The sequence below is a fragment of the Cibotium barometz genome, chromosome 16 (assembly GCF_041138505.1).
Source record: "Cibotium barometz isolate CiBa-2024 chromosome 16, ASM4113850v1, whole genome shotgun sequence".
Classification (NCBI taxonomy): Eukaryota; Viridiplantae; Streptophyta; class Polypodiopsida; order Cyatheales; family Cibotiaceae; genus Cibotium; species Cibotium barometz.
The window spans coordinates 40,879,239-41,023,417 of NC_141061.1; the positions used below are offsets into that span (position 1 = coordinate 40,879,239).

General features: G+C 43.3%; 1 protein-coding gene and 3 pseudogenes across 6 annotated transcripts; 1 reads left to right on the plus strand and 3 right to left on the minus strand.

The window, feature by feature from the left end:
* Window positions 1-25,435: 25,435 nt before the first annotated feature.
* Window positions 25,436-26,236, minus strand: LOC147630651 (polyadenylate-binding protein RBP45 pseudogene; annotated as a pseudogene).
* A 1,297-nt stretch (window positions 26,237-27,533) lies between these two features.
* On the minus strand, window positions 27,534-28,748 carry LOC147630652 (putative pentatricopeptide repeat-containing protein At1g68930 pseudogene; annotated as a pseudogene).
* Window positions 28,749-32,742: 3,994 nt separating this feature from the next.
* Window positions 32,743-33,957, minus strand: LOC147630653 (putative pentatricopeptide repeat-containing protein At1g68930 pseudogene; annotated as a pseudogene).
* Window positions 33,958-50,759: 16,802 nt separating this feature from the next.
* On the plus strand, window positions 50,760-117,119 carry TRANS11 (translocase 11). Of its 6 annotated transcripts, none has more exons than XM_086810589.1 (9): window positions 51,027-51,165; window positions 51,527-51,712; window positions 82,035-82,147; window positions 82,344-82,832; window positions 82,958-83,022; window positions 96,212-96,405; window positions 115,779-115,987; window positions 116,123-116,398; window positions 116,518-117,119. In XM_086810589.1, exons 2-8 carry the CDS (start codon window positions 51,640-51,642, stop codon window positions 116,324-116,326), a joined length of 1,347 nt encoding a protein of 448 aa, XP_086666715.1. In that variant the 5' UTR covers window positions 51,027-51,165; window positions 51,527-51,639; the 3' UTR covers window positions 116,327-116,398; window positions 116,518-117,119. The 6 variants fall into 6 exon arrangements, with proteins under 6 accessions (XP_086666719.1, XP_086666717.1, XP_086666714.1 ...); XM_086810592.1 differs by having other exon boundaries at window positions 82,062-82,147; XM_086810590.1 differs by lacking the exon at window positions 51,027-51,165 and adding an exon at window positions 51,244-51,345.
* The last annotated feature ends 27,060 nt before the right edge of the window (window positions 117,120-144,179 follow it).

A 144,179-nucleotide genomic window follows, 5' to 3' on the forward strand; every position in this document is an offset into this window, starting at 1 on the left:
ACATTCACATTCATACATCCATATTCACATTCACATCCATACATCCATTTACATCTATCTGATTCCTATCACATCTTATCACATCTATTTATAGAATGTAGGAGAATTCTATTTTTTTTATATAAAGATTCTTTACGCATAAAGACAACTTTCCTAGGAACAACACTTTTATAAAAATCCTTTTATGCATCTATTTAGGCCTAAGTTCAATTTGAAGGAAAATAACACTTTCGAATTAAAAATAAACCTTTTATGCATTTTACTATGCATAAATTTCATTTTAATGAGAATAACACTTTCAAAATAAAAATAAATCTTTTATGCATCTAACTATGCATAAATTTAATTTCAATGAAAATAATACTTTCGAAATAAAAATAAATCTTTTATGCATCTTTCTATGCATAAAATCAATATTGATAAGAAGAACTCTTTTGAATTAAAAATAAAATTCTTTATGCATCTGTCTATGCATAAAATCACAATTGATGAAAATAACTCTTTTGAATTAAAAATAAAATTCTTTATGCATCTATTTATGCATAAAATCAAAATTGATGAGAATAACACTTTTGGATTAAAATAAATTCTTTATGCATCTTTCCATGCATAAATCCAATTTAGTAGGAATTATACTTTTAGAATAAAAGAATTTCTCTTGTGCATCTAATTTATGCATAAAATCCATTTATGATGAAAATCACACTTTTAATATTAAAAAAAATCTTTTATGCATATGTTTATGCATACAAATCATTTATGTGAAAATCACTCTTTTAATATAAAAGAATTTCTTTTATGCATATAAATCATTTATGATGAAAATCACACTTTTAATATTAAAAAATATCTTTTATGCATACAAATCATTTATGATAAAAATCACTCTTTTAATATAAAAGAATTTCTTTTATGCATCTATTTATGCATAAAAATCATTTATAATGAAAATCACACTTTTAATATAATAAAATATCTTTTATGCATATGTTTATGAATACAAATCATTTATGATGAAAATTACTCTTTAAATATAAAATAATTTCTTTTATGCATCTAAATTATTTATGATAAAAATCACACTTTTAATATAAAAAATATCTTTTATGCATACAAATCATTTATGATGAAAATCACTCTTTTTATATAAAAGAATTTCTTTTATGCATCTATTTATGCATAAAAATCATTTATGATGAAAATCACACTTTTAATATAAAAAAATATCTTGTATGCATATGTTTATGCAGACAAATCATTTATGATGAAAATCACTCTTTTAATATAAAAGAATTTCTTTTATGCATCTATTTATGCATATAAATTATTTATGATGAAAATCACACTTTTAATATAAAAAATATCTTTTATGCATATGTTTATGCATACAAATCATTTATGATGAAAATCACTCTTTTAATATAAAAGAATTTCTTTTATGCATCTATTTATGCATATAAATCATTTATGATGAAAATCACACTTTTAATATAAAAAAATATCTTTTATGCATATGTTTATGCATACAAATCATTTATGATGAAAATCACTCTTTTAATATAAAAGCATTTCTTTTATGCATAAAAATTATTTATGATAAAAATCATATTTTTAATATAAAAAAATATCTTTTATGCATATGTTTATGCATACAAATCATTTATGATGAAAATCACTCTTTTAATCCAAAGAATTTCTTTTATGCATCTATTTATGCATAAAAATCATGTATGATGAAAATCACACTTTTAATATAAAAAAATATCTTTTATGCATATGTTTATGCATACAAATAATTTATGATGAAAATCACTCTTTTAATATAAAAGAATTTCTTTTATACATCTATTTATGCATAAAAATCATTTATGATGAAAATCACACTTTTATAATCAAAATAATAATTTCAATATACTTCCATGCATGGAATTTAATTCTAAAGAAAGTAACACTTTTTTGATAAAATATTTTTAGTATGCATTTTCTTATACCTAGGATGAAAATTAACACTTTAAGAATACATATACGATGGGAATTACTCTTTTTGAATTAAAAAAAATTAAAACTTATTTTTCACAATTTTAGAAAATTTTGCCATAACCTCCTTTGTATGGCTGACCATTTTTCAATTTTTAATTCTCTAAAATTAATTGGAAGTTCACCAAGAGTATTTAAATCATTCTAATGTAAACATTTTCTACTTATGAAAGCAAAACATTATGAAAAACTTGATTTTATCCATTAATCATTCAGCTTAGATAAAGAATGGTTGGATTTACTAAAGAAGAGAGGGGAATGCCTTTTTTCAATGAGGCATAACATCATATTCAATTTAGAGAAGACAAAAATCATAAAAAAAAACCATAAAAATTAAGCATACATGGGAATTTATGTATTTCCTTACTTTCGTTCATCAATTAACTTCAATAGCATTAAAAAGCCATTCCAATTAAGCTTCTTAAGCTTGAGAGGGGTTGAGAAGAGAGAAACATTGAGAAATTATGGAAAAGATCAAAATTCACACTTTACCTTACAAATTACTTGATTCTTTGATCACGGTAGAGGCCCCCAGCCAATCAATTGGTTTGGTATGCTGATGGAGCCACCAATGGAGATTGAAGAAGGAGGGAAGCTTCAATTTCTTTAATTTGGAGAGAATTTTAGAGAATAGTAAAAATTATCATTATTTCAGCATAATTCGGGCATAGTATAATTCTCCTATTTTTTTACAAAGGGCTCAGGTTCTATTTATAGGAGAGGGAGGCTCTAACCAAGACCAACTGATTCCTAGAATTTTCCAGATTCAGTTTGGTTGAATTTGGACTAGATTTGGACCTAGTTTGGTTCTTTTTTTAATTCGATTTGGTTCCTTTTTTATTCGTCGATTTGGTTCCTTTTTTATTCGGTTTGATTCCTTTTTGATTTGGTTTGATCCAAGAGAGAGGAGAGATAAAAATATCACATTATTTTTTAGTTTAAAACTCATTCAAGCATGTGAAGTAGGTGCCTCCTTCATGAGGAAAATTCCCCATACTGAGATGTCAAAAATGCATCATTTCTTCTAAATATCTCTCTTTTTTAACTATTAACCTTGTCCTTAGCCAACTCTTCATTTTATGTGAGTATTTACTCATTTTTGGGAGATTTTCCTTTTATTCTTCCATTTATCTCCTCTCTACATTTGGATAAATCTTATTGGTCCATAGGAACCTTAATTTAAAATTTTGAAAAAATCTTGACCCTCAGGATAAGGCCTCTTGAACAAATTAAAGTTGATACCTTCTGAAAATCATTTTGAACTTCTGTTTCGGGGGAACTTATTTTAATAAGAAGAGATATTTTTCCATCCAAAAATATTTAAAAACTAAATTATCACTCTCTAGAAGATTTTCTCTCTCTAGGCCAAACAAGATCTTTTATATTTCTGAAGAGGGATTTGACTACAGGGGAAGATACTGGACATCCTGAGAGGCTAGGGAGGAATCTTACATTCTACCCCACTTAAAAAACGCGAGATGTCCTCATCTCGCAGGAGGTGGAGTATGATCTCTTTCATCTTCTTCTTCTTCTTCAATCACTTCCAGCGTTACTGCCTTAGAAGTGGACGGCCGATTTGGAAATAACTCTCTTTGGGACTTTGACATCAAAGGCTTTGGTTGGCGAAATCCTTCGCCATCAGAACTGTTTCGGCCATGGAAATAGGTTTGGCATTCTTGACTAAAGTATCCAATGGCTCGTTCATTCCCCGAATGAACCTAGCCCATCAGCTGCTCTTCATCCAATTGAGGGGAATATTTAAGGAGAAGGGCAAAAGCCTGATGTTACTCTTCAATTGTCCGGTTTTCCTGCTTTAGTTCCAAGAACTCATTCATCTTAGTTTCAAGAAAGCCTCGGGGATAAAACCTCTTTCTAAGGTAAGCCTTGAGATCGGTCGAGGTTTGGGTATTTCGGTCGAGACGGTTTGTCTTACAGTGGTTTCTCCATGCCACTCTAGCTGTCTTCACTATCTTCAGCCTTGTAAGAGCCATTTTGCTCTTCTCATTGTACCTGGTGACATTCAAGTATTCTTCCATTGATTCGATTCCTATCCATAGAACAATTACTATCTAGGATTTACTTCATCTATCGTAATAATAGAAAGGAGTCTCATTTAACGGATCCATCAGTCCAGCCTAACCCCATCCAGTCCCACCAGGGAAAAGAGTTCCTAGGCCCCCTAGCTAGATTTTCAAGCAAATTTAACTCCAGTCACACCACCACTTACACACCCAATATGAAATTGCCTTTTTCCCAGATTCAATTGTATTTACATCAGTCATTTAATGAAATCATAGTGTTAATCATAGTGTTACTAATCATAAACTTCCAAGTATCCGGTTGAATCTTAATTTCTAATCATTCCTTCATCGGAGTATTTATGGCATCATTGGCAACGAGAACGCTCACCACCTGTTCACTCAGGGGCCTTCTCGTCGCTCGATAGTTCCTAGCTCATAGTACCCGGCAAATATTCACTTATAAAAATCAAGATGGAATCCTCGTTGAAGATCAACAAGATTAATCAACAGATCCATATAAGAGAGCTATGGACTCATCAGTTGAGGACCAGCAAGGTTAATCAACCAGATCCATACTCGGTTTCAGAAAACAACTCTTACTCCTTGTTCCAATATCTTCCACGATGCACGTGTGAATATCTTCGGCGACCCAGAGCCCGAACACCATATGGTCAGCACCCTCTAGGATCCTTCGTCGTCGTAGGTCACCTAGCGCTTCACTCATAGGCCGCTTCCTTGGTCCCTCATCCACCGTACCAGAAGCTCACCATTAAAATCGAACCGAGGCTAGTCAAGACCTCAGCCGACCTTGCTACGCGAGACGTCCTCCATTGACTCTCCGTCCTCAGAAGTTGCAACTTTATCAGTTAAGTCTCCATGACCTTAATCACAAGACGGTCAAAATGCTTCCCCAGCATTCTTGACATAAAACAGTCATTTACAAACAGGTCACAATTACAGTTTCTATATTGAACTCTCGTCTTTCCATATTATCCCTCATCAGTCCACATTACTTATTCCACATTCCATTCATATATGTACTCATTCTCATCTAATCACATGATTTTCCATCTCATCACCTCAGATTCATTCACATCACATACCATATATTCACATCCCAATTCACATGTCATCACATCTCATCCATTCACTCATATCGAGCGACGACACATCATTTCACATACACATTCGCATTCATTATTCTACATACACATCCACAGTTGTACATCCACATCATACATCTAGTTCCACATCCGCATTCATACACACATCCATATCCACATCCATACATCCACATCCACATTCATACATCCATATCCACATCCACATCCATACATCCATTTCCACATCCACATACATACATCCACATCCACATCCACATCCACATCTACATCCATACATCCACATCTATATCCATACATCCATTTTCACATCCTCATTCATACATCCACATCCACATACATACATCCATACATCCACATCTACATCCATACATCCATTTTCACATCCACATTCATACATCCACATCCACATCTGCATCTACATCCATACATCCACATCCACATCCACATTCACATTCACATTCATACATCCATATTCACATTCACATCCATACATCCATTTACATCTATCTGATTCCTATCACATCTTATCATATCTATTTATAGAATGTAGGAGAATTCTATTTTTTTATATAAAGATTCTTTACGCATCTAATTAGGCATAAAGATAACTTTAGTAGGAATAACACTTTTATAAAAATCCTTTTATGCATCTATTTAGGCATAAGTTCAATTTGAAGGAAAATAACACTTTCAAATTAAAAATAAACCTTTTATGCATTTTACTATGCATAAATTCTATTTTAATGAGAATAACACTTTCAAAATAAAAATAAATCTTTTATGCATCTAACTATGCATAAATTTAATTTCAATGAAAATAATACTTTCGAAATAAAAATAAATCTTTTATGCATCTTTCTATGCATAAAATCAATATTGATAAGAAGAACTCTTTTGAATTTTAAAAAAAAATTCTTTATGCATAAAATCAAAATTGATGAAAATAACTCTTTTGAATTAAAAATAAAATTCTTTATGCATCTCTTCATGCATAAAATCAAAATTGATGAGAATAATACTTTTGGATTAAAATAAATTCTTTATGCATCTTTCCATGCATGAATCCAATTTAGTAGGAATTATACTTTTAGAATAAAAGAAATTCTCTTATGCATCTAATTTATGCATAAATTTCATTTATGATGAAAATCACACTTTTAATATAAAAAATATCTTTTATGCATATGTTTATGCATACAAATCATTTATGATTTGAAAATCACTCTTTTAATATAAAAGAATTTCTTTTATGCATCTATTTATGCATATAAATCATTTATGATGAAAATCACACTTTTAATATAAAAAATATCTTTTATGCATACAAATCATTTATGATGAAAATCACTCTTTTAATATAAAAGAATTTCTTTTATGCATCTATTTATGCATATAAATCATTTATGATAAAAATCACACTTTTAATATTAAAAATATCTTTTATGCATACAAATCATTTATGATGAAAATCACTCTTTTAATATAAAAGAATTTCTTTTATGCATCTATTTATGCATAAAAACCATTTATGATGAGAATCGCGCTTTTAATATTAAAAAATATCTTTTATGCATATGTTTATGCGTACAAATCATTTATGATGAAAATCACTCTTTTAATATAAAAGAATTTCTTTTATACAATTATTTATGCATATAAATCATTTATGATGAAAATCACACTTTTAATATAAAAAAATATCTTTTATGCCTATGTTTATGCATACAAATCATTTATGATGAAAATCACTCTTTTAATATAAAAGAATTTCTTTTATGCATCTATTTATGTATATAAATCATTTATGATGAAAATCATACTTTTAATATAAAAAATATCTTTTATGCATATGTTTATGCATACAAATTATTTATAATGAAAATCACTCTTTTAATATAAAAGAATTTCTTTTATGTATCTATTTATGCATATAAATCATTTATGATAAAAATCACACTTTTAATATAAAAAATATCTTTTATGCATATGTTTATGCATACAAATCATTTTGTGATGAAAATCACTCTTTTAATATAAAAGAATTTTTGTTATGCATATAAATCATTTATGATGAAAATCACTCTTTTAATATAAAAAATATCTTTTATGCATATGTTTATGCATACAAATCATTTATGATGAAAATCACTCTTTTAATATAAAAGAATTTCTTTTATGCATCTATTTATGCATAAAAATTATTTATGATAAAAATCACACTTTTAATATAAAAAAATATCTTTTATGCATATGTTTATGTATACAAATCATTTATGATGATGAAATCACTCTTTTAATATAAAAGAATTTCTTTTATATATCTATTTATGCATATAAATCATTTATGATGAAAATCACACTTTTAATATAAAAAAATATCTTTTATGTATATGTTTATGCATACAAATCATTTATGATGAAAATCACTCTTTTAATATAAAAGAATTTCTTTTATGCATCTATTTATGCATATAAATCATTTATGATAAAAATCACACTTTTAATATAAAGAAATATCTTTTATGCATACAAATCATTTATGATGAAAATCACTCTTTTAATATAAAAGAATTTCTTTTATGTATCTATTTATGCATAAAAATTATTTATGATGAAAATCACACTTTTAATATAAAAAAATATCTTTTATGCATACAAATCATTTATGATAAAAATCACTCTTTTAATATAAAAGAATTTCTTTTATGCATCTATTTATGCATAAAAATCATTTATGATGAAAATCACACTTTTAATATAAAAAAGTATCTTTTATGCATATGTTTATGCATACAAATAATTTATGATGAAAATCACTCTTTTAATATAAAAGAATTTCTTTTATGCATCTATTTATGCATAAAAATTATTTATGATGAAAATCACACTTTTATAATCAAAATAACAATTTCAATATACTTCCTTCTAAGCATGGAATTTAATTCTAAAGAAAACACTTTTTTAATAAAATATTTTTTGTATGCATTTTCTTATACCTAAGATGAAAATTAACACTTTAAGAATACATATACGATGGGAATTACTCTTTTTGAATTAAAAAATTTAAAACTTATTTTTCACAATTTTAAAAAATTTCCCCATAACCTCCTTTGTATGGCTGACCATTTTTCAATTTTTAATTCTCTAAAATTAATTGGAAGTTCACCAAGAGTATTTAAATCATTCTAATGTAAACATTTTCTACTTATGAAAGTGAAACATTATGAAAAACTTGATTTTATCCATTAATCATTCATCTAGGATAAAGAATGGTTGGATTTACGAAAGAAGAGAGGGAAATGCCTTTTTTCAATGAGGCATAACATCATATTCAATTTAGAGAAGATAAAAATCATAAAAAAAAACCATAAAAATTTAAGCATACATGGGAATTTATGTGAGCTTCCGGTACGGTGGATGAGGGACCAAGGAAGCAGCCTATGAGTGAAGCGCTAGGTGACCTGCGAAGGATCCTAGAGGGTGCTGACCATATGATGCTCGGGCTGCTCTGGGTCTCGTCGAAGATACCCACACGTGCGTCGTGGAAGATATTAGAACAAGGAGTAAGAGTTATTTTCTGAAATCGGGCGTGGATCTGGTTGATTGATCTTGCTGGTCCTCAACGGATGAGTCCATGGCTCTTTTATTTGGATCTATTGGTTGATCTTGCTGATCTTCAACGGAGATTCCATCTTTATTTTTATAAGTGATTATATTGCCGAGTACTATGAGCTAGGAACTATTGAAAAGGCCCTTGAGTGGACAGGTGGTGAGCGTTCTGGTTGCCAATGATGTCATAGATACTCAGATGAAGGAATGATTGGAAATTAAGATTCAACCGGATATTTTGGAGGATTGTGATCAGTGATACTATGGTTTCATTAAATGATTGTTTTAAAGATGGCTGAATATGTGAAAAAGGCAATTTCATATTGGGTGTTTAAGTGGTGTGACTAGTTTTATGTTTGCATGAACATCCGACTAGGGGGCCTGGGAACTCTTTTCCCTGGTACCCGGGACAAAACCTAACCTGGATCCCTCACTACAGTGGTTGGGCGGTTGGCTAACCCATGGGACTGGATGGGGTTAGGCTGGAATGATGGAACCATAAATCGAGACTCAATTTCTGTTTAGTTCAATAGATGAAGTAAATCCCGGACAAAAATTGTTCTATGGAAAAAGAATCAATGGCTGTGTCTCTCGATGAGGAAGAAAGTGTTGGTCTTTATGATCCAAGTGCAATATGTCTCTTGATCTGACTATGGAACTTACGAGTTCGGTCAGATCAGTTCAGTTAGTTAAGGCTTTTGACTATGTTAGGGAAAAGTTATCCTGGTGGAATCGCCTGTGCTTTCCGGGCAAAGGAAGTTTTTTCAAGTTCGATTTTGGAAAAACCGATGGATTAGTCTCTTGTCAGAATATCCGTGGGCGAGGCCCCGAGTGTGGGACCCTGCCCCATGCAAGAAGTGCTACTTCTGCTACTAGCACCCCAGAATTCGTTGCGCAGTGGGGTCAGGGATCTTATAGCATTGACCATAGTGAGACCTTTGCCCCCATATGTCGTATGACTACCACGTAAAGTATTATGACATTAGCACCACATAAAGGTTTGAATGCAAGTCAATTGGATATCAAAATTGTCTTTTTCAATAGTGATTCGCACATGAGGAGGTCTATGTATCTTAGCCCCATGGTTTTGTTCAAAAAGGTCAAGAATCAAAAGGATGCAAATTGAAAAAAATCTTTGTATGGTCTTAAGAAGGCTCCCAAAGCCTGGTATGTGAAGATACATGCATACTCGGTTGCACAAGGTTTTTACAATAGTCCTACTTGACAGTACCCTCTACATTAAGAGGACTAAAGATTAAATTTTGGTCATCATGCTATACATTGATGACATGTTGCTCGCAGGCCCTATGATGATCATGTTTTAAAAATGTGAGATCTTGGCCAGTTACACTAATATTTAGGCACAATGTAATGATGGCATTATTATGCTGTTGACATAATACATAGAGGCATTGTTGAAGAGGTTCAATCTTGGAGACTACAAGCCTATTGCTACACTTATGGAACATGGTTTATGATTTATTCTTGAAGATGTAGGTGACCTTTCGATGCTGGCTAGTATTAAGAGGTTGTTGAATGCCTTATCTTCTAATGTAACTAAAGAGAGCGGGAGAGCAAGAGAGAACACACAGAGAACCAGAGAGCCAGAGAGCACACATACAAGATAAGGGGTTAATCCATAGTTGTTGTGTGTTTTCCCCACTCACACTTGTATATAACTATAAGTGACATAAGTGACCGTTACAAGTGGGTACATGGCCGGACCCGCACAGCTAAGAGACAGCTATCTAACTAAGGCCCAGAGCCATTACCCCAACAACCTCCCACTTAAAGGCAATGGGCCTAAGGGGAGTATGAGTATGTACATCAATGTACAACAATAGAGGAAGGTCACCTATCCAATACCCATGAGGTCTCGGTAGTGTGCAAACCTCTCTGAAGCTAGACTCTTCGTAAGAAGATCTGCAGGATTGTCGTCCGTATGAATCTTGACAAGCTGGATGAGCTTATCACCAAGTACCTGCCATATGAAATGGTACTTGATATCAATGTGCTTTGTCTTGGCATGGAATACTAGATTCCAGGCCAACATGATAGCACTCTGGCTGTCTCGCAGTGTAGCACTGGAATCTCCTGTAACATACCAAACTCTGCCAAGAGACAAGAAAGCTATATGGCCTCCTTTGCGGCCTCCATGGCTACAACATACTCTGCCTCAGTGGTAGAAATGGTAACGCAACCCTGTAGACGAGAGACCCACGAAATTGCACCACCTGCGAGACGAATGTGAACAAGTAGCCTGTAGTCGACTTCCTGCTCACTGGACAACCTGCATAATCAGCATCTACATACCCATGTACCGCTAAATCTGTCTTCCCATAGCATATGCACATATCCTGAGTGCCTTTGAGATACCTCATAACCCCTTTCACTGCTTCCCAATGCCGTTTGCCAGGATTCACCATGTATCGGCTCACTACGTCTGGTCTAGTAGCAACCATGGTATATATCAAACAACCAACAACCGATGCATAAGGTATCTTGGACATTTCAGCCCACTCCTCATCTGATTTTGGACTGTCCTCTTGAGAAAGCTTGCAGTACGTAGGCAATGGAGTAGAAAGAGCCTTCGCACCCCTGCATATGGAATCGCTCCAAAACTTTCCCAATGTATTCCTTTTGAGACAGGTAAAGCAATTGCCTTTTTCTATCTCTCTAAATACGCATGCCAAGAATATGGCTCGCAATGCCCAAATCCTTCATCTCAAATGCCTTATGCAGTTCAACTTTCAAGGCATTTAACGACTGCTTACATGTCCCGGCTAGAAGCATGTCAAAAGTATAATGTCACAATCCACTACATATGACACACATTACATGATGTACAATGCAATTGCTTTTTAATGCAGTCCACCTTACTTGTGTGTGCCATCTTAACATGTACTTAGGGGGTTAGGCAATACATTATTTTCTTCCATACTTCCTAATGATGAGGAGTTGCCACTTGCTATATTTTAACGAGTTGACTTTGTAAGCATAACTTTGTAATTGTGGCTAAACTTAAAGGAGAGACCTTTATTATGATGATGATGACAATGACCATGATGATGATAGACATGCTCAAATGTTGTATTTTTAATCTTTTCAAAGTCTCCCATGCATTTTAATGGAATACTACGTCCTCACTTTGGATTGAAAGTTTTTGCAATTAAACCACAAGATGATGGTGTAGAACATCTTATACTTATCTAATCAGCAGCTAGACCCGTTGGAGAGGATACATGTTATATCTTTGATAAAGATATAACAATATAATACCTTGTTATTCCAATAATAGGCGAGTCAAGCAACACTACAACAGGCACCCCAAAAGAAGTTATTATTGACCTTATAATAGGAGATTTTCCCATAGGTATACCACTTCAGAAGAGTGTGGTCAAATACTTATTATCTGAGGAATCTCATGTTAGTGTTTCTCGTAGATTGTTACTAGCAAGCATACATATTGAGAAAGCTGCATAGGAAGCTACCGACATGCGTTGGTTGATACCTGCATGCGTTGGTTGCTACCGGCATACATAAGAAGCTACCAGCATGCATTGAAAACTACCGGCATGCGCTAGTTGTTGCTACCAGCATGTGTTGGTTGCTACCAGCATGCATAGGAAGCTACCAATATGCGTAGGTTGCTACTGGCATACATTGGTTTCTACCGGCATGCATAAGAAGGTACCGGCATGCATTGGTAGCTACCGGCATGCATTGGTTGCTACCGACATGCATAGGAAGCTACCGGCATGTCGGTAAGTACCGACATGCTTAGCTAGCACCTAGCATGTAATGGGAACTTCCGGTGCATTCTGGTAGCTACGTGCATGCCTAAGTAGCACTCGCCTAATCCATAAGCCTTATGCATAGCATTCATAGCTTTCACGAGGCTATGCATTCGTAGCCTACATAAACCTTATGCATAAGTTGCCGCATACATGAGGCTTATGTATTAGCCATATGGATAAGCTTAATATATAAGCCTCATGTATGCGGCTTATGCATGAGCTTATACATAAGCCTCATGTATGCAGCTTATGCGTGAGGCTTATGCATAAAACCTCATGCATAAAGCTTATGTGCCTGGCTTATGCATATGGCTAATGCATTAGCCATATGCATAAGCTTTATACATAAGTCTTGTGCATATGGCTTTATACATGGCTTATGCATATGGCTTTATACATGATGCTTATGCATACGGCTAATACATAAGTCTCATGCATAATCTTATGTATAAGGCTATACATGCTTATCGCAATGGCTCTATGTATTATGTCAACAGCATAACAATGCCATCGTTACATTGTGCCTAAATATTAGTGTAACTTTGTGCTTAGGCTATGCATAAATCTTCTCAATACTAAGACCCATACTGAATGTCAAGTCTGGTGTTACTGTTGGGGTAACGGCTCTGGGCCTTAGTTAGATAGGCGCCTCTTAGCTGTGCGGGTCCGACCATGTACCCACTTGTAACGGTCACTTATGTCACTTATAGTTATATACAAGTGTGAGTGGGGAACACACACAACAACTGTGGATTAACCCCTTATCTTGTATGTGTGCTCTCTGGCTCTCTGGTTCTCTGTGTATTCTCTCTCGCTCTCCCGCTCTCTTCAAACTGGTATCAGAGCTGAGGTGTCACGTGTGTGCGTGTGTGCATGCTTGCGAGTGTGCGGAGTTGTCATCGTCACGAGAGGAGCTCGGAGCTCGGGGCTTGGTGCTCGAGGCTTGGTGCTCGGCAGGAGGAGAGAGCTTGCTTGGAGCTGTGCTCAACAAGGGAGAACAGAGGAGCTTGGCCTGGAGCCCTCTATGTGTGCAGATCTGTTGCAAATCTGAGGAGCACTTGCAGCTGCGTAGGAGCACTTGCAGCTGCGTAGGAGCAGTTGTTTGCAGATCTGTTGTGTGCCTGTGGAGCTTGGAGATCAGCTGCTGCTGTGTGAGAAACTCTTGGGCTGATGTTGTCCGCTATGGAGCTCTGAAAACTGCTGTGTACTGTTGTCTGAAAACTGCTGTAAGGTTGTAGGTACAATATTTGGATCAAGCCTCTGGCTGATGCTGCTGGCAGTTGGAACATGTGCAAGGTGAGCAGGTGCTTGGCAGGTGTTGACTGGTTTTGGTTGTCAGGCTATTGAACTGTAGAATTATCGACAATGAGGTGTCGAAACAGGGCCAAATTTGTGCGTTGAGAGAGGCCAGCAGGTCGTCAGATCAACAGCTGGTCAGTTCCAGCCGCCGTGAACAGCAAACAGACAGGTTGCTATTGTTTGGTTAGCATTGAGCATGTGTTTGTGAACCATCGCTTTGCGGTTTCTTGCTTGGACACTTATGCTCAGAGTCTTGTGTATTTGACACATGTATCAGATGTTTATCTAAAGTGGGAGGTACTCTCTTTGGGTGACAGATACAGGTTATATTCATAGCCGATTGGGGGCACTCGGTCGTTGTACAAGTTGTGCACTTGTAGTGCATTTCACTCTTTTGCAGCATTGATTGCTTGCAAGGAGCTAAGAATTTGAGCTTCATTATTGTCTTGTTGTTGTTGTTGTTTTTTGGACATTATGGCAGATTCGTCATCTATGATGAACATTAAGAAGCTAGAGGGAACTAGCAACTTTGATGTGTGGCAGACACAATGCATGAACATATTGTATCTCAAGGAGCAATATGTTCCCATTCAGGAGCAAGGCAGGAAGGCTACGTTTATGTGACAGATGCTGAATGGTGGAGGCTAAACACACTTGCTAAAGCCACTATTATGTTGACATGTTGCGATGACATTGTTATGAGCATTCGGAATGAGAACACTGCATGGGACGTATGGCAGAGATTAGTGACATTGTATGCACAGCAAAACGCTTCTAGCAAAGTTTTTTGGTTGAAGAAGCTTGTGCAATTGCAAATGAGAGAAGGGCAATCCGTATTGACTCATTTGAATGAGTTTAATAAGACTTTCAGTCATGTTATTCAGCATGGGCTGAATTTGGATGATGAGGTTAAGTCATCATTGCTCTTGGTCAGTCTGCCTCCCAGTTGGGATACATTTGTCACGGCCACTAGCAACTCTCATCATTTGCAGGTCTATGCTGATGTAGAGGGTGCCATCATGTAGGAGGACATGAATAGGCAAAATAGAGCAGGTTCTAAAGCCTCTAGTGCTATGAATGTCAGAGGTAGACAACAGGACAGAGACAAAGACAAAAGAGGTAAGTCTAGAAGCAAATCTAGATCTAAAAAGGACATTGTGTGCTTTTACTCTGTGAGAGAAAAGGGCATAATAAGAGTCAATGTCATAAGCTGTAGGCTGACAAAAAGGCAGGCAAAGTGGAGTCAAAGGATAAGAAAGAGGACGATGACAAAGACAAGGACAAAGGGAAGGGCAAAGTTGAAGCAAATGCTCTTTCGTACACTTCTCCAGAGGTGTGACACGCCAAGGTGGTGTTACCATTGAGGAGATTGATGACACAGTGGATGAGTATGTAGCAGAACAGGAGATACTTTATATGTCTTCTCATGATGACCAGCACTTGCTAGCTAGCATGGGCACTGCTATGCATACTTGGCTCATTGACTCGGGAGCTTCGTTTCATGTCACTCCACATCGTGAGTGGTTCACGACATACATGGCAGGTGACATGGGACCGGTTTTTCTTGGAGATGATCATGAGCTACGTATTGCAGGCATTGGTGATATTGATCTCCAGGTTGGTCATGGACGTATTTTTACACTTCATGATGTAAGGCATGTACCTGAGCTAAAGAAGAATCTCATCTGTACTAGTCAACTTGACTTGAGTGGTCATGTACTCTCTTTTGGGCATGGGAAATAGAAAATCTGTAAAGGGTCTTTGGTCATGGCAAAGGGATCATTGGTTGATACCTATACCCTCTTTATTGTACTGTTTCATGTGGTTCAACTCATGCTACCACCGAGCTGCTAAAACAGGTATGTTGTGGCATTGCCGATTGGGGCATATGAGCGAGAAAGGAATGGAAATCTTATCTCGTTGTGGCTACTTGCCTGTGTTTAGTGGCTCTGAATTCGCTGATTGTTGTGAACATTGCATTTATTGGGAAGCAAGTTCAATTTCCTCACAAGAAGAAGCTTATGCGTAAGCTCTTGCCGTTAGATTTGGTACATACAGATGTGTGTATGATGCCACAGCTTTCTTTGGGTGGTGGCAAGTATTTTGTGTCTTTTCTTGACGATGCTAAGTGGAAGGCATGGGTGTATCCTATGCATCAGAAAGATGATGTGTTTCAGACTTTCAAGATATGGCTTGCATATGTAGAAAATCAAACAGGCAGGTCCTTGAAATGTCTTAGATCTGACAATGGAGGTGAGTATGTGTCGAAAGAGTTTGATGACTTCTTGGCTTTGAAAGGTATAAAAAGGGAACTCCCTCCACCTCACAACCCATCGCAGAATGGTGTTGCTGAGAGGTTAAACAGGACTATACAGGATAGAGTCCGTTCAATGTTGTCACATGCTGCTTTATCTCATGGGTTTTTTTTTGCTGAGGCAATGAAAACTGCTATACATTTAATAAACCGTTCCCCTCATCGTGCTTTGGATTACAAGGTGCCTGAAGAAATGTGGACAGGCAAGCCTCCATCTTGTAAACACTTGCGTGTGTTTGGCTGTGATGTGTACGTGCACATACGCAGAGAGGATCGCAACAAGTTAGATCCAAAACCGCAGAAATGCATATTTCTTGGTTATGGTGAGGAGGGAGAGATGGGATATGGACTTTGGGATCCTAGTAATCATAAAATTGTACGCAGCAATGACGTTGTCTTCAAAGAGCATTCTATGCCAAAAAGATCAGCTGCTGCTGATAGACCAAAAGTGGTGGTGAGACGCACCATATTTGAGGACACATACATTGGACAGCCAGTTAGGCAAGTACAACAGAAGATAGTACAATCTCCAGTTCAGGCCAAAAATGTATTGGATGGTGGTTAGGTAGATCAGCCACCCACAAGTCCACATGTACCACAATTTCAGCCATATAACGATGTAGAACAGCCGTGTTTTGATGGGCAACGAGTCTCACATGAGCAGCCTACCCCTCAGCTGAGGAGGAGTACTCGACCGTCACATCCTCCTGACAGATTTCAGCTAGGTTTGGACTATCTTATGGTGACTGATTGTGGTGAGCCTTCATGCTACAAAGAGGCTATGCAGAGGGCAGATAAGATTAAGTGGGAGTTGGCCATGAAGAGCGAGATGGCATCTCTCAAGAAGAATGGCACATGGGATTTGGTGCCTTTGCCGGATGGGCATAAAGTCTTGCCATGCAAGTGGGTGTATAAGCAAAAGTTTACACCGGATGACACTTCACTAAAGTACAAGGCCAGGCTTGTGGCGAAAGGTTTCAAGCAAGAACATGGGATTGATTTTGATGAGGTTTTTTCTCCCGTGGTCAAGATGACTACCTTGCGGACTGTTTTAGCTTTGGTTGCTAGAGATGACATGGAGTTGTATCACATGGATGTGAAGACCGCGTTTCTTCATGGTGATCTCCATGAGGAGATATACATGCAGCAGCCAGAGGGGTTCGTTTTGACAAAGGGAAACTTTGTCATGTATGTAAGCTCAAGAAAAGCTTATATGGCTTGAAACAGGCTCCGAGGGAGTGGTATCACAAGTTTGATGCATTCATGAGAAAGTAGGGCTTTGGCAGGAGTGAAGAGGATCATTGTTTCTATGTAAAGAGGGCCAAAGATGGCAGCCTTCTTATTTTGATCATCTACGGTCACCCTTAGTGGGCAAGCCTTACCCAGTAAGTGTGAGCCTTACCCAGTAAGTGTGAGCCTTGCCCACTAAGGGCAACTGTCGCCCTTAGTGGGCAAGCCCCACTAAGGGCAACCGACGCGATCACCCTTCGTGGGCACCCACCCCCAAACTCAAAATATGCTCTCTCCCCCTCCCAAATTCAAAACACGCTCCACGCACTCTCTCCCCACCCAAATTCAAAACGCGCCCTCCCCCAAAAAAAAACGAAGTGCTCTCTCTCTCTCTCTCTCTCTCTCTCTCTCTCTCTCTCTCTCCCCCCAAAACAAAACGCTCTCTGTCCCCCCAAACAAAACGCGATCTCTCTCCTCAAAACAGCTTTCTTTTCCTTCCCAAAACAAAATGCTTTTTTTTTTCTTTGCCCTCTCCTTAAAAGCAAAACTCTTTCCCTTTCTTTAAAAACACTCTCACACACCCTTGTCCTCTCTCTCTCTAAGAGATTCTCTACCTCTCTAAATCCTAAAAAGATAGCTTTCTCTCTCTCACCAACTCTTTCTTCACTCTCTTTTTTCCTCTCTCTTTCTCTATACCTTTTCCTCTCCTCTTTTTTTTTCATTGTTTCTTCTCTTCTTCTTTGTTTGTTCCTTCTTTCTCTTCTTTAAAAACCCTAATTTTTTAATTTAATCTTTTTTTCTTTATTTATATCTATTATTTTTTGCTCTATTTTTATCTTTTGCTTTCTTATATCTTTTAGGACTCTTTCTTTCTTGTTCATTCTCCTTCTGTGTTACTCCTCATGTGGCGTCTCCCGAATTCCAAAGAGGGACACAAGTATCCTTGATGTTTAGTGATACCAAGGTAGCTACTGGGACTGTTTTGCATATAGACCCCACCGTGGATACTGTACATATGGAATTGCTTTGCCACATGATCATGTTGGCGTGTCGATAGAAGATATTGAAGTGGGAGAAGTTTCTCTTCCTTTTCTCCTCGAAGATGATGATATCAACAAGTTAAATCAAACCAAAGGATAAATTATTATGTGGACAACCAGAGATTATGTAAGTCTTATTTTATCTCTCTCCACCTTTCCAATTATACTCTTTTTTAGTGATTTTTTTTAGAGCAATCTATCTTGTATATGCCCATGTGTTTAGATTTTTACAAACACATCAAAGGAAACTCCACATCCAAAGCGTGCAAAATGTGTATAAGAAAAAAACACTTGATTCAGGCACCTTCCCAAGGTCTTTTGATGTTTTTGGTTTTACAAGGAGCTAGAGGTAGTCTCTAGCTACTTATTGATACAATGCATGGTTTAAGCTAATGGATCGGAGATTAATTGAATGATTAAATAAAAATGCCAACATGAAGAAAAACATAGAAATTGAAAATTGCTTGAATGTTCAGGGCAAATATGGGCACTCACTTGCTTCTTCCCCGCTCGATGAAGACTCAAATGCTCCAATGCTCAATTGATGGTCTAACCTCCGGGTAATCTCCAACAAAACACAAAACAAACAATGTTAATCAACCAATCGGTGGATTTGCATCCCAACTGGGCAAAATCAAACTCTAGCTAATGAATCAAGTAGAGGACCCTAAGCCAAATGCCAATCCCCGATAGCGGCGCCAAAGATGTACATGGTTTAACATGCTACCTCACAAGCACAAGAAAGAAGAAGAGAGTGCATGCAAGGGTTGAATATGGTGATTTGCACTTGGCCAACCCTATTAGGGTTAACTCCCCGATGGGGCTTGCTCTACACTCTCTCTGTGTCACCCAAAGAGAGATCCAAGCAAGCTAGGTAGGAGAAAGAGAGAAGGAGCTATGGAGAGCTCAACCCCTACCTCATGCCAATTGTATGCAAACAAGACAAGGTGGAGAGCAATGAGAAGGGAGTGAAGGAGAGAAGGGAGAGCAACACCATTCTTATTCACATACACCAAGCATCACAAAGCAAGCAAGCCCCCATAAGCTCAAGAGAGAGAGGGAGAAAGAGAAGGAAAAACTCAATTGAGACAAATGGGATTGTCCCTTTTCATATTTCATAAAATGTCTTATATACATGAGCTCATATTTACAATGTCCGACCACTCAATTACAAATGGGGGCCCAAAACTAGTCTTCCTAGTTTATCTAGCTCTATATACATCAATTCTGTATGACCGGTATTACACAAGCCGTAAGCTCAGTCATCCCTTGTCTCATTTACAATTGGCACTTAGCGTGGTTACAAAAAGACGTATTACAAAGGAAGTATGGTAGCTACGCAAAAGGTCATGTTAACTAGAGTGGTTAACACATAGCAAGGGGATGAGAGTGACCAGGCCCCATACAACAAATGGAAGGGAGGAGAGTGAGAAGGGGAATAATAGAGAGGGAGAGAGAAGGAGGGGAAGAGAGGAGACAAGGACAGAAGAAGAGGAGGAGAATCAAATGAAAGGTGATGAGAGGGAGAGAAGATACAGAGAATGAAGAAAAAGAGGAGGAGGAGAACAAGGGAGATGGAGATAAGATGAGGATGAGAGAGAGAGAGAGAGAGAGAGAGAGAGAGAGAGAGAGATCTATAAGGTTAAATAATAATAATAATTTATTTTTTAAAGGGTCTAGGTAATGGTGCCTTGGGCCCCTCCTACCCTCGAGGTAATTGTCGTCACTCATCACTGCTTCGAGGTAGTTTCCATCACATATGCTTGGACTAAAGGAGAGAGAGGGAGATAAGAGGAGTGGAGAAGGGAGGACAACGAGAAAAAGAGACTAGGGGAAGAAGAGAGAGGGAGAGAAAAGTAGAGAAGGGAGGAGAGAAGAGGAGGAGGAGAGAGAGGGAGAGAGGAGAAGTATGTATGTATGTACGTATATATATATATATATATATATATATATATATATATATATATATATATATATATATATATATATATACGAGAAAAAGAGACTAGGGGAAGAAGAGAGAGGGAGAGAAAAGTAGAGAAGGGAGGAGAGAAGAGGAGGAGGAGAGAGAGGGAGAGAGGAGAAGTATGTATGTATGTACGTGTGTGTGTGTGTGTGTATATATATATATATATATATATATATATATATATATATATATATATATATATATATATATAGGAGAGAAGAAGAGGAGGAGAGAGAGGGAGAGAAAAGTAGAGAAGGGAGGAGAGAAGAAGAGGAGGAGAGAGAGGGAGAGAGGAGAAGTATGTATGTATATATATATAGGACGAGAGAAGAAGAGGAGGAGAGAGAGGGAGAGAGGAGAAGTATGTATGTACATATATATATATAGGAGGGGAGAAGAAGAGGAGGAGAGAGAGGGAGAGAGGAGAAGTATGTATGTATGTACGTATATATATATAGAGGAGAGAGAGGGAGAGAGGAGAAGTATGTATGTATGTACGTATATATATATATATATACGTACATACATACATACTTCTCCTCTCTCCCTCTCTCGCCTCCTGTTCTTCTCTCCTCCCTTCTCTACTTTTCTATTTATTTTTTTAAGGGTCTAGGTGATGGTGCCTTGGGCCCCTCCTACCCCTCGAGGTAATTGTCGTCACTCATCACTGCTTCGAGGTAGTTTCCATCACATATGCTTGGACTAAAGGAGAGGGAGGGAGATAAGAGGAGTGGAGAAGGGAGGACAACGAGAAAAAGAGACTAGGGGAAGAAGAGAGAAGGAGAGAAAAGTAGAGAAGGGAGGAGAGAAGAAGAGGAGGAGAGAGAGGGAGAGAGGAGAAGTATGTATGTATGTACGTATATATATATATATATATATATATATACATATACATCACATTTTCAGTCTTTTTTCTCCAATTGTCACATCACTCTTTCACTCTCTTGCCCACATACTATCTCTAATATCTTCTCTCTCTTTTTTCTCCACCCCTCTCTCTCCTCCTCTCTCTCTCTCTCTCTCTCTCTCTCTCTCTCTCTCTCGACTCCTTCCTCTCGCTCTATTTTCTCTCTCATCTTATCTACCTCTCTACCCTTTTGAACTTTCTCTCCCTATCTCTCATTCTCTCTTGATCTTCTCTATTTCTTTGCCTTACAATCTCTAACTTTCACTCCCCCTCCATCTATCTCTCTCACCTCATATCTCCCTAAAGAGAATGTGGGGGAGAGGGAGAGCTTCAAACCCTACCAAGCAAACACACACACACACACAAGAGAGAGAAAGACACAAGAGGGAGATGGATAGCTGAATTTTCTTCTATCTTCCTCTTCTCTATTCAATCAACATACAATAAAGATAAGAGTACACACTATATGGGTTAGTACTCAACTACTACAACATACAAGGGTCGGTCTATAATGTGAACCCGACTAAATGAGCTAGCGCTATAACTATGCCAATCTCTAGTAATCCAAAATGGTTGTCACACAGCCTATCATCCCACTGGCCGCATATCACCCATAATCTCACCAACTATGCCAGTGGTGTAGATGTGGAAGCTATCACCCAGGCAGGTCATCAATGTCCGCCGCGTAGCACTAGTTGAGCTCGATATCTCAACACTCCCCCTCGAGCTCAACTCCACACACTACACTCCAAGTAAGCTCCTAAACCTATGGAGCTTCTCTGTGCCCAATGCCTTCGTGAAGATGTTAGCCACCTGATCCTCTATGCTGACATATATAAGATCTACATCTCTTGCTAGAACCTTCTCCCTCACAAAGTGATAATGCACCTCAATGTTCTTCATTCTAGCATGATATATTGGGTTACTAGTGTATGCTACTCATGTTGTCACAATATATGACAACTGCCCTATCCACGGGCTCTCCTATGTCACCAAATAGCTTCTGAATCCAAGCTACCTCACAAGCTGCCAATAGCAGCACCCCTGTACTTTGCCTCTGTACTCGACAAGGCAATTGTTGGCTGTTTCTTACTGCTCCAACTCACATCAACACTCCCAAATGAGAACATAAAACTGCTGGTAGATCTCCTGTCTATAATACTACCAGCCCAATCAGCATCTGTGTACCCATGCAACTGTTGTACTAGCCTCATAGAAAAGTCCATAATCAACTATGGACTTTATGTACTTGAGGATCCGTCTAGCCGCATCCAAGTGTGGCTTCCTAGGGGCCTGCATAAACTAACTCACAAGTCCAATAGCATAGTTCAAGTCTCGCATGTAATGGTCATGTAGATCAAACTACCCACTATGCGCCTGTATGTAGTGGGATCCTCTAAAAGCTCACCTGTATCTGCTGAAAGCTTTGTGATTTGCTCCAATGGCACTAAAATAGGCTTACAGCTTGTCATACCATACTTGGACAACATGTCCAAGCCATATTTCCTCTGCAATAGAAAAATGCCATGAGGTGATGATCTCACCAACTTTATGCCCAAGAAATATCGCAGCGCTTACCCAAATCCTTCATCTCAAACTTCTGCTTCAAAAGCATCCTGACATCATGTATGTCTGCATCACTATCACAAGTGATAATCAAGTCATCCACATAGATGACTAATAGCATGATCCCTCTATCTGTCTTTGTCTTTTTCACATGTAGTGAAAATTCTGCATCATTGGATATCTGAAATCCAATGGTAACAAGATACTCCTCGATCTTGTTTGACCATGCTCTGGGTGTCGCTTCAAGCCATACAAGGCTTTGTGTAACTAGCACACAAAATCTGGATGTGCATCACTCATAACCTAGTGGCTGCATCATATACACTTCTTCTATCACCATGCAAGAAAGCATTCTTTACATCCATTTGATGTAAAGACCAACCCTTCGTTGCAACCATAGCAATGACCGCTCTCACGGTTGCCATTCTTTTGCAATCGGGCTAAATGTCTCCTCATAGTATATGCCATAAGTCTGCGCATAGCCCTTGGAAACCAATCTTGCCTTGTACCTACTCATTGAACCATCAGCATTGTGCTTGACTTTATACACCCACTTACATTCTATTGCCTTATTTTCCTTAGGCAAAGGCACTAACTCCCATGTTGCATTTGCATCCAATGATGCCATCTCCTCATCCATGGCATCTTCCCATTTCTTATTTTTAATTGCTTGCTCAAAGCAAGTGGGCTCAACCTCCTGTATTTCTTTTACCACCATGTAAGCATAATGATGGACTGTATATCCATCATATCTCAGCCTATCAACAGGGTATCTAACCCTCGTAGACCTGCATACACCAGGTGTCCTCAAAACAGCCCTCGTTCATTACACTAGGAGTAACACAGAAAGAATGACAAGCTCCTCACCAAGGGCTGTTTTGCATACACTAGGTGTCCTCAAAACAGCCCTCGTTCTCATTACACCAGGAGTAACCACAGACGGAATGACTAGCTCCTCACCAAGGCTCTACTCAGAGCCACTAGAGTCACCATCCACATATGAGTGACCTACTGCTGACAGATCAGACACAAAAGGTTGATCTACCTTTTCCTTCCCTTTCCATGATACATGTGTACTTGCATCATTCCTCAACCTGCCTGACCATGGGCTAACATTGGATCCACTACTCGAGGACTCCCCAGGTCCAGTCCAACACCTATGATTACTGCTCTACATGTGGTGCAACATCAGCATTTCTTACATCTGCATCTTCTGTGTGGTAGGATTATAGCATCTATAACCTTTTTGCTCCATAGCATAACCAATGAAGATGCATTTCTTTGCCTTTGGATCCAACTTTGTTCTCACTTCATCAAGAACATGTACATATGTAATACACCCAAACACTTTCAAGTGAGACACATGCAATCTTATGCCTGTAAACTTCTGTTCAGGAGTCATAACATGAACAGCTGCACAGTGAGTGTCTTGTTCATAATGTACACAACAGTTGCTACTTCTTCTATCCAAAAGTAATGTGGCATATTCTTTTCAGCCCATCAAGGCACATGCCACTTCTGTAATGTGCCTGTTTTTCCTTTTTGCAACACCATTCTGTTTGCGGAGTGTACATGCACGTAAACTGCCTCTTGATTTCTTACTTTCTTAGGATATCGCTGAACTCATTAGAGAAATATTCTCCCCTGCCATTTGATCTTAGGCATTTTATTTGCATGCCTTTTTCCTTTCGACCAAGGCTTTAAATCTGTGAAAGTGAGCAAACACCTCACTTTTCTCTTTCATGAAATAAACCCACACTTTTCTAGTGTGGTCATCAATGAATGTAACATAGTACTTGGCAACCTGAAATTGTTGCAGTCTTGGTTGGTCCCCATACATCTAAATGTATGACATCTAATGGCCTTGCACTGACATGCTTCTCATGTGGGTTTGGCATGCTTCACATACCTTATATTAAGAGACTAAGGTTTTGTAAAAGGGGAGGAGAAGGGCGTGTGTGTGAATGGACTTATGGTCCACTATCTCACCTATTTAAAGGTGGAGCTAGGAGGCATTTTTGGTATGGAAGCAATAAGCCTAGTTGTATTTTGAGCAACTTAATAAACAAGATATTTTCTTGTATTTTGTGAGTCTCTCTCCTCCACATCTTTGATCTAGAATGAGCACCACGAAATTCTAACACGGTATCTAGAGCTTGGCAAGATCAGGTCACTTTTGTGGTGTAGAATAGGTCAACTTTATTATCTTTTTCTTTGTGGAGCTGAACCTCCTGCCAGTGGAGCAGCTCCAGCAACTCGTGGAGGCAACAACTCGGGGAGCTTTCAACTAAGAACTTGAAGAGGACATCTAGGCACTCAGGGTCATACAAGAAATCAGGCGAGTTCTCCTTCCTCTACCGCGATGTCGTGACGTGTGCGGTCTAGCCGGGAACACACTGGGTGTCTGGCTGTGAGAGTTACGTTGATTTGCATTCACTTGATTTGATTATTCAGAGAAAATAAATCCCGCCAAACCTCCTCTCTCCTCTCTCAGAGAGGCAGCAACAAGGGGAAAAGGTATCTCTCTTGGCTAAACACCAAACCATCATGATCATCAAGTCTTCATTTAAAGCAAGAACATAGCCCAAATACCGTCAGCACCCATTACACATAGCTTCAAGAGCAGTCTTCCACAAACATGGGTTCCTTTTTAAAGACTCTGTAGACTAACAGCTGATTTGGGTTGTGGTCAAAACTTTACCATGAACACTTACAGTGTGTCATGATTCTTCAGGCATAGCACATTATTTATGAAGTCTGCTTAGCCTTGGCATGGTAACGGTCCAATTCAGCATCCAGATCAGACCGAATCTTCCCTCTCTCTTCTTTTCCACGTCCTCTTCCACGACCTCGGCCACCTTGAATCATTTCTCCATTTCCACGAACTTGGACCTTCTGCGGCATTCCTCCACTGCCTTGGATTTTGCTCTGTCTGTGGCATAATTGCTCCATTGTAAGTCTGTAAAACCCTCTCAGCAGCAGCATGTGAGTTGAACTCAATAAATCCATATCCCTTAGAGACCATCGTCTGTTTTTTTTCTGATGATTTTAACATTTGAAACTTCTCCGGTGTGGTAGAAACAGCCGTAGATGTAGTTCTCGTTCATCCAGAACTGCAGGTCCCCAACCCACAAGGTTCTGACTTCACCTGGACTCTGCGCTGCTGAAGAGTTCGACGGATAAACTCCTGCATGCTCTGCCTGCATGGGCGCCATGTATTGCTGTTGCATGGGCTGCTGCTGCTGCTGCAACATCACCCACTGCTGCGGCTGCGGCTGTTGCTCGCTAGGCATGGAAGAAGTCCCAGGTGCTGGCTGCATCATGGCCTCCTTGAATAGAGCACCTCTGCACTCCCCTCTGCTGCACACGCCCAAGAGCCCTCGTATGGCTGCCGCCACCCCCGCCTTGGCATACCTGCAACAGCTGCGCACATCTGCTGCAGCGCCCACACAAAACACACAGGGCTCTCCTCATCAACGAGGAGGCCCCGTTCCCTGGTTACCTGCCCTCCCTCTGTCAGGCAATTCCCACCCTTTTCATGTCCTTCCTCCCGTCTGGCCAAGGTCGCTTTTTCTGAAAAGGGAGAGGGAAACTTTCCCCTTCTGCCAAAATAGTAGGTGCATGGTGGTGTATATGAGCCAACCGGGAAAAAAGGGATGCTGAAGCGCTTCAATGGCTGTTGGTAAGATTGATGGCTTCAGCACTTGCATCAAGCTGACCATTTATCATCTGCAACTGCTCCGGATGAAAAGTACCCACATTCGAGGCTAAAAATATCTCAAACCATAGCTCCTTTGCAAAAACTTCCTTCTGCAAAGTTGTTCCCAATATGTTTGACTACATTTCTCCAGTTCGTAGCATCTTCATCAGGCACTCCCTACTCCTGATATTTTGCCTCCAAAATGGCTCCCTGTCCTTCTCTATTACCCACACAGGCTTGTATTTTAAAGCATATACACACATGTACTTCACTGTTTTCATGTCCACGCATCTCAATCCATTTAAAATAGTCTCTGAGCATGCTTTCATTGCATGGACGTGCCACAGCACGACATCGACCCCCTCTAAACCTGCACATCCTCCGGTATGTGCCACCAAGTTGCTATGTAGGCTAATCTTCTTCAAAAGCACTAACAAAAATGGTATCCTTTGGCTCCATCCCTTCCCGCAGCATTTGCTCAAAAAGATGGAGAGTCTCCTCACCCCTCCCATGCTGAATCCCTGTATGCTAAGCTGGCTGGCCACAATTGAGTCTCTCTACCAGCTGCTATAAGCATCTGAAAGTCATTCCTTCATTGTGGTTTCTTGGATGGATTCTCCTCATAAGGTTTGCCTTACATACAACTGAGCATGTTGAATCACCTGCAGGTGGAGCCGTGAGTTCTAACAAACTGTTGAGTGTCTGAAGTAGTGTGTGAAAAGGAGAAGGGATAGTTGTTCAAGTTGTAGACTGTGTTCCTGACCCCATTTCCCCTTCATACAAAGGCAACAAAGCGCCTTGTTCTCAATGCTCCATTAAGGTGGAAAGACCATTGTGCACTCTCAAATGCTTCAAGGATGGTGGTAATGGAGTCATGAAGCTGCACTGCCATAAAACCCATGAAGCAAAACTTGATTGTGTTAAACGACCTCCTCCATATCTGCATACAATGCAATTGAAGTCCACCCTGACTCAAACTTTCCAGAAGATTGATGCACCATATTCCCAACATCAGGCGAGCTATTTGGCAGCTTCTCTCTTGAAAAACTCCTTATCATTTGATTTCCAATACTGACTGCATCATCCCACCTTCCCTCTGCATCATACATGCTTGAAAGTATCACATAAGGTGCTGTATATTGTGGATCCAAATCAATAGCACATTTGGTGACAGACTTTCCACGCTTCATATCACCGCGCATTCTACATGCACTGAGTAACCCCATCAATACAAAGGCATTAGGTTGAAGCGGCATCCCATCTAGAAGGTTCTCTGCTTCATCAAGACATCCAACTCTTCCAATAAGGTCAACCATACATGCCTGGTGCTCCATTGTTGGACTGAGGCCATAATCTGCACTCATGGAAGTAAAGCAGCAGTAGCCCTCATCAACCAGGCCAGCATGACTGCAGGCAGAGAGAAGGCTCGTGAAAGTTGCATTATTTGGTTTCACATTTTCTTCTGTCATTTGCAGAAAGACATGCATGGCCGCCTTAGCATGACCTTGTTGACTGTATGCTGCAATCATGGCATTCATAGAGGCAACATCCTGTCGACAGATTTTGTTAAAAGTAGAAACTGCATCATCCATGGCCCCACATTTTCCATACATGGTGATAAGGGCAGTCAGCACGACAATATTGGACTCCAATTTGCTGCTAACAACCCATGCATGGATAAATATACCCTCTTCTAACGCTGCCACACTGCCACATGAGCTCAGAATGCCTACGAAGATAACATCATCAGGCCTCATGCATTGTCCCTGCATGTGCTGGAAAAGCTCAATGGCCTCCTCATAGTATTCCTGCTCCACAAAAACTGTCAGCATCGCATTCCAAGCAACCACATTCCGCTGTTGAATCATGTCAAATGCCATACATGCATCCTCCATGGATCCACTCTTGCCATACAGATTTATTAAGGCAGTTCCAATAATCACATCTTGCTCTAAGCCCATCTCAGCAACACATGCATGGATTAGTGCACCCTCTGCCATAGCTTTGAGGCCTGAACATGCACTGAGAATGCTGACAAATGTAACCTTGTTTGGCTTCACTCCCTCATATTGCATTTGCTTGAACATCTGAAAGGCTTCTTTGCTATGACCATAATGAGCACAAGATGTTATCATGGCTGTCCATGAGACCACATCACGCATCTTTAAGGGCCGCCAACGTTGAACAAGCACTAAGTGCACTAACAAGAGTGACTTCATCCGGATTCATGCTCTCTTGCTCCAGTCTCCAGAATAGTTGAAGAGCCTCCTTGCCACAGCATTGTTGAGCATACACCGTGATCATGGCTGTCCAATAGATCAGGTTGTGTTGATGTGATCTGACAAATGTGCACCTTGCGGCATCCACATCTCCTAGCTTACCATACATGCTGACAATGGCAGTCCCAACGGCTACATCTAATTCAAGGCTGTTACTGATTAGGCCTACATGGATCTCCTTGCCCTTCCTCAGGACTTCTGTGTTTCCACATGCACTGAGAGCACTTAAGTACGTGACCCTGTTTGGTATGACATTTTCCAGCTGCATAGTCATGAAAAGTTGGAGAGCTTGCTTGTGATAACCCTGCCGTACATACTGACAAGAAGGTTGGCCAGGAAGGTATCTTGTTCTAGCCCCAATCTTCTGATGTGTGAATGGAGGCGTTTGCCCTCGGAAAGGGTAACACATTTTTTTAACACAGAAAGAATACCCTGCCATTTTGTGCATGTTTTTGCTCTTGTAGCTATGGCATGTTGATGCCGCTCTTCATGTGTGAAATGTTTCAGCGTGTTTGCTTCTGTGGCCCTCCAAGCCACCATATGATACATCTAAACCCATGCAGTTTTTTATGATGTTGCCCTGCAAGCTACAGAATATATCAACCTAAATTGGCAAACCATGCCTGCTTGACATCCATCTTTGGTCTACATATGGATGTAACGTGACTACATGACATGATAGTGGCGGGTTACGCCCAACCTTCTTCTCACACCAGAACTGATGGTCCTCCAACTCAACTGGCGGCGGGCGGGGATCATCTGTAAGCTTCTCAGACAACCCAGCTCAAAGTGTCGAACACCGACAGCTAAAGCAGTAACACATGTTCTGAACAACGAAGAGAGCTTTAATCTCCATGTTCATACACTCAATTCTACAGCATTCTGCATTGGCATTCCTTTTATCCTTCTGATGTTTTGGGCTTTCTCTATGTCAAACCATTCATTCAGATTATCATTGCATACATTTAGCCCTGTTTTTCAAAGAGTTTCTTTCAGATATCCTGACAATCAGAGTACAAAGAAGTGTCCACCTTTCCGGTATTCATGAGTTCTTGAGCATTCTATCTGTTTTGCAACTTGTAGGGAAGACCTCAAGTCAATACAAGCTCCTCACCTTCCTCAGCTATCAGAAAGGTCGAGTGTCGTAAGCCCTTGAGACAAAGGGTTAGCTTCAAGTCACTACAAGCTCCTCTCTATCCTTGGTTATTGGAATAGATGAGTGTCATAGGCCCTTGAAGTGGCAAGAATGGATCAAGTCATTGCAAGCTCCTCTCCTTCCTCAGCTGTCGAGAGGATGAGTGTCACAAGCCCTTGTTGCCATTCTACAGTCCTAAGAGAGAACTACAAGTCTATACAAGCTCCTTGTTACCCCCTTCTCTCGAGGTGAACAAGTGTCATAAGCCCTTGTAATCCTTCTTCTTCCCTAATCCACCTGGGTCAAATGATACCAACAAATCATACAGGCTCTGCTGCCTGTACCCTTAAGGAATACCCTCTAGATCATAGGCCATCAAGGTTTTCTGCCTCATACATATGCTGAAATCATCACATACATAGTTCACGGGGATTTTACCACACTCTCACAACCAAAGCTGTCGTGACGTGTGCGGTCTAGCCGGGAACACACTGGGTGTCTGGCTGTGAGAGTTACGTTGATTTGCATTCACTTGATTTGATTATTCAGAGAAAATAAATCCCGCCAAACCTCCTCTCTCCTCTCTCAGAGAGGCAGCAACAAGGGGAAAAGGTATCTCTCTTGGCTAAACACCAAACCATCATGATCATCAAGTCTTCATTTAAAGCAAGAACATAGCCCAAATACCGTCAGCACCCATTACACATAGCTTCAAGAGCAGTCTTCCACAAACATGGGTTCCTTTTTAAAGACTCTGTAGACTAACAGCTGATTTGGGTTGTGGTCAAAACTTTACCATGAACACTTACAGTGTGTCATGATTCTTCAGGCATAGCACATTATTTATGAAGTCTGCTTAGCCTTGGCATGGTAACGGTCCAATTCAGCATCCAGATCAGACCGAATCTTCCCTCTCTCTTCTTTTCCACGTCCTCTTCCACGACCTCGGCCACCTTGAATCATTTCTCCATTTCCACGAACTTGGACCTTCTGCGGCATTCCTCCACTGCCTTGGATTTTGCTCTGTCTGTGGCATAATTGCTCCATTGTAAGTCTGTAAAACCCTCTCAGCAGCAGCATGTGAGTTGAACTCAATAAATCCATATCCCTTAGAGACCATCGTCTGTTTTTTTTCTGATGATTTTAACATTTGAAACTTCTCCGGTGTGGTAGAAACAGCCGTAGATGTAGTTCTCGTTCATCCAGAACTGCAGGTCCCCAACCCACAAGGTTCTGACTTCACCTGGACTCTGCGCTGCTGAAGAGTTCGACGGATAAACTCCTGCATGCTCTGCCTGCATGGGCGCCATGTATTGCTGTTGCATGGGCTGCTGCTGCTGCTGCAACATCACCCACTGCTGCGGCTGCGGCTGTTGCTCGCTAGGCATGGAAGAAGTCCCAGGTGCTGGCTGCATCATGGCCTCCTTGAATAGAGCACCTCTGCACTCCCCTCTGCTGCACACGCCCAAGAGCCCTCGTATGGCTGCCGCCACCCCCGCCTTGGCATACCTGCAACAGCTGCGCACATCTGCTGCAGCGCCCACACAAAACACACAGGGCTCTCCTCATCAACGAGGAGGCCCCGTTCCCTGGTTACCTGCCCTCCCTCTGTCAGGCAATTCCCACCCTTTTCATGTCCTTCCTCCCGTCTGGCCAAGGTCGCTTTTTCTGAAAAGGGAGAGGGAAACTTTCCCCTTCTGCCAAAATAGTAGGTGCATGGTGGTGTATATGAGCCAACCGGGAAAAAAGGGATGCTGAAGCGCTTCAATGGCTGTTGGTAAGATTGATGGCTTCAGCACTTGCATCAAGCTGACCATTTATCATCTGCAACTGCTCCGGATGAAAAGTACCCACATTCGAGGCTAAAAATATCTCAAACCATAGCTCCTTTGCAAAAACTTCCTTCTGCAAAGTTGTTCCCAATATGTTTGACTACATTTCTCCAGTTCGTAGCATCTTCATCAGGCACTCCCTACTCCTGATATTTTGCCTCCAAAATGGCTCCCTGTCCTTCTCTATTACCCACACAGGCTTGTATTTTAAAGCATATACACACATGTACTTCACTGTTTTCATGTCCACGCATCTCAATCCATTTAAAATAGTCTCTGAGCATGCTTTCATTGCATGGACGTGCCACAGCACGACATCGACCCCCTCTAAACCTGCACATCCTCCGGTATGTGCCACCAAGTTGCTATGTAGGCTAATCTTCTTCAAAAGCACTAACAAAAATGGTATCCTTTGGCTCCATCCCTTCCCGCAGCATTTGCTCAAAAAGATGGAGAGTCTCCTCACCCCTCCCATGCTGAATCCCTGTATGCTAAGCTGGCTGGCCACAATTGAGTCTCTCTACCAGCTGCTATAAGCATCTGAAAGTCATTCCTTCATTGTGGTTTCTTGGATGGATTCTCCTCATAAGGTTTGCCTTACATACAACTGAGCATGTTGAATCACCTGCAGGTGGAGCCGTGAGTTCTAACAAACTGTTGAGTGTCTGAAGTAGTGTGTGAAAAGGACAAGGGATAGTTGTTCAAGTTGTAGACTGTGTTCCTGACCCCATTTCCCCTTCATACAAAGGCAACAAAGCGCCTTGTTCTCAATGCTCCATTAAGGTGGAAAGACCATTGTGCACTCTCAAATGCTTCAAGGATGGTGGTAATGGAGTCATGAAGCTGCACTGCCATAAAACCCATGAAGCAAAACTTGATTGTGTTAAACGACCTCCTCCATATCTGCATACAATGCAATTGAAGTCCACCCTGACTCAAACTTTCCAGAAGATTGATGCACCATATTCCCAACATCAGGCGAGCTATTTGGCAGCTTCTCTCTTGAAAAACTCCTTATCATTTGATTTCCAATACTGACTGCATCATCCCACCTTCCCTCTGCATCATACATGCTTGAAAGTATCACATAAGGTGCTGTATATTGTGGATCCAAATCAATAGCACATTTGGTGACAGACTTTCCACGCTTCATATCACCGCGCATTCTACATGCACTGAGTAACCCCATCAATACAAAGGCATTAGGTTGAAGCGGCATCCCATCTAGAAGGTTCTCTGCTTCATCAAGACATCCAACTCTTCCAATAAGGTCAACCATACATGCCTGGTGCTCCATTGTTGGACTGAGGCCATAATCTGCACTCATGGAAGTAAAGCAGCAGTAGCCCTCATCAACCAGGCCAGCATGACTGCAGGCAGAGAGAAGGCTCGTGAAAGTTGCATTATTTGGTTTCACATTTTCTTCTGTCATTTGCAGAAAGACATGCATGGCCGCCTTAGCATGACCTTGTTGACTGTATGCTGCAATCATGGCATTCATAGAGGCAACATCCTGTCGACAGATTTTGTTAAAAGTAGAAACTGCATCATCCATGGCCCCACATTTTCCATACATGGTGATAAGGGCAGTCAGCACGACAATATTGGACTCCAATTTGCTGCTAACAACCCATGCATGGATAAATATACCCTCTTCTAACGCTGCCACACTGCCACATGAGCTCAGAATGCCTACGAAGATAACATCATCAGGCCTCATGCATTGTCCCTGCATGTGCTGGAAAAGCTCAATGGCCTCCTCATAGTATTCCTGCTCCACAAAAACTGTCAGCATCGCATTCCAAGCAACCACATTCCGCTGTTGAATCATGTCAAATGCCATACATGCATCCTCCATGGATCCACTCTTGCCATACAGATTTATTAAGGCAGTTCCAATAATCACATCTTGCTCTAAGCCCATCTCAGCAACACATGCATGGATTAGTGCACCCTCTGCCATAGCTTTGAGGCCTGAACATGCACTGAGAATGCTGACAAATGTAACCTTGTTTGGCTTCACTCCCTCATATTGCATTTGCTTGAACATCTGAAAGGCTTCTTTGCTATGACCATAATGAGCACAAGATGTTATCATGGCTGTCCATGAGACCACATCACGCATCTTTAAGGGCCGCCAACGTTGAACAAGCACTAAGTGCACTAACAAGAGTGACTTCATCCGGATTCATGCTCTCTTGCTCCAGTCTCCAGAATAGTTGAAGAGCCTCCTTGCCACAGCATTGTTGAGCATACACCGTGATCATGGCTGTCCAATAGATCAGGTTGTGTTGATGTGATCTGACAAATGTGCACCTTGCGGCATCCACATCTCCTAGCTTACCATACATGCTGACAATGGCAGTCCCAACGGCTACATCTAATTCAAGGCTGTTACTGATTAGGCCTACATGGATCTCCTTGCCCTTCCTCAGGACTTCTGTGTTTCCACATGCACTGAGAGCACTTAAGTACGTGACCCTGTTTGGTATGACATTTTCCAGCTGCATAGTCATGAAAAGTTGGAGAGCTTGCTTGTGATAACCCTGCCGTACATACTGACAAGAAGGTTGGCCAGGAAGGTATCTTGTTCTAGCCCCAATCTTCTGATGTGTGAATGGAGGCGTTTGCCCTCGGAAAGGGTAACACATTTTTTTAACACAGAAAGAATACCCTGCCATTTTGTGCATGTTTTTGCTCTTGTAGCTATGGCATGTTGATGCCGCTCTTCATGTGTGAAATGTTTCAGCGTGTTTGCTTCTGTGGCCCTCCAAGCCACCATATGATACATCTAAACCCATGCAGTTTTTTATGATGTTGCCCTGCAAGCTACAGAATATATCAACCTAAATTGGCAAACCATGCCTGCTTGACATCCATCTTTGGTCTACATATGGATGTAATGTGACTACATGACATGATAGTGGCAGGTTACGCCCAACCTTCTTCTCACACCAGAACTGATGGTCCTCCAACTCAACTGGCGGCGGGCGGGGATCATTTGTAAGCTTCTCAGACAACCCAGCTCAAAGTGTCGAACACCGACAGCTAAAGCAGTAACACATGTTCTGAACAACGAAGAGAGCTTTAATCTCCATGTTCATACACTCAATTCTACAGCATTCTGCATTGGCATTCCTTTTATCCTTCTGATGTTTTGGGCTTTCTCTATGTCAAACCATTCATTCAGATTATCATTGCATACATTTAGCCCTGTTTTTCAAAGAGTTTCTTTCAGATATCCTGACAATCAGAGTACAAAGAAGTGTCCACCTTTCCGGTATTCATGAGTTCTTGAGCATTCTATCTGTTTTGCAACTTGTAGGGAAGACCTCAAGTCAATACAAGCTCCTCACCTTCCTCAGCTATCAGAAAGGTCGAGTGTCGTAAGCCCTTGAGACAAAGGGTTAGCTTCAAGTCACTACAAGCTCCTCTCTATCCTTGGTTATTGGAATAGATGAGTGTCATAGGCCCTTGAAGTGGCAAGAATGGATCAAGTCATTGCAAGCTCCTCTCCTTCCTCAGCTGTCGAGAGGATGAGTGTCACAAGCCCTTGTTGCCATTCTACAGTCCTAAGAGAGAACTACAAGTCTATACAAGCTCCTTGTTACCCCCTTCTCTCGAGGTGAACAAGTGTCATAAGCCCTTGTAATCCTTCTTCTTCCCTAATCCACCTGGGTCAAATGATACCAACAAATCATACAGGCTCTGCTGCCTGTACCCTTAAGGAATACCCTCTAGATCATAGGCCATCAAGGTTTTCTGCCTCATACATATGCTGAAATCATCACATACATAGTTCACGGGGATTTTACCACACTCTCACCCCAGCAAGTTCACGTCGGGTTCACCAAAGCTGTCGTGACGTGTGCGGTCTAGCCGGGAACACACTGGGTGTCTGGCTGTGAGAGTTACGTTGATTTGCATTCACTTGATTTGATTATTCAGAGAAAATAAATCCCGCCAAACCTCCTCTCTCCTCTCTCAGAGAGGCAGCAACAAGGGGAAAAGGTATCTCTCTTGGCTAAACACCAAACCATCATGATCATCAAGTCTTCATTTAAAGCAAGAACATAGCCCAAATACCGTCAGCACCCATTACACATAGCTTCAAGAGCAGTCTTCCACAAACATCGGTTCCTTTTTAAAGACTCTGTAGACTAACAGCTGATTTGGGTTGTGGTCAAAACTTTACCATGAACACTTACAGTGTGTCATGATTCTTCAGGCATAGCACATTATTTATGAAGTCTGCTTAGCCTTGGCATGGTAACGGTCCAATTCAGCATCCAGATCAGACCGAATCTTCCCTCTCTCTTCTTTTCCACGTCCTCTTCCACGACCTCGGCCACCTTGAATCATTTCTCCATTTCCACGAACTTGGACCTTCTGCGGCATTCCTCCACTGCCTTGGATTTTGCTCTGTCTGTGGCATAATTGCTCCATTGTAAGTCTGTAAAACCCTCTCAGCAGCAGCATGTGAGTTGAACTCAATAAATCCATATCCCTTAGAGACCATCGTCTGTTTTTTTTCTGATGATTTTAACATTTGAAACTTCTCCGGTGTGGTAGAAACAGCCGTAGATGTAGTTCTCGTTCATCCAGAACTGCAGGTCCCCAACCCACAAGGTTCTGACTTCACCTGGACTCTGCGCTGCTGAAGAGTTCGACGGATAAACTCCTGCATGCTCTGCCTGCATGGGCGCCATGTATTGCTGTTGCATGGGCTGCTGCTGCTGCTGCAACATCACCCACTGCTGCGGCTGCGGCTGTTGCTCGCTAGGCATGGAAGAAGTCCCAGGTGCTGGCTGCATCATGGCCTCCTTGAATAGAGCACCTCTGCACTCCCCTCTGCTGCACACGCCCAAGAGCCCTCGTATGGCTGCCGCCACCCCCGCCTTGGCATACCTGCAACAGCTGCGCACATCTGCTGCAGCGCCCACACAAAACACACAGGGCTCTCCTCATCAACGAGGAGGCCCCGTTCCCTGGTTACCTGCCCTCCCTCTGTCAGGCAATTCCCACCCTTTTCATGTCCTTCCTCCCGTCTGGCCAAGGTCGCTTTTTCTGAAAAGGGAGAGGGAAACTTTCCCCTTCTGCCAAAATAGTAGGTGCATGGTGGTGTATATGAGCCAACCGGGAAAAAAGGGATGCTGAAGCGCTTCAATGGCTGTTGGTAAGATTGATGGCTTCAGCACTTGCATCAAGCTGACCATTTATCATCTGCAACTGCTCCGGATGAAAAGTACCCACATTCGAGGCTAAAAATATCTCAAACCATAGCTCCTTTGCAAAAACTTCCTTCTGCAAAGTTGTTCCCAATATGTTTGACTACATTTCTCCAGTTCGTAGCATCTTCATCAGGCACTCCCTACTCCTGATATTTTGCCTCCAAAATGGCTCCCTGTCCTTCTCTATTACCCACACAGGCTTGTATTTTAAAGCATATACACACATGTACTTCACTGTTTTCATGTCCACGCATCTCAATCCATTTAAAATAGTCTCTGAGCATGCTTTCATTGCATGGACGTGCCACAGCACGACAGCGACATTGTCGTCTGAGCAGGCCGATGCAGTTTTCTAGTTGCCGTCGATGTCGTACATGCATTCGCCCTGTGTAGGTGATTGCAGGCTGTGTGGGCTTAGGGCTTTTGAAGCCCATAACCTCAAGAGTCTACAGTGAAGACCTGAGCCCTAATGGCGGCCTGATGCGCTCGTAATAAGAGAAAAACCAGGCTGCCCCTGTGAGGAAGCCATGGAAGCTTACATAAAAGCTTTATAATAGTGTTCTTTTTCACTAATCTCCTCTTCTTTGCTCTAATCACTTAAGTGCTCTTGTGAGGGCTTGTTTGCTGATCCTATTTTGAGTTTGAAGTGGGCATACACCATGAGGTATTCATGAGCCTCATTCTCATCAAGCTTCATCAACAACATCTTCAAGTGCACAAAGCTTTTTCAAAGTGTGCTTATAAGCACTAATAGTGTTGATTAACACTAATGAGGCTTCTAATCCAGCAAAGCGGAGTCATTCCAAAGTGTTTCTAAACACTAAGAGTGTTCTTAAACACTAATGGTGAATCTAATCACCAATGCAAGTGTCATTAGTAGACGCTAGAAATGTGCTCTTAAGCACTAATCGTGTTTCTAAACACTAACGGTGATCTTAATCACCAAACAAAGTGTTCTTTGACACTAATGAAGCTCTCCCTATCAGAATTAGTGGTTGGGCACAAACCTAAGTGCTAAACCATAAGCTTCACCATCGTAATCTCCTTTTTTATGCAACATCCTTGGCTTGATTAAGGGTTGTTGCACTCTCATAAGCCTTTCTCTTTTTACTTAAGCCAAAACATCACAAATTTCTGGTTTTTTCTTCTTCATACATCAGCCCATTACTCTCTAGTAATCTCCTTCAATACCCAATGTCAAAGGACAACACCCAAATTAAGAAGTTCTCAGGAGAGGGCTTCCACACTTGGCAAGTCCTTGTCAAGTACAAGATGATGTCCAAAGGTTTTTGGCCATTCATCTCTGGCACTAAGGTTATTGATCAAACTAAGGCTGAAGATATTGAAGATGATGAGAGGGCACAAGCCATCATCATGCTTCATCTTGATGAGGCTCTCATTCACCATGTGGACCAGCTTCCGACTGCAAAGGAGGTGGGATGAGCTTGATAAGCTCTATGGAGCTCGTGGTAAGAATTCCAAGATCTCACTTAAAATTGAAATTTTCAGCTTGGAACTCAAAGAGGGAGACGGCATTAGAGCCTTCATCTCTCACTTGAAGGGCCTTACAGCTCAACTTGCATCAGTGAATGCGAGAATGGATGAAGATGATGCAGTGGCTGTTTTGCTAAAAGCAGTCAAGAAAGTGTACCCCACCTTAGTCACCACCTGTGAGATCCCTCTGCCCCCTCCACGCACCAGACTCCCGGTAGAGCTGACAGCAGAAGCAGCCCCCTCATGCGCGGGGCAGGGTTTCTCACTCGGGGCCTCACCCTCGAATGTCCGAGCACGAGACTAAGCTGGTGGTCATTCTGAAAACCGAAACCAGAAAATTTTCCATGCCCGGAAAGCGGGGAAGATTCCACCTTTTTGAATTTTTCTTAATGAGTTTTCTAACGAGATCAAAATCTAAACTATCCTCCACCTGTAGAAATGGTTCCAAATTTTCTTTACTTCCTCTTGTACTATAGGAAGTTTGAAGAGCGCGGGGTCAGTATGGAACCATTTGCTTCCCCTTTTTTTATCTACCTTATCAAAAAGAGCATAGATGGGGTAGTGATCTGACATGCATGTATCATATAAAGTTTTGCATTCCACAGTAACATACATTGAACCATTTGCTTCCCCTTTTTTTATCTGCCTTATCAAAAAGAGCATAGATGGGGTAGTGATCTGACATGCATGTATCATATAAATGGGGTAGTGATCTAACATACATTGAACCATTTGCTTCCCCTTTTTTTATCTGCCTTATCAAAAAGAGCATAGATGGGGTAGTGATCTGACATGCATGTATCATATAAAGTTTTGCATTCCACAGTAACATACATTGAACAGATTTCTTGGCTAACATAGCATCTGTCTAGTCGAGCTTTCCTTAGCATGTCACTTGTTCCATAATTTTGCCATGTGAAATGCCCAATACTGCCAATATCTACTAGATTAAAATGCTGTTTACATTTAATCTAGGCTTGCTTCTTTGGCCCTGACACTAGTTTGCCAAGGTTTTTGAATCTATCCTCTGCATTTTCAACCATATTAAGATCACCTATCAAGATTATGGGTTCGTCATATTCGTGAGTTATAGATTCCCATATCCGAGCTCTATGGATTTAAGGGCAATTAGCATACATTCCTATCAGAACAAGTTCCTCTAATTCAAAGGCAACCCTGATCAAAAAGGTCAATCTGAATGTCTCTAATCTGGTTCTCCCATCTAGGGTGGAGACCACAAGCAACTCCACCAGAGCCCTGAGGGTGGGTAGTAAATATCCAGATGAGATTTTTATCTATAGAGTTCAATCTCTGAATGAGATCGTCTCCACTAATCTTAATCTCCGTTAGAACCAGAGCATCAAAATTGCCTTGTTGCTTAAGCCAGCTTTTGACTTTCTTACCCTTGGTGGGATCTGAGAGACCCTTGTTGCTTAAGCCAGCTTTTGACTTTCTTACCCTTGGTGGGATCTGAGAGACCCTTGACATTTAATGATAGAAGTTTCATGGGATGTTGGGCTGGGTTTGTTTCTTTTGTCTTCTGCTTTTGTTGCTGCCTCCCTTTGTTGGGCTCTCCACTTGGACGTGGTTTCGCTTAAGTTCTTTAAGCAATTCCATGTCTTGATCTACAGATTGACTTTGATGTAGATCCTCACTTGAGCAGGCCTCTGAGGATGATCTTCAGCTTCATGAATTGTTGTATCTTCCGCGAGCTGATCATCAAGATGATTGAGCTCGGATGTCAATCTATTTATATCAAGCTGGGTTTCTTGGATTGTATCTAATATTTCCTCATCTTCATCGAAAATTTCAGGCTTGTGAAGAAGTGAATAGAAGTTGGCTTGAGGTTTATAAGGGTTATTCTTCTTTTGATTGAAAGTCCTCTTTTTGGGAAGGGGGATGAAGTCATCTTTGCTTACTTTCTTTGGGGGGAGGTTATCACCTGCCTGATTCACTATCGAGGGCATAGACACAGTGACTTCTTTGGTTGAGGTAGGCGGTCTTTCCTTCTGCTCGGAAACTCTTTGTTGAGCGACACCCTTTTTAGAAGCTTTTAAGGGGCATTCCTTGATGATGTGACCTTTCATTCCACAATGAAAGTAGGCATTTGGGAGATGTTTATACAAGACTTTCTGTGTAATACTGAATTCTCCACAGTTAATAAAGATGGCCTCTTTTAAAGGTTTCTCGAGGTCAATCTCCACTAGAGCTTGAGGGTGCCAGGATGGGTTGATAAAAGATTTAGGTCTGTGACCTAGGACTCTTCCCAGAGTGCCTGCTATCTTATCAGTCCATTGATACATGTGGTATGGTAGATCTGGTAGCTCAATCCACACTAGGCATGTTGAAGGCTTAGGTCCACTTTTGCTGAGAAATCTTTTGTCCATCTCAAGAAGCAAAAGGGGGCGTTTCGGTACATCCATTGACCTGCACCAAGAACCTTGATGGCCATGGTGCTGTTTTTGAACAAGAAGAGGTAGTAGCCTTTAGGGAGGACCTGAACTGCCTCTATCTCAACCTCCCCAGTGGGCCCCACGTGTCTTCCATCCATTTCCTGAGATATTATAGAGGTGGTCTCGGGCCAAATAAAAGGCCTATTAGACATCTGCCTGCATAATCTCCCTCCACATCCCGGAGCAAATCCAAGGGGAGATTGACTCTTACTGTAGAGGAGTCCTCAACTTCATCAAGAATGGAGTTATCTTCCAGAATTGTATCCGGTAGTAGAGAATGAGATTGCCTGTGCATAGAAGGTTCTTCTGCTTGCCTGCGAAGCAAGAAGATTTGGAGTTGCCTCTTCTAACTTTTTTCTCAACTCTTGCTCTGATTCACCAGACCATGGCTCTTTGCCTTTAGTGTTGAGAGGGAACCATGGCATAATAGGTTTCCCCACCTGTTTACCAGAAGAGAAAGCCTGGACAATGCCAGCAAACCGTACCTTCCATGGCTTTGATCGAAGGCGAAGGAGAGCAGCCCCTGGTCTTTGATCAATGAAAGGGGAGTTCTTCTTTCCATCTAACGCGTTTTTCTCACACCCCAAGCCTCAACTCTATTTCCTTTTTACCATGCACTTCAACCTCGACCTCAACAAGTACGCTTTCAAGACTCTCTCTCTCTCTCCTTCCTAGTTTTTGTTTCACCATCCCAAAGCTACAATAGCCAATAAGCCTAGTTTACTTCTGACTGGAAACCATTGTTTACACTAGCATCTGACACACGGTGGAAATGGTAGCTACTAGCGTAGTTTCATGTGAGCATATTCAGGTTGATGCAAGCAATAATTAATTACCACCATTATGGGTGCTAATTAATTATTGTGGCCTTAAGGTTAAAACCTTAGGGTTGTCTACTCACAGTCAGAGAGCACCGCAGAGCAAGGAGAGTAGCGTACCGGGAAAAAAACAGATTTTTTTTTAAATGGATTTTCGTTCTCTCGTTTTAGAGTGAGACTAGAGCAAACACATGAAGAGCAGTGCACCAAAAAAAAAACATGGATTTTCTTTTATTAAAAACGTTCGTGCTCTCTCTCAGCACAAACTCAAGCACATATAGATTTTCTTTTATTAAAAGCGTTCGTGCTCTCTCTCAACGCGAATTCAGGCATTGTTCTCTCTCCCCGTTCGTGCTCCCTTCATTGTCATTTCTCTCTTGTGGGCCACAGCCCAAACTTAGGTTGTTGTTTAGGATGCCAATTCTGATTTATAGGCATCCCAGAAGCCTCTAGATCTCCAACAGTCTAGAAGGCCTCCACCTCCCTCTTGTAATGTAGGAAATTATGTGCTTGGTTGTACTACACATACACATGCAGGATGAGGGCCTAAGAACATGATATGGGGCATGGGGCTTGGGTTTGGGCAGCCCATGTGTGAAAGGTCCTAGGAGTAAGTGACTATATAAGTCACTTGTGGGATAGTTTGTACATCTTTGATATCTTTTGGTACATGACCATTTTGGTTATCTCCTTGCCTAGAGCAAGCTTCCATGGTGACCTACACCCATGTTATCACTCCATGGCTTGAGTGGCCAACTTTCTTGCAGTGGTATCACAGCTCATGCCTTTGATCGATTTTCTTGAATTTTCTACATTTTCTTGATCAAGAAGATGGTTATGGAGACCTTGATTGGTTAAAGTTTCTTTTTCTTGGTTTATATCCTAAGCTTTTGGGGCTATGGGTTATTGTGGACCAAATTTTTGGGGGAGCTGTACCAAAATTTAAAACTCAGGACCAAAATTGGGGGAAGATAAAAAATGTTTTCTTTTTTTCTCTCCCTCTTCTTGATTGATTGTGGAGTGCTTGGGTAATTCAATCCGTGGCTAAAGGCTGCCCATAGTTAGGGTTATGATTAGGAAAGACATAAGCATCACAAAGAGGTAGGCAATGGTGATTTTCTACTCGTGAGGATGTTGGATGGTTACACACGTTTTCTTCACTTCTTGGAGCAATGGAATTGCATTGAAGCTTGGTTGGGTATGATTAAAGTTTAATAAGCTTAGCTAGCCTAGCAATGGACTTCTTCGCTTCACATTTCTACCCATGAGGCTACATTCCTACTGTGCACATTTTCACTTGAAGATTTGGAGCATAAAGATTACATTAAAGCTTAGCAAAAGCCTAGGGTTTACACTGGCTTGTGATAAGCTTCATTTCAAGAAAAATACTCATGAATGTCTACTCAATTTGCTCCCCGTGACGCTGCCGCATTTCAGTTGGTTTTCATGGTGTCTTGGAGGTTCCAAAGTTTTGTATTAGCTTCTCCAATTCTTGGGAAGCCTTCATAACTTCATATGATGGTAAGTTCAAGCTTTCAACAATGGAGCCTCCTTCTCTTGCCATGAGTAAAGATGTGGCTAGCCTTGGAAGCTTTGAATATGGAGATTTTCACTCAAGCATTCAAGCATTCAACTCATAAGTGGTAAGATTCCTCAATTTCTATGCTAATTGTGCCCTTCAATGGTGCTTGGGAATGATTTGCACACTTGCATTTGGGGTTTTTGGCTACAAACAAAATAAAACATTAAACTAGGGTTCATAAACCTAATTAGTGGTTTATTACGTTCATTAGTATCATTGGATTGCCTATTAGCCAAATCACATGCTATTTTTTGTTTAATGGTGGCCATACCACTCTTATGCTTCAATTTGAACAAGGTTTAATCCATTTGTATGCTATTGGAACCACTCCATGTAAAGAATTTAGCCATTTCTTGGTTCAAGAATGGAGGGTTTTTCATCAAGAAACCATAATTCCATGCCATTGCTATCATTGCAAGCTAACTACATTACCTTGTTGCCACCATTGATCACTTTAATTAATACAATTTACAATGGCAAGCTCTCATATGAGCCATTGAGCAAACCCTAGAGCAACAATGTGGGGGTTCTTGTTTCCTTATGCCATTTGGATGTAATATATGATATTCATGGCCACCTCTATGCCATTTGAATAGCATATGATGGAATTACATTCTCCAATTATACTCTCATGAATACCATAATCACATGCTTGGATGTGCTTGTTTGATTGATGGGAGCTATTCTACATGATGGAAACATGAATCAATACTTTGGATTAGCATATCATATGCTTATGTGAATGCTCAGTATACATGTACATGGAGGTATTGAATGCTCATACTTTTGACATGCCTATGTAAGGGGCATACATGTATTTTGATTGATGCCTTTGGAGCTATATGTTGTTGCGGAAGAGCATGGGAAATTATGAGATTTATATTATGATGTTGACATAAGTACATGCTTGAGTATATGAACATTTGTAAGAGCATGAGTCATGCTTAAAATCAGTTTGTAAGTGATCTCACCATCTATTTTAGATTCAATAACTCTTCACGTCACATTGTACTACACTTCTCATTTCTAGCCACCCACCACTAGTGATGTGTGAGGGTACCCCAGTATGTAGAGGAGAGACTGGGGGGAGCATGGCTTGAACTCACCATGCCGTGAGGGTCATAGTAAAGCGGTACGGTGAGGGATTAGGTCTTGGTGGTGAAGACATGGCCCAAACTTGTGTCCTTAGAATTCAAACTTGGGTACAAGGGTTGGAAGAGCTTGGCTAGGAGATTAGCAAGCTTCAACCCGCTTCTCCGACTCCGCTTCATCAACTACCAATTGTGGAAAATGATGTATTCTCATTGGGCATAGTGTTGACACATTGGATACTGGATGCATTGCAAAGGGCAAAGTGTCATGCATTGGATGCAATTGGTCACACTAATTTAATAATCTTGGATGCCTATTGATACATTATGAATGCCTTGTGATAGCAATTACAAGAGGAGTTGATGGGAATCAATAATTTTGTTTACTTATATTGAGATTCGACTCTAAAAGCAAACAAAATGCTATCAAAATTTTCAATATTCCTTACATACCTACTGCAACCTAAACCCTAAATTCAGTAATAGGAGTTTTAGGTCTTGCCTAGGGCTTTTTACCCTCTTGTAGTGCACCATAAGTACTTTGCACATCATTAAATATCTTGATTTTGACATCATTTAGGGGGGTGAAATTAGGGTTTACCACAAATTACCAAACCCTAATCAGTCATAAACCCTAGATTATGTTGCAAGGGTCTTTACATATCCTTTTATTACTTCATTATACCTTTCAATCAAGCCCTTAACTCTTTGATTCTAGTTTTATTTGCTAGGTCAAAGTGACATAGTTGACTTTTTGACAAAAGTTAAAATAAATTTAACTTTTACTTTGACTTTGGTCAAACCTTTTGGGGAGATAATAGTACTTGCTAAGATAGTTCCAGCAAGCTAAAGATCATCAAAATCTGTCTAGTTTTGGTCATCTTATGGCCTATTTTCCATTTTCAGTAGTACTTCCAAAAACCTAAAATAGAGAGGTATAGCGGACATCCAAAGTGGGATCCAAGGTGGTATATGCTTTCTTCTCTCCAATGCAGATTTGGCAAACTAAATTTCATCAAATTTAGCTCCCGTTTGAGCAAAATAAGGCCTATTTGATGTTTTGGCAGTTTTTGACCACATAGAGTAGAGTACTAAACCCTAATTCAATCAAGAGGGTTTAGGGCTGTTTTGAAAGAAATCATTGGGCTTCAATCCTTATACCATAAGATTCACGACAAGTTTTCAACCTCGTCAATCGGATTCCAAAATCATAAGTTGGATCAAATCTTGTACCGGGGGCATAGTTGGGTGACTATGATAGTGAGGATGATGAAAGCTATTATGGGTATGAAGATGATTATAATATCGATGATAGTACTTGCAATGGAAGTTGGACCACGGATGAGGAAGATTGAATTAAAGAGGATACTTTCTCGATGGGGATAGTGACAATCGTGAAGATTCAACATGCATTAATAATGATCAATGTGATGAAGACTATGAGTATAATCGTAAAGGGCATATGGGAGGTATGGATTTTGATGCTTATGACTACAAGAATCAAGTCAGCTATGATTCTTCCTATGAGGTCACTCATAGCAATGATGATTGGATTCATGAAAGTGAAGTTGAATCTCAACTCAATCAAGATGGCTACGATTCTTCCTATGAGGTCACTCATAGCAATGATGATTGGATTCATGAAAGTGAAGTTGAATCTCAACTCAATCAAGATGGCTACGATTCTTCCTATGAGGTCACTCTTAGCAATGGTGATTGGAACCCAATTGAGAGTGATCTTACGAACTCAATTGATGAGGATAGTGATGAAGAGTACTTTGATGACATGCATGCAAGAAGAAATGTTTTTACCAAGAAACCTTCTTCAAGCATATATGGTATACAAGGATAAGGCTTCTCTCAAGCAAGGCATTTTCAAAGGTAATGGATGGTAATGCCTATCCAAGGCCTTCATCAATTGAGAGTCAAGACAAAGGAAAATATGCTTTTGAAGACATAAGGATTATGGAACATTATGATGGTAATGTTCAAAGTCAAAAGGTTGTGGATGCAAAAACAAGGTTTAGGTTTTCCGTGATATTTGACCTTATGCATCCAAGGTTTTTGAAACCAATAAAAGTGCAAGATTTTCTTGAGTATATGGTGTCTACTCAAGTGGGTAGTCTATGGTTCAAAAGAGGAGAGCCGTTTGCACAAAGATTGTTTGCATTTGATGGTGAAGGAGTCACTTTCATGAGACTCAAGGATTGGATTTGTAATTGGGATGCCTATTTTCATGCCTTTCCTTGTGGCGAGCTTGACAAATTGAAGAAAGTGACTTCTCATTTCAAGGGAAGAGCTAGATCTTGGTGATTGAAGGAAATGCACAAGTCTAATTGGGATTGGTAGAATTTGGCATATGATGTTGTCGAATACTTTGTGACCACCCAAGAGAAAAAGTGCTTTAAAGATCGATGCATGGTCTTCTCACATGTGGACTCTCTATCTAGCTATATGGAGAGATATTGGTACCTTTTCTTCTTCATTCCCGACATCAAAGAGAAGGAAAGTATAGAGGGTTTTGTGTAAAGATTAGACAAAGACTTCATGTAAGTATCTCAAAAGTATTGTGCAAATTAATGAGGACATTGTTCTTGATGAGGCCATGGTGTTGGTGGGACTTGTTCACATGCATACCCAAAGGGTCAATCATAAGGGCAAGTTTGTTGAGCTAAGCAAGATAGAAATGAATGAGTTGGTAGTACCCATTCTTGGATATCTCTTGGACACACTTCATGCTTGAGTGGGGATGGAATGCTTCAACTCATGTTGAAAGATTTGGATATCAAAAGGCATAAAAGAGGCTACCCGCTTACTCAACCTTTTGGTCATTGCATGGACTATGATTATGTGGGTCTTTGTGGGTTCATTAAAGGTATCCTTAGGGTCAACACACTTACTAAATTTCTTGAAAAGAAAGTGATTGTGAAACCATACACTCAAGTATAAGAAGTTTTGGATATTATCTCATGTACCAATTATGTTCCGGCATGCACAAATCTTTTCCTATGTTGGAAACATTCATATGTGTTGATGTGGCGGCCCATTGTGAGCCAATGATGAGATTTGTGATGGCTGAAAATTCACAGCTTGTTGATGATTATGTGAACAAGCCTCTTTCTCACCTCTTTCACCTTTCTCAAAAAAATCTTCACACTTGGTTTTATGATGCATTGATTAATGATTGTTGGGGGCAACAAGCACATGTGGATTAGCATCGAGTTCTTGGAATGACTCATCTTTTCTTGGGGTTGCTGTCTTCAAGAGATGTTGATGTGCATGAGATGATGGAGTCCATATATGTTATGGAGGTGGATGGTTTTGCTTTAAGTACTACACCTTCTATTGATGTATGTATCCATGGGTATGATGACTTTGGAGAAGAGATGAATATCTAAGTTCACAAGAGATTGGATACTTGTGCATCTACTTTGTGTGATGCTTATGATGTAGATATATGTGATACTCATACTGTGGATAGCTTGGTTTTTGATCCGCCTATGGTAGGTGTTACACATACGTTGATAAGTGTGGACAACCATACGAGGGATTCACCTATGGACACGTTAAAGGATGGTCCATGGACTACATTTGTGAATCCAATTTATGATGCTTTTTCAAGTTCGGAGTGGAAAGTTTATGATTGTGAGCTCTATGAGACGGCTTCATGTGTGGATGCCTTATCGAAGTCTAGTGTTGATGAGGATCACGCTTATGATGATCTTGAGGATTGCACCTTGGACACGTGGACAGATTACACATGTGGTGATGGTTATGCACATGATGATTTGACATGCATTGATCAGAGTGTTGTGCATTATAGTGATGTCTTACACACGTGGGCAGATTACACATGTCGTGATGGTTATGCACATGATGCTTTGACATGTATTAATTAGAGTGTGGTGCATTACAGTGATGTCTTACATACACCTATTGGAGATGCTTCTTGTTTCCGTGACGTGTATGGCAATTCTCCTTATACATGCGACATTGACAGGTGCTATGCTCATTGCATAGAGGATGACATAGAGAGAGTCGTACCTATGGAGGGTTATCAGATTATCGTTGTACTACCACCTATTATGAGGACAGGGATGATTATGATGATGCATGTATGCTTGATAGTGGAGCATGTGATGGATAGTTTTGATGATGGAGATACCCACTATGATGATGTTTACTCTATGCTTATGTTAAGTGGAAAGTGTGCACCTCCGGCGGGTGTTCACGTGGTGATGGAAGCCACATAGAAGGCAACCAAGCCTCAAGTCATTGGTCCCACTCCGACTCTCAAGGATGAAGAAGAGGTTTAAGAAGAGAGGGGATGAAAGGGTAGGAACCTAATCTAGTAGCAATGGAAATGATGAAGTGATAAAAGAACAATAAACATAAAAGGGAAGGAAATGACAAAGGAAGTGATAAACGGAACAATGAACATAAAGCAAACTCAACTTAACTCAATTCACTTGCTCTCACCCATTCCAACTACACCAAACAACTCCCACACATCAAGTGATGATAAGGGTCGGGACTACAACCCACTCATGGCAAAGTGCCTTAACCATAAACAAGGAATCCCTAGAATAAGAAGCAAGGCATGCCACTCTAAATAGTACACACACACTAACCTCTTGGTGGTGGGTTTCCATACAAGGAGGAGCCTCAACCAATACATCACTAGCCAAAAGCTCAATCACATGTCTCTCTCACACACAAGAGCACTCTAACTAGCATGCCTTCTAGAAAGCAATAAAAGAAGAAGAAGGCCCAACTATGTACACACCCAAGACACTCAAAAAGTATACAAGAGTGGATTCCAACTAGGGCTAGACGGAATGCCTTGCATCTCACCCTATGCTTCTTTATATAGGAAAACGATGCTCATCTCTTTGCCACATGGCAAGCATAGAGTGATCCCACATATTACAACCAATAGGGTGTGGGCATGCCCATCATCAGGTCTCCTCAAACCATCCAAAATATGTGCACAAAGTAATATAAATTGTGTGCACAAAAATGAGTGCAATGTGGGCTATCCAAGGGGAAAAACCTCATGAGAAAAAGTGCCCTTGGATGAATACAAGGAGCTAAATGTGAGGTGAGGAATAAGGGAGAGACATAAGTATAGGGGTTAACAGCTTGATGGTGGAGATTTCCATATGCACAGTGAGCATGTGTATTTGGATGATCACACCTATGCCCATATGGATGTCAGCTCTATAAGGTGTGTATTTTTGACCTTATGGATGTCGACACGAGGTGATGGTTTATGCAGTTGGGGCATTCATTTTTGGATGTGCTTGATGCCATTTGGAATGCAATTTTGATGGAGAGCACATGACCATCTTCATCATAGATGATGATTCTTTACATTTTCCTACATTGGCCATTTGACCTTGAGGGTTATAGAGCCATTGTCATGGTGAGTACAAGACGTGAATTTTCATTTGACCTAGGAGATTGTGTGATGATTGAGGATGTATGGCTACATCATCTTTTTGACCTTGGTGGCATCATGTTCTATAGCTCGGGAGTTGGTCCATGGAGTTTTCCATTTGATCCACGAGGCTACAAGGACCTTTTGATGTTGATGTTGCTTGTGCATCAATATTTGAGGGTTTCCATTTGATGTTGGCGGTGACTCGACTTATTATACAGGATCATGGACTATTGGCACTTACTATGGTTTATGACTCCACATGTTGTGACTTGGTTTTAGTTTCTTTTGTACGACCACCCTTCGATTTCGAGGACGAAATCATTATAGGAGGGGATGATTTATAATGTAGGAAGTTATGTGCTTGGCTGTACTACACATGCACATGTGGGATAAGGGTCTAAGCACATGATATGGGGCATAGGGCTTGGGTTTATGGGTAGCCCATGTGTGGAAGGTCCTAGGAGTAAGTGACTATATAAGTCACTTATGGGATAGTTTGTACATCTTTGATATCTTTTGATACATGACCATTTCTCCTTGCCTAGAGCAAGCTTCCATGGTGACCTGCATGCATGTTGTCACTCCATGCCTTGAGTGGCCAACTTTCTTACACCTCCACGCGTCATCTTCATGATTTCTTTTTTTAAAAAGTCGATTAACCTTTTACCTAAGGTCTTCCCATCACTTCCCCTTCCAAACTAATTACAAACAAAAATTGGGCAACCCATATTATTTTGTGCCTCCACGTCAATCAAATATATCCAAATCACAACTAATAAACCTTCTACTTGCATCTGACAGCGTCGTATTTTGAGACCAAACAACACATTATAAAGCCATAAGCTTGTGCGGATCAAGAGCCATGTACGGACAATCCAAGTACGAGCATGACGGATTAGAAGACTGCGCCAGCGCACGAGCGGCGGACATCAGATGACGTGAGCATGACGCGAGCAGTGTAGCAAGGCTGATGTTAGTGCTAGACAGGGTGTGACGTCACTTGCACAGACAGGGTTTGTTTGGAAAATCGGTATGGATGCCAATGTTTTGTACAGATCGTACGGAGGGCTGTGGGTGGATGTACAGATTAGACGGATGGTTGGATGTACGGTGCCAGGCAGAAGCCGGCTGCTTTGCAAGTGTGCAGGCCCTATATCGAGCCAGGTTATGCTTAGTACCAGCTCACCGTTCAAGGCAAGCTTCAATATCAAACCAAATCCTTCGTATTTGGTATGGTTTTTATGTGTTTTCTGACACACTGTGTTTAACCAGGCAAGAGTCCTCGTCTGGATTCACACAGAGCATTGTAAAAGGCTTGTTGTTCTAGAAGATATCCCAGCCGGGGACCGTCCAATCTTCGGTCCCTAGTGTAGGGTACATACCATTCACAGCACCATGAACAATTGCGCACATCCTTCTATCTTGCATTGTGCAAAGGATGCATTTCATTGCTTTTCAGTTTGGCCAACGCTAATACAAATGATATCCCAATTCATGTGCGACTGCATTTTTTCTGCCATTTGCTAGCTGAATTGTGTGTCTTTGAAAATAATAGGGGCCAAGAGTTACCAGAGGAAGAATCAAATGCAGCTACACTGAAGAGCCATATGAGTATGACAAGGATGGAGAAGAAACTTACAAGTTTGAGTTGCTTCTAAACGTTGGAAGATGTTGTGTAAAAAATTTGTTCAAAGGTATCGCAAAGGTTGCGAAGGAGTTGTTGCCACCTTTGATCCCTTTGGTGAGATGCTTTAGAAGACCCAGGGTTTGAACATGGATGCATAGTTTTCTTTTTGTCAAAGGCATTTTAGAGCAATTGATTTGTTGTATGAGTCAGCAATGAATGCAGTAAAAGCAGATGCAGTTTGAATGTATTAGTATGGAATTTAAATAAGGTTGTGTATACACTTGAAATATTCTCTAGCTCGTTTCTTCCCAATCACATGAATTACTCCTCCTGCAGATGCATGTAGACATTTCTTGTATGATTCAACAATGAATGCAGTAAAAGCAGATGCAGTTTGAATGTATTAGTATGGAATTTAAATAAGGTTGTGTATACACTTGAAATATTCTCTAGCTCGTTTCTTCCCAATCACATGGATTACTCCTCCTGTAGATGCATGTAGACATTTTTGGGCTATGGGCTGGGTAATTGAGAACACAAAACCCAGTTTATGAGCCTTGATATTAGGGAGGAAAGAGGCTAGGAGAGTATGAGCTGGGAATGGATAAGGGTATCTTAGGATCCTCCATCTAAGGTCCTTGAGCAGCATCATATCAACTTGGAATTATCATGGATGATGAAGGACAAAATGATTGTGCAATGGATGAGAATGTTCATCTCAATGATGACCATGAGGATGACGATGTGACGGGCGATGACATGGTTACCAAAGTAGACTTTGACACAAGGATGACCTTGCTTGAGCAGTAGTATTCGAACCCTACCAATACCATTGTTGTTATGCAAGCAACATTGGCGGGTTTGGTGATGGAAGGGGGAGTTGGGATAGCTTTAGTTGCACCCTCTTTTACTCTAGAGCCCTAATAAACGGGGGAGCGGAAGGAGAAGACTCAAGAGACAATCGACTCTTGGCTTCGTAGGTGGGGTACACACTTTGAGTTCCATCCTTTCCCTGAGGCTAAGAAGATTGAGGGTAAGGAGATACGGATGGTATAGGGGTTCTTGATAGGAAAAGCCCTTACCTAGTGTGGAAAGAGCTACGAGTGAAGTCCATGATGCCGGTAGATTTTGAGAGTTTTTTTCAAGAAGAGCTCTTGTAGGTTGAGGACGAGTACGGCATAGTCTCCAAGTTTAAAAACTTAGAAATGAATAATATGCCTTTTGACACATCTACAAAAATTTAGAGAGTTGCAGGCTTGGGCAACTCACATTGATCCTATCACTATATTGGTATTTTTTTATGGATGGATTGCATTATGGATATTAGTTCCATATCAGGAACATTCAAAGCAAAACATTGGATGATGCCATCCGATATGCCAAAATTTATATGAGATTGTAGCAAAGAAACAACCCTCATTGATAAACTAGGCAGGATCCCAGCGTAAACGAAAGTTTAAGCATGGGTAGACTTTGAAAGAATCCAGAAATGCAAAGTACCACACCCAGAGTGGAGGCGCAACACGCGGACGGAGGCCAACAACTGTGAAACCGCCATAAAGGTGGGGGATGAGGGGAGACCAAGGGCTATAATTAGACCCCAACCCACTATGTGGGATATTACACTGCCACATGGTAGCGTGAGGAGCAGGAGGGTAAGAATCCATTCCAACATCCCCCCAGATGCGAAGCCTGATGCCGATCAGGATGTGAGGCGTGATGCCGAGCAAGACTTTATGACTATTTGGTTATGCTATTTGGTCTCATGAATGCAACATTTAACATAATGATGGATTGCATTTTCTGAGAGCATCGAAAGTTCACAGGTGTGTTCTTTGATGATATATTGGTACTCTCCAAGAATGAACAGGAGCATAGGGCTCATTTGACCATAGTTTTTAGAGAGCTTTGTAAGCATAAGCTCTTTATAAACGCCAAAGAGAGTGAGTTCTTTCTTTTGGAGATACACTACTTAGGGCCACATTGTATCTAAAGCTAGCGTGAGAATGGATCCCGCCAAGGTGGTCGCCATTTGAAATTGTCTGGAGTTTAACATCCGTACATGAAGTACGAAGCTTTTTTGGTCTATGCTCATACTACTGGCATTTCATTAGGCATTTTGCTTGGATTGCCTCGTTATTGCATGAGCTAACAAAGAAGAAAGTAGTGCACAAATGGACAATGATAAGAGGGATACATTCTTCCATCTTAAGGAATCTATCAATTTCGGATTGCAGAAGCCCTTCAGGGTGAGTGTGATGCATGTGGGAATTGTATGAGGGCTGTCCTAAATCAAGAAGGACATGTTATGGCCTATGAGAGCTGTTGTTATGGCCTATGAGAGCTGTTGTTTGCAAGATGCTGAGCTTTCTTTGGGCATCTATGAGAAAGAATTGTTGGCTATAATTCATGCCTTAACCATTTGGAAACATTATCTTCTTGGGGCTGATTTCACGGTGAAAATAGATCACCAAAGCCTAAGGTACTTTCTCACGCAAACCAAGTTTTCAGAGAAGCATACGAGGATGGCAAATGTCCCCCCTATGCTTCATTTTCAGATTGTACACACTCCAAGGAAGAAAAATGTAGTGGCAGATGCATTTTCTAAGAGACCATATGTGGCTGCAGTTTCAGTGGTCAGTGGTTGCTAATAACCAGTCAACATGTTAAAAGACTTCCACGACCTAAATTATATGCATTAAAGATGGGCTTCTCACACCTACAAACTGGTCGCCTTTTATGCCCATGATCTGGTCACCTTGCATGACCTGTCCAGGCCTGTGCATGGCTGGGCTGGCTACTGGGTAGCCGCTGTGATTGGTTGTGCAGCCTGTAGGGCTGGCCTCCATGGCTTGCCGGCTAGCTGGCCGGCCAAGCCCATAAGGGCTGGCCGACAAGTTGCTAGGCCCCCAAGACCAAGCTGACCAAAGCATAGCCTCATCCTTGGGCTGGTGGCTAATGGCCGTGGGTCTCTTGGGCCCTTAGGGTGGCTGAAAGCCTACCTCTTCTCTTAGGCACGGGATATAAATTCCTTTCTGGGGGTAGCCCTTTGGGCTACCCCCTTCTCCTACATGTAGCTACATGCTCTAAGACCCAAATGCCTAGTATTTGACTCAAGCCGAACACTCGGAATACCTAACATCATTCCAAAGGGTGATTCATAGTACGGATAGTACGGACTGGCACTGATTCATGTGCGAGACTTGCACACTTGACCGAGATCATGTACGGGACTGGTACACCTGATCTTGGACGCTTAGAGTGGAACCTTCGCTTACTCGTCCTGGACTGGTGGGGCTCACATGGGACTAGCTCCCACTCCACGTCTTGTGCTTGTAGTACAGATATGTCCATGTGGCATCCAAGTGCGGGGTGCACGTGACATGATGGCATGTCATACACATGCTTCATATGTGATCAAAGATGGCTATCTCATGAAGGATAACTGCCTATGTGTGGTGTCTAACATGAGGCAAAAGGTTATGGATGACTGCCATGCTTCTCCTTATGCTAGTCATTGAGGTATATTGCCTACTATGCCCATGATTGAGGGCTATTTCTTTTGGCCAGCCATGTGCAAGGACATGGAAGCATATGCATGTGTATGTATCACTTGTCAGAAGGTGAAATTTGATAGGCAAAAGGCCCTAGGTTTGCTTCAGCCATTGCCTATTCCCTTGTAGCCATGGGAGAGTATATCTATGGATTTTATAATGGATTTACTAAAGAACCAATAGGGTAACAATGCTATATGGACAATTGTGGATAAATTTAGCAAGCAAGCACATTTCTTGCCTATCAAGAAGACCATTAAACTTGAACATATGGTGAAAGTATTTCTTGCACAAGTGTTCAAGCATCATGGTATGCCGAAGTTCACTGTGGGGGATAGAGATCCTGGGACGATGAGCCTTTTTTGGAGGGCGCTCTCTGGTAACATGTATTAACAGTCATCTCCTGTCTATACACACCAGGGCCTCTGTTGTGGGTGTGCCCGCCTAGTTTTGATGTTCCCCAAATTTTCCTCACTTTCCATGTATTTTTCCCATTTTTTCTGGGTGTGGGAGGGCTGTCGGCTGTCATCTTCTGCTGGCCGATGGGTGGAGTTGCTACCCGACTTGATCCAGTACTGGCCAACTGAGTTATTGCTGGCCGACTGTGTTTTTTTGTTGGTCGTGGACATCTGGGTGCTGTCGGCCTGTTTTGGGCTGGCCGACTAGTAGTTTGGGGCCATATAAAATGGCCCCTGCCCCCCACACTTGTCATTGTACCATTCCGGGATTTTTCTAGTGTATATACAGAGTTTATACAGCTTCTCTCTCCCTCTCTCATCTACGTTTTGCTCTCTACAGTAGTTGTCTTGATTTCTGCTGTGCATTCTGACATGGTATCAGAGCCTCGGGTGGCTTGAAGCTTGGAGACAGTGGAACCTTGAGGGTTTGCTAATTTGAGGTGCTGATTGGAGATTGCTTGGGTTGTTCTGGACTTGGAGATCGGGTAGAAGGCGGCCATCACCGTTGGACAGCCACCTTGCATATTATTTGCAACCTCCTCTTCTTTTTTTCCCACCCATGCTCCCTCCCTCCCTTCACAAGACCTTGTGAACCCTTGAGATGGCAGACTTGCTTGAGATGGCTGAGAAGCATGTGAAGATCCCTACACTCCCCACGTTCCTGGTGGACCGACAGTTGGATGGGAACAACTACGACATATGGAAGGTACAACTACAGCATATGGAAGGTAATGATGGGGTCCGTTTTGGAGTCTTATGACTTGGTTGATTTCATTGTAGTTGGTGTTCCACGACCAGAGTTGGAAGACGGGGAATTACCATCTATACGGAAAGAACGGGAGGCTCAGGCACAGTTATGGGATCGTGTCAATGCTCGTGTGCGTTCTTTGATCTTCCTAAATTGCACACCACAGGTGATTAACCATATAAAACATATGACGTTGGCCAGAGGGATTTGGCAACATTTGGCTTCTCTGTATTACAGGGTATCACCCATGAAGCGGATCTCCTTGGAAGTGCAGATGGGGTGATGAATCCTGAAAAGTCTTTGACGATGCGGGAGCCATCAACAAGTTGTAGGCTCTTCAGCAGGAGGTTCTTCCGGCAAGGAAAGAGATATCTTCAGAGGACATGGCCATCACGTTGTTGTCTCATTTGCCCTCTCAGTACTTAGTATTTTACTCCTCTTTGATCACCAGCAGGCTCAGCACCATCACATGGGAGGAGCTTGTGCCTATGGTCTTGGACCAGGAATAGCGTTTTACGAACCCTCCACAGGGCAGAGGTTCTGGAGCCTTGATTGGCCAACAGGCGAAAGGCCGTAACAACAACGACAATAAGGGCAAAGGGAAGTCTTCATCGGAGAAGTCTTCTGAGAAGAAGCCCGATTTAGACCGTGAGAAACTGAAGGCCTATAGTTCTTGCATTCGTGGTAGGCAGCACAGGGAATCTTTTCTGAAGCAGGCTTCCAAGCGGGCTTCGAAACCTTTGGAGTTGGTACACACTGACTTGTGTGGACCTATGCAGACCGCATCCTTGGGAGGTTCTTTGTATTTTATGCTGCTTGTTGATGATTGTAGCAGATTCACATGGGTTTATTTCCTTTCCCAGAAGGACCAAGCTTTTGCTCGGTTCAAGAAGTGGCATGTGATGGTGGAGAAAGAGTCTGGATTGCAGATAAAGACTCTTCGGGTTGACAGAGAAGGAGAGTTTTCTTCCAATGCCTTTGTGCGGAACATGGCATCAAGCGGGAGTTGGCCAATACAGGTTCACCTCCAGAGAATGGAGTGGTTGAGCGAAAGATCCGGACTGTGGTAGAGATGGCGAGGACGATGTTGGAGCATTGTGATCTTCCTCGTCCACTTTGGGGAGAGGCTGTGGCTACGACTGTCCATATTCTCAATAGATCTCCGACGACTTCAATACCAAAGATGACTCCCTTCGAGGCTTATTTTGGCAGGAAACCAGATGTCTCCCATTTCCGTGTGTTTGGGAGTGATGCCTATATTCACATTCCAAAGAAGCAGAGGGGGAAACTTGTATTTGTGGGATATAACTCTCTTTTCAAAGGATACAGGCTGTATGACCCGGAGCGGAACGAGGTTGTGTATCATGCGGGACAAAGAGCCCACTTCCGTGAAGGAAGCTCTTTCTCAAGATACTCGGAGGAAAGCCATGCAAGTGGAACTGGATGCCATAGAGAAGAATAAAACTTGGGAGTTGGTTCCGAGACCGTCAAAACGGTCAGTGATTGGTGTCAAGTGGGTCTTCAAGACCAAGTATACGTTAGATGGGTCGGTGGACAAACACAAAGCGAGACTTGTGGCTAAGGGTTGTGCTCAGCGGCTTGGCATTGACTACGAGGATACCTTTGCACCGATAGCGAGGATGACCACGATTTGGACTGTTCTTGCTCTTGCCTCTTGTCAGCGGTGGCCTGTATATCAGATGGATGTGAAATCCGCATTCCTTAATGGTGACTTGCTGGAGGAGGTGTATGTTGAGCAGCCTCCAAGCGTTGAGGTTCCAGGATCAAAGGAGATGGTTTACAGGTTGCGGAAGGCCTTGTATGGTCTTAAGCAGGTTCCCAGGCTTGGAATCAGAAGATTGATTCCTTCTTTCTACGGACTAGATTTCAGAGATCAGTTGCAGATCCTAACTTGTATCTCTTTCGGGAACGTGGTTTGGTCACGTTGATCATCCTTTATGTGGATGACCTCATTCTCACTGGCGATCATGTGGAACACACAGCAGTGACGAAGGCTGCCTTGTCAAAGGAGTTTGAGATGACCGACTTAGGCTTACTTCACTTCTTCTTGGGATGGGTGATCTGGCAGACCCAGAGGGGGTTCTTTGTCTCTCAACAGTGGTATGTTCATGAGTTGCTTGATGCCTTTGGGATGGAGAACTGCAAGCCTATCACGTCACCGATGGACCGGAACACGAAGCTTACACCGAATGATCCTTGTGAGCTGGTTGATGCCTCTCTGTATCGGAAGTTGGTTGGTTCATTGATCTGGTTGCTGAACACCAGATTGGACTTGAGCTTTCGTGTGGGGCTGTTGAGCTCGTTCATGCAGACACCTTTGAAGTCTCTTTGGGACGTAGGATTGTGGATCTTGCGGTATCTGCAAGGTACGAAGAATCTTGGACTCTTCTATGACACTGGAGGGGGAACAAAGGACCGTGTCCGACTCCAAGGCTGGAGTGACTCAGATTGGGGAGGAGATCCAGACATGAGGACATCTACATCAGGCTATGGATTTACCCTCGGCTCAGGAGCTAAATCACAGAGCAGCAAGAGGCAGCCAACTATTGCATTGTCATTGACAGAGGCAGAGTACCGGGCTGCTTGTGGTGCTGCTTGCGAGGTTGTGTGGCTGCGGAGGTTGCTTGGCGAGATTGGGTTTCCACAGAAGGAGCCCACGGTCATCCAGTGCGATAACCAGAGCTGTATCGCTATTGCTCGGAACCCGGTCTTCCATGCCCGGACCAAGCACATAGAGATACAATATCACTTTGTTCATGAGAAGATTTTGGCTGGTGACATATTGCTTGTTTATTGTTCGACGGAGGACAATGCGGCGGACCTCTTCACGAAGTCTCTACCTCAGGTTATGCTCCAGCAGCACTCCAGCTCATTGGGGTTGGTTCCACATCCAGGAGCTGAGAGGGTGTGTTAGTAGTCATCTCCTGTCTGTACATTACACCAGGGCCTCTGTTGTGGGTGTGCCCGCCCATTTTTGGTGTTCCCCCATTTTTCCTCACTTTCCATGTATTTTTCCCTTTTTTTTTTCCGGCTGTCATCTTCTGCTGGCCGACTGGTGGAGTTGCTACCTGACCTCATCCAGTATTGGCTGACTGAGTTATTGCTGGCCGACTGTTTTTTTTGCTGGTCGTAGACATCTGGGTGATGTTGGCCTGTTTTGGGTTGGCCGACTAGCAGCTTGGGGCCATATAAAATGGCCCCTGCCCCCCCCCCCCCCCACACTTGTCATTGTACCATTCCGGGATTTTTCTAGTGTATATACAGAGTTTATACAGCTTCTCTCTCCCTCTCTCATCTCCGTTTTGCTCTCTACAGCAGTTGTCTTGATTTCTGCTCTGCATTCTGACAACATGGGTACTAAATTGGATTTTTCATCAGCTTATCACCCATAAATGGATGGCCAAAGTGAGGCTGGAAATTCAGTCGTGTCAGATAATCTCAAGTGTTATGTTGCATATCAAAAGATTGCATGGGAGAAGTATCTATCGCTTGTAGAGTTTGCCTAAAACAGCATGGTACATGCATCCAATGGGAAAGACCCTGTTTGAGATTGTTTATGGCAAAGTAATCTTGCCACCCATCCTTGTACCAAGGATGAGATCTTTGTTGCCGATGAATATGTTTGAGATCTTGATGTTGCCTTTGAGAGGGACAACCATTGCCAGGTCTCAAGATATTGACTTTGGCCTTTGGCCTTCCAAAATGGACTGACTTCTGACCTAAGGGACTGACTATTGACCTGCCCCATGTGGAGAATTAGATGATCTTTGGACTAAACTAAGCTTGCTATTTATAGGCTCATGGGATTACCCATGCAGCCACCCGATTGCTGTCGGCCAGCAGAGGACAAGCACAAAATCATTTAATCCTGCCGACTCCCTTGTCTGAGGGCTTATGGGTCCTTTGACCTTGTGGGCTTCTTCTTGTTAGCAGTCATCTCACGTCTGTACCATATTATTCAGTTGGGAGTGAGGGCCTCTGTTGTGGGTGTGCCCGCCCGGTCAAGAGCTTTCTCCATTTTTCCTCATTGTCCATGTTTTTCCCAGTTTTGTAGGACCTGTGGGGGGCGTCTCTTTTCTGCTGTTGGCTGTAGCAGTGCTGGCCGACCAGGAGGTGTCCACTGAGTGCTGGCCAACCAGCCTTTTGCTGCCGACCAGGTGTGATGCTGGCCGATTGGACCTTTCCCACTTGTGGGCATTTTTTATGGGCTGTCGGCCTGTTCTATACTGGCCGACCAGCAGCCCATGGTAGTATATATACCACTCAGCCCCTCCACACACCATTGTACCGGATCTCTTGTATATAGTAGAGTTTATACAGCTTTCTCTCTCTTGCAGTTCTACATTTCTGTTCTCACAGGTGTTTGTCTCATTTCCGCTGCCCATTCCGACATGGTATCAGAGCCCCAGGTGGCTTGAAGCTTGGAGACAGTGAGAGGAGGGTTTGCTGTTTTTTGGTGCTGATTGGAGAATTTATGGGCTGTTCGGGACGTGGAGAAGCAGGTAGAAGGCGGCCATCATTGCTGGACAGCCACCTTGCATAGCAGTTGCAGCCTCTTCATTTTTTTTCCCACCCACCCTCCCTTCACAAGACCTTGTGAACCCCCGAGATGGCAGATTTGCTCGAGATGGCTGAGAAGCATGTGAAGATCCCCACGCTCCTGACATTCCTAGTGGACCGACAGTTGGATGGGACCAACTATGGCATCTAGAAGGTAATGATGGAGTTTGTCTTGGAGTCTTATGATTTGGTTGATTTCATTGTGATTGGAGTTCCAAGGCCAGAGTTGGAGGAGGAGGAGCTTTCACTTTCTACTAGGAAAGAGCGGGAGGCTCAGGCATAGTAGTGGGATTGTGTCAATGCCCATGTGCGTTCTTTTATCTTCCTTAATTGCACACCCCCAGTGATCAATCACATCAAACACATGACGTTGGCCCGGGGGATTTGGCGACACTTGGCTTCTTTGTACAACAGGGTATCACCCATGAAGAGAATTTCCTTGGAAGTGTAGATGCGAGTGATGAATCCTGCAGAGTCTTTGACGATGCGAGAGCACATCAACAAACTCCAGGCTCTTCAACAGGAGGTTCTTCAGGCTGAGAAGGAGATATCTTCAGAGGATATGGCCGTCACTTTGCTTTCTCATCTTACCTCCGAGTACTCAGCTTTCTATTCTTCTTTGATCACCAGTGGGAGGCTCAGCACCATTACATGGGAGGAGCTTGTGCTGATGGTTTTGGACCAGGCTCTTCAACAGGAGGTTCTTCAGGCTGAGAAGGAGATATCTTCAGAGGATATGGCCGTCACTTTGCTTTCTCATCTTACCCCCGAGTACTCAGCTTTCTATTCTTCTTTGATCACCAGTGGGAGGCTCAGCACCATTACATGGGAGGAGCTTGTGCTGATGGTTTTGGACCAGGAAGAGCAATTTACGAACGCTCCATAGGGCGGAGGTTCTGAGGCTTTAACTGGCTAGCGGTCGAAAGGCCGCAACAACAACAACAACAACAACAAGGGCAAAGGGAAGTCTTCACCGGCGAAGTCTTCTGAGAGGAAGCACGACTCAGAGCATGATGCTTTGAAGGCTGAGCGGACCTATAACCATTGTGGCCAGAAGGGTCACTATTGGAGGAAATGTCCTCAGCAGAGCACCGAGAAAGGTGCTGATTCCTTCGCTACAACTGCAAAAATTCCAGCTTTTGTGCACTTGGAGATATGGACACTGGAGCTTCATCTTCTTCGAGCAGGGAGATAGTTGGTCTCATTGCTAGCGATACTCGGGAGTGGATTGTAGATAGTGGTGCTTCTAGGCACATGACTTCTTCCTGAGAGTTATTATAGGATCTTCAATGGTAGATAGGTCACATCTTTATTGGTGACAAATCCACTATCCTGATTCACAGTGAGGATAGGTTGGAGGTTATTCTCGATGGTGGCAGAGGCGGGAAGCATTTCTCTCGGGTTCTTTATGTTCCATCTCTTGGCTTTCATTTTTTGTTAGTGCATGAGGTTTGCAAGACTGGCATGCGGGTGGAGTTTGATAAGCATTTTATTGCTCTCCGGGACAAAGCAACATGCCAGGTTGTTTGGGAAGCGGAGTTGAGAATGGGATTTATAAACTCTCAGCACTCTCTTCTCTAATAGGTACTCAGCTCGGTGATTTGTGACATTTCCGTTTTGGCCACTTGAATGTGGATGCGTTGCGGTGGGCTTTCCGGGACCAGATGGTGGATGGCTTGCTAGATGTTGGCAGCAAGTAGGGACACTGCAGTTCTTGCATGTATGGGAAGCAGCACAGGGAGTCTTTTCCGAAGCAGGCTACTAGGCGGGCTTCGAAACCATTGGAGTTGGTACACATTGACTTGTGGAGCCCTATGCAGACCCCATCTTTAGGAGGCTCTTTGTATTTCATGCTGCTTGTGGATGATTGTAGCATGTTCACATGGGTGTATTTTCTTTCCTAGAAGGACCAAGCCTTTGCTTGGTTCAAGGATTGGCATGTTATGGTGGAAAAGGAGTCTGGATTGTAGGTGAAGACTGTTCGGGCTGACAAAGGAGGGGAGTTTTCTTCTAATGCTTTTGTGTGGTTTTGTGCGGAGCATGGCATCAAGGGGGAGCTGGCCAATACAGGGTTGCCGTTCAGACAATGGAGTAGTTGAATGAAAGAACAGGACCGTGGTGGAGAATCGAGATGGCGAGGACGATGTTGGAGCATTGTGATCTTCCTCGTTCACTTTGGGGAGAGGCTGTGGCTACGGTCCATACCCTCAACCGATCTCCGACGACTTTACTACCTAAGATGACTCTATTTGAGGCTTATTTCGGTAGGAAACCAGATGTGTCCGATTTTCGTGTTTTTGGGAGTGATGCCTATGTTCACATTCGAGAGAAGCAGAGGGGGAAACTTGACTCAAAGTCCTAGAAGCTTGTTTTTGTGGGATATAACTCTCTTTTCAAAGGCTGCAGGTTATATGACCCAAAGCGGAACGAGGTGGTTGTTAGCAGAGATGTTGTCTTTGATGAGCATGTTTGAGCTTACACTGTTGAGGAGCCACCACTTCTTGGAGAACTAGATGAGTATGAGGATGATTCCCAGACTATTGTTCTAGCTAGCCAGCCTCAGTCAGTCTTAGAGGTTGAGCCCGGAGAGTATCCCTCTGAATGGACCATAGAGGATGGACCTCAAAGATCGCACATAGTTCGTGATAAAAGCCAATCAGAGGAGCTATTTTATAGGTGAACTATGCATTGATGTCTTGTATCATTCGGGACAAAGAGGCTACTTTAGCTAAGGAAGCTCTTTCCTAGGAGACTTGGAGAAAAGCCATGCAAGTGGAACTTGAAGCCATAGAGAAGAATAACACTTGGGAGTTGGTTCTGAGGCCATTGAAACAGTCAGTCACATTGGTGTCAAGTGGGTCTACAAGACCAAGTATACGTATGATGGGTCTCTTCTCAGCAGTGGCCGGTGTATCAGATGGATGTAAAATCTGCGTTCTTGAATAGTGACTTGCAGGAGGAGGTGTATGTTGAGCAACCTCCAAGCTTTGAGGTTCTGAGATCAAAAGGTATGGTTTACAGGGTACGAAAGGCTTTGTATGGTCTTAAACAGGCTCCCGGGGCTTGGAATCAGAAGATTGGTTCTTTCTTTCTTAGAAAGGATTTCCAGAGATCAGTTGCAGATCTGAACCTATATCTCTTTCGGGAACGCGGTATGGTCACCTTGATTATCCTCTATGTGGATGATCTTATTCTCACTGGCGATCATGTGAAGCACATAGCTGTGATGAAGGCTGCCTTGTCAAAGGAGTTTGAGATGACGGACTTAGGCTTACTCCATTTCTTTTTGGGATTGGAGATTTGGCAGACCCAGAGGGGGTTCTTTGTTTCTCAGCAGCGGTATGTTCATGAGTTGTTGGAGGCCTTTGGGATGGAGAACTGCAAGCCTATTTCATCTTTGATGGACCCGAATACCAAACTTACAGTACATGATACTTGTGAGCAGGTTGATGTTGGTTCATTGATTTGGTTGCTGAACACTAGATTGGTCTTGAGTTTTCCAGTGGGGCTATTGAGCTCATTTATACAGACACCTTTGAAGACTCCTTGGGACGCAGGATTGCGGATCTTGTGGTATGTGTAGGGTACGAAGGATCTTGGACTCTTCTATGACATTGGGGGCGGGGGGGGGGGGACCGAGTAAGTCTTCGAGGTTGGCGAGGTTGGAGTGACTTTGATCTAGATACGAGGAGGTCTACATCAGGCAATGGCTTTACCCTTGGCTCAGGAGCTATTTCTTGGAGGAGCAAGAGGCAACCAACTATTGCCTTGTCTTCTACTGAGGCAGAGTACCGGGCTGCCTGTGGTGCTGCATGTGCGAGGTGGTGTGGTTGCGGAGGTTACTTGGCGAAATTGGGTTTCCACAAAAGGAACCCACGGTCATCCGGTGCGATAACCAGAGCTGTATAGCTATTGCTCGGAACCCCATCTTCGATGCCCCGACCAAGCACATAGAGATACAGTATCACTTTGTTTGTGAGAAGATTTTGGCTGGTGACATCTTGCTTATCTTTTGTTCGACGAAGGACAACGTGGCGGACCTCTTCACGAAGCCTCTACCTCAGCAGATGCTCCGTTAGCACTCCAGCTCAGTGGGGTTGGTTCCACATCCAGGAGCTGAGAGGGGGTGTTAGCAGTCATCTCCTATCTATACCATATTACTCAGTTGGGAGTGAGGGTCGCTGTTGTGGGTGTGCCCGTCCGGTCAGGAGCTTTCTCCATTTTTCCTCATTGTCCATGTTTTTCCTAGTTTTGTAGGACCTGTGGGGGGCATCTCTTTTCTGCAGTTGGCCGTAGTAGTGCTGGCTGACCAGGAGGTGTCGACTGACTCCTGAGTGGTGGCCGATTGGACCTTTCCCAGTCGTGGGCATTTTTTATGGGCTGTTGGCCTGTTCTATACTGGTCGACCAGCAGCCCATGGTAGTATATATAGCTCTCAGCCCCCCCACATACCATTGTACTGGATCTCTTGTATATAGAAGAGTTTATACAGCTTTCTCTCTCCTGCAGTTCTGCATTTCTGTTCTCATAGGTGTTTGTCTCATTTCCGCTGCCCATTTTGACACTTCCGTGCTTGTCAGAGCTTGTTATTTACCCTAAACTTTCCTCTTTTCCGAGTGGTCTTAGGCCGAAGATTTTCCTGTAGTGACCATTTTTCACCGCCCATAGGCGCTTTTTATCCACCCGTAGGCAATGCCACTCAAACCGATCCCGTCAAGTGGGAAAGACTCCGTTGGACACCCACATGCTTAATAGCACAACTTTAAAACCACAAATTTGAAATGGACAACTTAATACAACTTGAAATTTAAATGAAATGAAATGGAAAGATGGACACCAGCACTGGGGCCGGAACGGGCCGACCCCCCCTCAATATATGATATATTTATTGGGAGTATTTAATAAATACAATGCTCCATGGGTTCCAAGAACCAGATAATGTCCATGTACATATGAAAACAGTACCAAACAAATAAGCTTGAAGTCGAAACTTGATGTAGAAGCTTGAAGCAGTACGACCACAAGTGTGGTCCAATCTCTACGGTCCTGTGCTTTCACTGGACTCCGCGGAGAGCGCCTCACTGGTGTTCCGAGACCACGCACAAACAGGCGCTCTCGTACCAACGCCTGGCTCTCTCGATCTCAGCACCTTTGGACCGAGGTTCTCCAATAGAGCTTGGACAACCCGGCACCGAACGGGTGTTGGCCGAGCGGGATGAATCCTTTATCAGATTTAAACATAAAATACTTTACTCAAATCTGAAAGTCACTTACTTGTAGATGGTTGATAGAAAACCAATACTCGTGGAATGATGAAGCCACCCAGGAGATGCGAAGTCCCCTTGATGAAGACTCGGTCGCCTTGTGGTGAACTACCAAGGCAAGTACCACCGCAAGAAAACCACAGCCGCCTGCTGTGAGAGAAGGAGTTCCCACTTGCAAGGGAAGAGAGAGACCTGGCTTGTATGGAGAAGAGGGATACTTGCTGCAGAATATAATTTGTTGGAGATGTTCACACAGCCTGCTGGTGAAGGATACACAGCCGCCTGGGGGAGCAATTCAGAAGTAGCCTCGGTGTGCAGTTTAGTAACACCTGGCTGCAGTGCACAGCCGCCTGGCTGTAGCCTGAAAAGGAGATGGCATGGAGGAGCAGCCGGCTGTAGCAGAGCTGAGGCGTAGCCTTCAGGTGGTGGCAGCCGTCTTTATGTAGGCAGAGCAGCCTGCTGGAAAACAGGCGCAGCCACCTGTATGGAGGAAGTGCAGCCGCTGTGCAGGGGAGACAGCCGTCTGTTGGAGGAGTAGAAGCAGTCGCCTGTATGGGTTAGGCGCAGCAGTACATCAGCCGCTTCAAAAAAAAAACATGCGCAGCCTGTTTTGGCCGCCTGCTGCAAGGAAGGTAGAGTAGCCTGTGTGCAGCCACATTCAGAAGTGCAGAGGCAGTTTGCCCATGTTCAAGCGCAGCCTGATGGAGCGAAAAGATGAAGCGCTGGTCGTTTTCCTTTTTTTCTACGAAGGATGGTGGAAGAGCACGCCGATGGTGATGATCCACGCTTGAAGGAGGGAACCTTTTTTTAATAAAATGAAAGTGGAGTTTACTCCACGCTTGCATGGGGGTGGGGAGTTTGGGTAGGTGACCATGCCCACCCCCACACTCACTTAAAGTGGGGCTCCCCACCTTGGCCCCTAAGTGGGTGCCCAAAGGGTGTGTCCACTTTTAAATAAATGTGAACACCTAACCTTATAAAATAAGAGGTTAGAGATAAAATAATAACAACAACATATGTAACATACTTACCACCTGTTCACATGCACCAAAACTCGTCAGAATACAGAGCAGACTTCACGACTCACTGGCAGGCGTCCCCGCTCAGTAAGTAACACGTCAAGCAGGCAAACACACAAATACATGTCATGCGAAAACAGTTTCAAACATGCAAAATATGTGTGCATGTGCAAATAGTAACATGGACATATCTCCCGTTCATGGAACAAGTACAAAATATCTGTCGGCACAAAACTGGCACGACACAAAAACATAAAAACCTGGTCTTCCTATGGAGTGACAGTCCCATAGGTAAGACACAGTTCCAGGCACGAGTCTCCCTATGGTGTGACAGTCCCATAGGCAAAACACGGCACGAATACTGGCTCTTCCATGGCGTGACAGTCCCATGGGTCGAACACAGTCCAAGTCATACACGGGTGGCACTGGTCTGGCTCCCGTCCATACGACACCAACCTGCTAACACACGGGTGGCACCAGTCTGGCTCCCGTCCATGTCAGCAAAATACTGGCCTCTTCACACGAGACACCGGCTTGGCCTCAAGTGAACGAGACGCAAAAACTGGAGATGGACCAAATGGTCGGCCAATTGGTGACATCCCCCCGGGCTTCTAAAGAGTTGACCTCAACTGAAAAGCCTCAAGATATGCCTGCAACAATTGCGGATAATCTGCAAAATAATCCTCATTTACCCACTTGGCATCAATAGGCAAATAATTCTTAAACTTCACAAGGTATCTCCTGGAAAGCTTTCCTGCAGGTAGCTTTCTGTCCTTGTGAAAAACAATCTGTTCTGGCTGGAGGATCTCCTCAAGCTCGTCAATTTCTGGCGGATCTTCTGTGACAGGCTCATCAGGATTTGGCCCCACATATTTCCGAAATAGACTCACGTGAAAAGCATTGTGAATCTTCCAATGACTAGGTAAAGCAAGCCTGTAGGACACTTCATTGATCTTGTGAATCACCTTGAAGGGTCCATAATAGCGAGGAGAAAGCTTAGGATATGATCCTTCTCGTCCTGGCCTCTTGCGAAGCCTAGCCTTCTCAAATTTCAGCAATACCCAATCACCTTCTTTGACTTCCATGTCCCTTCTATGCTTGTCAGCAGCCATTTTATGCTTATCCTGAGATCTTGCAATGGCTGTCCGCACCTGACCAAAGGCAACATCCAAGTCACGAACATATTCATCAGCTGCAAAAATCTCATCCTTTGTATGAAGGATGGGTGGCAAGACCACTCTGCCATAAATAATCTCAAACGGAGCCTTTCCTGTGGAAGCATGGATTGTATTGTTGTAGGCAAACTCAACAAGTGGAAGATACTTCTCCCATGCAGCCTTTTGATCTGCCACATAACATTTCAATAAATCCAACACAGCTGAATTTGCAGCTTCACTTTGGCCATCCGTTTGGGGATGATAAGCTGATGAAAACTCAAGCTTAGTACCCATATTATCAAACAAAGCCCTCCAGAATAGGCTTGTAGTCCTGGGATCTCTATCCCCAACAATGGATTTAGGCATACCATGATGCTTGAAAATATTAGCAAGAAAAAAGCTTTACCATATGATCAGCATAAGGTAAAGCTTTTGGCAAGTAATACATGCACGCACATAAGCCTCAATGTCTTTACGCATGCTTGGCCAAAAGAAATACCTCTGAATCATGCGAGTAGTAGGCATAATACCTCTATGACCAGCATAAGGTGGAGCGTGACATTCGTCCATAACCTTTGGACGCAAATCCTTCACCACACATAGGCAATTATCCTTCATAAGATAACCCTCGTTGATAACAAAAGAGGCATGTGAATGACCAGCCATCAAATCAGTCCATATATGGCAAAAATTAGCATCCAAATGATACAAATCTCTCATAGTAGATAGGTCTCCATGAGAGGCCACAGAGACTGCAGCAACATAAGGCCTCCTAGATAGTGCATCGACCACCACATTTTTCTTTCCTGGAGTATGCACAATCTGAAAATGAAACATGGAAAGAAAATTTGCCATTCTCATCTGCTTCTCTGAAAGCTTTGTTTGAGATAGAAAGTATCTCAAGCTTTGATGATCTGTCTTGACTACAAATTCAGCCCCAAGAAGGTAATGTTTCCAAATCTTTAAGGCGTGAATTACAGCCAAGAGCTCTTTCTCATAGATATCCATATGAAGCTCAGCATCATGCAAACGACGGCTCTCGTATGCAACTGCATGCCCTTCTTGATTTAGGACAGCTCCTATGCAATCTCCACAAGCATCACATTCAACCACGAATGACTTGTGCAAGTCAGGAACAATCAATACTGGACCACATATGATCGCATGCTTGAGCTGCAAGAAAGCATCCTGTTCCTTTGAAGTCCATTTAAAAGCAGTTTTCTTCTTCGTGAGATCATGTAGAGGAGTGGCAATCATGGCGAAATGCCTTATGAAACGCCTGTAATACGAACATAATCCCAGAAAACTACGTACTTGATGTACGTTTTGCAATTCGGGCCAATTCCGAATAGTCTATATCTTTGCAGGATCCATTGTAACTCCATCCTTGGATACAATATGTCCCAGATAATGAATCTCTGAAAGGAAAAACTCACTTTTCTTGGCATTGACGAAAAGTTTATGCTTCCGCAACTCTTCGAACACTGTGACCAAATGAGTTTTGTGTTCTTGCTCATTCTTGGAGAAAACCAAGATATCATCAAAGAAGACTCCTGTGAACTTGCGATGGGGTCGGAATATCCTATCCATCATACGATTAAAAGTAGCAGGAGCATTGGTGAGACCAAAAGGCATTACCAAGAATTCATATAATCCGAAGGCTGTCCTGAATGCAGTCTTATGGACATCTTGTGGCACCACGCGTATCTGGTGATAACCACTCTTCAAATCAAGTCTGCTAAAGCAAGCTGAGCCATCAAGCTTATCCAAGATATCATCAATACGCGGAATTGGGAATCTGTTCTTGATGGTAAGCTTGTTCAAAGCTCTATAGTCCACACACATACGGAAGGATCCGTCCTTCTTTTGAACAAGAAGCACAGGAGAGCAGTAAGGTGATGTAATAAAGTAGGAACTTTATTCAATAGGGTTAATAATGGGACAAGTCCATGTATAAAAGAGGGGACTTGGACCATGGTTGTAACTTTTGATGATCATTTTTAGAAATGGAAACTTATGTTTCTTGGAGCTCATGGCTTCTTGGCTTGTGGAAGGCTATTTCCATTCTCTTGGTGAGAGACTAAACACACTTAGGCATCATGTTTACATGGTGATTACTCATAATTTTCATGCATTACATCCCTTCATTCCAATTGGTATCAGAGCTCTTGATTTTGATCATGGGCATGCATGGGTTGTTGGGAAAAATTGCTTGAAAATTTGAGTTTCTTTTAATTTTTTTCTCATTTTCTTGTAATCCTTGAGTGATTCTTGACAAATCTTCTCTAATCTTGATTAATCTCATGGGGATGGTGAGCATTTCATGTAGATTGCTTAGATTTTGAGTGATTTTGGCCATTTTTGCCCTTTCTGGACCAAATCTGGGGGTATGGACCAAATTTTTTTGAAAAGTTTGGACCAAATTTGGGGGAAATGGTTAATCGTGATTAGGAAACTTAATCCAAAAACGTTTTTGCTTCTGTGGAGTTTCCTGCAACCCTAGCCATGGTTTTCCTCAACCAAACCTTCACCAAATGGCAAGCAAAGTTGGGGGAATCAATCAGAGGCAAGGTATGAAGACATTATGTGAATTTTGTTCATCAAATCGTGGAGAAAAGAAGGCGATTTTCAGCGCAGCCTGACGGCGAACGGCGCCGTTTTCATGGGGAAATGGAAGCCTAGTTGCTTCATAAGCCTTCCTTGGAGCATATGCTTGCTCTACCTCATGATTTGTTAGCATTTTCAAGCCATTTTCATGAGCATTGTTGACCTTCTACATGGCTGCAAATCAGTGCTAAAAGTGGCCACGTTTTTCATCAATATGAAGCTCCTTCAACAAATTTCAGTCATTGAAGCTTAAGGGATGCCATTGGTGAGTGCCTTCATCAATTTCTAGCAATTTTGAAGCATTCATTGGGGCTTTGGGAGTTGATTGGGGTTCATTACATTGAGAAACCCTAAATTTCAGAAATGAAGCATTTAATGGCAAATCTATGTAGCATTGGTTGGAATTGAAGCATCATTCACATATCATATACACCATTCATATGCCATATCCATGCTATGGATTGCCATTTGACAAGCTCATACCATGCCACGGAAACATGCTCATTTTGAGGCCATATGGACACTAGGAATGCAATTACATATGCCTTGACTTTGGTCTTACAAATGCTTATGCAAATGCCAAATGCCATGGTGAGGGCATTGTGATTTGATGGTTGATGTTGGATTGTTTTGATGAATGGAGTTATGAGAATGAGCATGAATTCATGCATATTGATTCATGAGAAAATTGTAAATGGCATGAGTCATGCCATATACTTGTAAGTGATCTCTTCCATTACATTCACATCATTTTTGTACCTACACTCACCATTGCTACCACTTCAAGTTTTCTAGAATCTAGCAATGTGTGAGGGTACCTTGGCATTGGTTGGAGAGGCCAAGGGGAGAATGTCTTGAACTCTTTGTGCCGTGATTGCCTTGGAAAAGCGGTACAAAGAGGGATTAGGTACACGGAGTGAAGAAATGGCCTCAACCTTCACCTTGGAGGAAAACTTGGTGAAGGGGTGAGAAGGGCTTGGCCGGGAGATCGGCAAGCTTCAACGCGCGTCCTCAACAATCCTCACATCGACTTTATGGATGCATTTGGGCAATGGGGCCCCTATTCCATCATATTGTGTGGATGTTGCTAATGCCTTGATGGACAAAGATTGCATAAGAGCTTTCATGGCATTGTGGGATGCAAAGAGCATTGTATTTTGATTTCAGAAATTGCATTTTCAGTTGAGATTTGGCTCCATTTACAAAGGAGACTATGGCGAAATTCTTCCAAAATCTTGACTATGCATGGCAATTGAGGTTGGTGAAACATTAATTGCAGACCTTGGGATGCAAAGGAAGTGCAAAAGGTGCTAACAAAGGTGCGGGAACAAGCAAGGATCATTGGGGGCACAAAAGGGGTCACTTGGGCAAGAAAATTGCAGATTTACAAAACCCTAATTCAGTCCCAAACCTTTTGGACTGAATTAAAGGTGATCATACGAGCTCTTAGTGCTTCCTTAGAGCTACCCAACGAGCCCTTAACCTTTCCGTTTCGCTATCTCTTTGGGGTAGAAATTAGGGTTTTTGCAGAAACAGTAAACCCTAATTCAGTCATAGGGGTTTTAAGGTCTTCAAGATCTAATCACATAGGCTCGTAGTACTCATCGAGGGCTTCGATTTGAACTAAGAAGTTTTGCATTCGGATATTTCTAGCTCAAGTTATGCTCAAAATACTATTTCAGCCTATAACCCTGTAAACCCTAAAACAGAGAATAGTAGCACTTTTCACCTCTTAAGGGTCTTTGTATAGTGGTCTAGTACACCTCATTAGCTCTCCAACAAGCTCTAGACCACTTCAATCGGACATCCCTACCTCAAGTTAGAGCCAAATCTTTGAAACCGATACTTTCCATGGGAACGAGGACAAGAGGGCGACCAAAGCATAACACCTTGACTCCCGACGAGGTAGAGGGAGGAGAAGCAATTATGGAGCAAGTAATCTTAGATGCTCCGGAAGATACTTGTGGGCATACTTCAAGGGAAGTGCATGAAGAAGTGAATGTTGGAAGTGCCCACAAGCCCACCCCACAAGCGTCACATACCATTCCCATCGATTCGATCATGCAAATGCTGATGCAAATGAATGCGAAGATGGACACGATGGCTACAAGGGTGGAGGTCAATGATAGACTTGATACTATGGCCACAAGGATGGAAGTCTTGGAAGAGAGGGTGGCTCGGCCAATGAGCCAACCTTCATTTGATAGTGGTCATGGTGTTTCACATGCAGGCAAGCAATATGGGACAGCTTTTGAAGGCCGTAGGGAAGGCAAGCTACCTATGGCACAAGAGGTTTCTCCCAAAGTAATGCATGAGCATGCCACCAAGAATGCTACTTTTGGATTCATGGCGGATGCACGGAGGCCCCTTGTCAAGGACATGTTTCATTCTTCTTTTCACTCGGGTCCATCTAATTCCAATATGCACATGATTGATGAAGAGGTGGTACTCGATTGGAACCAATTGTCCTTTGCCCAAAGACAAAGGGATGCTCATGAGAAGTGGATGGAGTTACCAAATGACATCAAGAGGGACTACAAAGACTTTGCGCAATTCATGGAATCGTATATGAAGATGCAAAGGTTCAAACCCTCTACCCAACATGACAACCCATCCTACACAGCTTCTAAGGATGTCAAAGACAAAGTCTCACTATCAAAGTTCAAAGGTGATGGATCATCTCCACAAGAGTTGGAGGAGTGGGCTACTAAGCTTGACACTTATTTCCAACTTTACCCAAAAAGTGAGCGTGATATGGTACAATTTGCTTCCTTACACCTTGAAGATTATGCACATCAATGGTGGAGGCACTTGGTCAAACAAGGGAACACGCCATCAACTTGGGAAGGATTGAAGCGGGAGATGAACTTGGCCTTCATTTCATCCCTAGTGCTTGACCGTTACCATGAAGAATGGTATGAACTTTCTCAAAAGGGGATGATGGTGAGAGATTATATCAAGAAATTTTTGAAGCTTTCAATGTACGTGGAAGGCTTGAGTGAAGACATGAAGATGAAAAAGTTTGTGCATGGGCTTGAACACTTCATCAAGGCGGATGTGTCGGCTCAAAGGCCTAGCTCTCTCAAAGAAGCTATGAGGTTAGCCGAACTCTATGAGCCAAAGTACAAGAGGTCTCAGCCCATGACCTTCACCAAGGACACACTCAAACCAACCACTACTTCTTACAATTTTGGGAAAGGTCCTACCTCTACATTACCATCCTCTAATCCAAGAACTCCTACATCATTTGGGGGTGGACAACCAAAGAATGGGATACATCAATTTGATGCCAAAAGGAGTAGTGACTTCATGAAGAAGAAGCCCTTTCAACCCTTCAAGAAGACTCAAAGAATGGATGATCCAAAGATTGAGGAGTTGAGAAGCAAAGGGCTATGTTTCAAGTGCAAAGAGAGGTGGTCACCCGGGCATGTGTGCAAATCAAAGAAGATTGTGGCCACTATGATCCTCATGGATGAAGAAGAGAACAAGGATGACTCTCATGACATTGAAGAATGGAAGGATTGCAATGAAGAAGCACATGAGGAGTCACTTGAAGACCATTCTTTCATCACGGAGGATGGTGAGTTTCCGTTTGATCCGGGAGGTAGAGTTAAGGAAAGCCTTGTGGATGGAGACATGCCTACCAATGCAGAAATTTCAGCTTGCATATGCTCTATCTCACAAGAGTTGTTGGCGGGTTGCAAGAACCCAAGCACACTAAGGTTGGTGGGGACCATCAATGGGAGGGTTGCACATATTCTTGTGGATTCCGGGAGCACTCATAGCTTCATCAACTCTAAATCCATCAACTCTCTCAAACTCAACACAAAGAAGACACCTACAACGTTCCAAGTGCAAGTGGCAAATGGGGAAAGTGAGAAGACTAGCTTGGTTTGCCCTTCTACAAAAGTGGTTTTATCCTCTTCATACACTTGGGAAGGTGATTTGGTGGTTTTGGATATGGGTCCCATCGACATTATCATGGGGTGTGATTGGTTGGCTTCACTTGGTGACATTCACATGAACCTTCAACAAGGTTTCATGAGCTTTCTACATCATGGGCAACAAGTGGTACTTGCTGCAAATGCACCTAAGAAGCTCTCTTTGATCACTCCAAGGCGACTCAAGAAAGAGATTAAGGCTTTTGGCACTATCTATGTGTTACATGTTACCCAAGAGGGGATGGAAGGCAGTGGACAGCACATAGATGAGGAAATGGCAACTCTTCTTAAGGAGTATGAAGATATTTTGCAAGTGCCAAAGAGTCTACCACCTAAGAGGGAGATTGACCATGCCATAGTACTTGAACCGAATGCAAAGGTTGTCAACAAGCCTCCTTACCGTTTGTCTAAGGTAGAAAGAGAGGAAGTGGCTAAGCAAGTGCAAGATTTGCTTGCTATGGGTCTTATTCAACCTTCACAATCTCCATTTGCATCTCCCGTTCTCTTGGTGAAGAAGAAGGATGGATCCTTTCGCATGTGCATTGATTATCGTGACTTGAACAAGGTCACAATCAAGAATAGGTATCCCATACCTCGCATTGATGATCTTCTTGATGAGCTCAAAGGGGCAAAGTTCTTCACCAAGATTGATTTGAGATCGGGATATCATCAAATAAGGATGAAGGAAGGTGATGAAGAGAAGACAGCATTTAGGACGGAAAGGGGATTGTTTCACTTCATGGTGATGCCCTTTGGTCTTACAAATGCTCCGGCCACTTTTCAAGCATTGATGAATCGGATATTGGCTCCCCTTCTTTTCAAGTTTGTGCTAGTGTTCTTCGATGACATCTTGATCTATAGCAAGAGCAAAGGGGAACATTTATGTCATGTGAAGCAAGTGTTTGAAGTGTTGAGGAAGCACAAGCTTTATGCAAAGGAGAGCAAATGCACATTCATGGTCAATGAAGTGGAATATCTTGGACACTTGGTGGGTGAGAATGGCATAAGGGCTGATCCTAAGAAAGTGGCATGTGTCAAAGAGTGGCCAACACCAAGCAATACAACTCAATTGAGAGGATTTTTGGGATTATCTTCTTTCTATAGAAGATTCATGCAACATTATGCATCCATTGCGGCACCTCTTACCGACTTGCTCAAGAGGGAGGCTTTCTTTTGGGATTCCATTGCCAACAAGAGCTTCAATGAGCTCAAGGAGTTGCTCACTTCAGCCCCTATACTTGTATGTCCGGATTTTGCAAAGACATTTTATGTGAGGGCGGATGCAAGTGGTAGAGGAATTGGGGCAGTTTTGTATCAAGAGCATGGAGTCATTGCATTTGAAAGTAGGAAGCTTACCGAAAAGGAGATGGGGCTTCATGTTTATGAGCAAGAGATGCTAGCCATACTTCATGCCATCAAGAAGTGGCATCACTATCTTTATGGTGCTCATTTCAAGGTGAGAAGTGATCATAGGGTGCTGAAATTTTTCCTCTCCCAACCAAATCTTTCTCCAAAGCAAAAGAGATGGCTGGCCACACTTCAAGGTTATGACTTTGAGATATCTTACACACCCGGGAAGGACAATGTAGTGGTGGATGCATTGTCTAGAATGTGGGCTTGTGCTACAACTTCAATCATGGAGGTATATAGTGAATGGATCAAGGGAATTCAAGAGGAATACCTCATCAATGAGGGTGCTGCCCACATTTACAGAAAATTACAGCAAGGTGATGGTGGAGAATTTCCTCATTACAAGCTTCATAATGGTCTCTTGTGGTACAAGGATAAGGTGTATTTGGTTCCTACCTCATTCTACATACCAAAGGTGCTTCATGAGATGCATTCTTCACCACTTTCGGGCCATCTTGGTGTACTCAAAACATATGACAAAGTGAGCAAGAGTTTTTATTGGAAAGGCATATGGGGAGATGTAAAGAAGTTTGTGATGGAATGTGCTTCTTGTCAAAAGAATAAGGATAGCCATCAACTTCCAAGTGGTTTACTTCATCCATTACCTATTCCGGATGGTAAATGGACTCACATTTCTATGGACTTCATCACGGGTCTACCAAAGACAAAGCATGGATGGGATCAAATATTTGTGGTGATTGATAGGCTTACAAAATCAGCCCATTTCATTGCTTCAAAGACCACTTATGGAGCATCTCATATTGCCAAGCAATTTTTGGAACATGTATTCAAGATACATGGCTTGCCACTTAACATAGTTTGTGATCGAGATACCAAGTTCATGGGGACTTTTTGGAGGTCATTATATGAGAGCTTGGGTACTCAAATCACTCCATCTACAGCCTATCACCCTCAAACGGATGGGCAAACGGAGTGCACAAACAAATGGCTTGAGGTGTACTTGAGGCACTATTGTCATGACATGCAAACATCTTGGGATGAGTGGCTTTATCTTGCTGAATTTTGCCATAATTCAAGCAAGCATTTGAGTATTGGCATGTCACCATTTGAGGCTCTCTATGGATATCAAGTACATGTGCCATCGATAGCCTTCCGTGAAGACAAAGTGGTCAATCCATTGGCAAAAGAAGAGTTGGAAAGAATGAGACAGCTTCTTCAACTTTGCAAGGACAATATGAAGAAGGCTCAAGATGTCATGAAGGCTAAGGCGGATGTTCATAGAAGGGATGTGGAGTTTGAAGAGGGTGATTATGTGCTATTGAAGCTTCCCAAGAGTCGGCATAACACTCTCAAAGGTGTAACCAACTCAAAATTGGCTCATAGGTATTATGGACCATACTTGATTATCAAGAGGGTTGGTGATTTGGCCTACAAGTTGGATTTGCCTTCTTCGACAAGGATCCATAATGTGTTTCATGTATCTAACCTTAAGAGGTTTATGGGATCTTTGCCTCAAGAGATGGAAGAGCTTCCACCCATGAATGAAGAAGGTGAGATCATTTATGAGCCGGAGAGGGTTATTGGTAAGAGGACAAGAGAGTTGAGGAATCGGAATATTGATGAATACCTTGTCAAATGGAAGCAATTACCCATGGATGAGGCTACTTGGCAATCATTGGAGTATGTCCAACAACATGGTTTACTTGTGGATGACTTTCCGTGACCAAGTGGTATGGTTTACTTGAGGAAATTGGGTAATATGAGGAGAAGTATACATGCTGTAATTTCTGGACAGCTTTGGGAAGGTCTACTATTGGGCCTATTTTTCTACTCCAACAAGCTTCATGGCGTATCCTAATGAAGGATTATGATGTGGGCTACATATGGCTGAGTGTACATATCATTTTCAGCCCAATATATGGAGTCTAAATGAAGGATTTTCAAGGGTCTTCATCGACTAGAAGGGCTGTCATAACAGTCCCACTCATACACTTTGGGCTTGAAGCTTTGTGGACTTGTACGCATCCAAATTTTCATTGTATATGTGCTTTGGATGTACTTGAGAACTCTTAACCACTTCCCATCGATTACATTAGAGTCTCATACTTTGAGATTGTACATGTTATTGATTTTGAGGACAAAATCTTTGGGAAGGGATGGTTTGTAATAAAGTAGGAACTTTATTCAATAGGGTTAATAATGGGACAAGTCCATGTATAAAAGAGGGGACTTGGACCATGGTTGTAACTTTTGATGATCATTTTTAGAAATGGAAACTTATGTTTCTTGGAGCTCATGGCTTCTTGGCTTGTGGAAGGCTATTTCCATTCTCTTGGTGAGAGACTAAACACACTTAGGCATCATGTTTACATGGTGATTACTCATAATTTTCATGCATTACATCCCTTCATTCCAGGTGAGGAATTGGGCTGAACCAAACCTTTCTCTAAAAGCTCGTTTACCTGCTTCATGATTTCTTCTTGTTGTGCAGCACTCACTCGGTATGCGGGTTTGTTAGGTGGAGAACTACCTGGCACAAGATCTATGCAGTGATCTTCATGCCTTTGGGGAGGTAATTCACCTGGCAACGAGTCAGCAAAACAGTCGTTGAATGCATTAAGAAAATTCAGCCTATCATTAGACATAGCATCCACATTTTGATGATTTGGCACAAGACTATCACGAACCAAAAACCAAGTACGCTGAAAGACTCTTTTTCATTGCTTTATTAATTTGGATGTGTGATACAAGTGGGATGCATAAAAGAAATCATATTAGACTTGTAGTCTTTGCGGGGCTCAAGCCTATGGTGCCACGGCTTGCCCAACAATACATCACATCCATTCAGTGGAGCAACTAGAAAATGCTCATTGTCAAGGTAGCCCTGGATATGCATACGCAACTTCCCTATCAAAGGGGTAACCTGCACCTCTTTACGAATAAATGCAGCTTCGGCTTCAATATGAGGTCCCATATGCTCGACCTCAATACCCAATGCAGCTGCCATTTGCATAGAGATGAAATTATTAGTTGCACAGTCATCAAACATGAAGAGTGCGGGCTGATCCTTGATTTGCCCCCAAGCCTTGCAAACCATACGCTCTTTTGCATCATGACCTGTATTTCCTTGCACATCAGGAACTGCATGTACAGTAACTTTGGTGTGCTTATCCTCGTGCTTTGATTTGCGATCTGGGCATTGCCGAAACATGTGGTCTTTGCTACCACAAGAAAAGCATTTTCCATCCTTAGCATATTGCTCTCTTTGCTCCGGGGTTAAGCCGAATTTGTTCTTTCTTGGGCCCTGTTCTTTAGATGTGTTATTTTCAGCTTTACCACCCTTGTAGGGCTCCCGGAAGTTCTTTTTAGGTGGCTGTCCACCCTTTTGTTGATTTGGGACAGCCTTGTCTTTTCCCTTGGAACCTCCTTGATCCTGCTTAATCTTGGGCACCAATTGCTCCGTAGCAAGAGCAGAAGCTGTAAGTTGTTGCAACGTATGTTTCGGGTGCAATTCAATACCCGATCTATATGCTGGTTGCAGTCCAGAACGAAACTTCCTCTTTCTTTCAACTTCAGTGATTTGCATAAAGGGAGTCACTTCCAGCAACACTTTCCAGAATTTGTTAACATACTGTTGCACACTTTCAGAAGTAGCCTCGGTGTGCAGTTTAGTAACACCTGGCTGCAGTGCACAGCCGCCTGGCTGTAGCCTGAAAAGGAGATGGCATGGAGGAGCAGCCGGCTGTAGCAGAGCTGAGGCGTAGCCTTCAGGTGGTGGCAGCCGTCTTTATGTAGGCAGAGCAGCCTGCTGGAAAACAGGCGCAGCCACCTGTATGGAGGAAGTGCAGCCGCTGTGCAGGGGAGACAGCCGTCTGTTGGAGGAGTAGAAGCAGTCGCCTGTATGGGTTAGGCGCAGCAGTACATCAGCCGCTTCAAAAAAAAAACATGCGCAGCCTGTTTTGGCCGCCTGCTGCAAGGAAGGTAGAGTAGCCTGTGTGCAGCCACATTCAGAAGTGCAGAGGCAGTTTGCCCATGTTCAAGCGCAGCCTGATGGAGCGAAAAGATGAAGCGCTGGTCGTTTTCCTTTTTTTCTACGAAGGATGGTGGAAGAGCACGCCGATGGTGATGATCCACGCTTGAAGGAGGGAACCTTTTTTTAATAAAATGAAAGTGGAGTTTACTCCACGCTTGCATGGGGGTGGGGAGTTTGGGTAGGTGACCATGCCCACCCCCACACTCACTTAAAGTGGGGCTCCCCACCTTGGCCCCTAAGTGGGTGCCCAAAGGGGGTGTCCACTTTTAAATAAATGTGAACACCTAACCTTATAAAATAAGAGGTTAGAGATAAAATAATAAAAACAACATATGTAACATACTTACCACCTGTTCACATGCACCAAAACTCGTCAGAATACAGAGCAGACTTCACGACTCACTGGCAGGCGTCCCCGCTCAGTAAGTAACACGTCAAGCAGGCAAACACACAAATACATGTCATGCGAAAACAGTTTCAAACATGCAAAATATGTGTGCATGTGCAAATAGTAACATGGACATATCTCCCGTTCATGGAACAAGTACAAAATATCTGTCGGCACAAAACTGGCACGACATAAAAACATAAAAACCTGGTCTTCCTATGGAGTGACAGTCCCATAGGTAAGACACAGTTCCAGGCACGAGTCTCCCTATGGTGTGACAGTCCCATAGGCAAAACACGGCACGAATACTGGCTCTTCCATGGCGTGACAGTCCCATGGGTCGAACACAGTGCAGGTCATACACGGGTGGCACTGGTCTGGCTCCCGTCCATACGACACCAACCTGCTAACACACGGGTGGCACCAGTCTGGCTCCCGTCCATGTCGGCAAAATACTGGCCTCTTCACACGAGACACCGGCCTGGCCTCAAGTGAACGAGACGCAAAAACTGGAGATGGACCAAATGGTCGGCCAATTGGTGACAGCCACCAAGGAAGCACCATGTGGGGTTTTGAACCCAAGACCTCCTGGTCAAAAATCTCCACCAATTGAGCTATCACCTCATTGGCTATTTATCCTACACTTGCTGCCAAATTAGGGATTAGCCTTGAGATTAGCTATGTCCACGTGTGCAACGTGACATCAAATGTGGGTGATCTAAGCTTACGGGCGCCATCACACCAAGGGTTGGGTGTCCGAGACGTGTTCACATTGCAGATTCAACACAATTAACGTGGATTAGGGGTCTACATCAACCAAAGTTGGGTTCCCTGAGTGGAACCGGACTGGATGACGGAAACTAGTCTGTTAAATGACGGGAATTTGTAGTCATAGAAGCCCGTGACACCACTAGGGTATGCCTAATAATGTGCATTAGGCTTATTTATTCTAGATTAAGGTATAAGTAAGCTGTGGGCATTGGACAAGTGTGAACCGCCCATATATATTTTTTTCTGGTCAGAGGTCCTGCATCTGTGAAGTTTTTTTTCTGCCTGTAGGCGTGTAGAGTGCCCCTGCCCATAGGCGGTTTAGAAACCCGTCTGTAGACAGTTTGGTGCCTTCGGGTATAGCCTTGGGAGGTTCAACTCAGGACCCTCCCCCCCATCAAAAGGTGAGACCATCAACCACTTATCAGTTTGTATATAAGTCAATTTCTCTACTTTGTAAAAGACCACACATTGCATAAATTAAACTTTGAACTGTTTTCTAGCATTCCCTCTTGCTAATGCTTCTTCCTATGCTCTAATGCTATAGATTTCTCTATAATTTGTGGGTGTCAAGGCAAATCAAAGTGGGTTAGCCAAGCAAGAGCAGCAGCAAGGGGCTGGAGCAAGAATAAAAACGGGAATGGTGGGGGCATTGGAGAGGTGAGGCCTGAGGGTGACTGTAAAGAGTAAGATTGAGGGCAGAAGCGATGCAGTAAGGAATTAATACATGTGTTTCTCGGAGAATTCAGATGTTCAGAACAGTGTGGCTCTATCTAATTAGCAATGAAAGTGGCTGTGAAGTGTGCTTTCTGTGTGATTGAGAAACATAAGATATCTTTTACTGACATTGTGGCAGGTTGCAGAGACCATCACAACCTCTGTACTCTTTTCATTTTTGATTGGGATAGTGCTTTCATTGGACTTTGTGAAGCTAATCAAGTCACACCAGACCCTGCTGAAAGTGTTTCAGATTGACAGATTTCAATTTCATCAAATGATTACAGGAAGCTACACATTTCTTTTCTTGGTATCAGCAGCCATGACTACAATGCTTGGTTGCATGTGTATCCCTTTTCTAAGAAAGTTGAAAGCTTACCAAATATTTAGGAAAGAAGGTCCTTCTGCCCATTTTTCCAAGGTTGGTACTCCAACAATGGGAGGCTTAATCTTTATACCTGTTGGAGTCACCATAGCTGCAGTTGCCACGCATTTTACCTCTGTACAGCTCAATGGATTGATAGCAGCAACACTTCTATTTGGAGCCATTGGACTGCTTGATGACATCCTAGGTCTTATCAGAAAGCACAACTATGGACTTCCTGGATGGTGCAAGTTTTGTTTACAGGTAAGCCAAGAGTAGTGCCGAAACCTCCTAAAGGTCTTGGATGTTTTGAAGAGCTGTTTCTATTGTTTAGAGTTAATCAACAGCTTCTTGAGACCATGTAGTTAGTAACTTTGGGCTTTGAACAGGTATTTGCTGGTATATGGTTTTATTTCTGGCATGAATCTGCAAGTTTACCTACACCATTTGGAGTGTGAGGTTTTTGCCTTGGTCAGTTCTTTTGTTTTTGTACTTTATTACGTGGATTTTCAGCTATGTTATGGTGAATGAGTTGTATTGAAATCCTTCTCTTTACAGGTACACCATCATATCAATCTCATGGCACTAGTCCTTACATGAATTGAACTGTTCTTATTTGGTTGTAATAGTTTTTTTTTTTTTGGGTAAAAGATCCTTCTATTAGTTACCGAGAAAACTGCCATAATGGCTAAGTACAAACTCGCCCCCAAATGGGAAGCGAGAGTCGAGATGCATAAAAGGGGAGGATGCTCTTCTCCTCTGGCTGGCCGCTCTAGGAGGAGAAGGCTATCGGGGGAGGGGCAAAAGACCACACAGGTGGTCTATAGTGCCAAGTGGGCTCCCCATCACTATCACCGTAATGCCAGATCTTGAGGAAGGTCTCCCAGTGCTTCCGCATGCAGTCTGAGCCACCCTGAAGCTGCCCCCATTGACCACGGAGGGTATGAATGATATTGAGCCAGATGCTCTTGATAGACTCCGCTGGCGGGGTGAGGGTGCCTTGAATGGCTTCGCTGCATCGAGCTCTCCAAATGTGCCACGCAGCCATTTGGTTGCAAATCTCCCATCTTTGGCTAGAACCTGGAGTCCAGCGACCTGTAGGTGGAGTTGGAACTGGCACTGCAGAAATACTAAGGTGAGAGACCTGAAGGGCTAGTCCCCCACCCTCCTCCTCATATGGCATGACAACCGCGGCCTTAGTGGCCCAAGCAATTGTGCCCCACGTAATGATGCGGGTAGGGGCCGGATCCATATTGAAAATGCGTAGGATCTACTGCCAAACTTGCTGAGCCTTTGGGCAATCGCAAAGACAATGATGCTGAGACTCCTGGGATGGCCACACTTCGGACATAATGCTGGTCTACCCCCAATGGCCAACCAAGTGCCAACTGCCACCACATGAAGAGAGTGATCTTCCATGGCCGAAAACTATCCCACAGCCGGTTCCAAAAATCTGATAGAAAGTGCGGCGGGGCCCCCTGGGATTGCTAGTGTCGTGCTGCTGCTGCTGGAGTTCCCTCAACCTCTGACATGTGAATCCTATGGCCTAGCCATGTGGTGTATGCAAAAAAGGTGTGAGGCGTCTCCTCAGTGTCCTCTGGATCATGCCATGTCCACTCTCTCGGGTCCCACTGAAGACACGCGAGAGGCCAGCCCTCCCAAATCCATAACCGCCAGTCTCTCTTTGGCCACCTTGGCCAGTGGGGGGTCGATGTGTCACTCATGTGCATGAAAGCCAATCACCCTCACCCTCTGCAAGGTGCATCCCCTGAAATCCTCTAAGGGGGTCTTCGCTCGATCCTTCTATTAGTTACCAAGCAGAACAACCATAATGGCTAGGTACAAAATTGGCTCCGCATAGGAAGCAAGAGTCAAGAAACATAAGAAAGGGTAGGAAGCTCTTCTTCTCCGGCCGGCCGCTCTAGAAGGAGAAGGCTATCTCATACAATGGGGGAACGAGGAAACAACCATAGAGGTGGTCTATAGTGCCAAGTGGGCTCACCACCGCTGTCAGTGAGAAAGGGACTGTGACGTCAAATCCTCAAGAAGGCCTTGCAGCGCTTGTGCATGCGGTCAGAGCCACCCCGAAGCTTCCCCCACTATCCACGGAGGGTATGAATGATATCAAGCCAGATGCTCTGGATGGACTCCACTGGCGGGGTGAGAGTGCCCTTGATGGCCTCGCCACATTGATCAACAATACTGCTGCAAATCTCCCATCTCTGGCTAGAACCTGGAGTCCAATCATGAGTGGATGGAGTTGGGACTGGCATTGCAGAATACAAAGGTGAGAGACCCGAAAGGCAAATCCCCCACCCTCCTCCTTATATGCCATGACGGCCTCGGCCTCGGCCTCAGTGGCCCAGGCAAATGTGCCCTGTGTAACTATGCGGGAGGGGCCTGGTCCATAGTGAAGATGCAGAGAATCCGTTGCCAAACCTGTTGAGCCTTTGGGCCAAGGCAACTGTGCCCCATGTAACTTTGCAAGAGGGCCCGGTCCATAGCGAAGATACAGAGAATCCACTACCAAACCTGCCGGGCCTTTGGGCAATTCCAAAGACAATGCAGCTGGGACTCCTAGAGATGGCCACACCTCGAACAGAGTGTTGGCCTACCTCCTATGGTCAGCCAAGTTCCACAGCCTCTTTCAGAAATCCGTGAGAAACTAGGAATGAGGCCTCGAGAGTGCTAGTGTCCTGCCGCTATCGGGCTGCCCTCAACCTCTGGCATTTGAATCTTGTGGCCAAGCCATGTGTTGTAGGCAAAGAAGGGGGTACCGGGAGTCTCCGCACTGTCATTTGGATCATGCCATGTCCACTCCCTTGGGTCCCACTGGAGTCGTTTGAGAGGAGGACCCTCTCAAATCCACAAATGCCAGAATCTTGCTTTGGCCACCTTGGCCGGTGGAGGGTCTATGTGCCACTCATGTGCATGGAAACCAATCACCCTCACCCTCTTGAAGGTGCATCCACTGAAATCCTCCATAGGGGCCTCTACTCTCTCAAGTCTGCCATGAGGTATGATAGAGAAGGTGAGGTGGAGCTCTCATCAATGCCATGGACAGCCAAAGGTATGTCATGCTTGGTGAACACTCACAACCATTGATGGGGGGGAGGGTCCAGGATCGGGCTCAGCCACTCCGGGGGGGGGGGGGGGGGGTGATGTCGAGGCTAAATCTGTCCCTATCTCGTATCCCAGTGAGGCTCCTCTCCTGGGCCTTCGGGGGCAGCTATCTGAAAATAATCCAATCTCCAAGTGATTGAGCGGGACCCATACTCAAAGCTCCCCACGATACGTGTGGGTGAGCCTCTAGCATGTGACCATTGGGCAAACGGACTAGGGGGTTCCAGATTAGAGGCTGTCGGAGGTGCTCCTCGGATGCAACTGGAGTGGACTGCCGGCCTGAGATGCTGGCTGCAAATCTGTCCTCAAATGCAGGGCTAAAGTCACGAGGTCGTATCTCCGTGAAGATCCATCTCGTACTTTGAGGCCAAGGGCCTCCCAAAACTGGGGTGCGGGATGGAGATCCTAGCCAGGAGGAAGTCCTTCCAAGGCTCACCGCTCGAAAGGCCACGAACTATCAACTTGCCCAAAAGGGTGCGGCTCTGAATGGAGGGGTCGATGATGCCCCGGTCCCCCTTGCGTTGTGGTTGAATGATCTCTCTCTCTAGGCCACCTTGGCCTGGGCATCATCAACCCCAAAGATAGTTGCGGATCAACCTTGAACTTGACCAATGCAAGCCCATGAGAAGGCCCAATAGGAGGTGATGTACTACATGGTGGTGAGAAGAACCTGGTTTGCCACCACGATCTGGCCAGCTAAGGAAAGCCTGGCTGAACTCCAGTATAATAGCTTCTTCCGAATGCTCAGAAGAAGAGGGGCTAGTTGCTGCTTTGGGGAGTTATACCCACGTGGCATCCAAGATAACGAATTACTAGAGTGCCACTCAGGATCCACTGAAAAGCCTCAACTGAACTCCAAGTTGGGGCGGGCGATGAGCCAACTTAGAATCCACAAGACTTGTGCTAGTTGATCTGTGCTCTAGATGATGCTAGTTCCCCTCATCTCCGGAAAGGCATGCTATTGTGTCATTGGCACTTTGAATCAAGCAGCTTCTCCTGCGCACTTTGAATCAAGCAGCTTCTCCTGCGCACAGATGGGAAGATGCAGTCCCTTGAGAGCTGTCTCTTGAAAACTACTCATGGCCTCGGCAACAAACAAAAATAGATAAGGTGCTAGTGGACATCCCTGCCTGACTGAGGGAGAAAGCGGACATCTGTTGCCTCTGGCTCCCTGAATGAGAACCTGGTTGTGTGAAGCCAAGTATAACCCAGAAACACCTTGGACCCACTCCTCAGGAAATCCCATCTGGCACCAAAAGGGAGTTAAGATGTTTTCCTTAGACATGCAGAGGAAACAACACACCCCCTCTCAAAAGACATGTTTCTCAGGCGTCTTCGTAACCCCATTGCCTTGGGTGGCATCCTCACTTTTCGGCTTGTTGTGTGTGGAGGCAGGCCAAACTTGCATTCCAAGATGTGTGAGGGAAGATTGCTTGTTTTTTTTTCCCCAATTCAAATGCGTGTTTAGTCTTAATTGCTGGTGTGTGTGTGTGTGTGTGTGTGCGCGCACGCGCGTGTTTGTGCCATGTGGATGCAAGATGTATTACTACATATGCAAACACTTTCTAGACATGGGGGTCATGCATGAGCTACTTATCTATGTTGGGATGTCTGGTTAGCCCACTTCAAATGGCCTTACTTGCTTCCCATATGGAGGGGGATCAAGACTTGACAATTCTGAAAATCCATTTCACACCAATAACACGACGATGTAAAGGCCGTGGCACCAAAGACCAAGTGTTATTCCTCTCAATAGAGGCCATCTCTGCTTCCATGGCTTGCCGCCACTACGGCTGTGTGAAAGAGCCTCCTCTGGACTCTCAAGCTCATCGATCTCCTAGAGAGAACTCATGAGAGCATAATTCACTGTGTGATGAGATGTGGAAGCTCGAGATGAACGGCGAGGTCTAGGGGTGATGGTAGAGATCTGGTTATCGAACTGTGCATCAATGAGACTAGAATCTATAAAGAGTTGCTGAACCCACCGAGGTAGGCCAGCCTTCCTCTCAAAGCGTGAAGAAGATCCAGCTGCAATAGAGGACTCATCCGATGATGATGTTGGAAGTGGTGATGAAGGAAGCACTGGTGAGGGTAATCCCGGAGTCAAAGCTGGACTCGTAGAGGGACTGGGAGCTGCAGAAGCTGATGCAACGGGAATGGGTGACTGTGAAGGAGCAGCTGGCACCGGGGTTGCAGCAGGGGGAGGAGGAGCTGGACGTGGAAGAGGTAAAAGATCACTAGCATTTGTAAATGCTGGAAACTGATGTTTATTGCTGTGAATGATCTCAAGTGAATGCTGAAAAATGAGACGAACTGGGGGAAAGGGGGGTCAGCCCTTATATACTCCCCCATATGCTGGGCGGCCAGTTGTAGTAGGCCGACAGCAGTACAGTAGCATAAAATGCTATATAAATGCTGAAAAATACCTAAAAAATGGTAGAAAAATGCTGAATAATATCTGCTAAGATATGCCAATGCAGGGCCTCATAAATGGCCAATACAAGCATGAAAATGGTGATGTAGACCATTTGGAGATGATATAATCCAACAAATCACTCTCTGGCCCACCTACACCCATCACATCTCCATCCATATGGCACACATATGCATGATCTGTGTACGAAGTACCAGATCAGCCCCTCATCCCACCACTATCACATTCATATCCCATCACATCACCTTTTCCACACCTGCCATGGTGGCCCGAGCCATCTGGAGACTCAAAAACGGTAGATCGCAGGACCACGAGGGCCTCTTGGCAGAGCACATTTCCCAGCGGGGGAGACTCTGGCATGCCTCCTAGCCCATATGTTCAACTGGGCTCTTCCCACCTACTTGGACAGCCCATAGTCATAGGGGACGGAGGGGACGGCTGCTTGGAACGCGGGACGGCGAATTGGGACGGAACAGCGACGGGGACGGACGGACGTCCCCCACGACGTGTCACTCACAGGGGACGGGGACGGGGACGCCGCAGGGACAGGGACGCCGGTGGGGGACGGCTTTGTGAGGGGACGGCAGAGAGCCGTTTGCTGGCCGTTTTTGGCCGTTGCGCTCGCCGTTTTTGGCCGTTGCGCTTGCCGTTTCTAGCCGTTTATAGCTGTTGGCTTGGCCTTGGGCCTTGGCCCTTGAGCCTGGAGCCTTTGAGGCTTGGCCCTCTCTCTCTCTCTTGCCCTTGAGGCTTTCCTCTCTCTCTTTTGCCTATCTATATAAGAACAAGCCTCTACAAGGCTACAAGCACACACAACTCTCAAGGCTCAAGCTTTCAAGCTTCTTCTAGCTTCCAACTTCCAAGTTCCAAGCCTCTAGGCTTTCACACAAGGCCCGCGGGCCGCCGCCCTACTATCTAGATTCTAGAATCTAGACTCTCTCTCTCTCTCTCTCTCTCTCTCTCTCTCTCTCTCTCGCAAATCCATCCATGGATGAAATATAGCTATTTTTATTTTGAACCTCAATTTCGAACTAGATGCAATAGAACCCATTGTAATTTAAACTCTTAAGAGTCTTAAGAGTTCATTTTGAGTTATTTTTTTCCAGTTTTATGCCTCTCTGGCATCGATACCTAGAGTGGAATGTAAATGGATGTACCTGATCTGTCCCATAGGTCGGATTCGGCCTCCCGTGGACATTAATATAACTTTCTTTCTTTCTTTCTCTCTCTCACCTCTCCTCTCTCATTCCTCAAGGCTCAAGAGTCAAGCCATCTTCAACCATGGCATCCTCCTCACGTGCTGGGGCTTCTCGTAGAAGGACAACGGGATGGACATGGTGGGAGGAGGTTAACTACACCCCATCCGCTCATGGAGGCGGTTCTCGGCCATGGGTATGCAAGCTTTGCCCGTACCGGCAAACGGGTGGCGCCGACAAAGTGCGAGCCCACCTCTTGCATGAGAGTGGGCATGAGGTGAGGTTTTGTACGAATGTCACGCCCGAGAAGAGACGGGAACTTCTTGACAAGCTTAGTGTCTATGAAGCGGTCGAAGCGACAAGAAGGACACCACGAGTGGCCGTGGATCCCGCGACGGTGGGGAGAGGAACTCAAGTCTCTACAATGGAGTTACTCCATCCACGACGCCGGCACCCTCCATCTCCACGGCCTCTCAATCATTACGTGGCCCACGACGACAATCTACACTTGGGGAGAATTGGAACCCCAAGTTGAAGGAGGAGGTGGATATGGCGGTGGCCCGCTTCTTCTTCCACGACCACATTTCCTTTCAAGCGGCTAGGTAAGTGCAATCGATCATTGCCAATTCATCATTCATGTTTTCATCATCCTAGTCCCCTTCTCATTAGTAAATTACTTTCTTGAATAGGTCGGAATACTTCAAGGTCATGGTTAAGAAGATTGGGGAGTATGGCTCAACCTATATGCCCCCCTCATCCGAGAGCTTGTGCACTACATTGCTCGAGAAGGAGAAGCGCATTGTAGAGCAAGCGGCCGACAACACAAAGCGGCAATGGGAGAGGAACGGAGTCTCCCTCATTGTGGATGGATGGAGTGACACCCGCAAGAGGAGTATTCACGGCATGGTTGCATATTCCTGCAGAGAGATGTACTTCATCTCATCTCATGATGCATCCGGCATTGGGAAGAGCGCGGATGTGCTTGCGGCGGAGTGGGCTACCACCATGGAGATCGTTGGCCCCGAGCATGTAGTGGGCTTTGTTGCGGATGGGGAGCCTTCCAATATGGTGGCGGGAGCTATTCTCCAAGGTATGTATGGACATGTCACGGTGTCCTTTTGTATGGCTCATTGCCTAAACAACCTCCTCAAGGATGTCGGGGCATTACCATGGATCAGCCCGCTCATTGAGGAGGCCAACACCATGGTCTCCTTTGTCCTCAACCACCAAAGACTTCGGCATGAGTTCAACAAGAGGTCCTGTCTCTCTCTCCTCAAATATTCCGACACTCGGTTTGCTTACAACTTTCTCATGTTGGGCCGGTTGAAGGATTGTAGCGGTGCTTTGAGGGGGCTTTTCCTTAGCGACGAGTTTGTCGCCATGCAAGAGTCCCATACAAACACTGGCCAAGAGTGTAGGCTACGGGCGGATGACGCCTCTTGGTGGGAGCGTGTGAAGACCACAGATGCTATGGTGAGGCCCATAGTCCACCTATTGAGGATTGTAGACGCTATGCAACCATGCATAGGCAAGGTCTACGAGGCCATGGATCGCATGATAGAGAAGTTGAAAGACTTTGTGTCTGACAAAGACAGATACGAGGAGATCCATGCCTTGTGTCTAGGAAGGTGGAATTCCTACTACTCTCCATTGCATGCAGCAGCTTATGTGGTGGACCCATAATTCCAAGGCAACAAGCAGGAGAGCGACCGGGAGGTGAGCGCTGGATGGAGGATCATCTTGGATCGTCTTGTGCCTGATGCATCGGTTAGGCGCAAGATCAGGGACCAGCTTTCGATGTACAGGTCATTTCATGGCTCCTATGGCTGTCATGATGCACAGGTTGACCGCTCCAAAGTTGGTGTTGCTCTATGGTGGGAGGACTTTGGTTCAGACGGATCGGAGCTGCAGCAGCTTGCCATCCGCATACTTAGCCACGCCGTCAGCTCCTCTTGCTTGGAGCAACTTTGGAGTACCTACAGCCACATTGCCTCTAGGAAGAGGAACCGACTCGGGGTAGAGCGTGCCAATGACCTTGTCTTCGTCAGCGTGAACTTGCGAATGCTTTGCAAGAGCGTGACCAAGAAGGCAGATTCCTTCACCGAGTGGGAGATGAGTCAACAAGAAGAGCAACAAGAGGATGAGGTGCAGGAGCAGCATGCCAGTGAGGATGAGACTGAGGATGAGCTTGATGCTTCTTTGGCACAAGCTACCCATGACCATGAGGCGAGCACTTCACGTGGATGATCATTCATGGATCATGATTCATGGGCCTTACTACTTAGCTCTAGCCTCTAGCCTCTAGTCTTCAGCACTTTTTTGTCATTGACTCATTTGAGTCCGTCCATGTATTCTGCCTCCTTAAGGCTTAGTCCCGACTCCTGACTCTTGAGTCATGACTCATTTTGTATCTACTTAATTATTAATATGACTCAAAAGCTTACCATTTTAGTGTAAATTTGTGCTCATTTTGATGTACTTCCAAAGTAGAATAAGTGTAGAGTAGAAATTTTTTTTAAAAAAAAAGTATTTTTCGAGTGCCGTTCCCTTCCCCGTCCCCGTTCTCTACTTATGGCCGTCCCCCGTCCCTTGTGACTATTGGACAGCCCATATCATCACACCCATCCATAAACAAGACTTTTATGATTGGCCACACACTGGCCAAACTTTATGGGTGAGCACTTGAGATGGAGCTTAGCACACTAGCAGAGAGACATGGGCACATAGCTTCAGGGCAAGCAGGCTTCCGTAGGTCATTCTCCACTTTGGATCACATCTTCACCCTGCGAACCATCACTTAGGAGGCTAGAGCACGACACTGACAAGTTTATTGCTGCTTTGTGGATTTCCGCAAAGCTTTTGATATGGTCTCTCGAGCCAGATTACTGCAGAGACTCCAAGATTTGGGGGTACCATCAAACATGATCGAGGGGATCATTGCATTATATGAGTTGGTCCATAGGGTGGGTGAGATGCCGAGGAGGATTATTAGAGGAGATCTCTAGTACCATTGGAGTGAAGCAAGGATGCCCACTGTCTTCCACTCTCTTTGGCCTCTACATTGATGAGATTTTGGCCTTCATTGATAGAGGAGGGGGAGGAGGCGTATGACTAGTAGGCATCTTTGTTTCAATACCACTTTATGCTGATGACATTGTGCTTATTGTGGATTCTCTAGAGGCTCTCCAGAGGCATCTTGACACATTACAAGACTTTTGTGCACAACAGGATCTCATAGTAAACCTTGGGAAAAGGTGCTACGCACAAGGGTCAAGGTGCAAGAAAAGCATACTGGGTGCATGAGCACTGGCCACGTTTGATGTGCTGGCAACAGTCAGTTGATTGAAGAACAATGCGATATTGTGGAACCAACAAAATCAGATTGCATTATGTGCGTCGTTCTTCTACTTGGAAGAGCGAATTATACGAGGGACTCTAGTTGAGAGAGCTATCCAGTTGGGCAGATCTAGACACCCGAGGGTTCATGGATCCTCACATCGGAGACGGTGCCTACACCAGAGGATTCAGAGCATCATTGCGAGGAGGTATCTCACTATGGCAGATATCCAGGCCATCCGGCAGAGACCCATGCTAGAGCTCTTAGGATGATTACGACTCCAGCCATATACTGTTGTACTCATTGTCACTTTTGTACTCCCCCATATTCATGTATTCAGGTATCCATGTACTCATGTACCCCATTTTGACTAGTAGCATTAGCTTCCCCTCTACAGATGTATTGTGGGGCTATCTCTTTTCTTTTCCAGACAGTGTATCAGATGTCACATGGTTGTAACTTTGGTCTCATAGGTCACTTTGGCCTTTTGAAGACATTAATATAACATTTCATTTCATTTCATTTCTCTCGCACCCACCTGCCCCCCCCCTCTCTCTCTCTCTCTCTCTCTTTGAGAAGTGCACCTGCTGAGATGACCTGTGCTCCTGCTGAGCTGACCTGTGCGCCTCTGCTCTATGCGCACCCAGTCGCCCCCCTCGCTGCTCTGATTTGTGTGCAGGCAGTCGCCCGCCTCGCTGCTATGTGCGCACCTCTGCCCGCCTCGCTGCTCTGATTTGTGCGCAGGCAGTCGCCTGTCTCGCTGCTCTGTGCGCACCTCTGCCCGCCTCTCTGCTCTGATTTGTGCGCAGGTAGTTGCCCTCCCTTTTCCCACCGACCCTTGCTCAGGCCCCCAAGGCAGCAACTAGGGGAAAACATGTCTCAACCCCTGGAGGGAGAAGAGGATGGTGAGACAACCTTTCACACCCCCACGAAGGCACCAAATGCCTACCGCAGAAGAGTGAGGGAAGGAATCATGTCCCCTGGCTCATGAAGGCTTGCAAAGATGGCCCAATGAGATGAGGCCCTTTATGAGGAGATACAGCTTCACATAAGGACAGAGATGAACACCATGCGATAGGAGCTTGAAAAGCCTTTTGTGAGGACCGGGACCTCACTGTGAACCTTGGAAAGACCAAGGTCATGCTCTTTAACACCTCCTCACAGTGGATAAGTAGATCTGCAATACAGTTTACATACAGTGGAGAGCCTGTGGAGTATGTTACCTCATATGTATACCTTGGGATCACTTTTGTTGGACCTCAGTTCTCGATGTGGAAGGTGGCTGAAGCTAGATTGATGAGGGGATATGCAGCCCTTGGCTCGCTAGAGAGGCAATGCTTATACCACAGGAAGAGACAGAGGAGAGAGCCGGCCGAGACAGATATAGAGGAGGTATGTGATGGGTGGAAGCCGATGGAGAGGCCCCTAGTGGCGATGATCTCATGCATGATTAGGAGTAAGCCATTAGTGCCACATGAGATTGTGCGGGCAGAGATGGGGGTTGGACCGATAGTGACAGAGGCTCTATTCCAGACAGTGACATACTGGCACAGGCTATGGGAGCTTCCACTTGATAGATACCCCCGGCTAGCCCTGGAGTCCTCAAGACCGTTGACACTTGAGGGAGATACAGAGTGCTGGCATGCACAGGTAGGCATTTGGTTTGGCATGCACGGTATGCAGATGGAGGCACTCCCCTCGTTCCAATACAGCATAGAGGCCCCGTCATTTGCTTTCAGCCGCACAGAGCGGAACAGGGTTATCACGAAGGACATTGTCAGACTGGATACTCAGAGGACATGGAGTTTACCTAGTCGTCCACTGGGACGAAGATGGCCTTCTATAGAGATCACCACCTATGCCTGACAGAGGATGGGTTCATCATCCTCCCACGCTACATGGACACACACCTATCCTTTGGGGTGAGATGTGCGATCAGCCAGGTCCCACCAGCTGAGAGTGGAGATTGCCAGATATGGGCCTAGGGCGGCCGCACCAGAGGACAGGATATGCCAGCTTTGTCACACAGAGCCCGAGATAGAGGATCATTACATATGCCGATACCCTGTACACTATGAGATTCGGGGGGAGGTTCGACTGCCTCTTCCGAGTTGGGTTCGGACCACTTTCCAGCATCATGGACTTCCCAGATCGGAGATGCCTGGGACTTTTTCTTCTAGAGCTCCGTAGACACAGGGAGTCCTTAGTGAGATGCAGATCAGCTGTACTTGCTCGAGGACCAACACAGAGAGCTCTCACCGACTTCTTCCATACGAGCACTCCGAGGGCCGATCCACACATCCTACTCAGACCACAGGCTAGTGCAAGAGCTCGGCTGAGAGGTGTGACACTCGAGAGAGCCACTAAATTATGCAAAGCTCGACGCCCCATACCCCATGGCCCTCGCCCATGGCCACGCCACCACAAGAGGATCCGGGCCATCATCACCCATCATCGCAGGACCTTCTCGCGTGAGCTCAGTTTTACCACCTTGAGCACCATGTCATAGCGGCCCATGAGGGATGTATTAGAGTGATATAAGAGCTCTCTGCTCATGTACCTAGATCAGATTTTATAGTTCTAGATTTTTGTTATCTTTCTTTATTACTGTTTTGTACCCAGGATGATGTACCTCATGGATATGATGTAACCTTTTGGTCTCAGAGGTCATTTTGGCCTTTTGAAGACGTTAATACAACTTTCTTTCTTTCTTCTTTCTTTCTTTCTCACGCATACATGAGCTCACGAACGCACGCATGCAGGCAGTTGCTCCAAGTGGTCAGGCATGGGATTCTGTTATTTCTTATATACTTGTTCAAGTCTGAAAGGGAATCATCTCTCAAGACCAGAGAAAGAAGGTGTAGGTTCTATTACCGGCGGCTGTCTAGGATACCAATGGATTTACCACAAAAGAGAAGATTAGACCCGCACTCTAGGCCAGGAGTCTATCTAAAAGAGTACTTCCTCATTTCTTGGTCTTGGTTAAAATTTCCAAATAAGTAGACAACAATCATGCTTATGATAAGTTCTAACCCCAACAGTTCTACGCCTAGACTCTATGAAACATTACTGTTTGGATTGCGACAAAGCAGGGTCTAGTCTGTCCAATCTTTCAGAATCATGGTTGAGAATTTGCTTGGTTAGACAAAGATGGGCTATGCACATTTAGTGTTCTTAAATTAAGGACATCAGAGATTGATTCCAAGTGATCCTTTGGTCACTTTTAACATGAGTTGTATTTCAAGGCTAGCCTTATGTCAGCTCCACTATGGCCTTTATTACAGATATAATATGCTTTACCATCCTAGGTGGGATCATGGGCTTTTGACGAAAGAGGCATACCAATGATAATCTTGGTACTTGTAAGGGTGACGGGCAAACTATTTGTAAGAATTTGATGCTCTGCACACTAATTTTTTTGGGCATATTGAACTGTTACATGGAGTAGTGTGGGTGGTCAGTGTCAGGTGGTAAAAGGTCATTGTCAGATTGTAATTTGTTAATTGCTTTAAAAACCCCATAAAGTAAATCATCTGGAAACTATTATATTTTGCAGGAAAACAGTGGTACTAGTACCCCTGCCGTTTCAACACCCGAATCTAGGCAACTGGTATCTACCATTTACAGCATTCTGCTTTGCAGCTATGAGCAACGGTGTAAACCTAACAGATGGTTTAGATGGTCTTGCTACGGGTACAGCTGCTGCAGCTTTTGTAGGCATGGCCTTGGCTGTAATACACATTTATCCAGGTACATACATTACTATGTGAGCACTCCATTTTTCCTATTCTTTATGCTGCTATGACTGTTTGTCTAATATTTGTGTACAGATGAAGTGACTGATCCAACTTGAAGGCTTCCTGGGTATACTACCGGTATTCTATTCTATATTTTGGAAGTAGGTCATGAAAGATTGCATCATCCTCAAGGGGTGAAGCTTTAATAGATTGTGAGGATGATCTCATGTGACATTAAGGACTAGCTCCTAGTTTGGCTCAAAAACATCATGCAACCTCTCAATCCTGGCCCAATTCTCTGGGTCTAGGTCAGGCCCCGAGCATGTTGTTCCATACATAACTGCTCGAGTCAAATATTAAATTCAAGGAGCTATACCCCTTACTCAGATGTCGGAAGTCCACCACCTCTTGTATGTGAAGTTAGCGTGTTCATTTCCATTATCCTAGGGGTATCAACATGGTCTTGCTGAGACAGAGGTTGTCTGTGCTGCACACAATTGCTTTCAAAGCCCTTTCAGTGAAGAGGAAATGAAATCATGTGCATGTAGTAAAATAGCAATAGAATGGGTACTAGATGAGAATGAGTCCGTTGCGAATTCCCCTCATGGCTTCTCAGTAAAATCAACTACCTTATCAATATAAATTCCAAGAAAGAGTCCAAGGAAAAGAACAAATCATGGGCCTACAATGAGTGTGTGTGAACCCACTCTTAAGAGTGGTTAAATATCTAGATATTATTTAGGTTTGACATAAGTAGTGATGTCATTCACATAAGTCTCTAAGGCTACTAGTTGAAGGTTTCATAACATCACATCAATCAACTATTCATCATTGAGCTGTGCAATAATCTGTGTCTTTGAGCGTTCTCTCTCTCTTTTTCTCTACACTCACACAATGAGTATTGACTATCCACCTTAGGTTAGACAGCTATGCTAACCCTAATCGTAACATTTGGTATCAGAGCTAGGGTTTTGGCAGTTGCCTGCCATCAGTCACCTGCCTCATCATTTGTGTGCAGCAGCTTGCCTCTGCCTTCTTGCTGAGCCGTCAACACACATTACTAACCTGCTGTTCACTTGCACACTGCTGTAGCTGTCCGTGCCAGCGCCAACCTGAGTCGTCACCACCAGTTGCTCCCTGTTGACCAGCTCTAGGCGCCATCTGCACACTCGCCACCACTTGCATCGAATACGTAGCTGCCAGAGTTGGCTTACCACCCAGTCATACACAGGCGCCCTTTGTCATCTGCAACAAATCTTCCAACGGCTTCCTGCATGTCGTTGGCAACATTTAGAAAATGGATATAGGGGCTTCTCTCAAAAAGGTGAAAATTATGCTCTTACATTTATAATATTTCAGGGGTTTTTTAAAAAATTGAGTCTCCTACAATCAAATTTAAGGCCTTAACGGCTGCTGATTCCGCCGCCGTCTTCTCTGCCCCCGCCCTCTGCTGCCTGCGCCTTCTTCTCTGCCCCTGCCTTCTTCAGCTGCCCCTGCCTTCTGCTGCCTCCGCCCCCTCCTCTGTCACTGCCCTGCCGCGCCCTTGCTTCCCCCGCCTCTACCCCCCATCTGCTCCTGCATCTGCTGCTCCCGCCATGGTAGTTAGGAAACTCGTTTCCTACAGGGAAGGAAACTTGGAAACGTTTCCGAAACATTTCCTTGTAGAAAACACGTTTTTTTCAAGCAAATTTTTTGACATTTTTTTGTCCCCCAAATCTAACGTCGAAATCTGTGCGATTCTTTTGATAAAGTTTTTTATGTAGTGTCATGTATGGTTTTTTTTTTGTGGCCTGGAATGATGGATGATTGGATCATGGATCAAGGATAGTGGGCCATGGTCTATGAATCATGATCATTTGACATTGATGATGGATGATGATATGGTTTTTGTTATTTGTGATTCAAAGAGTGTAGGCTTCAAATTGATGTTCCATGTATTCTATACATTTAGTGTTATTTTTACATATTTTACACAATATATATTTGAAATTTTGTGCCTGCAAAAACTTGTAGGTAGGAAACTTGTAGGAAACTGTGGGCTGATTTTATGAAATCCATTTGAAACTTTTAGGAAACCCGTTTCAAACAACCCCCTAACTACTATGGCTCCCGCCTCTGCCCCCCTTCTGCTCCCACCTCTGCCTCATCTGCTGCCGCCTCTGCCTCCCAGCATCTGCTCCCACCTTTGCTGCTCCCGCATTTCCCTCCACCGCTGCCCCCCAGAGCTATCACGTCGCATGCTTGATATTTGGCGATCTCATGATTTCTCGCAAGCCTCGTAAGGCCTGGCCTCTGCTCTCTGTGATATTAGTGACTTTTATCACACATGCCCTTTCTAAGAGGCAAGAGGCCTTGGATTTAGAAAGGGCTATTAGACGTAGACTGGCTGCCTCTTATAGAAAGAGCACGAGAAACATCCTCATGTTTAATGGGTTGCAGATTCTTTATGTACTGTTAGGGCAGAGCTTCATCACTCTCTTGAGCAGCGTGCGGAGTACTATTACCATAGCGTGCGGAGTACTGTTACCATGCCCAAGAATCCTTTTGGACCCAGATGGGTGGTAGATGCAACAAACATTTCTTTGCTACTCACGGCCCATCTCATGCTGTCACAAGAAGCGGAGACCGGAATAGAAAGACAAAACTCTTCAAATATTCAAACAGAGTACACACAGGAGGAAACCACAAGAACTATGAATAAACACCGCATTGAGCCGGAATGGCTGGCCCCTTGTAGGTACTGCTTTATTGAGATAGAACCTCTTTACAAAATAACAAAGGTGCGGGTGTGAATAACACCGGATTTTTCCACAAAATACTTTTGTAAGATAAATCAGCTCCAAAAGCTGACACACAGTCCCCAAAAAAGTCCATAATCAAGCCTCAAACCAGCCCTTGGTTTCCACACGTGTGAACCTGTGCTGTACGGCTATATGGCGCTTGCACACAAACTGTCCGTAGCACCTGTACGACCAACACAAGAGAGAGGAGGAGAGTTGTACGGCTGTTGTACCTTGTACGGCCACGGCGTAGAGAGAGAACAAAAGAAAATTGTCGGTTGCCCAGACTGTACAGCCAGAGCAAGGTCACCGTGAAACGTCTCACTATCGAAACAAAACGATGTTGAAACGATTTATTTTGGAACAAAACATTTCAACACGAGGTAGGTGGACAATGAAACGTTGGACCGAAACGATCATATACATAAAAGGTGAAGGTACTGGCCAATAGTTATAAGATGATATTAGCATATTTATCATCGGTAAACAAAGAAGACATACAAAAGAGAAGAGAAAAGAACAAATAGGATGAAAGAAGAAAAGAGAGAGAATTATAAAAGCTAAAAAACACACAAAATCACAACCTTTTTTCCCACATGAAACGATATGGCTTCAATGTGCACATGAAACGTTTCAACATTGAAATGAGTTTCAAAGCCACCGAAACGAGTTTCATGGTGACCATGAGCGAGAGAGAACAAGCCGACAGCCTTGTTGCAGTGTACGGCCAACATAGAAGGAGAGAGGGGGAAAACTGTACGGCCGGTTTTCTGATGACGATTGCTGTACGAACAAATCTGCGCAGGAGAGAGAGAGAGAGAGAGAGAGAGAGAGAGAGAGAGAGAGAGAGAGAGAGAGAGAGATTAAGCGTCTACTAAAGACCCAATGGGCCTATAAGACCAAAGTGATACAACAATGTCCATGGCATATCTCATCATGGAATGGAAAATAAAACATAAACATAGCTATCTCACTGGGGTAATACAAAACTGTCCACAGAAACTCATCATGGAATACTAAGAACATAGAAACATGAGAGCAACATCAGCTCCGAGTAGATGGTATACCACTCTCCAAAATATCAAGCATGGGGCTAATGAGTATGGCCGAGAGGTCTCCCTCAGCTATGTCACGTGGCAAGGTAGCTCAATGGCGGTGGAGCATGTCCTGGATCTGGAGCTGATGAGGTGATCGTGGTTGACGGGGGGGCCGAGGGCGTCGGGCACGCTGGAGTGCAGAGGCTTGGTCGTCTGAGCAACTCCTCTTAGGCGAGGTAGGTCCAAAGCAGCTCGTGGAGGGTCCACAAGATCCACACTGTGTCACCATTTGGCCACCCAATTGGTCCACCCGTGCTTTCTCATCATGTATGTACATTGGACTGGTGTCCATGGCAATTGTATATACCGGGGATTGATGCCACTCATGTGATACTGTGGACTTGGCTTTCCGTTGGGACTTGTGCCTCTGTGTACATACCCGGAAATGCTTGGTGGATTGGTGTTCCATTGGGTCTGGTACCTCGTGTACTTGGCTGGAGCACGTCTATTTTGGTATAGTCTCGTGAACGGGGATTGTCCATACCAATGTTGCATTGCATAGCATCTTTATGTGCTTGCTTGGAATTGAAATTGCATGCTGTTTTCATGCTTGCTTGACCAATGTGTAGTTCCGGGTAAGGGGACGCCCGCTCGCGAACCGTGTGTGTGAAACTGTCTGCTGACATGGTTATGTGGCATGTTGTCATGTGCATAAGCAATGCCATGGACCTTCTCAAGGCTAAATCCAGAAGGGGGCAAACAGATAAAAACCATGAACTAGTAGAAGATAGGTAGAACCAGAATGTAGGAGCTTCAGGTGTAGTATCTGAGGTGGACATGGAGCAGGACAAGTGGGATCATGGAGGGAAGCAGACGGCTGAAGCGCATGATCCAGATAAGGGCTGTCGGCTGATTCCAGAAGGGGCCGGGGGCTGAAGCGCATCATAAAGTCAAGAGTATCTAATAAAAGAGCATGCGTTTTGGTATTTTCTGGCAGGGCTGCTGGCCGACCAGCAGTCGGCTAGTTTCCCATGGATCCCAAGGCCTATATAAAGGCGCACTTGCTCTTTGTGTTAGGCATTCTCTCCCACTAGGGGATTGGATCATTAGAGGTCCCATAGGGGACAGATTTAGGTGTCATCACCTTTTATGTAAGGCAGCCCATGGCTGCAGATTCAGATACCTTTTTGTATCATAGAAATATACTGAATTTCCAACACTTCTCTCTCTCTCTACTCTCTCTCTATATCTGCGTTTTTGCATCAGATGGTGCGTTTTTTGCATCAGAAGGTTTCCAAGAGTGTTTAGGATTGAAAGAAGACTCCAGAGCTTCCACGTGTTACACATGTGACAGGTGGTAAGTATTGGTCATAAACCTAGCCTTAGGAGTTAGCACTAATTTATAAGTGAGTGTGTACACACTTCATTAAGTTTTGGGCGACCAAAACTCACTTATAAATTATGACCAGCCCGGTGTTCACACACACTGATGTCCCGAGGTGGACATAACCCAATGTCCACCACCCAGACCTTATCCCCTTTGTACAAAGGGAGTAGCCAGCCATGTGTCCACTCTAGCTTGCTCCACAAAGCACCTGTCTGCCACCTACACTGGACAACTCACCACCTCACTCCTCCTCTCTCTAGAGATTGGCGCCTCCTTCATGAGGACTGTTGGGTTGCATTTTTTGCACTTTTCTCCTTCCCAACTCCATTTCCAAGCTTGCTAAGGTGTTTCTCAAACTTCCAAGAGTGTTTCCGGATGCTAATCACTCTCCTACACACTCCCAATGGTTGAAATTCAGCAAAACAGCTCTCTTTATTGCTGTAATTTCTGGTCTTTTTGTTGAAAACCCTAATTCCAGTCCTCCTGTCTCAAGTTGAACCATAGAGGAAGCTTTCCCAAGGTTCCCTTCATCCTCTTGAAGACTTTTGTCGCGAAGAAATGCGACAAATCGAAGATCTCATCACTCCAAGGACTTCCATCGCGAAGACTTCCGCTGTCATTGACTCTACTTGCAATTGGTAAGCTTTAATGCTTAAATATGAAAGCAAGTAGCAAGAGGGAGGAACCGGATTACAAGATCACATACCTTGTGTAGTGTTCTCTTGTCCTACGTGCTCTCTTGCGGATTGTTGCTACCATGTGTTGGTGGAACAATAGAGAGCAGATGGTAGGGAACATGGGCACTTGAGAGGGTAGTGTGGATTGCAAGTCTACATCGACAACCACTTGTTTGCAATACTGTATTCATATGCATTGGTATGGAAATCTGGTCAAAAATGCCCATGACACTATGTACTTGATTCTCCCAAGATCAATATATTTTATTTGGGGAGGGGTTGGCCGTTCCGGCTCATTGTGTGTCTCTTGTCAATTCAGCAAATTACTTCTTGTATTTGAGCAAGTGTCCATCAAATGTTAGTGTATTTAAGTGTATTGATTAGCATTGTGTTCAACCAAGTTACACTATGTTGGCGTCCTCCACCTCCTGGGTCCGGAAGAAATTGGTGATGGTTGGCTGGCGAGGGAGGGGGCGGGGTAGCTGGGGCCGAAGCTCTCTCAAGAAGGTGTCCTTGTGTCTACGGAGCTCAAGCAGGAAGAGGCCTAGGCAACGTTGGTCCTGGAAGTCAATGATCTTGGAGAGTGGACCAAATCCCTCACGAAATAGACAGTGAAACGTCCCGCGGATCTCATAGTATACTGGGCAGTGGCATATTTATTGCTCCTCCGTCTCAACCTTTGTGTGGCATAGTCGTCAGATCCTCTCCTCTCTGGGTCTCCGTATGAGCTTCTTGGCTCTAAAGATGCTTTCAGCTCTACCTGTCTTCACTCTGAGGCGGTGGGATGAAACCCGTATCTGGCCAATCGCAATTCGCATGGCATGGGACATGTGAACACTCAAGTAGCCCGGCTACTGGATGAATCCATCCTCAGTGAGTGTGAGGAAGTGATCTCTGTAGAAGTGCATCTTCATGGGGAGCTCTGGAGGTGTGATCCATGTGCAATGTGTGTAGAGGCTGAGAAGATCTAACCGGATAACCTGGTTGGTATCCTCGTGAGACAGCCGGAGAAAAGGGGAGTCCAAACTGTATTGAAGGGGGGGTAGGCGGTCCATGCGGAGCCCATATACTGAGAACCAAGTGGAAACTAGTGCATACCATACTCTAGAGTGGCCCTCAAGTGCTAGCTGTCTTGAGGACTCTAGGGCAAGCCTCGGGTACCTGTGGGGATCCATGTGACTGATGCGATGGAGGTATGTGAGTGTCTGGAAGAGTGCATCCACTACCATCAAGGCTGCAGCAAACTCTACCTGGATAATCTGGTGTGGGACAGATGCTTTGCTGTGGATCGTACGGGAGAACATCATGACCTGGGGCCTCTCAACTCGCTGCCAATCCTCATCGAATAAATCTAGCCTCCAGAAGGTTGCTCCATACATCAAGGCTGGTGTGACGAGGGTGTCAAAAAGCCATCCCTTCATCTTGGGCTCTTGGAAATGTGCCTGGAAGCACTACCGCTCAAGTAAGCTCAAGGTTGCATAACCCCGTGTCACTTTGGCATGTGCTGTGGGAAGCATGGTGAAGCGTGCGCCACTGAAAGTGACACCAAGGTAGACATAGGATGAGACAATCTCCATAGGATCCCCTCTATCTGTGAAGCTTAATCTGGATGTGAAGGGGCGAGAGGTATTGAAGACCATTTCCTTGGTTTTACCAAGGTTAACAGAGAGGTCATGTTGAGTGCAAAAGTCATGTAAGGCATCCAACTGTCCTTGAAGCCCTTTGGCTGAGTCTGAGAGGAGGACGATGTCATCTACATAAAGTAGTATGGGGATCAATATGCTTGCTTGTGTGGGACCAGTCCTGCCTAATCCGTCAATGAAGCTCGACTCTTATTGAACTGCTCTGTGTTGAAGTAGCTACATGTTGGTGAGGATTGAAAGAATTACTTCGACTAGCGAAACTACTATAGATATCTTCACTAAGGATTGATGATCATTGATTTGTGAAGATGGTGGAGTCGTTTGGTGTCACATGCACTGTGCACTCAGTGCATGGTGACAAACTGGCTCATCATCAGCATTGCAACATTTGTACAGTATTAGAACCCAGTAGGATGATATTTGTCGTACGCCGTGACCCCATTGTACATCCTCAGTCGTCCAGGATAAGTCAGGCACGAGCTACGTAGGTCATTCCTCAGCCTTAGCGGGTCAGTCAGTCAGTCAAGTCCCTTAACCCACTTGGAGAGAATCATTCATGCATGTAGAGTCAGTAGAAGCCTTAGGGTTTGCATCAGAAAGCACTTTGCATCCTGCATAATATGCATTCATATGCCTGTGCATCATTTAGAACATCCCAGAAGCCTTAGGGAATTTACTAGGATTTATCTGGTATTTTTTTCGTATTTTATGGTGTTTATTTAGCATTTAATGTCATTTATAAATATAAACTTTATTAAATAAATGACCAGCCAACTTGACCAGCCTCTAGTTAGTATAAATAGGCTTGCATAGGGCTTAGTTTCTCATTCAGTCTTCAGTGTGCTAAGAGCTTTCCTCCTCAGCCCTAGGAGTTCCCTTGCCTTCAGCACTAGACTAGTCTCATCCAACCCTTGGAGTGCTCGAGTTTTGCTTCAGCCAGCCCTGGTTCTCCAACGCATGCAGTTCAGCAGTCCCTACAGCCATAAGCGCAGCAATTCAGGAGTACTAACGCAGCCAGTCAGCAGTCCTAACTCAACAATTTAGTAGGACAGCATACAGGCGCAGCCGTACAGCCCTCCTCAGTCCCCAAAACATCAGTACAGTCCTGCGTTTTCTGTCCAGCATCAGCACAGCCCTGCGTTTACAGTCCCACAACAGTCCTACCTTGCGTTTCATTCCAGCCTCAACCATACAGTCTGCGTTTCAGTCTACAGCAGTTCTCAGCCTCCCAATCATCATCCCCATCTGCCCGAGCCATCTGGTAAAGGTAACATAGCATTAATAAGCATTTACAGCATTCTAACATAGCTTAGAACAATCCACCGCCTTCTTTTCTCAACCTCAGGTGTGCAGCCCTTCCTCATGCCCTTGGGAAGAGTGCATAGGCTCGAGATCAGTTCATCGAGGTGTTTCTACAGCCGTGTAAATATCTCGTTATCGGGATAGGGGGCCCTTCAGTGGGTAATTCGGGACCCAATGTGGTGTACAGTTCTCATATATCTCTCTCTCATCTCTTTAAAGTTTGAAGTATTAAAATGGATTGCTAAACTCACGAAACTCGGGATACAGAAGACGGTGTGAGCATTTGTGTGACAGGATCTTCCAATACAAAGACTTCCGCTGCATATCACATTGGTATTAGATTCAGATTGTCCACACACACCGTATCCTAGCGTGGGGGCATCCTTGGATGGTTAGATTGCGTTCCGGCACGACCACCGACTTCAGCATCATGTCTACATAAGAGAGTACTCATCAGCCGGAAGACGTCTTCCCCGAAGGAGACCATGTTCTTTCGCCTACTACAGCAGACACCATAGCTCTTCTTAGAGCTCAGAACCAGTTGCTCATGGAGCGTCTCCAACTCTTGGAGGCAGCAGTAGCACGTCCTTCTCCACCTCCAGCAACACCCGACTACATCTCCCTCTTCTTTCAGATGGAACAACAAAGGAGAGAGGATGAGGCCCGAAGGAAAAGAGAAAAAGCAGAAAGACGGGACTTTGAGGAAGCCCAACGCAGGATCGACGAAGACCGGTGTCAGGCTGAACTCGCCGCTCGGGAACACCAACGTGAGCTTGATCGAGAACGTATGTTATTCGAGCACCAACGAGAAAAGGAGGCCATACACTTGAGGTATCAGCAGCTCTCCTCAGTCTCCCCAGTCATAGGTGTCACCAGCCAGTAGTCCGCAGCAGCATCAACCACCGTCATTCGCAGTCAACCAAACTTCAGTAAGTATGATGGTAAGTGTGATCAACCACCGTCATTCGCAGTCAACCAAACTTCAGTAAGTATGATGGTAAGTGTGATCATTCATCAGCAGTTAATCAATTTATTCATCAGTTTAATGCTCATTTTCCATAGCTAGGATCAAAGACCCTCAAGATAAAGTCCACTTAGCGGCTCCCCATCTCACTGGTGAGGCAGTCACTTGGTGGCAGCATTGGTCTAGTATTCATACAGACCATGCCATAGGTGTGTCAGCCTTTGACTGGGACATCTTTGTCCATGACTTGAAGACCAGATTTCTCCCGCTCCAGTACATGACCGGTTTGAAAGACGAGTTCTATGGACTCAGACAGAACGGATCCCCAATGCTTCAGTTTTCCGGTAAGGTTATTACTTTAGCACAGCAGTTAGGGTTATCTGCGCAGGCTAAGATGGAGCAATTCATTCGTGGATTGGACTCTAACATTCGGTTCATAGTTCGTAACTTTGAACCAAGTACATATGACCGGGCTTTGACTCTCGCTCAGAATGAAGAAATGAAGATGAACTGAGGCAAGCCCAAGCAGTCATCTCCATCCAGTACCAAACCCCAGTAGCAGCAATCAGCTGCACAGATAGGGAAAGGTAACGCTTCTTCTAAAGATTGCAAGAAGGACGGCATTAATAGCTCCAGTTTAGGGGGTAAGAAAGATCAAGAATCTAACCCTAAGAAAACCCCTGATGAAAAGGCTAAAACAGGCATTACTGGAGGTTATCTTCCTACAGAGGAGCAAAGGAAGTACCAGTCAGAAAATAGATGTTTTTTCTGTCATATTATAGGGCATGGTAAGAAGGATTGCCACAAATGGCAAGCGGCACAAGCCGCCAAAGCTCCTTCTGCCACAGTTGCCACAGCCTCCCCAGCTCCTCCAGCCTTGCCTACTACCTCAAATGTAGTTCAATTTTTACCTTCTATGCATCCTATGCCATCCGTGGTATTTGATGCTAAGCAGGAGGGTGAGAGCGATGTTGCTCAGAAGAGCCTCATCCGAGCTTATGGCTCTGCCCAGGGCCAACAGTTTGTAGTCCTTTTCGATATGGGTAGTTCTGAAGACGCCATCTCTCCCCAGTTGGCTAATAAATTGAACTGCACATTAGTCCCATATCATCTGGATGTGGACGGGTTTACACCTGGTCTTCACACCCACATTTCCCAGAAGGCACAACAATTTGCCTTTGAAGTTCAGAAGGCCTCATTTCAACGAGATTTCATCGTCCCAACTCTGTTGGGGTGTGACATGATCTTCGGAATTCAGTGGTTCCGTCAGTATGAGCCTATTCTTGTTTGGGGGCAGGACACTTTCACTATTTGTAAAGGTTTTCGTGAGCCTATCATGCTTCGGGGCAATAGGAGCATTCTTGGCATCCCTATGATTTCTCATCTCCAGGCCAATCAAGCTATCCGCAAGGGAGCAGAAGGAGCATTAATTTATGCTCAGACAGCTTCTATCTCGTCGATAACCGCTGTTTCAGCATCTTCAGTTCCTCAGTTGGCAGATCTCCTTTCTCATTTAGACATTTTTAAGGATGATCTCCCACCCAGTATCCCACAGTTAGCAGATCCTCCTAGCAAGTTTCCCTCTTGTCTTTCCAAGACTTTCATGGGCAAGCTAGAACAGCAGTCAGTTCGCAAACATTTGAAACCTGTTCCTTATGGACGCATTTTCACAGTCATCATAGACCACCAAGCACTTAAGTGGCTCCCGACGATGCCAAGTGCCCAGTGGAGTGCTCAGCACACTAGACAGGGTCAGCTCTTCCACCAAGTTGGAGGAATGATCAAGTACATCCCTGGTCAGCATAACCCAGTAGCAGATGTTCTTAGTAGAAAGACCAGCATCCCGACCAGTCAGGAGTCTACCATTCTCAACATCTCTGGAAAAGACTTAGAATATCAGTATGTCGACTCCGAAGAGTTTGGTACTCAACCCAGTTTGGCCCTCAATTTTGAGCCTGGCCATTATTCAATTCACAAACAGGCATGTAAGTTTAGACGAGATATCCACTTCAAGGAAGGGGATTGGGTCTCTTAGTGCATCATAAAACAAAGATTGAAACAAGTGGGCAAACATTGTCCCAAGCTTTCATTTCGTAGTTTTGGCCCTTTTCCAATAGTTAAGAAGTTAAGTGATGTCTCCACGAAATTAAAGTTGCCTACTAGTTGGACAATGCATGATGTTTTCCATGTTTCTTGGCTAAAACCATATGTTGGTCCAGAAGTGTTTGATGTTTCAGATGAACAGCAGCCAGACGTGGTAGACGAGGCAGAAGTTATTGAGCCCGAGCAGATCCTTCTTCATCGATGGAAGCGTGGTTTCGGTCGACGGATATGTCAGTTCTATACGAAATTCCGAGATCGAGGCATCCATGAAGCCGTATGGCTAGACGAGGAGTTCTTCCACGAGTACCCCCAATTGTTGGCGGACTACTTGGAAGCCATGAACCTGCCGCCAAGCTAAGCAGGAGGGAATGTCACATGCACTCTGCACTCAGTGCATGGTGACAAACTGGCTCATCATCAACAGTGCAACATTTGTACAGTATTAGAACCTAGTAGGATGATATTTGTCGTACGCCGTGACCCCATTGTACATCCTCAGTCGTCCAGGATAAGTCAGGCACGAGCTACGTAGGTCATTCCTTGGCCTTAGCGGGTCGGTCAGTCAGTCAAGTCCCTTAACCCACTTGGAGAGAATCATTCATGCATGTAGAGTCAATAGAAGCCTTAGGGTTTGCATCAGAAAGCACTTTGCATCCTGCATAATAGGCATTCATATGCCTGTGCATCATTTAGAACATCCCAGAAGCCGTAGGGATTTTACTAGGATTTATTTGGTATTTTTTTCATATTTTATGGTGTTTATTTAGCATTTAATGTCATTTATAAATATAAACTTTATTAAATAAATGACCAGCCAACTTGACCAGCCTCTAGTTAGTATAAATAGGCTTGCATAGGGCTTAGTTTCTCATTCAGTCTTCAGTGTACTCAGAGCTTTCCTCCTCAGCCCTAGGAGTTCCCTTGCCTTCAGCACTAGACTAGTCTCATCCAATCCTTGGAGTGCTCGAGTTTGCTTCAGCCAGCCCTGGTTCTTCAACGCATGCAGTTCAGCAGTCCCTACAGCCATAAGCGCAGCAATTCAGGAGTCCTAACGCAGCCAGTCAGCAGTCCTAACTCAACAATTCAGTAGGACAGCATACAGGCGCAGCCGTACAGTCCTCCTCAGTCCCCAAAACATCAGTACAGTCTTGCGTTTTCTGTCCAGCATCAGCACAGCCTTGCGTTTACAGTCCCAGAGCAGTTCTGCTTAAATTGTGAAAGTGCAGGTTCTTAAGCCGTGAGATGGAACTTCTTGAATTGTAATTCCTTGAGATGGAATTTTGTGAATTTGCAGGTTTTGACCTCCATAGTTTTTTTTTTTTTGGGATCATCTAGGTTATGACTTGCAAGCAAGCAACCACTTCTTATGCACTTATTTCTCATCAATGTAGAGGCCGAAAAGAGTGGGTGATAGAGGGCAGTCTTGTTTCACCCCAATAGTGCTGGAAATCTTTTGTGATGTATCTCCTGGGGATCTCACTTGTCCGGTGACGGACTCATAGAGGGCAATGATGCTCCAAACCATGTCAGTTGGGACTCCGATCTCTTGTAGATGGTGTAGGAGGTGGGCTCGGGGTACAGTATCAAAGGCTTTGCGGAAATCCACAAAGTAGCAGTAAATCCTCTGATTCCCTCCTTGATGATGGCACAGAGGGTGAAGATGTGGTCAAGGGTAAAATAGCTCCTCTGAAAGCCAGCGTGTCTTGAGGCTCTGCATCCCTGGCTCTCTGCAAATGAACCGAGCTCCGCCTCTAGCACTGATCCATAGAGTTTGGCCAATGTGTGGCCCTGTAATTATTAGGATCAAGTGGATCTCCGGCGGCTTTGAGGATGGGGGTGATGGTGTTGGTGGACTAAGAGGGTGGAAATCCTTCACAAAGCAATCTATTGAACATGTAGGCTAGTAGGGGCGCCAGGGTATCATCGGCATGCAAGATGTACTCGGCGGTGAGACCCTCATGATCCTGGGCTCGCCCATTGCGTAGTCTACGAATGGCCTTGAGGACCATGCCCTTTGTGAAGAAGGTGGAGGTGGTGGGACGGGGATCTGGTGGTGGGGGTAGGGGTGTCTAGGTACATCATGGCTCGGTCTCCTATCTGCCAAGAGGGTCTCTCTGTGTCTCCTGAGCTCAAGTAGGAACAACCCCAGGCATGTTTGATCCTCAAACTCCATGACCCTGCGTAACGGCCCAAAACCCTCTCGGAAGAGGCAGTGATATCTCCCTCGGATCTCATAATAGACTGTACATCAGCAAATGTAGTGCTCCTCTGTCTCTGTCTCTGCCTCTTCGTAGCATAGCTGACAAATGCGGTGATCCGAGATCTGATGCACATATTGCCCTGTCTCAATCCGTAGGTGGTGTGATGAGGTCCGGATTTGTCCAATGGCACAACGTATCCCATGTGATAGGTGTACATCCATGTACGTCGGGCGGGTGATAAAATCATCTGGTGAGCAGTGTAGAAAATGGTTCTTGACCCATTTTCATGCCTAAGGGCTCAAGGGGACTAGTCCATGTCCTCTCTGTGTACACTCTGACGATATCCATCCTAATCACGCGGTTCTGCTCTGAGCGGGTGAGATCCAAAAATGGACAATCTAGGTTGTATGGAAAGGGTGGTAGTGCCTCTATCCACAAACCATGTAGGTCAAACCATGATCTCATTTGAGCATACCAGCAATGAGTATCTCCATCCTCTGCCAACTGTATGGATGAGGTCAATGCCAATCCGGAGTACCTCTGCTGAGGGAGCTCCCATAGCCGTAAAAAGGTAACTGCCTGGAATAGGGCCTCGGTCACTACTGGTGCGGTACCCAGCTCAGCCCGAACAATCTCATGTGGTACTGATGATTTGCTCCGAATCATGCGGACAATCATCATAATCAATGGTCTCTCCATTTGTCTCCATCCCTCATCCGTCCCTCTCTGAGATCTGTGATGTATGCTGGGCCCCCAAATTGAAGCTCCATACAGGAGGGTCGGTGTGACAAGGGTATCAAATAGCCACAATTTGGTGCACGGCTCCTAAAACTGTATGTGTGCACACTACCTCTCAAGTGCCCCCAAGGCTGCATGCCCTCGAGCTAATCTAGCTGTTGGTGCCTCCTTCAGGGAGAAACGCGGTCCTGTGAAAGTAACTCCCAAGTAGACATATGACTTGATGTACTCAACCGGCTCCCCTCGGAAAGTGAACTGAGGCTCTGATCTCGTCACCCATGCCAGTGTGGTGTTAAACACCATAACCTTGGTTTTCCCAAGATTCACTGTCTGATCTCTATCCGCTCAGAATGCCTGTAATGCATCCAGATGTCTCTGTAATCCCTCCGGAGAGTTTGAGATTAGAACAATATCATCAGCATATAACAAGATGGTATCAACACCCTTGCCAGGCATGCCCCTGGGCCTCCCAATCTTTCTACATAATCGGAGACCACATCAATGTATAATCCAAAGAGGGTGGGCGATAGCAGGCATCCCTGCTTCACCCCTATCGTGATGGTCACCATATCGGATAGCCCGCTTGGATCTCGGACTCTGCCTGTCTCACAGACTCATACAAAGCATATATCCCCCATTGCATATCCTCAGGTACCTCAATGTCATGCAATCTGTGCATATGCTTGGCACGTGGTACGGTATCGAAGGCTTGCAGAAGTCCACAAAGCAACAATATATCCTTCTCTTTTGTGCCCTGCCCTCTTCAATAGTGCCCAAAGTGTCAGTATGTGATCCAAGATAGTAAATCCTCTCCTGAAGCCGGCCTGTCCTTGTGCTCGATGACCATGTCTCTCTGCCCACCGGCTCAGCTCTGACTCCAATATAGAGCCATATAGTTGGCCAAGTAATGACCAATCTTGATCGTCGTGTAGTTGCCTGGTACCATGGGGTCCCTAGTCTTAAAGAGTGGTACAATGATATGCTTTGTCCAGCTTGTCGGGAAACCCTCACAAATGGCACGATTAAACACATGTACGATTAGTGGAGCCAAAGGCGCGCGCATATGAGAAGTGCTCTCCAACCAGCCCATCATGATCTTGCGCCTTTCCATTCTATAACCTATCTACCGCATCTAGCACCATCCGCATAGTAAAAAAGGTGCTGCTAGCCGGTCTAGCTCCTAGTGGAGGGGGGGTGGGGGGCTGTCGTGGTGCATCATATAGCTCTCTAGCATAAGCATGCCATGCCTCAGGTTCAATAATCGGAGTACCAGGCTGTCTCTCCTGAAACATCTTCCATGCCCTCTTGCTGTCCTTCCCCAGGAAGAGTTGCTAGATCTCCTCCTCTAACTTAGCCAGGTAGGCTCGTTTCTTTCTCCACACAAGGCGCTGAAAGATCATCCTGGCCTGTCTATGCGTGTGAGTCCCAATGGCAATCTCACCAGTTATAAAAACAGAATTGTAAGACTCCGAGATGATACTGAGTAGAAAATACTGGAAAATGTATATCAGGTAGATCCATGTATGCTGATTAGTTGAAGTGTTGCCCTCTCCTTAGATCAAGTATCTCCACCATGGGGCTGTCTAGAATGGAGAGGTCGTAGAAGCGAGGTAGGCGCCTCCGATGCCGAGCAATAATGGCTCTGATCTGGCAATGGTGAGGATGCCGTGCTTGGGATCCTCGTGGGCGTGGTCGACGAGCGCGACATAAGATGAGTGCTCTATCAGTGGTGACTCCCTGGGAGCGTGGTTGGTGCCCTGATGGCCCAATGGAGAAGGTATCAAGAGGTGTGTGGGCTGGGTTGCTGGTGCTGGTGCCGAAGAAATGTGTCAGGGTCCTCTGTCTAGGTACATCATGGCTCGGTCTCCTGTCTACCAAGAGGGTCTCTCTGTGTCTCCTAAGCTCAAGTAGGAACAATCCCAGGCATCTCTGATCCTCAAACTCCATGACCCTGCGTAATGGCCCAAAACCCTCTCGGAAGAGGCAGTGATATCTCCCTCGGATCTCATAATAGACTGTACATTGGCAAATGTACTGCTCCCCTGTCTCTGCCTCGTGGTAGCATAGCTGACAAATGCGGTCGTCCAACATCTGATGCACATATCGCCCTGTCTCAATCCGCATCCGGTGTGATGAGGTCCGGATCTGTCCAATGGCACAACGTATCCCATGTGATAGGTGTACATCCATGTACGTTGGGCGGGTGATAAAATCATCTAGTGAGAGGTGTAGAAAATGGCTCTTTCAATGAGCCATTTTCGTGCCTAAGGGCTCAAGGGGGCTAGTCCATGTCCTCTCTGTGTCCACTCTGATGATATCCATCCTGATCACGCGGTTTTGCTCTGAGCAGGTGAGATCCAAAAATGGACAATCCAGACTGTACTGAAAGGGTGGTAGTGCCTCTATTCGCAAACCATGTAGGTCAAACCATTGTCTCATCTGAGCGTACCAGCAATGAGTATCTCCATCCTCTGCCAACTGTATGGATGAGGTCAATGCCAATCGCGAGTACCTCTGCTGAGGGAGCTCCCATAGCCGCTATAAAAAGGTAACTGACTGGAATAGGGCCTCGGTCAATACTGGTGCGGCACCCAGCTCAGCCCGAACAATCTCATGTGGTACTGATGATTTGCTTCGAGTCATGCGGGCAATCATCATAATTAATGGTCTCTCCATTTGCCTCCATCCCTCATCCGTCCCTCTCTGAGATCTGTGATGTATGCTGGGCCCCCAAATTGGAGCTCCGTACCGGAGGGTCGGTGTGACAAGCGTATCAAATAGCCACAATTTGGTGCGTGGCTCGTGAAACTGTATGTGTGCACACTGCCTCTCAAGTGCCCCCAAGGCTGCATGCCTCGAGCTAATCTAGCTGTTGCTCCCTCCTTCAGGGAGAAACGCGGTCCTGTGAAAGTAACTCCCAAGTAGACATATGACCTGACGTACTCAACCGGCTCCCCTCGGAAAGTGAACTGAGGCTCTGATCTCGTCACCCATGCCTGTGTGGTGTTAAACACCATAACCTTGGTTTTCCCAAGGTTCACTGTCAGATCTCTATCCGCACAAAAAGCCTGTAATGCATCCAGGTGTCTCTGTAATCCCTCCAGAGAGTCTGAGATTAGAACAATATCATCAGCATATAACAAGATGGGTATCAACACCCCTGCCAGGCATGCCCCTGGGCCTCCCAATCTGTCTACATAATCCGAGACCGCATCAATGTACAATCCAAAGAGGGTGGGTGATAGCGGGCATCCCTGCTTCACCCCTATCGTGCTGGTCACCATATCGGATAGTCCGCCTGGAGCTCTGATTCTGCCCGTCACAGACTCATACAAAGCATATACCCCCCATTGCATGTCCTCGGGTACCTCAATGTCATGCAATCTGTGCATAAGCCTGGCACGTGGTATGGTATCGAAGGCTTTGTGGAAGTCCACAAAGCAGCAGTATATCCTTCTCTTCTGTGCCTTGCCCTCTTCAATAAGTGCCCGAAGTGTCAGTATGTGATCCAAGGTAGTAAATCCTCTCCTAAAGCCGGCTTGCCCATGTGCTCGATGACCATGCCTCTCAGCCTAGCAGCTCAGCTCCGACTCCAATATAGAACCATATAGTTTGGCCAAGTAATGATCAATCATGATTGTCGTATAGTTGCCTGGTCCATGGTGGGTCCCCACTCTTAAAGAGTGGTACAATGATATGCTCTGTCCAACTTGCCGGGAAACCCTCACAAATGGCACGATTAAACACATGTACGATGAGCGGAGCCAAAGTGTCGCACGCATATCAGAAGTGCTCTCCAACTAGCCCATCATGATCTCGTGCCTTTTCATTCTGTAACCTGGCTATCGCATCTAGCACCATCCACATAGTAAAAAAAAAGGTGTTGCTAGCCGGTGTAGCTCCCAGTGGAGGGGGGGTGGGGGGCTGTCCTTGTGCATCATATAGCTCAGATGTAGTAATTGGAGTACCGGGCTGTCTCTCCTGAGACATCTTCCATGCCCTCTTGCTGTCCTTCCCTAGGAAGAGTTGGTAGATCTCCTCCTCTAGCTTAGCTAGATAGGCTCGTTTCTTCCTCCGCACAAGGCACCGAAAGATCATCCTGGCCTGTCTATGCGTGTGTCCCAATGGCAATCTCACGCTGTAGCTGTAGCTGTGCTTGCACCAATTGCTGCATGATTTCATAGTGGGATTGCAGAACAGGTGCAGGTTTGGCATACCATTGTATTATTCTTATCCTGGTCGAACGATTGTGTAAAGAGATACACCCATATCTTTCAAGGTAGATTATGTTATTTTGAATGTGGTAAGGCTATTTATTGATATAGCCTACTCTTAAACAGCTGGCCACAATCGATGACCCTGTGGTTGTCTCGTTTGGTTCTTTATCAGTTGCAGTGCTTATCGTCGTATTTTATACATGCTTCGGTTGCAAAAAAATGGTACTCAGGTTTTTCTAGGCTTTAAATGGTTAGGATTTCTTTTCAAAAGTGAAGCTATATCCTTCACTTTTTAGAATTCTAAGTGTTTCCAAGCTCATATGATTGTTTTTCCCAGCTGTTGCAATCTTTGGGGTATCGATGGCTGGAGCTTGTGTTGGATTTTTGGTCCACAACCATTACAAGGCAGCAGTGTTCATGGGGGATACTGGTTCTTTGGCATTAGGTGGAGCACTAGCAGCCATGGCTGCAAGCACGGGCATGTTTTTGCCACTTCTCATTTGCTCTGGCATTTTCTTTGTGGAGACTGTCTCAGTCATACTTCAGGTTGAGACTTGACTAGGGTGGAAGATGCTTTCACACTTGGCTTTTAATTTTTCTCATCTCTCACATGACAAATAACTTTCTTTGTTGAGTCTGCAGTTCATGTTCATCAATAACTTTAAAAAGATCGTCTTGCAGGTCTCTTATAAAAGGTGTACCAAGAAACTGACTGGGGTCACTAAGAAACTATTCAGAATGGCTCCTGTACATCATCATTTTGAACTCGGAGGTGTAAAAGAGCCCACCATTGTTGCTGTTGCCCATCTAGTCTCATGTTTGCTGGCCTTGCTCGGTGGATATGTTGGCTTCAAAATATCTGGAATTGGGCTGGTTGCAAGATAGCATTTTGAGATGGATAATTGGATTGGTTGCAAGCTAGCATTTTAAGGGAGGCGCCATTTACACATGATGAGTGTAAGAGAAATATTCAGTTTTGTGAGGATATTGATGCACTATTTTTTTGGCATTGTGAGAAGACAGACCAACGTCACAAGAAGGCTGCGTTGCTTAATTAAAACTGTCTATGTTTGCAGATTTGGCTCCCGTATGGGAACAAAACTAGGTGGCTGCTCCAAACTAGGAAGAAGACAGTATTTGGGAGCTGAAAAACAATTCCATGGCTTAGTTGCAACTATCAGCCTAGATGTTTTGGTGTACAATACCATTATCTTCTCAAGGATTTTACACTTTCCCATGCTTAGCCAAACAATGTTGGGTCCCCCCTATGCAATCCTCTTTGTCCTTGATTGACCCACTCAAGGCAAGTTGGAATTTTAGGGTTAGGGTTCAGCTATGGTGGCTGAAACAGTGGAGTAGCCATGGTTGAGTGAAGGAGAGACAATGATTGCACAAAAATAAGTACTATATTGATGTGATTGTTATGATATGAAAGTATGAGGAGTGAGTACATTTTTTAGTCCATGGGGTTTATATTTTGGCTGAGTCACACACTCACATGGAGTGGGCACATGGCACTACCGTTGCTGACATCATAAGAGGTGGCTCACATACATACACACAAATACTAACTTAGAGACTGTTTACATGCCAGCAACATTTGTACTGGGATTTAAGGCTTGCTTTCAATACCCTCCTCAAGCGTTATCCTAATACATACTTCCCTGGATTAATCCAAGCCTATGACTTAGTTTCATTGGAATGTTATGACTGGTGCAGCCCTTCATGAAGAGGTACTTTGTCAAGCCAACTTCTTCTTTGTTGTTGAGGGCTTTTAGAAAGTCCATTGCGCTTCGTACTCTACAAAGTTTGCTTCTTCTTTGCAGTCTTCTTCCTCCTGGGTGACATTTGCATGTGCTTTGTGATAACAGTTATTTTCATGGTGATTTATCTTACCACAATACTTGCAAGACTTCTTTGAAAAACAGTCTTTGTAGGTGTGGTTGGTCTTGCCACAGATTGTGCACTTTTTACCTATGAAGTTTTGCGTCTTTGTGTAGGAGCTGTCCCCTCCTATTGCTCTGGTATTGAACTTCTTTTCTAACTTTTCAATGAACAGATGTGAACCCATAATGATGGAGATAGGGGTCATTAGGTCTTATAGATGATGAGCGAGTGTCTACCGTTACAACAAAGATTGTGCTAAATGTCGTAATCTCCAAATATGATTTTTACCTTACGAAACACTAAAAAATTAGGGTTTTCAACCAAGGGACTTTTTCAGTTTAATGCATTTGTGAAAAGATGCAGGGGAGAGGAGAGCTTGAGCTCTTGCAAGCACACACATACTCACACAAACCCTAGAAGAGAGCACACAAGGTGAGGCTGAAATTTTTTTCTTCTTCCTCGTACAACAAAAGAGGTCTACAAAGAAAATAAAGTGACTAACACATATAATAGAGTATATACAAGCGGTCCATAATGTAAACACGCTAAGAAGAGTTGGTAGATGTGGACTAGTTTGTGTAGTCCAGCTGTAGAATCTCTGGCGAAGATATGTCGGTGCCAGCTACCAAACCTGTCAGTGATATAAATGTCGAACGGTCATACAAGCGTCTCATGAGTGTCAGCTCATGTTGAGCTTGACATCTCAACACTCCTCAAGCTCAACTCCATCTCATGAACTCCAAGCATATCTCGAAATCTACGAAGCTTCTCCGCTCCCAAGGTCTTTGTGAAGATGTCAGCAACTTGATCATGTGTGCTGGCGTAAGTCAAGTCGATGTCACCTGCCAAGACTCTCTCTAATGAAATGGTAATGCATCACAATGTGTTTCGTTCGTGCATGAAAAACTAGGTTCTTGGCCAACTGTATACTGCTAAGATTGTCACAGTATATGACAATCTTTCTCTCCACATGCAACCCCAAATCAGCAAGTAACTAACGTAACCAAGCTACCTCACATGCTGCCACCGCAGTTCCTTTGTACTCTGTCTGTGTTCTCGACAAGGCAACTGTGGGCTGCTTCTTGTTGCTCCATGTAACAGCAGCACTCCCCAATGAAAACATAAATCCACCGGTAGATCTTCTATTTGAAATACTACCTGTCTAATCTGCATCTATGTACCCATATAGCTCCAATGGTACACCTGCTGTATAAAACAATGCATAATCAACAGTGGTCCTCAAGTATCGAAGTGTGTCGCACACTGTCAAGACGTGGTTTGTACGGAATTTGTATAAACTGGCTTCTAAGCCAACAATGTAGCTCAAATTTGGCTTGCTGATCGTGACATAGATCAGGCTTCCCACAATCTTCCTATATACATAGTGGGATCCTCCAACACATAACCTGCATCCGCACTAAGCTTGCGATTTTGATCTAATGGCATCGAGATTGGCTTACAATCAGCCATCCCATACTTGGACAACATGTCCAATGCATACCGTCTTTGTGACAGTTAAATACCCTCAGGTGTGCGAATGATCTCAGTTTCCAAAAAGTAGTGTAGATTTCTTGAATCCTTCATCTTAAACTTCCTTTTGAGAAGACTTTTCACATGCTCAATCTCTTCCAAGTTGTCACCTCAACAATAATATCATCTACATATATGGTGATGATCACAATACCCTTATCACTCTCGTGCATATACAAAGAGTGATCTACATCTGCCATAATATGAAAACCAATAGTAACAAGATACTCAGCAGTCTTGTCATGCCATGCTCGTGGAGCTTGCTTCAGCCTATACAAGGTCTTACGAAGCTTACATACATAATCTGGGTGACTGTATCCTCAAAACTTGGTGGCTGATCTATATACACGTCTTCTTGCAAGTCACCATGCAAGAACACATTTTTTACATCCATCTTATGTAATAACCAGCCTTTAGCGCTACAGCCACCGCAATCACAACTCTTACAGTTGCCATCTTTGTAATTGGGGCAAATGTCTCGTCATAATCAATCCCATGTGTCTACGCATAACCTTTGGCTACCATCACTGTCATGTTTCACCTTATACACCCACTTATAGCCAATAGCTTTCTTGCCTTCAGGCAATGGCACCAAATCCCAAGTCTCATTTCCAAACAACGCATCCATCTCCTCATCCATAGCTTTCTCCAAACACATATTTCCAGTAGCCTCATCAAAACATGTGGGTTCTACAACCTGCACAACTTTTGCCATATATGCATAGTGATGTGCCACATAACCATCATAAGTCAACCTTTGCACAAGATTTTTGACTCTTCCAGATCTTCGTAACTTTGCATTCATGGCTTCCATGGCCTTCTTCACACCAGGTGTCCTCATTGCTGAAATCCCAAGCTCCTCATCAAGGCTCATCTCCAAGCCACTAGAATCTCCATCAACAAGAGAATGCTCTGCAGAAATATTAGGCTTACCAATGGGCTTAACCACTTTTTCTTTGCCTTTATGTGATGTATCAACTACATTTTTAGGAGTGGTATTATGATGCAGCTTGCCACTCCATGGTCTATCAACAGATTCGCTGGATGAGGACTCTCCTGGTCCACTCAATGATTGTGATTGTTGACTTGCATTTTGGGCAACCACATTTCCATATATATTAGGCCCAACATCATTCTTTTCAGCAGCATACAAGCTACTCATCTCATCAAATACAACATCCCTGCTTACCCTCAATTCACGTGTAGTAGGATTATAATATCTATATCCCTTTTGCTCAAGGGTATATCCAATAAACACACATTTTTTTTGCTTTTGGATCCAGCTTGGTACGTAACTTATCTGGCACGTGTACATATATAATACATCCAAAAACTTTCAAATGAGACAAATTAGGTTTCTTGCCAGTAAACTTCTCCTCTAGCATTACATCATGTATGGCTACAGTAGGAGTCCTATTCATGATATAAACTGCTGTAGACACAGCCTCATCCCAATAGCTTATGTGGCGTACTCTTCTCAACCATCAATGCTCCTGTTATCTCTGCAATGCGTCTGTTTTTTCGTTCAGCAACTCCATTTTGCTGCGGAGTGTATCTACATGTAAATTGTCTCTGAATGCCATTCTTTCGCAAGAATTCAGAGAACTCATTGGAGAAGTATTCTTCCCCTCCATTTGATCTTAGGCACTTCAAATGCTTTTTTGTCTGTTTTTCAGTCATAACTCTGAAATTTTGAAAATGAGTGAACACTGCACTCTTCTCTTTCATGAAGTACACTCACACTTTCCTTGTGTGGTCATCAATGAATGTTACGGAGTAGTGCAGCTACCCATAGACGTAGTCTTCCAAGGATTCGATACATCTGAATGCACAACATCTAGTACATTCTTGCTTACATTTCTGTCATGTGGAAATACATGTTTTGTTTGCTTTTCAAATTGACATGCCTCACAAACTTTCTGCATACCTTCAACTTAAAATTTAGGCAGTCCTGTCACAATTTCTTTAGTTTGCATAGACTTCATTCTTTGCACATTGACATGCCCAATTATCTTATGCCAAATGTCTATATCTGCAATAACTCCTGAACCATTTGCAAACATTGCAGTACTCACTTTAAGCATATTCACATTCAATGTAAACATTCTGTCCACTCTGTTACTTTTTGCAACCAACATGAATCTATCTTTAAAGTCTTCTACATAATAACCATAAGGGTTAAATCGAACTTACAAACCCTGCTCAATCATCTGATCAATAAAAATCAGATTCTTTGTAATGTTTGGAACATGAAGTACATCTGCAAGGTACTTCACTTAACCATCCTGCATAGACAATGGCACATCTCCAACATGGGCAATTGGATGAGCAGTGTCATCTCTTGTTTCAACAAAACCTGGTCTTTCAAGACTCTTTATTTTCTTGAACCACTCACCATGACTTGTCATGTGGTTCGAAGCACCTGAATCAACATACCATACATCATCCTTACATGTTAAATCATTTTTTGACACAGCATTAACCACATGTTGCATATAACAAACCACCTCTCATTATCCTCATTATTTCTGTTAGAGGATGCATAGTTGTTTTGTTGCACTTTTTCATTTCGCATGTCATTCTGCTTCTTATAGCAATCTACTTGCACATGTCCAGGCTTACCACAATAAAAATACCCTCGTGTATCATTATGTTGCCTTTGTCAATTTCCACGATCTCTTTGACTCCCCCTGTCTCTAAACTGGCCTCTTGCACTTGTATGTTGTTGTGAATCCTGGGACTGTTGCGGCTGTTGACCATAATTCTGATTACCTGTTCGGCCACCACCTTGGCCACGTCCACGACCTCTACCTTATCCTCTGTTGCTCTGAACTGTTTCTGTTTTGTGAAGGCTGTTGATCTTCACCCAAGTTTTTCTCTTCAATGATCAACATTTACACTAAATCTGTGAAGTTGGGAATGTTCTCCTGAGTCTGAATAGACGTCTTCAACGTCTTGTATTGTGGTCCGAGACCACACAGATACACTTTCAATTATCATCACATGAACAGAAACACCAATTGATGCAAGGGATTTCACAATGTCCTTGATCTTCAAAGCATAATCATTCACAGTCATATTCTTCTTTTTCACAATATGATGCTCATTCTTCAACTGAATTTTTCGTGCCTTGGTGTTGGTTTCATATAGCTTCACCAAGGTGTCCCATGTATCCTTAGGTGACTTGGCATCTTGTATATGTCCAATCATAGTGTCATGTATACTTATAAAAAGCCAACACATGATTTTCTTTGCTCTTTGATTCCAATCCTTGAACTCTTTTATATCTACAACAGTTGGAATAATCTTCGGTATCTTCGGTGGCTGTTGCCATAATTCTGATTACCTGTTCGACCACCACCTTGGTCACGTCCACAACCTCTACCTCATCCTTTCCTGCTCTGAACTGTTTTTGTTTTGTGAAGGCTGTTGATCTTCACCCAAGTTCTTCTCTTCAATGATCAACATTGACACTAAATCTGTGAAGTTGGGAATGTTCTCCCGAGTCTGAATAGATGTCTTCAACGTCTTGTATTGTGGTCCGAGACCACACAGACACACTTTCAATTATCATCACCATGAACAAAAACACCAATTGATGCAAGGGATTTCACAATGCCCTTGATCTTCAAATCATAATCATTCACAGCCATATTCTTCTTTTCCACAATATGATGCTCATTCTTCAACTGAATTTTTCATGCCTTGGTGTTGGTTTCATATAGCTTCACCAAGGTGTCCCATGTATCCTTAGGTGACTTGGCATCTTGTATATGTCCAATCATAGTGTCATGTATACTGATAAAAAGCCAACACATGACTTTGTTTGCTCTTTAATTCCAATCCTTGAACTCTTTTATATCTACAACAGTTGGATTAATTTCGGTATCTTCGGTGCCTCCTCATGTTCACCTTCAATGTAGTCCCAGTAACTTTTTTCCATCAAGAAATTTGTCAATCTAAACCTCCAAGCATGGAAGTTGTTCTTGTCAAGCTTCTTTGCAAAAATATGGTTTATTTCATCATTTGACATCTTTTCTGTAACACAAATTTACCAGCAACTGCACTCTTTCTTGACATGCATAAACTCTTGTATTCTCTGTAGGAGTACTATACTGCACCCAAATTGTCACAATCGGTGACCTTACTTTGCATACATACACCCAATGGTAACTTTGAGATCTCTTTGCAGCACACACAATGTTTGCACAGCCAATTGTCTTTCCTACAGTTCTAAAAACAGAGTTCCGCAGAGAATCGAAACTTATCCGTAGTGCTGGTGAATGCCTACGAACTGAAAAATGGAGGTCTAGACACGCACGAAACACTTTTTTGGCTCAAAAAACGTTGTTTAATAGAACAATAGAGTTACCTTGTAGCTTTCCTCCTGCGAAGAAAGCTCTTCAATCGGAGTTGTTTGTCGGTGCCTCTCGAAGAGGTCCCGATAAGGGTGTAGTAGCCAACACAAAGGGAGAAGAGTAGATGAAGCTCTTACCCTCATACCGCTTCCTGTGTTTCTCTTGCTTGTTGCTCAGCCCTTAGCATGAACCAGGCTCTGATACCATGAAAAGATGCAGGGGAGAAGAGAGTAGATGAAGCTTTTACTCTCATACTACTTCCTGTGTTTCTCTTGCTTTTGCTGCTCAACCCTTAGCATGAACCAGGCTTTGATACCATGAAAAGATGCAGGGGAGAAGAGAGCTTGAGCTCTTGCAAGCACACACACACACTCACACAAATCCTAGAAGAGAGCACATAAGGTGAGGTTGAAAATTTGTTTTCTTCTTCACACAACAAAAGAGGTCTATAAAGAAGATAAAGTGACTAACATACATAATAGAGTATATACAAGCGGTACATAATGTGAACACGCTAAGAGGAGTGGGTAGATGTAGAGTAGTCCGTGTAGTCGAGCTGTAGAATCTCTGGCGAAGATACGTCGGTGCTAGCTACCAAACTCGTCAGTGATATAAATGTCGAACGGTAATGCAGGCGTCTCATGAGTGTCAGCTCATGTTAAGCTTGACATCCCAACAATTAGCAATGTAGAGTATGAGCTCAATGTCATAAAAGTACTTTCATTTTTTGAAAAAAGATAGCGTGAAATATTAATTTTCATTGAGTTTTTTAAAAATGTAAAACTTAGAAAAATTTAAAATTTGTACCTTCTATTTGTTGTTGGTTTGTTGACATGGCTGATACAGTAGCAGATCTGCAGGAGTAGTTATAGTTTAGGGTTACACGAGCTTGCGATAGGTGAAACAAGAGAGGTGCAACAGGAGTGAGCGCAAGCGGCCTTGAATACTTTTTGTTGTTGATGAATTGTGAGCAGGGTTGGTCCACTTGGGTGTGGAGATTGGCAGGTAGGACATGTGACAAGGCAATATATTAAAGGTGATTAAATTCTTCAAAAAATAAAAATAGTGACATGGGTATCATGTTGATGCGATGGGCAAAACTGCGGACATGGACAAAATTGATGCAATGCTATAAGCAGGTTGCACACGTGGGTAAAATTGGGGCAATGTTATAGATATATCTGTTGGTGAAGAGAGGTGGCACTGCAAAAGCAAATGACGACCAGGGGAGCTACACAAAAATCATGGCTATGTACTCGACAAGGCAACTGTGGGCTGCTTCTTGTTGCTCCATGTCACAGCAGCACTCCCTAATGAAAACATAAATCCACCGGTAGATCTTCTATTTGAAATACTACCTGTCCAATCTGCATATATGTACCCATATAGCTCCAATGGTACACCTGCTGTATAAAACAATGCATAATCAACAGTGGTCCTCAAGTATCGAAGTGTGCGTCACACACTGTCGAGATGTGGTTTGTACGGAATCTGCATAAACTGGCTTCTAAGCCAACAATGTAGCTCAAATTTGGCTTGCTGATCGTGACATAGATCAGGCTTCCCACAATCTTGCTATATACATAGTGGGATCCTCCACAACACATAACTTGCATCCGCACTAAGCTTGCGATTTTAATCTAATGGCACCGAGATTGGCTTACAATCAATCATCCCATACTTGGACAACATGTCCAATGCATACCGTCTCTGTGACAGTTAAATACCCTCAGGTGTGCGAATGATCTCAGTTCCCAAAAAGTAGTGTAGATTTCCTGAATCCTTCATCTTAAACTTCCTTTTGAGAAGACTTTTCACATGCTCAATCTCTTCCAAGTTGTCACCCCAACAATAATATCTACACATATGGTGATGATCACAATACCCTTATCACTCTCGTGCACATACAAAGAGTGATCTACATCTGCCATATGAAAACCAATAGTAACAAGATACTCAGCAATCTTGTCATGCCATGCTCGTGGAGCTTGCTTCAGCCTATACAAGGTCTTACGAAGCTTACATACATAATCTGGGTGACCTGTATCCTCAAAACCTGGTGGCTGATCTATATACACGTCTTCTTGCAAGTCACCATGCAAGAACACATTTTTTACATCCATCTTATGTAAAAACCAATCTTTAGCGCTGCAGCCACCGCAATCACAACTCTTACAGGTACCATCTTTGCAATTGGGGCAAATGTCTCGTCATAATCAATCCCATGTGTCTGCGCGTAACCTTTGGCTACCATCACTGTCATGTTTCACCTTATACACCCACTTATAGCCAATAGCTTTCTTGTCTTCAGGCAATGGCACCAAATCCCAAGTCTCATTTCCAAACAACACATCCATCTCCTCATCCATAGCTTTCTCCAAACACATATTTCCAGTAGTCTCATCAAAACATGTGGGTTCTACAACCTGCACAACTTTTGCCATATATGCATAGTGATGTGCCACATAACCATCATAAGTCAACCTTTGCACAAGATTTTCGTTGACTCTTTCAGATCTTCGTAACTTTGCATTCATGGCTTCTATAGCCTTCTTCACACCAGGTGTCCTCATTGCTGAAATCCCAAGCTCCTCATCAAGGCTCATCTCCGAGCCACTAGAATCTCCATCAACAAGAGAATGCTTTGTAGAAATGTCAGGCATACCAAGGAGCTCAACCACTTTCTCTTTGCCTTTATGGATGTACCAACTGCATTTTTAAGAGTGTTATTATGACGCAGCTTGCCACTCCATGGTCTATCAACAAATTCGTTGGATGAGGACTCTCCTGGTCCACTCAATGATTGTGATTGCTGACTTGCATTTTGTGCAACCACATTTCCATTTATATCAGGCCCAACAACATTCTTTTCAGCAGCATACAAGCTACTCATCTCATCAAATACAACATTTCTGCTTACCCTCAATTCACGTGTAGCAGGATTATGATATCTATATCCCTTTTGCTCAAGGGTATATTCAATAAACACCCATTTTTTTGCTTTTGGATCCAACTTGGTACGTAACTTATCTGGCACGTGCACATATATAATACATCCAAAAACTTTCAAGTGAGACAAATTAGGTTTCTTGCTAGTAAACTTCTCCTCTAGCATTACATCATGTATGGCTACAGTAGGAGTCCTGTTCAAGATATAAACTGCTGTACACACAGCCTCAGTGTCCAATAGTTATGTGGCATATTCTTCTCAGCCATCAATGCTCGTGCTATCTCTGCAATGCATCCGTTTTTTTGCTTAGCAACTCCATTTTGCTGCGGAGTGTATCTACATGTAAATTGTCTCTGAATGCCATTCTTTCGCAATAATTCAGAGAACTCATTGGAGAAGTATTCTTCCCCTCCATTTGACCGTAGGCGCTTCACATGCTTTTATGTCTGTTTTTCAGTCATATAACTCTGAAATTTTAAAAATGAGTGAATACTTCACTCTTCTCTTTCATGAAGTACAGTAACACTTTCCTTGTGTGGTCACAATGAATGTTACGGAGTATGTGCAGCCACCCATAGACAGTCTTCCAAGGATTCCATACATCTGAATGCATAACATCTAGTACATTCTTGCTCACATTTCTGTCATGTGGAAATACATGTTTTGTTTGCTTTTCAAATTGACATGCCTCACAAACTTTCTGCATACCTTCAACTTGAAATTTAGGCAGTCCTGTCACAATTTCTTTAGTTTGCATAGACTTCATTCTTTGCACATTGACATGCCCAATTATCTTATGCCAAATGTTTATATCTGCAATAACTCCTGAACCATTTGCAAACATTGCAGTACTCACTTTAAACATATTCACATTCAATGTAAACATTCTGTCCACTCTGTTACTTTTTGCAACCAACATGCACTTATCTTTAAAGTCTTCCCAATAAGGGTTAAATCGAACTTACAAACCCTGCTTAATCATCTGGCCAATAGAAACCAGATTCTTTGTAATGTTTGGAACATGAAGTACATCTGCAAGGTACTTCACTTTACCTTCCTGCATAGACAATGGCACATCTCCAACATGGGCAATTGGATGAGCAGTGTCATCTCTTGTTTCAACAAAACCTGGTCTTTCAAGACTCTTTATTTTCTTGAACCACTCACCATGACTTGTCATGTGGTTTGAAGCACCTGAATCAACATACCATACATCATCCTTACATGTTGCTATATCATTTTGTGACACAGCATTAACCACATGTTGCATATAACAAACCACCTCTCATTATCCTCATTATTTCTGTTAGAGGATGCATAGTTGTTTTGTTGCACTTTTTCATTTCGCATGTCATTCTACTTCCTATAGCAATCTACTTGCACATGTCCAGGCTTACCACATTAAAAACACCCTCGTGTATCATTATGTTTCCTTTGTCAAATTTTTACGACCTCTTTGACTCCCCCTGTCTCTAAAGTGGCCTCTTGCACCTGTATGTTGTGAATCCTGGGAGGACTGTTCTGGCTGTTGCCATAATTCTGATTACCTGTTCGACCACCACCTTGGTCACGTCCACGACCTCTACCTCATCCTTTGCTGCTCTGAACTGTTTCTGTTTTGTGAAGGCTGTTGATCTTCACCCAAGTTCTTCTCTTCAATGATCAACATTGACACTAAATCTGTGAAGTTGGGAATGTTCTCCCGAGTCTGAATAGATGTCTTCAACGTCTTGTATTGTGGTCCGAGACCACACAGACACACTTTCAATTATCATCACCATGAACAGAAACACCAATTGATGCAAGGGATTTCACAATGCCCTTGATCTTCAAATCATAATCATTCACAGCCATATTCTTCTTTTCCATAATATGATGCTCATTCTTCAACTGAATTTTTTGTGCCTTGGTGTTGGTTTCATATAGCTTCACCAAGGTGTCCCATGTATCCTTAGGTGACTTGGCATCTTGTATATGTCCCAATCATAGTATCATGTATACTGATAAAAAGCCAACACATGACTTTCTTTGCTCTTTAATTCAATCCTTGAACTCTTTTATATCTACAACAGTTGGATTAATCTTCGGTATCTTCGGTGCCTCCTCATGTTCACCTTCAATGTAGTCCCAGTAACTTTTTTTCATCAAGAAATTTGTCAATCTAAACCTCCAAGCATGGAAGTTATTCTTGTCAAGCTTCTCTGCAGAAGTCTGTTTTATTTCATCATTTGACATCTTTTCTGCAACACAAATTTACCAGCAACTGCACTCGTGCTTTGACATGCATAAACTCTTGTATTCTCTGTAGCGGTGCTATACTGCACCCAAATTGTTACAATTGGTGACCTTACTTTGCATACATACACCCAACGGTAACTTTGAGACCTCTTTGCAGCACACAATGTCTGCACAACCAATTGCCTTTCCTACAGTTCTAAAAACAGAGTTCCGCAGAGAATCGAAACTTATCCATAGTGTTGGTGAATGCCTGCGAACTGAAAAATGGAGGTCTAGACACGCACGAAACACTTTTTTGGCCTGAAAAACGTTGTCTAATAGAACAATAGAGTTACCTTGTAGCTTTCCTCTCGCGAAGAAAGCTCTTCAATCAGAGTTAATTTGTCGGTGTCTCTCAAAGAGCTCCCGATAAGGGTGTAGTAGCCAACACAAAGGGAGAAGAGTAGATGAAGCTCTTACCCTCATACCGCTTCCTGTGTTTCTCTTGCTTGTTGCTCAGCCCTTAGCATGAACCAGGCTCTGATACCATGAAAATATGCAGGGGAGAAGAGAGTAGATGAAGCTTTTATCCTCATACTGCTTTCTGTGTTTCTCTTGCTTTGCTGCTTAACCCTTAGCATGAACCAGACTTTGATACCATGAAAAGATGCAGGGGAGAAGAGAGCTTGAGCTCTTGCAAGCACACACACACACTCACACAAACCCTAGAAGAGAGCACATAAGGTGAGGTTGAAAATTTGTTTTCTTCTTCACACAACAAAAGAGGTCTATAAAGAAGATAAAGTGACTAACACACATAATAGAGTATATACAAGCGGTACATAATGTGAACACGCTAAGAGGAGTGGGTAGATGTAGAGTAGTCCGTGTAGTCGAGCTGTAGAATCTCTGGCGAAGATACGTCGGTGCTAGCTACCAAACTCGTCAGTGATATAAATGTCGAACGGTAATGCAGGCGTCTCATGAGTGTCAGCTCATGTTAAGCTTGACATCCCAACAATTAGCAATGTAGAGTATGAGCATAATGTCATAAAAGTACTTCCATTTTTTGAAAAAATTTAGCGTAAAATCTTAATTTTCATTGAGTTTTTTAAAAATGCAAAACTTAGAAAAATTTAAAATTTGTACCTTCTATTTGTTGTTGGTTTGCTGACATGGCTGATACAGTAGCACATGGCTGATACAGTAGCAGATCTGCAGGAGTCGTCATAGTTTAGGGTTACACGGGCTTGCGAGATAGGTGAAACAAGAGAGGTGTAATAAGAGTGAGCGCAAGCGGCCTTGAATACTGTTTGTTGTTGATGAATTGGGTGTGGAGATTGGCAGGTAGGACATGTGACAAGGCAACATATTAAAGGTGATTAAATTATTTAAAAAATGAAAATAGTGACATGGGTATCATGCTGATGCGATGGGCAAAACTGCGGACATGGACAAAATTGATGCAATGCTACAAGTAGGCTGCACACGTGGGCAAAATTGGGGCAATGTTATAGTTATATCTGTTGATGAAGAGAGGTGGCACTGCAAAAGAAAATGACGACCAGGGGAGCTACACAAAAATCATGGCTGTTTACTCGACATGGCAACTATGGGCTGCTTCTTGTTGCTCCATGTCACAGCAGCACTCCTCAATGAAAACATAAGTCCACAGGTAGATCTTCTATTTGAAATACTACCTGTCCAATCTGCATCTATGTACCCATATAGCTCCAATGGTATACCTGCTGTATAAAACAATGCATAATAAACAGTGGTTCTCAAGTATCGAAGTGTGCGTCGCACAGTGTCAAGATGTGGTTTGTACTGAATCTACATAAATTGGCTCTCTAAGCCAACAGTGTAGCTCAAATTTGGCTTGCTGATCGTGACATAGATCAGGCTTCCCACAATCTTCTTGTACATAGTGGGATCCTCCAACAAATAACCCGCACTAAGCTTGCCATTTTGATCTAATGGCACCGAGATTGGCTTACAATCAGCCATCCCATACTTGGACAACATGTCCAATGCATACTGTCTCTGTGTGACAGTTAAATACCCTCAGGTGTGCGAATGATCTCAGTTCCCAAAAAGTAGTGTAGATTTCCTGATCCTTCATCTTAAACTTCCTTTTGAGAAGACTTTTTACATGCTCAATCTCTTCCAAGTTGTCACCCCAACAATAATATCTACATATATGGTGATGATCACAATACCCTTATCACTCTCGTGCACATACAAAGAGTGATCTACATCTGCCATATGAAAACCAATAGTAACAAGATGAGGCACTGAAGCAAGAGACTGCTCTAGGTAAGTTGTAACTACCATACCTCAAACTGAATTGTCAAGATTCCAAAGTATTGTATCTTATACAGATTGTATACTCTTGTAGAAAAAAGACAAAAGATCAGGGGAAAAGGGAAAGAGAGAGACCTTGCACAGCCCCCATAAAAAGGTCCCTCAAACTTGAGGGCGCAACACTTGAGGAAGGTAGATCTTGTCATGTTCTTGGCACTTGAGAAACTTTAGTAGACGTCCTTGGCACTCTTCAAAAGTGATACCATAGTACTCAACCATTCTTCTTTGCACTTGTTGGAGATCAACAAAAATGTTGTTCGAAGGATTATACATAGTACTCCCCTTCTCACCCTCAATCAATATGGAAGCATTGGCCAATGTATTCATCCACTTTCCAAGTCTCATTTCTAAGCAACGCATCCATCTCCTCATCCATAGCTTTCTCTAAACACATATTTCTAGTAGCCTCATCAAAACATGTGGGTTCTACAACCTGCACAACTTTTGCCATATCTGCATACTGATGTGCCACATAACCATCATAAGTCAACCTTTGCACAAGATTTTTGTTGACTCTTCCAGATCTTCTTAGCTTTGCATTCATGGCTTCTATAGCCTTCTTCACACTAGGTATCCTCATTGCTGAAATCCCAAGCTCCTCATCAAGGCTCATCTCCGAGCCACTAGAATCTCCATCAACAAGAGAATGCTCTGCAGAAATGTCAGGCATACCAAGGGGCTCAACCACTTTCTCTTTGCCTTTATGTGATGTACCAACTACAGTTTTAGGAGTGGTATTATGACGCAGCTTGCCACTCCATGGTCTATCAACAGATTCGTTGGATGAGGACTCTCCTGGTCCACTCAATGATTGTGATTGCTAACTTGCATTTTGTGCAACCACATTTCCATTTATATCAGGTCCAACAGCATTCTTTTCAGCAGCATACAAGCTACTCATCTCATCAAATACAACATCCCTGCTTACCCTCAATTCACGTGTAGCAGGATTATAATATCTATATCCCTTTTGCTCAAGGGTATATCCAATAAACACACATTTTTTTTGCTTTTGGATCTAGTTTGGTACGTAACTCATCTGGCACGTGCACATATATAATATATCCAAAAACTTTCAAGTGAGACAAATTAGGTTTCTTGCCAGTAAACTTCTCCTCTAGCATTACATCATGTATGGCTACAGTAGGAGTCCTGTTCATGATATAAACTGCTGTAGACACAGCCTCAGCCCAATAGCTATGCGGCATATTCTTCTCAGCCATCAATGCTCGTGCTATCTCTGCAATGCGTCCGTTTTTTTGCTAAGCAACTCCATTTTGCTCTGCGGAGTGTATCTACATGTAAATTGTCTCTAAATGCCATTCTTTCGCAATAATTCAGAGAACTCATTGGAGAAGTATTCTTCCCCTCCATTTGACCGTAGGCTCTTCACATGCTTTTCTGTCTGTTTTTCAGTCTCATAACTCTGAAATTTTGAAAATGAGTGAATACTTCACTCTTCTCTTTCATGAAGTACAGTAACACTTTCCCTGTGTGGTCACAATGAATGTTACGGAGTATGTGCAGCCACCCATAGACATAGTCTTCCAAGGATTCCATACATCTGAATGCACAACATCTAGTACATTCTTGCTCACATTTTTGTCATGTGGAAATACATGTTTTGTTTGCTTTTCAAATTGACATGCCTCACAAACTTTTCGCATACCTTCAACTTAAAATTTAGGCAGTCCTGTTACAATTTCTTTAGTTTGCATAGACTTCATTCTTTGCACATTGACATCCCCAATTATCTTATGTCAAATGTCTATAACTGTAATAACTCTTGAACCATTCTTTGCACATTGACATGCCCAATTATCTTATGTCAAATGTCTATAACTGTAATAACTCTTGAACCATTTGCAAACATTGGAGTACTCACTTTAAGCATATTCACATTCAATGTAAACATTCTGTGCACTCTGTTACTTTTTGCAACCAACATGCACTTATCTTTAAAGTCTTCTACATAATAACCCCATAAGGGTTAAATCGAACTTACAAACCCTGCTCAATCATTTGGCCAATAGAAACCAGATTCTTTATAATGTTTGGAACATGAAGTACATTTGCAAGGTACTTCACTTTACCATCCTGCATAGACAATAGCACAGGCACATCTCCAACATGGGTAATTGGATGAGCAGTGTCATCTCGTGTTTCAACAAAACCTGGTCTTTCAAGACTCTTTATTTTCTTGAACCACTCACTATGACTTGTCATGTGGTTTGAAGCACCTGAATCAACATACCATACATCATCCTTACATGTTGCTATATCATTTTGTGACACAGCATTAACCACATGTTGCATATAACAAACCACCTCTCATTATCCTCATTATTTCTGTTAGAGGATGCATAGTTGTTTTGTTGCACTTTTTCATTTCGCATGTCATTCTACTTCTTATAGCAATCTACTTCACATGTCCAGGCTTACCACCACAATAAAAACACCCTCGTGTATCATTATGTTGGCTTTGTCAATTTCCACGACCTCTTTGACTCCCCCTGTCTCTAAACTGGCCTCTTGCACATGTATGTTGTTGTGAATCCTGGGACTGTTGCGGCTGTTGACCATAATTCTGATTACCTGTTCGGCCACGACCTTGGCCACGTCCACGACCTCTACCTCATCCTGCTCTGAATTGTTTCTGTTTTGTAAAGGTTGTTGATCTTCACCCAAGTTTTTCTCTTCAATGATCAACATTGACACTAAATCTGTGAAGTTGGGAATGTTCTCTCTCGAGTCTAAATAGACGTCTTCAAGGTCTTGTATTGTGATCCGAGACCACACAGACACACTTTCAATTATCATCATGTGAACAGAAACACCAATTGATGCAAGGGATTTCACAATGCCCTTGATCTTCAAAGCATAATCATTCACAGCCATATTCTTCTTTTCCACAATATGATGCTCATTCTTCAACTGAATTTTTTGTGCCTTGGTGTTGGTTTCATATAGCTTCACCAAGGTGTCCCATGTATCCTTAGGTGACTTGGCATCTTGTATATGTCCAATCATAGTGTCATGTATGCTGATAGAAAGCCAAAAGATGACTTTCCTTGCTCTTTGATTCCAATCCTTGAACTCTTTTATATCTACAACAGTTGGATTAATCTCTGGTATCTTCGGTGCCTCCTCATGTTCACCTTCATCAATGTAGTCCCAGTAAGTTTTTTTCATCAACAAATTTGTCAATCTAAACCTCCAAGCATGGAAGTTGTTCTTGTCAAGCTTCTCTGCAAAAATATGGTTTATTTCATCATTTGACATCTTTTCTGCAACACAAATTTACCAGCAACCGCACTCTTACTTGACATGCATAAACTCTTGTATTCTCTATAGCGGTACTATACTACCAGCAGACGAAGACGTCATTCCTTCCGAGGTAGAAGGCGACGACCTTAAAACTCTTTATCATCTTTTACAAGCCAGTAAAACAAAGAAATTGGAAATTAAACCCCCTGACTCTTATGGTGGTCAGCGCAATAAGCGCATCTTAGACCAATGGCTCTACAAACTGCAGTTATACTTTGAAACCATGACCCTTTCTGACTCCAAAAAGGTGACTTTTGCGGTATCCCTCCTCAAAGACACTGCTTTATTATGGTGTCAACGATGATAGCACTCTGGAAAAACGATTACAACGTGGGAAAAATTCGAGCGGGTCCTCCGTAAGCAGTTCATACCTACCAATGTGGATTTCCAAGCCCGTACTCACTTACGCCATTTGGACCACATTGGTTCCTTAGCCTCTTATATCTCCCAGTTCACCAACTTGATACTAGAGATTGATTCTTTGTCCCCAGCGGGACGAACTTCATGCCTTCGTTGAAGGGCTTAACCCCACACTGCGTGCCGATGTGTTCAGAAATATAACCCTGTCGATCTTGCCGATGCCATATGATATGCCGAGCGCGTTGCAGACATTAATTCTCAAAATTCGGCCTCTTTCGGTCTAGTTAATGACTTTAAGAAAGCCAATGGATCTCGTATGAGCCGAGATAAGTCGCACAGAGAGTCATCTAGCTCTTCTACCTCCTGGCCTAATCCCCAATGGAATACTTCTCAACACCCTCGCTGATCAGAAGGATCATCCTCTTTTCGGTTCCGACGTTCTCACTCCTTCCAACCACGCAGTTTGGATCGTGGGGACGGGACCACAGACGTGACCAATCTCGCAATCCTCGTCCTTCTACTGTTCCTTTTGGACGGGATCAACAAAAGATACGATTGTGCACAATTTGTATTGGACCTCATCGTTGGTTTGAGTGCCCCAAAAAACCAACCCATCCATAAAATACTAATGCTAAACCCCCCATTTCTGCAGAGAAACCAGTTGCTGACAAAGGAAAGCATGAAGTTAATCACCATGCTATTGCACATGCTTCAGTAATTACCGCTACTACTACAGCACAAACTGCCTCTTCATCGTTGCCTCAGCGGTCTACTCAGGTTTTGGTTCTTCAAGGTTTTATTTCCAGTCACCCTATTCAAGTGCTCATTGACAGTGGGTGTTCTCATAATTTTGTGGGAACCACCTTGACTCAGAGATTGAAGATTCGGACTTCTCCAAGTACTGTTGTTTATGAAGTAGAGCTTGCCGATGGTTCCACATCCTTGTGTAACACCATTGCCAAACACCTCTCCTCTCGAATTCAACACTATCGTGACAAATTGGATTTCCAAGTCATGAATTTGGCACATTATGATATGATCCTTGGTCAAGAATGGTTGTATCAATATGATCCCCTGATCAGTTTCCGGAACCATTCTATACAATTTGCTCAAAATGGTATGCTTGTGGCTCTCGAAGGAATCAGAGACCAACCTTCTACACCAACACTTTCAGCTCTTCAAGTGAAACGGTGGGTCCGCAAGAGTGGTTGTTCCTCAGCACTTTTAATGGTCTATTCAGCCAACGACCCTCCCGAGGACATAGATACAAAGGTGATGTATCTCAGGCAACCTTTCTTTGCTCCATACTTGGATCTTTTTCCTCAGGAGCTTCCTGCGGTTCTCCCACCTCGTCGACCAGTCGACCATGCTATTGATATTCTTCGTGTATGTGTGGATTATAGGAAATTGAATGAAGCAACCATTGCAAATCCATTCCCATTGTTGCCATTTATTGATTCAATTCTGGATGATGTAGCAAGACATGAGATGTATAGCTTTCTTGATGGGTTTTTAGGGGATCCGGATGGTGGAAGAGGATATAGCAAAGACTGCATTTATTACTGAATGGGGAGCATTTGCTTATACAGTTATGAGTTTTGGTCTCAAGAATGGACCACCTTCATTTTCAAAAGTAGCTTTCAAAACTTTTGAGCCATATGTGACAGATTTTGTGTGGATCTTTATGGATGACTTTTCAGTGTGTTTGGAAAGAAAGTTAAGCATTTGGAGTATCTCAGGAAGTGTTTTGAAAGATGCAGAATGTTTAGAAAGATGCAGAATGTTTTGAAAGATGCAGAATGTTTAGAATGGCCCTAAATCCACACGTGTGCTATTGCAGTTCAAAGAGGGAAATTGTTGGGGCATATCATCTCGGAACATCTCGGAAGAAGGTATGTCGATTGATGCTGATAAGATCACTGCAATTCAGAAAGCAGTAGCACCTGACAACTTGAAGGCAGTTTCAAGGTCTATGGGTCAGATTAAATGGCATAAGTGATATTTGAGGTATTTGGTGGATGTTAGTGCTCCATTGAGTCATTTGACAAAGAAAGATGTGGAGTTGGTATGGGGTGAGTCTCAGGAAAAAGCATTCCGGATCATGAAGAAGATGTTGGTAGTATCTCCTATTCTCCAACCACCAGATTGGGAGTTACCTTTTCATGTATTTGTAGATGCATCGGATATGGCTGTTGGAGTGGTTTTGATGTATTTGTAGATGCATCGGATATGGTTGTTGCATCGGATATGGTTGTTGGAGCGGTTTTGATGTAGGAGAAGATCCGAGGATGGTTCCGACTAGTCTATTATGTCAGCAGGATATTGAAGATAGTAGAGAAGAACTACACTGTTATAGAACGAGAAGCTTTAGGGATGATTTTTGCATTGGAAAAGTTTAGGCATTATCTGTTGGGGAACAAAGTAGTCTTTCATGTAGACCATCAGGCGCTGATATTCTTGGTGAAGAAGCCAAAGCTGGAAGAAAGACTTGCCAGGTGGATGCTTTTGTTGCACAAATTTGATTATACAGTGTTGCATACTCGCGGAAATAAGCATGCGGTGGTGGATTATCTCAGTAGGCTGGAGAATTCACAAGACACTAGGAGTGTTAGATTAATTGCCAGATGCAGAATTATTTCGGGTGGAAGGTCAGTCCTTTGACAATTGGTATGACCAAATGTTGCAGTTTTTGACAGATAGAGTGTTACCTTCTAATATGACAACAGATCAGAAGAAGAAATTTGCCTTGAGGAGTAGGCCATTTTCAATTATTGCTGGATCATTATATAGAAGAGGAGCAGATCAGATTATTCGTAGATGTGTTCAAGATGAAGAACAAAAGGTAGTTTTGCAAGAGGAGGCACATTGCGGAATGGCTGGAGGACGACATTTTTCAAGAGAAATTACAGGGCAGAAGATTATGCAAGCAGGTCTATGGTGGCCATTGTTGTTAAGAGATGCACACAAGTTCGCCAGAGAATGTGTTCAATGTCAAAAAACTGGTCAACCAACTCAGATGGATCGGATGCAGGATCACCCAATATTACCACTTGAACCGTTTCAAAAATGGGGTCTGGATTTTGTTGGACCAATAAAGCCAAAGGCCAGGAGGACAGGAGCAAGATATATTTTGGTTGCAATAGATTATGCTACAAAGTGGGTAGAAGCAATACCCTTGAGGGACAATAAAGCAGCAAGTGTGGCCAAGTTTCTCTATAAGAACATCATGACACCAATTGAATTGGTGTCAGATCAAGGTGTTCATTTTTTGAATTCAGTCACATTGAGGAGTTGACATCCAAGCACATGATCCTCCACAAGAAATCTACCCCATATCATCCACAAGCAAATGGACAAGCTGAAAGCATGAATAAGGTGTTGGTGATGATTTTGAAAAAGATTGTTTCAGATAACAAATTAGACTGGGATGATAAGTTAGATTCAGCATTGTGGTCATTCAGAATAGCATACAAAGTGGCAACAGGTATGACACCTTTCAAGTTGGTCTATGGAATTGAAGCAGTTGTTCAAATGGAATATGTGATACCTAGTTTGAGGCTAGCTATTAGTCTGCGCTCTGAATGGTGTTGAGTGAGTATTGTTTGTTAATGTCTTATACATAACCTTTTAGAGGCCATGTACACACTGGCGATCCTGCGAGTTCGAATGCCCTGATTTCTGGGAGGATATGACATATTCAGAGGACCGCTAGCCTTGGATGTTTGAAGATAATTCGGGGAATTCAAGACGATATTATACAAGGTCAAGGGCCAGAGATGCTGATGCTGCTTTAACAAGCAGGAATGATGATGAAGAAGGTGATGATTATGATTCAGATTATGAAGTTCCTCCATGGACAAGTGGACCTTTGGAAACTGTTTTGGAAGAAGATGTAGAGGAGGAAACATTGGATCAAGAAGCAGAGGATATTGATGATGAGGAAGAAGTGCTACAGATTTAGGCACTGCTACAGATTCAGAAGGCGAAATCAGATTTAGGAGGCAAAATCAGATTCAAGAGGCGAAATTAGATTGACATAATCAGTTATGGTTCTTGGAAGCCAGATACTGAATGATTGCTCTGATCTTGCAGAAAGTAGACTACTCTGAATCTACAGACTACTCTGATCTTGCACAGCAGACTACTTTGAATCTGCAGACTACTCTGAATCTGCAAACTGCTCTGATCTTGCACAGCAGACTACTCAGAACTTGCAGGTGGAGCAGAATCAAAATCTGCAAGTGCAACAAAATCACAATCTGTAGGTGCAGTAGAATCAGCATCTGCATATCCTTGGATGGGATGGTGGAATTCCTCATTCAAAGCGCTACTTCACATTGGAGGTTCACGTGTTCCAAGTAAGCCATCATTCAGATTTTGCATAATAAACACCTCAAATTCTGATTTTAGAAAGTTTTTAGCAATGTTTGAGCACCTATTGTCATGAGTGGGGTGGATCTCAGTATAGCACCGCAGCTCTCCATTCCAAGCATACATATGGGCTCTATTTGATGTGGTTCATTGAATATGAGAGCTCACATAGCTATCTAATTTCTAACTTCAAATATGGGTAAAAAGAAGAAAAAGAAGTGTTTGATTTGCATGAGTCATAAACATGCCACAAATGAATGCTCATACATGTGTAGAATGATCAGAAAATTCAGTTTCAGGTTTTGGGAGTGTTATTCCAATTTAGAATATCAGGGATATACAATCAGATTTCAAAAAACAAAGTTTTTCAAATTTCAAGAATTTTGACTTATGCAAAAATTCAGAAACTTCAATCTGACATCATGTTGGGAGTAGTCTCTCAGATCAAATTAACAGGAGTATGTGATCAGATTTTGAAAAATCTGAATTTTCAAAAGACAGATGGATTTGCAATTTTAGGAGATTTCCTGATTCATGTTTTGTGTGCAAGGAGGATGTAGACGGATGTAAGCAGAACTGTGGTTTTGGACAATGAAGAAGTTTGTAAGTTTGTCAATTTGTCGGTTTATGTTTTTGTTTTTGAAGCTTTGAGAGTAAAGTTTATCAATCTCGTTAATGGAAGGTGTTTCTCTCTTTGTAGTACTCTGTACAATGTTGTTCATCTTTGTTTGTCTTAGAGAGAATATGGAAGTTAGAGTCTTTTTTGTCAAATCAGAAGTTAGGTTATTTGTCATCTTGTTCAATCTTCTAGGAAGTTACACTCGTTTACAAAACTCTCCTCTCAGTCCCTTGTAATCATCCCCTATTTCAGAATGCAAGAAAATATTATTTTTCCTTGTTTTTGGTCTAGAGAGAGAAAATGATATAGAGAGAGGTAATACAGTTTTGAGATATTTTTGGATATAAAGTTATCCCTTTTCATTAAGATGAATTCACCTTAAACACAAGCTCAAAAATAATTTGATGAAGGAATGATGGGAAAATTAAGAATCAACTGGATAAATTGGAAGATGGTGATCAGTGATACTATGGTTTTATTAAAGGATTGTTTTAAACTGGTTGAATCTGTGAAAAGGCAATTTCATATTGGGTGTGTGAGTGGTGTGACTAGTTTTATTTTTGCATGAACATCCGGCTAGGGGGCCTTGGAACTCTTTTCCTTGGTACCCCGAGAGACAAGACCTAACCAAATTCTTAATTGGATCCCATCACTACAGTGGTTGGGCGGTTGGCTAACCCATGGGATTGGATGGGGTTAGGCTGGATTGATGGATCCGTAAATCGAGACTCAAACTTTTGTTTTTACGATAGATAAAATAAATCCCGGACAGTAACTGTTCTATGGATAGGAATCAACGGCTGTGCCTCTTAAATGGGGAAAAAAGCGTTGATCCCAATGATCCAAGTGCAAGTTTCTTCCTTGATCTGACCAAGTATCTTATAGATGTAATTGGATCAGCTCGATCAGAAATGATCTTGACTACGTTAGAGTAAAAAGTTATCCTGGTGGAATCGCCTGTGCTTTCCGGTAAAGGAAGTTTTTTCGGGTTCGGTTTTGGAACAACCGACGGATTAGTCTCTTATCCGGATATCCGTGGGGGAGGCCCCGAATGTGGAACCCTTGTCTCACGCGAGAAGTGCTACTTCCGCTGCTAGTATCCCGAATCTGTTGCTCGGTGGGAACAGGGATCTTACAGAGAGAAATTTGGCAACTTCAGATTGGGATTGGTTACCAAGGCGGTCTTCAGCTTATCAAAAACGCTCTGACACCTGGAAGATCATTGAAACAGGGTATTCTTCTTGAGAAGATTAGTCAGGGGGAAAGCTATGAGAGCATACTTAGGTATAAAAATTCTATACCAACCCGTTAATCCCAAGAATCTCCTGACTTCTTTCACTGTCTTTGGTTCAGGCCAATCTGTGAGACTGCTTGGACTTTTGCAAAATCTGGAGAAATTTCGTCTTTGGATACCAGAAAGCCCAAGTATTCAACATGGTCGATAGAGAAAGTGCATTTTCTCTTTTTTGCAGAGTTGGTGCTTCCTTAGAATCTCAAGAACTTTACGGATGTGAGTTTCATGGTTAGCTGCATTCTTTGAGTAAATCAGCTGCATTCTTTGAGTAAATCAGAATATCATCAAAGAAAACAAGAACAAAATCATCCAAGTATTCTCTAAGAATGTCCTGCATTAGGCGATTGAATATAGCTGGGGCATTTGTCAATCCAAATGGCATGACTGTGAATTCATAGTACCCATAGCGAGTATTGATGGCTGTCTTTTGGATATCTTGATCATTAATCCTGATCTGGTAATACCCTGATTTGAGATCTATCTTTGTGAAGATCTAGGCTCCATTGAGCCTGTCCAAAAGCTCATCAATTCTGGGGATAGATACTTATTCTTAACTATCAGCTGATTGAGACCTCTATAATCCACACAGAGTCTTAACGTTCCATCCTTCTTTTTCTGAAAGAGAACTGGCGCTCCCCAAGGTGAAACACTGGGTCTTACAAACCCTTGTTATAACAGCTACCTAAATTGTTCCTTGAGTTCAATGGCTTCAGGGACTGGCATTTTGTATGTGCGCTGGGTTGACACTAATGAAGCTCATCTCCATCAAAATTTATGGTCAGGCACACACCCTAAGTGCTAAACCATAAGCTTCATTAACTTAATCACTTTCTATGCAACATCCTTGGCTTGATTAAGGGTTGTTGCACTCTTATAAGCCATTCTCTTTCTACTTGAGCCAAAACATCACAAATTTTTTGGTTTTCTTCTTTATAAATCAGCCCATTAACACTCTTGTAATCTCCCTTCAATACCCAATGTCAAAGGAAAACACCCAAATTAAGAAGTTCCCAGGAGAGGGCTTCCACACTTGGCAAGTTCTTGTCAAGTATAAGATGATGTCCAAAGGTTTTTGGCCATTCATTCTCGGCACTAAGGTTATTGATCGAACTAAGGCTGAAGATATTGAAGATGATGAGATGGCACAAGCCATCATCATGCTCCATCATCTTGATGAGGCTCTTATTCATCATGTAGACCAGCTTCCGACTGCAAAAGAGAAATGGGATGAGCTTGACAAGCTCTATGGAGCTTGTGGTGGTAAGAATTCCAAGATCTCACTTAAAATTGAATTTTTCAGCTTGGAGCTCAAAGAGGGAGAGGGCATTGGAGCCTTTATCTCTCATTTGAAGGGCCTTATGGCTCAACTTACATCAATGAATGCGAGAATGGATGAAGATGATGCAGTGGCTATTTTGTTAAAAGTAGTCAAGAAGGTGTACCCCACCTTAGTCACCACCTTGAAGAACATACCTAATCCCACCCTTGAAGGAGTCATTCAATCTTGTCTTGATGAAGAAAAGAGGCCAAAGGGAAGAGGTGAATCTTCAAGTGCAACCACTTCATTGAATATTGAACAAACTTTGTCACATCAAGTGATCAAAGTAAGGTGTGTCCATTGCAAAAAGGTGGGTCATTTGGCAAATAATTGTTGGATCAAATATCCCAACAAGATGAAATGTAACAAGTGTAAGAAAATAGGACATATCACTTCTAAATGTCCTAACAAAGAGTCAGAGGCTAACTTTGCATCAGCCTCTAACTCCACTGAGCACTCTCAATGTAACAACACCTATATTCCTAACCTTGTACGCCTAATGTTATAAAGGCAACCTATGTCCAATACCACCTATTCCAATTCTTTCATGGTTGGTATTGAGGGGGGGTATTAAAAGACTAAGGTCATGTAAAAGGGTAGGAGAAGGGTGTGTGTGTGTGAATGGACTTATGGTCCACTAGCTCACCTATTTAAAGGCCAAGCTAGAAGGCATTTTGGATCGTGAAAAGGCCAAGTTGTATGCATAAGCAACTTAATAAACAAGTTCATTTCTTGTATTTTTAGGTCTCTCTCCTCCACAACTTCTTGATCTAGCATAAGCACCACGTTTTCTCAACAGGAAGGGTCTTCCTTCACTTCTGAATCTCCCAGCATCTTGATTCTGATTAGGGCCTTGTTGCCTCTTTGGTGGTGGAAAGTTTGAAGCACTTCCCGAGGTTTGGAACCTTTTAAAGTTTGAGGGTGCAGGCTTTGGTGGGACCTTAATAACAAATGCTTTGGCAAAGTCCTTTGCCATTCTGACTGCTTCTGCCATTGAGACTGGTTTGGCATTTTTCACTAAAGTGTCCAATGGCTCATTCATCCCTCGAATGAATCTGGCCATCAGCTACTACTCTTCATCCAAAAGTGGAGAATATTTGAGGAGAAGGGCAAATGCGTGATGGTATTCTTCAATCCTCCGGCTATCCTGCTTCAATTCCAAGAACTCGTTCATTTTGGTTTCCAGGAAACCCGGAGGACAAAACCTCTTCCTGAGGTAAGCTTTAAGATCTGACCAAGTTTGGATATTTCGGTCGAGATGGTTTGTCTCGCAATGGTTCCTCCATGCAACCCTGGCCGTTTCCACAATTTTCAATCTGGCAAGAGCCATCTTGCTCCTCTCAATTTAACCGATTACATCAAAATACTCTTCCATTGCCTCGATCCATCTTTCTACTACTTCTCCTAACTATTCCCCTTCGCCATTGAAGGGACCGGGCTGGGATTGGTGCAAGGCTTTACGAACGTCCGGATCTAAATCTTTGTCATCGGTAAGAGGATCCGGCTGCCTACCACGGGCCGTACGCCTCATGATTCTGACAAAATGATATTTTTGTCAATTTAACTTTGTCATCACCAGATTTATGACTATTTAATTTTTGAGATTATTTCTTAAACAATTAAATATTCCATCATAATTCTTGAAAACAAGATTCACTCTGATAATTTTATTAACCAATATTCACAACCACGAAATCAATTTAGATTCTTTCATAGTTGGTATTGAGGGGGGGTATTAAAAGACTAAGGTCATGTAAAAGGGTAGGAGAAGGGTGTGTGTGTGTGAATAGACTTATGGTCCACTAGCTCACCTATTTAAAGGCCAAGCTAGAAGGCATTTTGGATCGTGAAAAGGCCAAGTTGTATGCATAAGCAACTTAATAAACAAGTTCATTTCTTGTATTTTTGGGTCTCTCTCCTCCACAACTTCTTGATCTAGCATAAGCACCACGTTTTCTCAACAGGAAGGGTCTTCCTTCACTTCTGAATCTCCTAGCATCTTGATTTTGATTAGGGCCTTGTTGCCTCTTTGGTGGTGGAAAGTTTGAAGCACTTCCCGAGGTTTGGAACCTTTTAAAGTTTGAGGGTGCAGGCTTTGGTGGGACCTTAATAACAAATGCTTTGGCAAAGTCCTTTGCCATTC

Coding starts and splice junctions, on each gene's coding strand:
- TRANS11 (XM_086810588.1), top strand. CDS start 51,004: ATGGATGCCAATGTTTTGTACAGATCGTACGGAGGGCTGTGGGTGGAT. Junction 51,166..51,526: donor GTACCAGCTCACCGTTCAAG/GCAAGCTTCAAT, acceptor TGAAAATAATAG/GGGCCAAGAGTTACCAGAGG. Junction 83,023..96,211: donor TTACCTACACCATTTGGAGT/GTGAGGTTTTTG, acceptor TATATTTTGCAG/GAAAACAGTGGTACTAGTAC.